Below are 116254 nucleotides of genomic sequence, written 5' to 3' on the forward strand. Positions count from 1 at the left end.
TGCGGAGGGTAGACGGAGCTCAGCTTGGGGTGGATGAGACGAGAAGAGGGGGAGAAAACGGATGGGAGGATAAATTAAAACATGGAACAGAGGACAAGTGGTCACGCAGACAGGGATGAAACTCTTCTGACTGACAAAGCAGAAATATTGTGCTGACAAGCACACAGACTGAGGAACTATCTGGTAAAGCAGCGGCTGAGAACAGCTGCACGGGCTGAGTGTCTTCCTTGGTCAAAGCAAAGTTGTGCTGATGTTGAAGAAACTTCAGGGTGTCAACACCACGGTCTGCCTGCAGATCTGTCATGGTGGCTGACATGATACACACAGTTTGATGTGTGTTTCTTCGTGTTACTGAAGGGAGGAACAAAAGTTTTTCCTGCCTGTTTATTGCCTAAACAGCATGCATATACGGGTAGGTCATTCTGTGCCAACTTTCCAAACCTTCCCTGTTCATGCCAAGTAAATAGAAGAGGTCATTTGACAGCAGTTAGTCCACAGGACTTTATAAAATCCTCAAGCTGTATCCTATAAATGACTTGAAATTCTTTCTAAGCCTCACTGATTACTTATTTATTGCTGCACTGGCTTGATAATTTTCTTCCTCTGAAAACAGTGACCAGAAAGTGTCTCGTGTTTTACAGTAATTAATCAAAAGAACTTGAATTATTTTATGGCTAAATCAAATTTTAATCCGTTTAGTCAAATTATAGCTCAATAATCTCTAAATAGTAAATTCCTTATCCAGTCAAAGACAAACAATCAGTGGAGGCTTAAAAAGAGCTGCAAAATAAACTATTTAAATTTACTCTGATGTCAGCAAGAGTTTTTGGATTTGTCAAAAAATAAATTTTACATGAGGATTTTTTTCATTAGTATCAGTATGATTGGTTGGATTTACATGTAATAAGCTATATATGATATATGTGTGTCTTTGGGATTAACAGCATCTATTTATTTGCAATCTTTGATAGTAAATAATACTTTTAGCTCATAGTATCTGCGTTAAATCTGATTTCTTTCTTTAATATAAACTGTTAGCATTGTTAAACACAAAATAACTTCATTGATATTCATATTAAGATGAAGCAGGTCCACCAGTGGTAAAGTGGACATGTTAAGATATTCCACCACGCAGATCTCCCTGAGCAAAGCTAACTTTAACTGGCAAGTTATGTGAATTACATAACAAAGTTGCACTCTGCAGAGGAGATGGGCATGAGGAGCGGTTTAAGAGGCTTATGAGAATACAACAATATATTCAATTACAAACTGTGCTGGTTCAGTGTTTCTAGCCTTCAGATGGGTCTGATTTGTCACAAACACACACAGGTTGACTCAGCATTCAAGACAAGGACTCAAACATTCTGAAACACGCATCGATGCAGACATCTGGAAAAGAGTTGTGTGTTCAGTAAGACGTTCGGATTTAAAATGAACCTTTGCAGGCGGTGAAACAGGTGAAGAGTAGGAACGAAAGGGAAATATTTGAGAGATGAAAGAATCAGCTGATCTGTCGGGGATTAGCTGCGGTGGGTTTTGCGGGATTAAAGCTGATGAAGTGTCCTGTGAGAGGGAATTATTGGGAATAATGGGATAACTGTTCCCTCACATGACGAGCCACTCCTTTAGTCTTCCTTGTTTTCCTTCCAGCCAGACTACTATTTTGTTGCAATGTGCATAACTGTGTGGATGTTTGTGTTTTTGCCGTTATGAGTGAGTGAACACCTCCTAAGGCAAAGGCAGACACCCACATCAGATCCTCCTGAAACATAGCCCTTTCTTTGCACTTTTCATTACATGATCATTGACAGTATGAGTCAGCTAATCTTTCCCAGCAATAAGATCCCCAGGAACTTTTCCCAATAACTAAACCAGCAGGAGCTGTAGGTGTCAAGTATGTGTGCGCGTTGACATTTGCATCTATGTTTCTAAGTTAACTGCCGGCAGGCAGAGCAAATTCCTGGCAGACGTCACACCAAAAGGAGACACAGATGCAATGAACAGCATGTTCTAGTGCAGGGTTGCTCAGTTTGGTCCTATGGGGGTCGCAGTCCTGCAGGTTTTCATTGTATACCTGCTCCGAAACACCTGCCACAAACTAATGAGTCATTCTGTAGAGCTTTATAGACTGAGATCTATTTCATTTGACTCAGGTGTGTTGGAACTGTGGCCCTCGTAGCAATGAATTAAGTAGCGCTACTATAGTGTGTGCAGTAGTCTGCTGCTGCAGAGTCCTGCAATCTCTGTGCGACACTGCCAGGACATCAATCAGATCCCAAAAGGAAAGATCAGCCTTTCAAAGGTGACCTCTATGCCTCCTAATGTAAGCATCCAATCAGTAAAAGAACAAATCTCACAGGTTTAAAGTCACACAACTCTCACTCTCGGCTTTCTTATTACCTACGTTTCCGTCTCTTTTGTTATTTTTCTTCCTCAGTACGCCTAGTTACTTAAGAACACCTTAATGGAAAAAAAATCAATTCTTCAAGAGAAATTGGAGTGGGAGGGTAAGCTGAAAAGTGAACAAAGGCAGTGTGGTTCTTGCAAGTGAAATTGAAGGGACTGTGTAGATATGCTTCTTTAAGAATAGCACCCTTAATGCAGGGGAACAGAGACAAAGAAAACATGACCGAGGTGGTTTTAAAAAAAAAAAAAATCCCTTTTCAACAAGGTTGCTGGCAATAAAACCGAAACAAATAAACCAAAAGACAAATATGAATCACTTGCTTGGGTTGTTGGACCACTCCAAGTAGAAACCTGTGCTGAGAGTCGGCGTTGTGACTGTGTGTGAAGGGAGTTAATTACATCAACGCAACACACTGCTCACCCACACACACTCCTCAAAGGTTTCCAGTGACATGCTCCCCTTAAATCAAAATGGTTAAAAGCAAATTAATACTCGATATAGAAGGTTAATGTTTCAACACTTGTCTCCATAGTAACGAGGAGAGAAAGTATTTGTAGGTTTTGAGGAGGCAGGTATGACTTCTGTCAGGAGAGGCTGACAATAATACTACGGCATCTTCTTCACAAGAAGATACATGTGAGACTACCATACTAGTGGGACAGTAGGGTGATAGTCATGCTGTGGATCAGTCGTCGCGGTAACAATGATGTGTGAGTGCCACACTGAGATGAAGACTGGGTGTTGGGGATCTGGTGGCGACAGCTTTCCGTGATCACTTAGGGCCGAAGGTGGATCCACGTCAACAACCTCGAGCGTTCTGGAGACAGCTTTACCTCATATTCTCTTCCGGGACACCTCCACGTCTTGGCACTCAACGGCCGACAGCGCTATGAGCATCTGGGCGGCGTAGTAGGTGGCCATGATGATGGCTCGGGAATGCGGCACAGGGAAGCAGAACTTGTTGACAGCAATGGTGAGGTCAGAGACCATGAAGAGCACAGCGCCCAGGCAGGCGGACAGCTTGGTCCAGGTCCACAGGTCGTTGGCAAGCTGCAAGCCTGCGATGGCCCTCCATCCCATGAAGCCAATCAGACCGATGTAAACAGCCACCAGGTAGGTGAAGGGGCCGGACAGGTAGGGGTAGAGCAGGAGGTAGCTCAGGGTGGACGCAGCAGTGATCACCAGGCCAGCACGAACATTTATGGGCTTCATCCCAAAGGCAGATGAGTACAGGATGTGAGTGATGGCAAACATCAGAAGGCCTGTTGGACATAATAAGTGGGATTTAAATGTTAATGCCATGCCAGTAAGCAGGGTTGTATCAGTCTAGATGCATAGAAACAGCTAAATTTATCTGCAAAGCTAAAGAAAAATAAAATTAAAAGGCATAAAGTTAAAGAGGAATCACTTATTTAATGTCTTTTATGCTTTCATAACTAAATAATAAACAAAAAATAAATAAATATTTGGATATCAGTCATGGTCACAACTGAGCAATACCTCTTTGTCAAATATGAAAGCTTGTAATCTTCCAGTTAAAAGCTTCTGGATTGTTATCTGAAAAGTCTACCCAGATTTTAGAGGACGTTGTAGTTGGGGGGGGGGGGGGGGGGGGGGGGGGGGGGGGGGTTGAACTGAAGACATGGCCACTGACTGTGCTTTCTGAAGCATGTCATGTCATGTTAGCTAACAGAATTTACTGGTGTTTAGTTGAATCCCGTCTTCTCTCCACCATTGCAGTGTCGTCAATGGCTGCAATAAGCCTAAATAATTGAGTTTAACACAGGATTGTGTGTAAGTAAGCCGTTTATCTCCAAGCATACTGTCAGGCAGCATGTATGTGTTTGCGTGTCATAATCTCTACAGCAGGTTGTGTCCCTCCTGTCATGCTACTTTATCTGTCCAACTTTACTTTCATACTTTAAAGGTGGAGTATGTAAGATTTTCAATGTTTTCTAAATAAATTAACTAATAAAATAACTACAATCATAATTAGATAGTTTTTTTTAAACATGTAAGTTCCAGCCTGTCCATATTTGATGCGTTATTAAATTACAAGTTTAATTAATGACAAATGACAAAAAGCACTTTTTTTTACTGGTAGGCAAACATTTAAGAAGGATCTTTGTCATTAATTAAACTTGTAATTTAATAACACATCAAATATGAACAGACTGGAACCTACATGTTTAAAAAATACTATCTTATTATGATTGTAGTTATTTTTTTAGTTAATTTATTTTGAAAATATCCAAAATATTACATACTCCACCTTTAAACGAATCAGTTAACAGAACTTGCCTCCACAAATGCATAAACTTCTCCGGTATTCAGATACGAAGCCACAAACGTCTGACACAGAATTTTACGGTGAAGATGGAAGAAAGTTTCCATGGGGGTGATATGTGTGCAGGTGTGGCTGAAGAGTGCTGAACCAAACGCTCCACAGAACTCTTCAGTCAGACAGAGTTTAGAATTGATTTTGAAAGGGTTTCATTGATCCACAAGACCTCAGACTGACCTGCGGTATTTCGGTTAGCACCATTTTTTTTCATCCTGTAACAAGCTAAACATTCAGCTACCTGAAGCCACTTCGCAGTTTTGTGGACAACATTTTTTTTTTTTCATGTTAATCTTTGACTTTGTGTCTTTAAGAGGAGCTGTTTGCTCCTTTAACTCCAGACAGGAATGTAAATGTCGACCAGGAAAGTTCAAACATACGCATGTTAGTGCATTTATAGTAAATCAAAGTATGAATTAATGTTTTCATCAAAACACCCAATGAAGTATAAAGCAGCTGATTTAATTTACTAAAAATGAAATCATAACTATGTTTATAACAGTTTTCCTCTGATATTTATAGATTTTGGTCAGTATTTCTGTTGGTTCTGTGATCCCAAACATGTGCATAACAAGCTGAAATATTATTCCAGAGTTCCTCTGAACACTCATCAGTGTTGCATGTCCTATCTGGAATACAGTCTGCAGGCCATAAGTGATGTGTTTAACAGGCTTTCTTCTCCTTGTTCTCCATTTTATTTTCCCTTTCGTCATTTCTTCGAACATATCAGGTTAAAATGAAACCTCATGATTCACCTTCCCTGCTCTTTCTTTAGACTCAGCTCTGCCTGGAGATAAGAATTCTAAATGACCAAAAGCAATGACGATGACAACTATATTCATAAAGCCACGATATGAGTCATTTAGAGTTGTTTAAAGGACAAAAATGACACATCCTGCTCTTAAAGTCACAAAGAGGATGAGAGTGAAGTTTTTCCTCACCATGGACAAAGTAGCCCTGCTCCTGCCAGATGAGAAAAGCATCACCCAGAGCTGAGAAGATGAGACCAGCCAAGATCTTACGTGCACTGGCATGAGCACCGAGAAAGCTGAAGCCATGAGCCAGTAAAAAGACCCACAGGCAGAAGATGGGCAGGCATTTGATAAGGGCGCTGAACCAGGACGGGCTCGAGGTGGGCAGCCACAGGACGAAGTATACACAGGTCGCCTTGAAGAACGGCACCAGTTTAGGACCTTCACTCTTAACCTGGAAGTAGATTTCACATGTAAATTAGCGGTTGAGTCATCACCAGCTGTGCTTGCATTATGTCCGTTTTTCTGTATCCTCAGAAGTCTGATGACATTGTCCTTCTGTTTTAAGTCAGATCTATGAAAGTCCACTGCCAGGTAAAAGTCTGGAGACACTTTCTCATTAACTCTAACGGGAAAATGTACCCAAATGTTTGAGCGGTACTGTGGATGAATCGGTGTGTTAAAACTGTCAGTGTGACAGTTGCGTGTGAGAGCGACAGCATCTTTACAGAATGAACGTCAGGAACAAATGGTTGAGTAACTGAATAACTGAAACAACCTTCAGGCTTGATTTGGGGAGTTATTAATGCATCACCACCAGACAAGCACAAAAAAACATTTTGCTGTGACTCCTTCTAACCTTTTCTTTTTTGGCACGCTTTTCCTAAATTTCTTGTTTCACTTCCTCAGTGTGAAGCTGATTCAGGCTAAAGTTTAAATTTCCTACAGTGATCCAAACATATCTCTTTCTGTCCAAACAGGCAGAAAGGCCAAGAGGGGTCAGAAAAACACACAAGGAGTCACCACCCAGCAAAAGCACTGGGAGTCATTCTCAAGCCAGCGAGTCTTTGGAAAGGAGAGTCCATTTTCACAAGAGTAGAGATCACTGGAGGAGAGGTGAGGAGGAACAAAGAGGAGGGGGAGGGGGTAAAAATGAGATGGAAGACATGAAAACACTGGTCAGCACGTGTTGATTTGATCTCCCAGATCTCCAGTGAGAATTCTGAATTCCTCTCCACACACACATGCACACACACGCTGCGTTAAGTAAAATGAGGCATGGGAAATCATCCCGATCACAACAGGGTAAATGATTGCAGTGCAGGAAAAGAAGCACGAGAGGTTTCAGGCATGAAAGACAATGAGCAAGATGGACATATCAACATTCGGATGACAGCTGGATTTAAGAGCGGAAGAGCAGGGGAGGCCAGACGGTGAGAGACAGAATGAGGGGTTACTCTAGGTCACCCAGTTCACCCTCCCAGAGGAGAAAAGTCAAGTTCTCGATTGCACAACTACTCAGCGGGGGAAAAAAAAGGTACCAAATTACAGTACATGATGAAATACAGTATTTAAGCGACCTCATTCCTGCCCTTGCTTACCAGCAAGAAAACAACAATAATCTGACACACAGGTTACCACTCAGGTTTAGGTTCAGACTAAATAAAGGAAGAAAAGGAATTATTGCTGTAGTTGGCTTTTATGAAGCCATAATGATGCTGATCAGTTCGTTCACATGTTACCTGAGGAGTCCAACTAATGCATGTCTCAGCGTTTGTCTGGTAAAGTCACCATGTAATCAGCTTTGCAAGATTCTACAGCAGAAATAAAAGGAGAAAACACATCTGGCTGCAGTTTCTCTATAAGACTGAGCTGTGACTGTAAAGCACAAAAAGCTCCAAATGACTTTGGATTGGCTGCACCATCACTCAGACTGTCACCTACTGGTTTGACAGATGTTCAAAGTAAAAACTTAGACATTTAATTTTCATTTTTATTCAACTAAACCTAAAACATATAATTCCAGGTAATTTAGAGATCATTTTCAACAATTTGGACAACATATAATATGTATTTGTTGTTCTAGTCGACTTATAAAAGCCTAAAGTATGTAGCAAGATAACTTAGTAATTCCAAGTATTTTATGACTTTATTTGATAAACTAATCTCAAACACTTTCTGACGTTTCTGCTAACAATACTATCAAACTCTTGAAGAGTAGTATGATATGAATTTTATGCTGAGGAAGGTGAATTATAGGAACTAGTGTCATCTTATTCTCTCCATCGCTGACTTTGTCACACAGTGCACGGCGAGGGCCTATCTGTCATCATGAGGCCACATCGATACCAATGAGAATAGACAACACTGGCTGCACTTTCAGACTTTCCATAATCACAAATATGTTTATCAAGTCTCTAACGGCTCCTCAAGCAAAGGACATGAGAACAAGGCATATTTACACTGCACTCAGAGGATTCAAGCATGGCTCCAAGTAGCTTTACTGCACAGATAAGGTCTGTCTATCATTTGATAGTGGTCATTGAAAATGTTTGGACTGATAGATAAGGAGAGTTTTACCTTTTTTTTTTTTTTTTTTAAAAAGGCCACTTGTTGGTGGTTTGAAGAGTGAATACAGAAGCGAGGAAGTAACATTGGGGGGGGGGGGGGGGGGGGGGGGGGGTAACAGCTTCCCATAACCTTTAAGCTTACTCAAGTTATGTCTCTTGGCTCAGACATAAGGCTTTTAAAATGAAGTGTTCTTATAAATGGCTTAGACTTTCATCCAAGTTATAAGGTCCCTGCCAATGTAGCTGGAAAAAGCAGGTACATGCAGTGGATGGATGGATTCATTCTGCTCAGAGACTGGATTTGGTTACACAGCATGGTAAAGTCTCATTTGTGTTCCACTCCATTCCCATTTACTGAGGCGTCACTTTGTCTGCAGGGACACAGTGGGGACAAGGACATTAGTGATGGCTGTTAGTCTTATGTGACAGTCGGTTTCCACCTGTGCACAAAACAACAAAAGACATGCGGCTTCACCGGAGAGGGACGAAATAAGAAATTTGTTATCATTTACCTTTTTTTACAGATCAAATTATGAATCAAAGTTGTTTGCACAAGTGCTCTATTGTGTACAGGTGACTGGCTGTAAACACCTGCCTCTGTTTCCTGTTAAACAATAATACAGTTAATTATTGACCGTATTACAAACAGGCAATTTGATATTTTGCTGGCATGAACAACAAAAAGGTACAATTTTTAACAGAAAAGCCATGCAGTTTACAAGCAGATGAAAAATAATATGACTCAATAGAGGTTTTTCATTTGTTTGTGTATCTTTATAAGCAGTCAAGCTGTCAGCAACTTCATTAAAACGACTCAGCCCGGAGCAACAGTCCAGGAAGAAACAGGCAGCTGTTAGCTGCAAACATAAACCAGCTGCACTGAATAAAATCCATTCAGGACGACACCTCTTCAACCACTCTGGCTCATGTAGAACTCACCGTGTCTGAAACATGATATACGGAAATATTTAAAGACCTTTAGATTCCTGTGTGCTCAGCTTTGTAGAGGGAAACTGTAACACAAGTATGGTCTTGGCAGGATCAGCTGATATTTTAGTCATATGACAATGTTATTTCTATGTAGCATCACAAAACCTTTTTCTCCCATCCATCTTAAAACTGCTTTAATGACCTGAGGTCATTTGCAGACAGACAATGCAATGTAGCACAGTAAAACATCATTTTTCCATTTCACAAAAGCCAAGAGCAACATGAAACAAAGTGGAAAATATTTAATAAATGTATTGAGGGACAATAGAGTGGATTTATAATAATGAACAAAACCAAAAAAAGGCTAAGTCAGCCAGTGGAAGGATATTTTTAGACTCAATGCAAGATTCTACATTATCTGCGAAGAACTTTTTGCTCTCTGCAGATATGAGCACAACAGTTGCTTCGCCAGATGGCAGCCATCATCAAATCCTAGTTTAGATTTAGAAATATAAGCACAGCCCTACATTTAGAAGCTTACGTACAGTATATACCATAAATGAGTTCCAACAGCTTTCAGTTCAGTCATTATCATGCTTCATCTTACATTCTACCTCTAGAAAGAGATCTGTAGTAAAAGCAGTGGTGTAGTCCAGGGTACACAGAGTATACCTACTTCTTTTTCAGTCAGAATTGAGTAAACACACTTCTAAACGCACTGTGATATATATATATATACATATACATATACACATATATACATACATATATATATATATATATATATATATATATATATATATATATATATATATATATATATATATATATATATATATATATATATATATATATATATATATGTATATGTATGTATGTATCCAGATATACTGATGGATTTATGTAGAGTAGTCCTACATATCACTGTTCCTGAAACTGCAGTTTCTGGGCTACTTTTAGTCAGGTTTTTTTTTGTTTTGTTTTGTTTAGTTTTTATTCAAGGGCAAAAAAGTCATATATGAGTATACCCACTTCTTGAGGGATCACTACACCACTGAGTAAAAGCAAATGTGCAACCTGCTGATATCTATTCTGAATCATCACGGTAAATGGGATATTCTCAGGTTGACCACAAAGCACAAGTTATTGCATAGTTGCTTTTTTATATCTTGAAGTGACACTTAAGGGAAATAACGTGCTTTTATAGCAGCCTCTTCATCTCTTTCCACTGCAGCCCCAGCATCCTGGTTTAATATTAGCCAGGCAAAGCCAAGACCTGCACAGCATCTTTATCACCAAGCCAACTGGTCTGTATGGCAAGCATTCCTCCACACAGGCTGCTCTCAGAGACACCAGAGTTTATTACAGGCTAAGTTACACCACACGTTCTTCAAGGCCCCTGCAAATGGGATAACATTTCATACAGGCTATTTTAAAGAAAGGAGATGCTAGGGTCCTTTCAATTATTCATGCAAGCGGTTTTTGTCAAAAACAGAAAATCCCTTCTTGGATTGATTATGGAGCTGATGCACAAGCCAAGCAACAGTCTATATAAAGCTCAGCTATAGCAAGGAGATGAAAGCCAGAGTCGAGCACAGCTGGGCGCATGCGTTACCGGAGGGTTCGGGAAAGGGGAAAAAAGACAAAAAAGGTCGTCACATGATAGGCTTTCTCGTTGTTTAGGTTGCATTCAGAAATCTGTAGAAGGGTCTGTCTGGACGCGAAGAACCGAGGAAGAAGAGCTGAAGTATCGCTGCTACGAGGACAAGGAAATTTGTTCTCGGAGTTTAAAGAGGAAAAGTTCCTTGTTCTGTGTCTACAGCCTGCACGCCTGCAAACTATTAGATCTATACTATAGTAGATGTTGAGGGCAGCTGGTTCAGCATTTTTATTGTTTTTATTTAGCAGCATATGCTGAGACCCCAATGGCAAAGTAAGACAAGCATGTCAACGAACATCAAGGATGAATCATTGCAGGCAGTCGTTTTAGGCGTGTATTTCCAGAAACGTATGAAAGATCTTATCCTCGGAAGTGTCGTTAACATGAAACTAGCTTAACAAGCGCTGTTGTTTTTAAATATTCCAGCTTGTTTCAAACACCGGTTTGAAGCGGATACTCACCACTGTTACCGGAGACACCATTTCTCAATTGGTGCTGACCGTGTCGGTGTGAAAGAAGATTAAATCTATATTCGTGTGAATCCTCTTGTTTGTGTTTTACTGACAGAGGGATGCCGATTGTTTTTGTCCTCGATCCGGTAGGCGGGCCAATGCTAGGTGGGCGGTGACAGCTAACGTAGCGTAGGCATGCCTTCAGGTTTACCCAATAGGAGGGGAGCATCTGCAAAAGAGGGCGGAACAAATGGGAAGATGCTCCCCCTGGTAGGAGGAGTCAGTGAGCTGTTTATATATCGAAGCAGATGGCTTTTATTTACAATTTTTTTAAATGAAGCTTTTAAGCATGAGGGGTCGAGCTCATTGTGTGTTGTGCAAGGCAATCCAATGAGGATGAGTTATATCGGATCAGGAATTAGATTTTTAAATACAAAGCCGAACATCTACCAAAATGTTGCTTCGATTAAAATCGATTGCACGTGAGCTGTTTGTGGATTTCCCATCCCAGTGCCATTGCACTCTGTCCGTGGCTTTCTTTTCTTTCGTCCCCTCCCATCCAATAACCCTTGAGCGGTAGTGTAAGCTTACGTTTAGTATCTTTCTGTATAGCCTGTATATTTCTGTAAATATAATAATAATAATAATAACAATAATAATAATAATATAATGCAAATCACGAGTATACAGTGCAAATGTGAATTTACTACAGGCTAATGTAATCTTATACTTGAGCAAACATTAAAAAAAAAAAAAAAAAAAAAAAAAAAAAAAACGCAGCCCTATACAGAAAATAAAACAAATAAATGAAAAAGATCTTACTTAAAAGTGCAGCAGCTATCGAATTAATGGGGTCTTTCCCTTTTGCCTTACATATTGTTCAATGTTTGTAGATGACTAGATTACTATTACTAGTACTGATACAGAATTGGATAAATAGTATGCTGATGCCATTGGACTGGTTATAAAACCGTTATATAAATGGTACAGATTAATGTGGGGGGGAAACAATAACTTAGTGATTCTTCGTAGAATAAAATGTTTTCTCATTTTTATGTGTTGATTCTATGGTTTAGGACTTCTGACATCATATATGTAGAAAAACCATCATATCTATAGCTCAAAAGTCACAAGATTTAATGTAACACATTTTTATCTATAAGAAATAAAAAGCACACACAAATAATTAGATTAAACTTTGTGCCAATGTATAAGTTAAGTACAGGTAAATTATTTGGAAGCATTAAGTAGAATAAAATGTAAATACTCGCATAAAGCTGACACAACCGAGATATGTATCATAAAACAACGTTAATATGTCCACGTAAGTTTTTAGTTTAGTGGTGTGGGCCAACAATAATTATGTGCTAAAACATGCTGGATATTTACTAGAAGGATAACTGTGTTCTATTGCAAATTTCATATACTACAGAAAATGCATCATAGGCGTAATTGTTTTGAACTATCTTACATTTGGAAATGGCTTTGAGTGGTGACAGATTACATTTCTAGAGTATTCTACATAACCAAAAACCAGCGACATCGTGTGGCGTGAAATTGACCAATTTTATTGCGTGCTTGCGTCAGGAAATCAGGTGGCAATGTGTCACGTGTAAAACCAGGAAAATCTTTAATATTGGAATGGGTTCAATTTTCAATACAAGCTGGACATGTTGTTTTAGAAAATGGGAAATTCATTTCTTCATATGTTAGTTCAAAAATAGCAATTGTCTTATTGTAACCTTTACGCAGTCTTCTGTCTTTCAAAATACACCCTACTTCCCCCCCCCCCCCCCAAGAACGAGTATTAGCAAACCGGAAGTACGTAGAGGGGAAACATTTCACTTCGGTACATTCCTCTTTGGACCTTTAATTTTTCGTTCTTTTAAAGTGCTTGTCTTTCTCAGCACCCGGCGTTAATAATGGCTGATTTTTGCGGTATTTTCATGACGTAGCATTAAATCGTGCGTATTTTGATGGCTGTAGCCTTGATTTCACGTGTTATTAATGGAAAAGGCAAGTTAGCCTTGCCTCAGTAAGCTGACGTTAACAGTTGTGAACGTAAAGCTAGCTAACTGCTAGCACATGCTACCTTAAAGTAACGAAGAAAAGTAGCATTAGATGTTAAGAGTACAGTTTTTCTCTCCGTGGACTTTATTCGATAAAAAGCTATTTTAAGTTGTCAGGCTAAGTGGATTTTGATCAACCCTTAAAAGCGAAGCGATCATTTAATTTCAGTCGCCCTGTCTTAGTTTGGCTTGGTTTGCTTCAAATAGACAGCTTTCATCAACTGCTGCCACAATGATGGATTTTGACAATATCTTGGACATTGCCTCTCAAAACCAGGGTCACAGCAATGTACAGGTAAGACAGAGACTGCAACCTACACTCATTTTATTCTTGCTTATCTGGGGATTTGGGGCCACGTTGCCCCTCCAGAAGACCATCTGTCTGTCAGGTGCCTGATAATGTGGCTAAACTTGTATCCTCGTCGTGACCCAGCATGCTTGGATGTGAAGACATGATCAAATGTGTCTGATTTAATAGGCCCTCTGATTAATAATCTTGTGGTCACCATATCTCATAGATCTCAATGCCAAATGACTGTGGACTTTCTTCCATATTGAGCAACTAAACTTTAATGTATTTGTTCTTTTTTGAGCAGAGGAGGTACAGTTTACAAGCCGGACCACCCAAAAAGGACCCAAAGTCTAAAGGTGTAAATCCTAATGCGGTCCAGGCACTCCTGAAGAAGCAATACATGGACAGCAAAAAGAAAGGTATTGATGAAGTTTTGTAAAGGTTTATGTAACCAAAAAACACACATTTGTCATAATTTAAGTTGTTTAATATGTTTTTTTTTCTTCTTTTTTTTAGAAATACAAATGAAGAAAAAGAAGGAGGCACTTTTAGCTAAGAGGGTTGAGTTAAAGTCGGACCGTAAAGCACGAGCCATGGCTTCCAGAACGAAGGACAATTTCAAGGGCTACAATGGCATCCCAGTGGTCGATGTTCCTAAAAAGAGGGGCCAAAAGTCAGATATGCAGCAAAGTAGTTTAAAAGATGCTGAAAGATTTAGCTATAATTCGTATGACCCACTAGATGATGAAGATAATTATGAGTATGAGCAGACAGATTCGGAGCCAGAGCAGGAGCCAGAGCCTTCTAGACCAGGTAGAACCACAGGTGCTGGTGGAAGTGATAGTGGTAGCAGATTACCTTCTAAAAAACCCAGTGGGCCACCTAAATCTGCTCCGTCACCTCTGAACTTTGCAGACTTATTAAAGTTAGCAGAGAAGAAGCAGTTTGAGCCAGTTGAGCTAAAGCCCAAGGTGGTGAAAAATGAAGAACGGCTGCGCACAGCTGACGAGATCCGAGAACTGGAGATGGAGCGTAAGGCTAAGAAAATGGACAAAAATAGAGATTTCAAGACGGCTAAAGAAAGAGACAGCAAGCCTCAGTCTAGCTCAAGTTTGATTAGAAAAAGTGCCCCGGAGAAGGAACAGAAGCAGTGCAGACCACAAAAAAACTCTATAGAAAAGGCCAGTGGGTCAGGCAAAAAGTTGCTCTCAACGCTAACTAGTGATAGAAGCTTCTCTGCTTCCAAGTCCTCTGCTAGTGAGAGAGAAAGGGATAAAATAAGGGCAATGCACAGTAATAGAGAAAGTTCCAATATGAGCTTGTCAAACGCATCGTGTGCCGTCAATAATAAAATCCCCTCAAAAGCCACATCATCTCAGGTTTCAGCCAAACAAGTGGGGCCCAGGCCCTCGTCTAGCCACAAATCCAGTGCCTCAAGTGACCTTAGCTTCAGAAAAGAAAGTTCATCATCACTTCAAAAAGGAACTTTGGGTTATCCAGGGAACAGACCTTCTAGTAGCCAAAAGTCTCAACATGGAAGCTCTCAACAGACCAGGCCCAGTCAGGGTAGCTCCTTAAAGCAAGGACCTGCAATTGGAGGTATGAAGTCTAGTAAAGGAGAACCACCAAGGCCGGGATTTAATTCTACAGTAAAATCAAGTGGGAATTCAGCTATGAGACCTCTGTCAGGTGGTCCTCCTAAAGCAGGGAACCAGCCTCAGGGAAGGCCTCAAGGCATGCCCCAGAAAAGACCTGGTAATATGCCACAGGCCAGACCGAGTGGGAGTAGCCCACAGGGTTACCCTGGAGGTGGTGGATCCCGACCTCCAGGAGCTGGACCAGGTAGACCTGGTAGTGGAGGAATGGTGCCTGGACGACCAGCTGGCAGCTTGGGCTCAGGACCTGGCAGACCCAAATGCACCGTGGTATCCGAGACTATCTCATCCAAGAATGTTGGCGGGCCTAGACCGGGAGTCCCCCTTCGGCCAGGCATGCAACAGAGACCCGGGATGGGGCCCAGACCAGGAATGCCCCCCAGACCTATGATGAACAGACCACCAGGTAGGAACCAGAGACAGGATGATGATATTGCCATGATCTGGATTAGTCAATAATGCACTATTAATACAGTTGCTGAGCATTTTAACACAAATAACGTGTCAACAGTAGTAAAGGTAATACCACTGAACAAGTACAGAATGAAAACATGTTTTTCTTATTTTCTATCTGTATTTTCTGTTCTTTTTCCTAAGAAGAGCAGCATTAAAGCATATTTCTGGCTTACTTTTTTCTCAGTTATGATGTCTGGTATTAATTGTTTGCCATCAAAATTAAAATGGCAACTTTTTATTGGAGGCTGAATATTGACTTGTTCCTTTCAGTATTCTCTTAGCACAACTCTGTATGATGTGCTTTGGATTTGAACATCTAATGAAATCAGAAGGTGCAGAAATACTTGCAACATGTGTGCAGAGATGTCATGTTGGCGTGTTTTTCGACAAATAAGACTAAGAACTACACTACAACTATGACTAAGAATTACAAAAAAAAAAGCTGTAACGCTGATATATTTGCAAGATATTTTGCAAACTACGTGAAGCAACAATCAGTTTTTTTAAGAGCGAGCACTTGTTTGTCACACTGAACCAAATGTGTCAGCAAAGCTCGGACAGCCTTTGTCATTATTGCTGGGTCACAGAGCAGCAGTCTTTTTCTCTTAACAAAGATGGATAAAACATTTCAATGTCATCAACCTTGTGGTCTGAAATTAACTTTTGCCTCCTGGAATTCAGAACAGAGATCTGCAGTTGCATCGTTATTCCTCTGGCAAGACTTTGTGATGTGTTGATATCAAAAAGTTTTTATTAAAATGGCAAAATCTTTTGTTTTCTAGGAACAATGTTACCGCCCATCACATCTGCGTACAAGAGGAAATATGAGGATGAGGAGGATGAGTACGACTCGGAAATGGATGATTTTATCGACAACGGAGGTGATGAGCAAGAGGAAATTTCCAGACACATTAAGGAAATCTTTGGTTATGACCGAAACAAGTAAGTGTTGTTCTCAATCTAATCTGCTTTAAGGAGCCAGTCATTTCTCAGATTTGTAAATCAAACTGTATCAAATAATGCTTTTTATTAATTTACTCAGATACAAAGATGAGAGCGACTATGCACTTAAGTTTATGGAGAGCAGCTGGAAAGATATGCAAAAGGAGGAGTCCAGGAGGTAATGAGATGAAAATAAATCCCTTAATTTATTTACTTGTTGTTTCCAGAGCTGTATTTTATATTTATCTTTGAATCTGTATTCTTGTCTTCTGCTCTGTTAGCTTGAGATTGGCTGTACAGGAGGATCTGGAGGAGGAGAGACGAGAACAAGAGGAACTGAAAAGGAAAGACGACAAGAGACGAAAGCATTAACTGAAGCTTCATTCCTGTTGCAAATAAAGTGGTTTGCTTTAGATGAAAGACAGGACTTTGAGTCTGCCATCTTAACACATAAACCTCAGTCACACTGCATACTGGCGAAGGTGTTTCCACCACAACCAATGTTGGGATTTTTATTTTACCCTGTGTTTGGACAGCGAGTGGTAATAGTAGTAAAAGGCTAAATGAAAAGGACTAAACACACACACATATCTCTTTCAGGCTTTAGAAAATAGAACATTTACATGTTTTTCCCTGTTATTTATTTTCCACGTTGAGTGCTGGGTTTACAGCAGTCCCAGTAAAGAGCAGAGCTGTGTAAATATGGGTGTGTGATAGTGTGATTTTTTTATTTATAGTTTGTCTTTGCCTAACACAATGTCTGGTGTTGATAATTGCTATTTTTGAACAAAAAATGCATATTTTTCAAGCAAATAGATTGTATAGTCAGATAAATATGCAGAAAAGGCTACCACGTAATATGTTGTGTTTACTCTTATAATATATAACAAAAAATCATGACATAAATAATTTTATTTAATTTGTTGTCTTTTATTATTACACTCTTGTCATACTGGAACTTTTTACTGTGAAAGCATGAAATGTTTGGAATGAATTATGAAATGAAAAATACTTTATAATTCCCAAAGGAAAATTCAATATTGTTGTATATAATTAATTTGAGGAGGTCTTGTTCTGGAGGCTGATGGCTGCGGGCAGGAATGATCTTCTGCATCTTTCAGTCTTACATCAGACCTGAAGAAGCCTCTCACCGAACACACTTTGTTGTTTCATCACTGTGTTGTGGAGAGGGTGTGAATAATCCTCCATCATCTTCATCAGCTTGTGCAGCATTCTTCTTTAGACAAGCGGCTCCAGAGTTACTCCAAGCACAGAACCAGCTTTCTTGAACAGTTGATTCTTTTCAAGTCTCTGGTTCTGATGCTACTACCCCAGCAGATGGCTGCAAAGCTGACTGCACTCTCCACAACAAACTTATAGAAGATATGCAACATCTTTGTGCAGATGTTAAATGATCTCAGCTTCCTTAAGAAGTACAGTCTGCTCTGACCTTTCTTGTAGATGTAGTCAGTGTTGCATTCCCAGTCCAGTTTGTTGTCCAGCTGAACTCCAAGATACTTGTATTCCCCCACCACCTCCACCTCCTCTCCCAGGATGGAAACAGTGCTTTGTTTATTCTTGTTCCTCCTGAAGTCAACAATCATCTCTTTTGTTTTGCTGGTATTTAATATGAGATGATTGTCACCGCACTATTTAACAAACTGACTGACCAGTTCTCTGTACTTTGCTTCTTGTCCATCACCGATACACCCCACAACTGCAGAGTCATCAGAGTATTTCTGCAGATGACAGGACTCGAGAGTTGTACTGGAAGTCTTAGGTGTACAGAGTGCAGAGGAATGACAAGAGTACAGTTCCTCGTGGTGCACCAGTGCTGCTGACCTCCATCTCAGATACACAACCTTTCAGTTTCACAAACTGTGGTCTGTTTGTGAGGTAGTCATAGATCCAGGTGGTTGTGGAGGTATCCACCTGGAATTTATGGAGCTTCTCACATAACAAAGCAGGCTGAATGGTATTAAAAGCACTTGAGAAATCAAAGAACATGACCCTCAGAGTGCTGCCTGAATGGTCCAGATGAGAGCGTGTCTGCTTGTATATATGTATATATGTTCTTCGAATAAGGTGAGAGAAACTTCAAACGTAAGGAACATCCCTTTTTTCCCCTTCCGGGCTGCCATAAAATGGTTGACCAATGAGAGGTCTGATTGGGGGTGTGACGCCAGCGTCGCTGAGTTGCCTTTGGCTACACCCGGAAGATTGTTTAGAGCTGAAGCTGAAGTGGAAAACAAGGAAAATTCAAATCCAGGCGGAAAAACGCCTTGATTTTATTTCCATAGTTGTAGCTGGATAAATGGACCTGGGCTCAGAGAAAATACAGCGGATCCTGTCTAAGGTGAGCCATTAAAAACACACAACCTGCTTAAAGCAGTTTGCCCAAAGTTAATTTATTTAGAAATACCGGCTAGCATTAATGCTAATTTATTCGCTGCTGTCAGCCTGAACTAACTGGCATAACCAGCTCTGTCACCCTAAATGACAAGAACAAAGCTAGATTACTCATAAATATGAAAGATGTAGTTATAATCACTTCTAATAATGGTTATAAATCAATAACAAGGCCACTTTACGGGGCTGTTTTTCACTTTAAAATGTATTGTAATTAATTAGTCATCCTCTTATTGCTCCGAAATTGAGCTGAAATAATTTCATGCAAGGCTAAAACAGTAGAGAAAGATAGTCATGTAAAGTATCAACGTTTGGTCTTGTTTACAGGCCTGACATTTAGCAATATACCACATTTAGTTTAACTTATTAAAATAAGGCAAGGCAAGTTTATTTGTATAGCACCTTTCATGTACAAGACAATTCAAAGTGCTTTGCATGAAACATTAAAAGCATTACAGAAAAAAGCATAAAAGATAATACAAATAAAATCACAATAAAATAATAAATTCTATTAAAATAATTAAAATCAGATTTAATTAAAGTAAATCATTTCCTTTTTATGTTCGCAGTCACATAGACACAAGTTTTTGAAGTGTCATTGTAATATATAAAATACTTAAAGACTAAAATGGTCATGACATTCACTGTTCTGTTGCATCCTTGAGTTTACCTGTACCGTCTGCCTTCATTGGACACGTTTAGGGAATACCTGTGAGAGGAATGTGTCAGTCACATGTCATGGCAAGGATCCAAGGAAGATTCTGCTGCATTTAACATGTCAAGTAGAATCTATAAGGCAGCTTTTGACATGCCAAGAGAATCTATAAATAGGTAACTAAACATCTTTCGTAAGTAATATTACAGGTGGGAGAAACTTGCAGATAAAACATCAGTAAAATGTTCCACCAAAGGTTGTAGAGCTGAAGTCGTTTCACATAGAAAGGCATGGCAAGCAGGTATTGGAATGACTTTCTAGACTGCAAAAAATGATGTGCCAGTTGTTTCCAGCACTGTGACTGAAACAAACCAGGCAGTCCTTATCTCATTTATGCCATCTAAACAAGCATGATGGTAGTATCATTCTGTGGGATATTTTTGTTTTGCGACAAAGACTCAGGTGAAAAACTTTTCCCAGAATGCTCAGGAGCTCAGGTTTGGGCATTGACTTTAAAACATAACTTATTATAATGTTCTATCACAGTGAAAGCATAGCAGTAGCTTCGGTAGGAAATCTCTTTCAGCCCTGTTTCCAACCTGAGTAAGCTGGAACAATTCTGAATAAAAGAATAAACCACACCTGCACAAGGTCATTCTGAGAAGAGACGAATCTGTCCTTGATGTTAATGATGCGTTACTCAGATGTCTGTTTTTGCTTTAACATTATTAAGGATTATGTATATACTTAAGGAAATAGAAAAGAAACCTCTTGCCAACACTATACACAGGAAATGTTTTCGTCAATCTCACTTCTTTCCTTCGCATATCAGTACAAATTTCGCGATGTGGCTGTCGAGGAGCTGCAGAAAATCCATAGAATTTACCCTGAGATGAAACCATCCCCTGACACTTACAGTGAGTTTCTGTTTCATATTTACTTCATGTCATCTTTTACATTTTTCTTATAAATCCTGATGGAAACGTTGTGAATTTCAGCTTACAGTGACAGTACCCAAAAAGATCTTCTAAAATTAACCGGTGTCATTCCGGTAAAGTATGAAGGTAAGGCTCGATGTAATCTCCTCTAAAAACTGTTGAATAAATTCATGAAAAATGTAATCGTGAATATTAGAGTCCATGTGATGAGCAGCATCTCTGTCCAAAGGTCGGTCCTACAACTTCCCCATTCAGCTGTGGCTTTTGGACTCCTTCCCCTTCACGCCTCCCATCTGCCTCCTGAAACCCACCGCAAACATGGTGATCAGAGAAGGGAAACATGTTGATGCCAAAGGAAGGATTTACCTACCAGGACTGCACAACTGGGATTATGTGTGTTTTCATACCTTCTGTGCAGATTTACAATTTAAAAAAAAAAAAACGAAAAAGGAGCAGTGGTGTTTTCCGGTTTTACTTCTTCCTCTCTCTGTAACAGCCTAAATCATCAGTAGTGGGTCTTCTGAAAGAGATGACTGCCAAGTTTGAGGAAGATCCTCCGCTGTCTTCAAAGAATTCAGTGGACACCAAAGACCCCCATGAGCTCCTGGACTTTGTCTCTAATCTCCAGATCAATGAAGGTCCTCCACCTGTTATGTGTTTCAATTTTTAATCATCTATAATAAGAGAAGTTCTTGACATTTTTGGATCAAATTCTGTCCATTTTAGTTGGAGTCAGGCATCCCGATAAGACAACCTTCAAAGTGTCAGTTATTGGGGGTGGAGATTTAGGAATGGCATGCGTGATGAGCATCCTCTCGAAGGTAAAATATCTTTTACATGAAAATTTAAGTTTATTTAATCTCCATTTGACATTTCATAGAGAATTTACTCACATATCTTTATGACTTTTGTTTTCTATGAAGTGTGAAGTGGATAAACTTGTGTTCATTGACGTTGCCGAGAGCTCCACCAAAGGTGGTAGTACAGATCTGGAGATTTTCAGCCTGCCCAAAGTTGAAGTATCAAGAGGTATGTCACATTCTGCTCTGTCATGTAGTAAGCCATGCATGTTGGCTGAGAACATTGATGCTGCTGGACGGAGGATAATGGTGTTTTCTCTGTATGACTCACTGGTATGATGGATTTTTTTAGGGAGGTGATTGATGTATTCATTGGGGATTATTTGAGCTAGCTGTGTTTCTAACTAGAATCAGTTTTATGTTTGAGTTTCTGGTTATTTGTCTACATATTTAAGGTGTGTCCAAGAGTTAACTTGTCATACTTTGTCTCCTTTTAGATTTATCAGCCTCCGCTGGCTCCAGGGTTGTCGTGGTAACAGCGAACGCATGGAGCGGTGAGCAGTCATATGTAAACGTGGTGCAGACTAATGTCGATTTGTACAGAAAAATAATCCCAAGTCTGGCGCACCTCAGCCCTGCCGCTGTTATGCTGATTGCATCACAACCAGGTTAGTAAACGTAGCAGTCTGTAAAGGACTATTCTGCTCTTTTTTTAATATTAATTTAAAAAAAAAAAAAAAACAAAAATCTATTTGTTTGCTGTGTTTTAATCCAGTGGACATCATGACACATGTTGCCTGGAGGCAGAGTGGCTTGCCCCCAACAAGAGTGGTTGGAGCGGGGTGCAACCTGGACTCAGAGCGACTTAGTCATGTTTTGGATATTAACCTTAACACACACAAACCTGCATGGGTCATCGGAGAGCTTTCAGACAACAAAGGTGAGCCCAAAAGAAACAGGCGAATACTCGCATGAAGCCTCTGTGTAGCAGTTATTGTGATGGTGGATGCCTGACTTTTACATTTACACTGGCTGCTCTTATGCTTAATCCCCTTCATTCACCTGGCCAGTCTTTGTTTGGTGCATGATCATTACCTGTTATGTTGCAGCACCTGCTGATCTAACTTATTTTCATCCTCAAGTCCTGAGAAAACCAGTAGGAAATCATGCTTATGATAAAGTTTGCCATGGTATTCTCTTACAGTTGCCGTGATGAGCAACATTGGGCTAAACTCCAATCTAAACCCAGAGATCGCCCCGGGAGGGGGTTCAACTAAACCATTATTAGACAGGTGTGGTAACAAAGAAGCATTAAATAAGCAAGAAATGAACAAACACCCATCCTTAGCTTGTGTAATATTTTAACAATATTTTTTTCTGCAGAGCATTTGAGCTCATGAAGAATCGAGGTCAGCGATCATGGTCTGTGGGCCTCTCCATTGCTGACATCACCAACAGTGTCTTGACAAACAAGAACAAGACCCACTCTGTCTCCACACTGGCCCAGGTAGCTCTACCACCTCTGCACTTTCACCAACCACGTCGTCAAATTTAATCTCATTTCCACACAGGAGCACAGATATTAATTTACAGTTTTGTAACCATTTTTAATTTATTTTCCCTTCAGGGCTGGGGTGGTATAGGTGCGGAGGTGTTCCTCAGTCTCCCGTGCATTATGGCAGCAAATGGTTCCACGCGCCTTGCTGGAGTGTCTCTTGGACAGGAAGAGGACTCCAAACTCCAGGAAAGCGTTATCTCACTGTCGAACCTAATGAGCCAGCTAAAGATATGAAGGATGTGAGCAGTGTTGCTGCTTAGGAGTCAACACGCCATCAGACATGACATGAATGTATTGCCAACTTATAGCTTTTGAAAGACATGAAACCTTTCACATCTACAAGAGTGACATCTGCAGACTCAAACTTTTTCCTTTTTCAATAACAAATAGAGTTGAAGAGTGTTTTAACCAAAGATATATCTTTATGAAACCTTTTGTAATTGTGCTGGATATGATCTAGATGAAGTATGAATCATGTACATTATAAGCAATACAGGGTGCTGGTGTTGAGTCAGATTGCCTTAATAGAAACAGATGGTGTAACTGACAGCTAAATGCTTCAAAATGAATCCTTTGCTCTTTTGTTTACTTTGTGCAAAGTGACTTTTTACAGCTTCACATGAAGCTACTTATGTTTGACTACATGAATTTGTGGGTGTGCAATAAATAGCAGTGCAGTGGAAGTCCAGTGTTGCTTTCTTTTCTCCACACAGACAAACAATTTAGGTTAATCTCTTTATAAAAGTCAAGTAGTTGCATAAATGCAGACAAAGCTTTGGTCTAAGCCTCCCCCCTTCTCCCCGATGATAACCAGAACCAGAAGGAGTAGTGATGTACAATTATGAGAGCTTCTGGTCCAACACAACTAAACATACTCCAGCATGCCAAACATACTTGTGTAGATGCCAAGACTGTACTTCTTTGAGAGTCCATGCAAGTTTTTTTCTTCTTTAGCGATAGCTTGCAATGCATTTAAGTAGTAAAAAAACGTATCCCAATATCTGTTTGAAATGACAAATGTCAGTGCAAAAAAAAAACCCCAAAAAAACAATTGAACACAATGTATAGTATAACAGAAACAAAACGTAAACATGTTTCTATACAGAAGGTGTTTGTACAGTATATTATGGCTCAACTTCCACTTTTCAAGAACAGGTTTTCTTTTTTCAGCAGTTAATGTAAACTGACAGCAAAGTCTCTGAAATGGCTCTAAAATATGGCAGTACACAAGATTTTCCTCCCTGCTCTGAAATGGCTTTGAATTGTGACTTTAAGCATTGCAGAAACATTTTCAGTCAGAGATTTCTTCCCTAAAAAGGATCAACTCGATTTACATTTCACTGTCAATATATAACATCTCTGAACACTAGATGGCGCTATCAGTCCGTGCTGATTTTTTGCATTAGCTCCCAAACCTTAACACATGCAGGTATATATACACAGTACATTACTGTTGTCACATCAGCTTCCTAAGAACACAGCCATACACCCACAGAGTCCCTGCCGCCACCTGCCGAGGTGTCATCTGCATGGCGTGTCAGATAATTGCTACGTGTTTACACCAGCAATGCATCGCACCGTTATTTGCTGCTGCTTACAGTTTGTATGAGCACTGCATTAGTTCATCCTGGTTAAGTCCTAATCATTTAAGCATCAACCTGAACACACAAAGTTGTAGAAATGGTTCCTTCTTACAGACTGACATACTGTGGAGATGTGCGCCTGCTCACCGTTAACCCTATATTCAGAATGAAAGTGTATGCTTTGGCTGCATAGTCAAACTTTAGCTGTCAGCGGCAAAGCCCTTGTGTTAGAGTTGCTACAGTCAGTGCATCATAATAAAGTTAAGACACTGTTCGCACAACAGGAAGCTAGCTAGAGATGAAGCAATGGTGACACGTGAAGCTGTTATGAGATCACCATTTTTTGTGCACATTTGGCCACACATAGCAAGTGGGTGTGCCCAATATAATCAAACAATATCTTTACATATGTATATAAAAAGGTTCTTTTTATACAAAAACAAAAAAACCACAAAGAAACTGAGCTACTGGCCTTTCATCTTTTCAATGGCTTTAAAAACCGATCAAGCAGAAACAGAATGATCCATAGTAAAAAAGTGGAATGACATATCAAAAAGTTATGGATTTGGGCAGCTGCTGTCCACCAGAAGGCATCCTACAAAAGTCTGGGCTGGACTGAACCAAGGGCACTCCGACTGGGGACTGTCCGGACAACCTGGTGTGACATGGGGGAGTCCTGGTGTACAACAAAGGTGCTGGGAATGCAGAATGGTCTCTGGGGCCTCGGGAGAAAGGCTTCGAGTAAACAGGTGACACGGCGCTCCGTTTGTCTGAACAGATGGCAGTGGTACTCTGAAATGGAGAGAGTCTGTCAGCAAAGCTGGGCGGAGGAGGGGGAATGATGGAATCCTCCACCCAGCTGTCCTCTCCGTCATATTCTGGCTCTTGAGGCAAACTGGGGAGAGCACATACTGCAGGGGGGATAGGAGAAGGGGACGGAGGGATGAAGACAGGCGGTGGGGGGACAGGGTACAGAGCAGGGTCATAGTCTCTGTCCAAAGTATAGTGCGGGTCGCTGTCCATGCTGGGAATTTCCTCAGGAGTGGAGGCCAGAAGTCTCTCCACAAGCCGATCGTCGTCATCGGCTTCGGAAAGGTTATCATACTGGGAAGTGTTGGAAGGTCGTCTGTCTCCTGCAGACACGGGGACGTAGAGAGAAACCGGGAACTTTGTTGGCTTTGAGGGAGGAAGTCTAGGAGAGGAAGATGAGGAAGCTGTGAAGGCACGGTGAGAAGAGGGCTTTGAAGAAGGAGCTTGTTTCTGTGCGAGGTCAAAGGACGTTGGTGGTTTTGGGTGTAGTTGGGGGGATCGTTTCATTTGACTGACTGATGGTGAGGCTGACCGAGGGGAAGGAGAATGGCGTGGGGTCAGTGAGCCGGGCCCAGTCCTCGGGCAGGGTGGTTCTCTTCCCACTGAGCTTTGATTACTCTGCTCAGAGTAGAAAAAAGGTGGAGGTGGGAGCTCTGGAAGGTCCGTGAGTTCCTCCTCAGTCTGCATGATAAGAGCATTGAAAGGAGGCGGCTCATATGGTGGAGGCCAATCCACAGCTTCCTCTGGATCTTCTGTTTGTTTTTCCTCTTTCCTCTCATCTTGGCAAACTTCTGGAAGTGTCTCTTCTACTTTTCTAGCGAATCCCATCTTGGCCAGCGGTTTGTCTGCTTTTGGGGGTATCAGAGGTGGTTTACAAGGTATTTCACGTGTGTGAATGATGACGGGGTCTGGTGAAGGTAAAGGAGGTGTGTTTGCGCCCGAGAAGCTTCTTGAATCCTGAGGGTCTGCAGGAGCAGGTGCCTGAAGCAGGGTGCTGCCTTCTACTTGCTGGGTCTCCGTACTGGGCACAGTGTTGGCCTGCAGATTTATTTTGAGCTCTGCAGGAGGGTCACGCTGCAGAGGAAGTAGGAGAACTGGTCTCTCCTGACCCAGAGGCTTCTTGGGCAGCTCGTCTGACTTGGCTGAAGAGAGAAAATGAAAAATGGGATTGATGAGAGAAGCAAAAATGATAAAGAGGGGTGTTTCAAATACATGAGATCTCATGAAAGGTACATTTAATTAGAACCCAATTAAACAAATTTAATATAATGATTCATGTGTTTATGGAGGGAAAGAATTAAATATTCCATATGCAGGTCTTAAAAACAGCATCTAGAAATAGTTTGTTTTATCTCAAAATCAGAGTTATTGTTTTAAAACAGTAGGATGACAGGCAGGTATTAGTGGGAACTCTAATTTATTTATATAGTTCAGATCAAATTCTAGCACAGGAACTTTATCCAGCCTGGGCTACATGGTTGCTATTTTACTCTTCCTGGAGTTTTCTTTTACACATCTGGATTAGGACAGCTTGTCAGATGATGAATTCTGAATTATATCAACAAATTATATAAAAGAAAATGACAGGTTATCTGACTGAACTGTATCTGAGGTGGAAAGAGATGGTTGATGCAGCGCAACAACAGACCTATGAATCACTGAACAGCAGAGTAAATATATTAAAAGTCAAGCCAAGTCAAAGCCTTGACCCTAATCTAACAGAAATGTTCTTTAAGGACCCGAGGCAAGCGGCTTATGCAAGGCCACTGAGCATCATCCCAAAACTGAAGATGTTCTTAGCAGCGAAGTTTGTAAAAATTCCTTCAAACTGAGCACAACTGATAAAAAATTACCAGGAATGTTTAGTTTGAGGCAAGTGCCCACAGAAGAGTCACAATGGAAACCCATGAAATACTTTAGTCACTGTTAGATATGCTGTATTAAATCATTTTCCAAAAGTAATAAATCAGATAACATTTAGTTGCATCAGACTTTCTAGATATTTTTAATGGAATAAAAAAAAAACAAAAAAAAAAAAAAACATGGCTGCACCTGGAGGAGGCTGATCCAGCTTTTTACTGCGCAGCTCTGACATCGCAACCTGTAACTGTTCAACCACCATATCATCAGGAAGGAAGAAAGAAGCAGCCAGCTGCTCCTGAAGAAACTCCCTCAGGTCCTCCAACTGCAGCTTCAGCAGCCGCTCTGTTGTTCACACAAATTACAAACACAAAATAAGAGTTAAACTATTAGGGTTAAAAATAAAGTTTTTAAGACAGAATTTATCATTTTCAAAGGCAGAAATTTAACAAGAATTTTCTAAAATTAAGCTTCCGAGGAACGAACTGTCCTGTCAGTTTCAAGAAACCAGCCAATATGCTGAGACACCGCTTGTCTGTGCATCCAATGAGAAGACAGCCTTCGACTCTTCTCCACAGCAACGGGCCACTTGTGTTATGTAAGCCATCCAGTTCGGATGCATCCAACCGTGAGGAAGCGTGCAAAGTAATCCACACCATAACACTTACGGTGGCTGAATCTGGGCATTAAAGCAACTTGGCTCATGTGGCACAGCACGGCATGTAAAGAAAACCTGACGAGTCTTTCACTCACTTTTATGTAACTTGAGGGTTGTGTAAGCCATAGCAGTTAGTATCTTGTCTCCTTCCAATATGTAGATGTCCCATAAGCGCAAGGTGAGGGTGAATGGGGTCTGTTATGCAACACAAAGCAGACAAAAACATCAGCGTGACTGAAAATAATAAAAGTTCTCAAGATGTGGTTTGAGGATGGTACAAGTTTCCACACAAGGATGATGTGGAGTTTAAAACTTCCTGTGTTTAATATTCAAAAAGCTGAAAGGCACGAATACTCACTCTGTCAATGAAGCACTGGAGAAACCATTTGGTGGTATAAATCCCTGTAGTCATCTGCTCCTTGTCCTGAGTCAACAAGAAACCATCCATCAGGAAGCTGCTCCTCATAATTTGCTTCATCAGAAATCTCATATTGCTAACTTTCTTGGATTAGCCGCAACATTTTCAACTTCAACATCAATCATTCCCACAACTATGACTGGTAGATCGAATGCAGTGTGACCTTTTAAGACCTTGCAGCTCTGATGATGGAAAGCATCACTCAAACAAATGCAACTCACCAGGTGTTTCTTTAGCTTGGGCAGCATTTTAGAGAGGATGAGCTCATGGTGAGCCTGGAAACGCTGCAGCTTCGGGAATCCTGGGATGAACAACCCTGGAAAAGAGAGGAAAAAAAAAAAGAAGAAAAAATATATACCACTACACCAGACATGATGTTACATTATGTGCCAATGGTGTATGAATCATTCATCATTTCTGAAGAGCAAAGTAAAAAAAAAAAAAAAAAAAAGCAAAAAAGACATGAATCATCTTGGCTTGTTCTTGTCTACATCTCTTCCCCTGTCTCACCGTGCATGGAATGCTTGCTGTTTGTAAGGAGCTGGGATAAAGCCCAGAAGGCATCTTCCTCGTTCAGGTACATGAGTAAGATTGCAGCGATCTGACTCATCCCCTGGCAGTAGCTCACCTCCTGGGGGAAACACAGGACAAGATACAGCTTTAAGTTAAACAGAATGAACAATGACAGGAAGTATTCATAATTTAATAGAACACACACACACACAGGCCAGGAGATGAGGAGGAGAGCACCTGAATGTCTGATGTGGTCTGCAGGCAGACTGTAGGTGCATGTGGTTCTACTGCAGCAGCTGTATTATAAACACTTCCACCAAAGATTATATCAATATTTACAATAGCTGGACTCACTTTCTCAGTAATGTCATGTCTTCAGCTTGAACTACTGCTAAGTTGACAATAGAATGATTCACTGATTTGTACCAAACTAGTCTTTGGGAAGCACAGAAGCACAGACAGACACATCTGATATCTGACCATATTAAGGCGGCTTTATCGCTCAGCTTGAAATGAACACACATGTATCCTTTCAAGGAAATACATTAAATATAATTTGAGTTGCAGTGAGTTTAAAGTGCACATTTTTCACATTCCTCCCTGCAATCACATACATGAAAAAGACAAACACCCCTCCGTCTCTATCGCTGCATTCCCCCTTCTCTCTCTCTCTCAGCTCTCCTACTGACCCCGTTTTTTTCTGAGCACTGTGTGAGAAGAGGGGAAAAGGAAAAGGGAACAACACATGACCTTTTCCTCTGGCTCAAACACCTCTGCCACAGAGGAACTGACCACAGGACCAATTAGAAAAACAGTTGTGAGGAGCAATGGACTGTCCTCAGTCATGTTACTACCAGCTGTTATCAGATGGCAGCAGCTCGGGCTCAGAAAATATAAACAGATAAGAAACATGTAGTGACTGTAGATTACCAAATGTATCAACACAGATATAATGACTGGGAAACAAAGACATATACACATGTCACAATATTTCTTTCTGCTCTTCTTTCTCATCAAATCAGCGACTCAGTCACACAAATGTTTCAAACCAGCAGACTGCAAAAGGTCCTTTCCAGGTTGTAAAGATCAGTGGTTCTCCTTCCTCCAGTCAGGAATGGTCCTAGGCAGACCAATGGAAGCTACATTTCTGAATATCTAAGCCATCGTTTACAGCATTAAGCACATTAACTGCCCTGAAGGGGGTTTGTCTATGCTACAACCCAGCATGATACCCAATTTCACCCTCGCCCAGAGAGACTTCATAGACATCTGATTACAAAGTTGGTTTTCCTGAATTGCTTAATCTAATCGAGGTGCTAAATAAGACACTTTTCTTTTTTGTGATTAGAATATTAACTTTCACATAGCTTCTGCTGTTCTTAAGACAGCAAATAAAAAAGAAGCTGGATGCTGATGGCAATGACAGTACAATGAAATGATTATGTGAGCTGTACTAAAGGCTGTGGTAGCTGAAAAAAGAGATGCATACTGCGTCGTTTCAGCTAGGATATTTATCCTCATTGCTTTATTAATTTATTTTTTTTTATTTCAGACAGGTCAACATTATTTATATTCTTCTACATACATGTAGCCTCTACAATACTCATGTATTCTGTTGACAGGTCTAAAAAGGGGTAGGAAGAAGTAGAAATTATTTGCTCCAACCCCTACACACATGATTAATGATTAAACCTAACACTCATCCTGTTTTCCAAACCCAGTATTTTACACAGAGCATATATCTACACATATATACATATATACATATATATACATATACCTACACATACATACACATACATACCCATATGCATACCTATACCCATACCTACAAACATTCATATTATACACACATATATACTCATACATATACCTACACATACACGCACACACACACACACACACACACATACATAATGATACCTAGCTGTATATAGCTGTACTCTTATACATACATTATACATACATTTACATTTCTACAAATATACACCTCTACACGTTCTCACACCCATGCATATACAGACATACACCCATGTATACCCCCACATAACCACCTACACATACCGTACATGGACACAGTCCTGTTTCTCCCATTTGTACCTCCTTTCAACTCATTTCAAACTCTCATCCACATATTTGCTGCAAAGCAACTGTCTCAATTTTTTAAAAATAGACTCATGCTTGAACATTGTTTCAGCTTGTGGCTGAGCTTATTCTAAATCCTCACACCACTGACCGAAATGCACATCATCTTCAGCGTTGCTCTTACACTCCTAGTTTTGAAGTTAAGGTTTTCCTTGTAATTATAGCCCCCATCTCTATCAGTAAAATATTTCTATATATTATTTAGTAGTTGTTTGTTTCTGACTTTATACATTAATTGTGCTGTTCGAAATTCTACCAGATCTGGGAGTTTTAAGAGACAGGAGTTCATGAATAGCTCATTGGTATGGTACTGAAAACCCACTATATGCACCATCTTAATGGCTCTTTTCTGGAGTGTGCACAGTGGTCGGAGGGAAGATTTGTTTGTGTTTCCCCAGATTTCCACACAGTAGTTAAAGTATGGCAATATAAGAGAACAGTACAAGGTATGTAATGCGTTTGTATTCAATAGATAATTGGCTTTACAAAGAACCAAAATACTTCTATTTAACTTGGCTTGAACATGTCGGATGTGCAGCTTCCAGCTGATCTTGTAATTGATTATCACACCCAGAAACTTAATTTCCTCCACTCTGTCTACATTTACACCATCTATCCCAATTTTAACGTCACTGTTCCATTTACGATTTCCAAACAACATAAATTTAGTTTTTTCCAAATTTAAAGACAGTTTATTTACAGCAAACCAGTTTTTTTTTTTAGCTTATCTAATTCTGAGGTGATATCTTCCATGAGCTGCTGTAAGTTCTGAACAGAAAATATTTGTATCATCTGCAAACAAAACAAATGGTAGCTTTTTAGATACTTTACACATATCACACCGCTTTATGAACAAGAACAGTCCAAAAGAGAACTTGATGTAACAATGCAGGTTTACTGGTGGCCTGAATGTTTCACAGCGATGATGAACACTCAGCCTGAGCCACAATCATAAATAAAAGATCTCCCCCAAGGCTCCGAACCATAGTGAGAACAGATGGGTCTGTAACGCTTTGCTTGGTCTTTGCTGTACAGGAACTCACACAACTCATTGATCTGAAGCTGATGAATTATGGACATATTGCTGTTTTTTCCCTGCAGAGCCAGTGTTCACCAAAATTCTCCACATTACCTTTTGCTGCCTTCAGAATGCATGCATGCATATATACATACTAGGGATGCACTGATCCACTTTTTGGGAGTTCTGATATCTGAAATTTGAATATCTCCCGATACCAAATCTGTTTATGTGAACATTATTGTGACTATGGTTATTATTGCTGTTATAACTGTGTAAGATTCCATTAGTTTGTAATAAATGACCCATCCTTTCTGAAGTTACCTCACCATACAAATATAATAACATTACAGATCTAAGAATCTCAACAAGCTTTTTTTGATTTGGCACATTTTACCTAAATACAACTATAAATGTGTGGTTTTGAAACAAAGACCTGGCTTTAGTGTAACAAAAAATGTCACATTTTAACATTCAAGGCATTTATTTCTTTTAAAACACATCCGAAGTATGCCATCAAACACATCTGCGCTAGCTTGACCAGTGTGGTATCAGTTGTGGTGTCAGTACACTTTTAATAATACCAAGTACGAGCACACATGCTTGGTATTGAGCCGTTATCGGCTACACACACACAAAAAAAACTTACCGTATTGTAGACGGAATAAGCTGCGAGCACATGAAAGAGTGCCTGCTGCCTGGACAGGGAACAGAAAAAGCTCCAGTAAAAACAAGGATGTGATTCTTGAGATACAGTCAAGCAAGTGGTGACAAAAACAACTTTTTAGGAATTTCACTTTCAGCAAGAAGACATTTAAAGTAAAACTTCTTTATCATAGTATTTATAAGTATACAAATATGGAACATAAACTAATATAGCAGATTCATGAGAGAAATTCTTCCAAAGCATGCATCTATGGTCCAGTTTCTATCAATGCGGGGTCGAGCGCTTTGCAGCTGATTACATCTGGAGACTCAACAGTTTCAGACACTGAGCACAAGGCAGACATTGTGTGTGTGCATGAATGGATGTAAGTGAGTGCATCGGGGGTATTAACAAATATTATGTAGATATAGAAAGGATGTCTACCCTCTGGCCTTAATAGTGGCTACATCTCCAAACGGACAGTGGCAGAGGCAGGAAAGACGCTTTAAATAGCCTTCAGTGGCTCGGTGTGAGTAAGACAGCTGTTGACTCACAGGGAAGTGGTGGGCAGCAGGATGGAGCAGGGTTTTGGTCTGTTTAAGCTCTGTGGCTTTGAATTGAACGGGAAATGAGTGACAAAGAGCAAGAAGACAGCGCTCAGCTACACACTCAGAAAAAAGCCAAGTGGCTGTCCTGAATACAAACACTAAAACACACATGTTTGTGTTTTTATCTTTATTGTTTTATTCACTAGTATTATGTGTTGGGGATTCTTTTTGCTGCAGTGTTTTGTGCATGTGCACTTGAGCTAGTGCACAATTTTGTATGAATACCGTTTCCTGTGCGGCTTTGTGCACTGACAGGAAGGTTAATAAAATGCTGAGAGGAGGAAACCACTGCTTTGGGTTTGTGAGAGTGTGCGACACATGTGTAGGGGTGTGTGTGTGTGTTGTGCTGCTTCAAGGTTCAGGGCAGAGGTCACACCCTGCAGGAGCCTCGGTGAGGGTAAATATGAGCTTGCGAGGTGATACAGAAAGCAAGGAGCAAAGGCAAGAAGATATAAGGTCACCTCACAACAAACAAAAAGCAAAAGAAAGGAGGGAAGTTCATCATCACAACTGAAGCTATTTAACCTGCTCAAGGTCAAAGAGTATTCTGGCGATCCACACAAACATCCGCCGTGTGCGGTGGTTTAGATAAGCATTTAAGTACTTTTGGTAGCAGTGACGCATGAAAAATAGACAAAACCAGTATTTACTTGTAAGTAAAACAAACAAACAAAAAAAAAAAAAACGTAACAGAAACTAGCAACTCACTTGACCCCAAAGCGGTCCATGAACATGATGTGGTTCCTGAAGGTTCTGTTCACATCCAAATCTATCTGCTTGATCTCTGTGGAGAAGTTACGAGCCTGTTGCTTCATTTTCTGCCCAATGAAAAAAAATGATAATCGTGTTTTTACAGCAAAGCAGCAGTCTGAATTAAACATGATTACGATAATTACACTTTTTATGTTTATAGCAAATGCAAGCTTTAAGACTCCTACCTCATATTTTCCCTGATTATCTTGTTTCATTTTCTCTATGTCCAAAAGCAAAGCCCAAGCCTGGCCTCGCAGCTGGAGAGGGATACCTTTATATACTCGCTTCACCAACTGTGACAAAGAGGAGGAAGAAATGTTACATAAGTTTTCACAGCAACCATGACAGAGGTAGAAGGTTAGAAGTTATCACTTTAATCTTGCAAACACTACACTGACAAGAACCCTGTTTGCTCTCATGCGCTTGTTTTAAGTGTGTTAACCACAGCGACGGGAAGGAATGACAGAAGGAGCTCGGCTTAAAAGGGAATGGAAAATAGATTATAAACAGAAACGGAAATAATAGATCACATAGGGTAAGCAGGAGCTAAATTGAGACAGTACTTTGGAATCTGATGGGAGCTGGTATTGACCTTTTCGCTATTCCTGTATTTATCCCATTTCTTCACCATCTTAAGCCATTTTTCCACACGCTCTATCTCCTGTTGCTTTTGCTGTGGAGAAAAATAAAAAAGCCTGCATGAGAGCAGAAATTTATTACATGGAAGGTCAAATCTGAGCATGCTAGAGGGGTAAAAATCTCCTTACCTTCTCTTCCAGTGCAGTGGGCATTGGAAGCTCTTCCTCACTGAAGGATAAACGCACATATCAGCGCACAAGCATGGGAAGAAAATACAATTTTTTTCTTTTTAATGTAAAGTTTTTATTTGGCCCCTTAAGAAAATATAAACTAATAACATTTTCCTATATTTATTGTTTGTTACCACGTGATGTCAAAATTACTGTAGTGAGTTAAGTTTTTACCATAAAGTAATGCAAAAGGACTCAATTACAGTTTGTGAAATATGATACATATGGAAATAATGTTAATGTTTGTAATACTTAAATGTTATTAAAAGATGTTAGAGTTTGAAAATAAAATGTACAGAAGCAACTATAGACATTAGGGGTGGAAAAATCTAATCGAAAAATCGAATATTGGAATTTTTTGCTTCACAATTTTATATGGATTTTTTTTTTTTTTTTGTTAAAAAAAAAAAAAAAAAAAAAATTCAAATAAATAAAAAATAATCCATTATAATTTTTTTGTCATTTTGATTGTTTTTATTGCTCTTTTTATTTGTCTTCTTGAGCATTATAGCAGCAGAATGACCACTGGTTTGTTTTTTCCTGATTGAAATCAAGAAAAATTCTTCTTTTTAATCTACAAAAATCAGCAATATCGAAAAAATTGTGAGAATCGCAGTTTAAATCAAATCGGCACCCAAAAAAAAAATCGGAATCAAATCGGGACAAAAGCATTTCTTCACAGCTCTAGTAAACATAATACAAGAATGTCAGAACTTTAAATGAGCCTACTGTAGGAAGCCGAAGCGGTCCGTGACTTTATAGAGGCTGTAGTCCGCATCCTCCCACGGGTCAATGTTGACTCCCTCTTGTCTGCCCTGAAACACACCCAAACATAAAACAGGATATTAGTATTTAGGCACATTTGTTTTCTTCTCTATGGTCTGCTTCAGCACATTTATGTTAGCAGGTCGAGAATTACATGCATACAAACAAATCCAGCAGGAAGTTGTGTAAAAATATCTTTGAAATTTGGTGAAATATTAACAAATGCCATGATATTCCATGAATATGCTTCCTACAACCTGAACTACTTGTTTTACCATTAGCGAGTGAGCCTGCCATCTATTTCCATACATAGGAAAGCAGTTGTTTGACGATACTTCTTTCATTAATGACAAAAGTGTCAAACCATCATGTCCAAAACCTGTTCCTAAAAGGATGGCATAGTCGCTGCATTCCTGTACACACGCTTACCTTGTCATATTTGGAGATTATTTCAGTCCGTTCTTGTGCTATAAGCGTATCAATGTCCTTCTTCATGTCAAAATCTAAATGGAAGCAGATAAAAATACTATCAATCACATTTGGAGCAGAAAAGGCCACAGTTAAGTTACACTTGTTTGATTCTCATATGAATCATTTTAACAGGAAGTACATGCAGTCTAAATTAACAGGTATAGTTTCAGTCACGACAGAAAAACACATGAAACTACAGCAGGATTCCATTATCTCAACCACAAAATAACTAAAAGAACCACGACTGAACTTTTCTCAGTGCCTCTTTACAACGGCTACTTCGGCATTCATCTTGCATCCAGTCTCTTCTCTGAAAGTTCTCCAGTCAGTAAAAGTCTTATCTTTCTCCTTTTCTTTTCCTCCTTCCCTGCAGCAAAGCCCTCTTGTGTTTTATTCTTTTTGTGTGTTTTTTTTTTTTTAGCTGAATCACAGACACCATTAACTTCTTTCAAAAATTCTGGGCCAAACTTGTCATGCTGAAAACCACGAAACACCCTCATTTAAACAGGGAGTCTCAAACATGTTTGCACCTGCCGCCCACTTCCGCAGTCATTCTTAGTAAGTCACCAGCAAACCGTGGTCTAGCCCCATGTGGACCATTCCAGAGTGCACATGCAAATTACTACTCACAAGCTGGGATCTTAAGCTTGCTACAAACTCCACGAGAAGGGAGAAATTTTCTCTTGTTCTCAAGGCCCCAAGAGGATAATGACGTCTTTTTGTGGTTGGAGGCAGTTCGACACATCGGGCTGGCCGAACTTTTTTTTGTGGGGCTCCGAGAAATATCGTGTGATTGGTCGGAAATTTTCGATGGACGTTGTTAACACGAAAAAGCATGTAGCGGACAGCTGCTGCTTCTGCAGTTTTGCTGATGCAGGTTAAACAGATTTTTTTTTGTAAACAGCTGATTGAGGTGGTGAGAAAGTCCGAACATTTTAACAACATGTAGCACGTGTTAAACACACGGATCCAGCCACGCACACAACCAGCGCTGCTGCTGAGGACGTTTCTCGTTAAAAAAAACAAAAAAAACAAAAACTGGGCTCATTAAACAAAAAAGCCTGCAGTAATCCCTCAAGAATGGACCAGAACAACAAGAACCCTTTTTTTTTGCTTGTTCTTGCGGCCTCGAGAGCAAGAACAAAGTTCTCCCTTCTTGTTGAGAATATAACAAACTTTAGTAGATCTGGCACTAAGGTGCTTCCCCTATTTTAGGGCCAAGAGAATAATAGAAACTTGTATAAAATTAGTATTCACCTATGAAAACAAGGGAATACATACACAAAAAAGCATTATATTTCACCAGAAATATTGTATTGTATTATAGATTCTCAGTAACTCTTCTTCTCTTTCTCATTTAATATAAAATCATAAAAAAACACATCTTGTTAAAAGGCAGGATATACACCTTAATGTGTGGTCTAGATCATATCCTCAGAAATACACTACTTATAAAATATACTTTGCACGTTAAAGGCTGTAAGAAACCAGTGTGCGAACGTACAAGCCACAGGGCCATCAGCAACTTCCTGCTACAGTACCCAGTAACACATTCTCAGCATGAAAAGATAACCTGTAAAGTTGGTTTGGTTAGAAGCAGCACTCTCGTGATTCCAGGGCATTACCAGGAATTGTACACCACGGCTTAAAAAGGATGCTGACATAGTTTCATTTGGTTTGCGTTCAAGTACAGAAAACTTGTTTGGTCTCGTCATTCTGTGCCAGATTACATCTGATTGTCATTGGCTGGATAACGCGTTTTCCGTCCAAACAGTCAAATAAAGTCAACAAGTGCAGCTCAGGCCAGCCTGCAAGCGGATCAGAGTGGCGAAGACTGAATCTCTAAATGTGCCACTGTGAATGAAATTTTCCTTCTTTGATTTACAGATTTATGAGTGTAGAATAATAATCCTCTTGTAAATTTTTAGACTTAGAACAGTATTAAATTATTACACTGATGAAACAGATTTGAGGCAAACAACTTGAGAGCCTGCACAAAAAGAAAGCCTTCCCCCAAAAGGGAAGCCTGATGCAAAGAGATTCAGAGTTTTGTTCTTTAATGTTGCATGTACCTGCATTTAGGTGCATCATGTTAATTTAATGCCCGAGTCTACAACCACTCACACTTACTCATGCTACCTGGGAAAAGATGCAGTCAGCCACTTTAAAGGAAGCAAAATTCAAGAGCTCCTAAATGCCTCCTTCAATTTTTTACGGTACAGCAAGTTTGGCTCAGAGAGACAAAAAACATCTATGTCAGATCAGAATTTCAGAGATCTTTAGATATGGAGGTATCTATGCTGAGCCAGCACACTTGTTTAAGAGGAGAGAAAGATTAAATAACTTCAGCAAGTCTTGCTTTTTTCAGTGAACTACTGTAAACTACAGAAGATCAAAGTGAAGACCTTTCCGCTTCTATCTGATGTTTATTTTAAGCTACAAGTTAGACAATACGGCCTTTATGCTACAAACCTAAATGCTGTCATGGGATGGAGGCAGAAGCTAAGAAATTCACTGTGAGTTTAAAGGTTTTTTTTTTCCAAAGAAAAAATGAGATAATTTCTAATTATATCAGTTTAGAAACAAGGTTTATTTAAGTGAACATCTACAGATATTACCAAGTTTGTTTGTTTAACTTGGCAAACCCACCCAACAAAGAAAATGTGCACCAAGGAAGCGAAACAGTCGGCATGAGCGCTCTGCTGAGGTGTAAGGCTGGATGCATGTCAACCGTGCCATATAGTAACAGGTGGGAGAGCAACTGCCATGTCACACAAAGACCCTTTAACTCGTCCCTAAACAACTTCATGCTTCCTGCTGACTAGGAGAAAGTTTGTCTGCAGCAACCTGCCCCATATCATATAATATCGCTGCTAAAACACTGACAGAGACGTCTAGGGGAATATTATGCTGAGATTGGTTGTTTTACAGTCAATATGCTTGTAAAACATTACTTCTCACACATTTACTCATAATTTTTACTTATTCAACATGTATATGAAGCTGAAAACAGGAACAAAAAATGTTATTTGCATTCTACTTTCCTTCAGCCCGTCAGTCACAGCATCCGATCTTCACCATCCAAACATCTGAACATCCCCTCAAAAACAGACTGAAAGCAGGTCCGCTCGACTGTTGCGTGCTTTTCTTTTCACAATTTCCCCTTTTTTTGTCCATCTCAGGTCAGTTTGCTGCTTTTCATGTAATCGTAAAATTTTTCTGAAGTGTTGAGTAAGCGGTCTGTGAGGTAATGCATTAACCCAGCTCTAACCCCGTTTATAAGAAGATGCCTGCCAAGAACTGAAGACCCCGTTTTAAAGTGCAGAGAGCAAAGGTGTGAAGAGGCATTAATGCAGAGTTGAGGTCAGCATCTTTTTCTGTGTCACCCTATTCAGGACTGGAAGCCTCTAAAGCAACTTTTTACATCAGAGATGAACCTAAAAATGGAGGAGTACAGTGAGACATGGGTTAGTATTGTCACTTAACAGGAAGGTTAGTGTGCTGAACCTGAAATAGGGATTGTTTTTTCTTTCTTTTTTGTGTTTTCTCCATCACCAAAGAAAGGCATTTTCAGATATCTGTTGATTCCAAAATGGATGCAGGTTTGAAAAAGCTTTATTTGTCTCGAGCCATTGTCACAGAGGAACATCATCGAGAAGTTAGGGCTGGGCGATAAATCGGATCTGGGTTTTCAACGATCATTAAAAATAAAAGGGTGTGATTATTTTTCTCTTTGTGGTTTCCTCTCCTGCTGTCTTCAGCTGCTAATCGAGCGTCTCTGGCGTTGCAGCGCTGTGCTGTAAACTCCTCCCACAGCCGCTTTGCTTTCATTCAGACACTGTTGCCAACCTGGCGACTTTCTTGCCAAATCTGGAGACTTTTTTTGTTAAAAGCGGCAAATCTAGCAGCTTTTACTGGAGTTATTAGAGACTTTTCTGGTGTTTTGGCAACTGACTTGAAGGCACATATTGTTCTGCAGTTACTGTAAGGAAGGAGCAGCGGGAGCCTCTCCCGTCCTAAAGCACTCCCAGGCGGCCAGTCTCAGTCGGCTCCGGCTGCAGGTCCATGTAGAATAACTGCAGTAGGTTGTGGAAGTTCACCTAAACATAGTTTATACCATTGTCAGTACGGCTGTGACGATATGCTTTTGTCCCGATTCGATTCAATTCCGATTTTTTGGGTGCCGATTCGATTTAAATTGCGATTCTCAAAGTTCTTCAATATTGATGATTTTTGTAATTAAAAACAAAATTGTTTTTTATAAAACTTCTTTTTGCTAGTAATTTTTCTTGATTTCAGTTAGGAATAAACAACACAGTAGCCAGATCATCATTCTGCTGCTATAATTCCCAAGAAGACAAGTTAAAAGATCAATAAAACCAACGAAAATGACAAAAATTTTATAGTGGATTAATTTTATTTATTTGGTATAAAAAAAAAAAAAAAAAATTTGTTTAAAATCGATTTTAAAATTGTGAAGAAAAAAAATACAGATTTCCGATTTTTCGATTCGATTTTCCAACCCCTAATTGTCAGTGACAACTGGCTGCATTATTTTTGTATACATAGTTCAGCGAGTTAAACACAGTAATATCCCTCCTTTACGGGGCGTTACCATAGTAACACGTGAATCAGCTGGTTCAGATCAGCTGTCTTAACAGGTGAATGAGAGAAATGCGCTGCAGCCTGACAGCGGTTGTTTGGCATAAAACGTACATCGAGGTCAACGTAAAATAGTTCCTATATAAGATGTAAAAGTGGATTAAACAACTCAGAACCGTGCATTAGACGGTTATAATGAGCGACACGGAGTCTAGAACACCACGACGCGCAGCGTTGTTTAGAAATACTAGATAATTGTGTTAAATAATCAAGATCTCAATTTCAGTCAAAATAATCATGATTATAATTTTTGTCATAGTTGGTTCGGACTTTTTCTCTGGTTTCTGTTCACAAATGGACTTCATGCAAGACATTTTCTGTTGGAGATGCACTCACAAATACAAATACAAGGGACGGGGTACGTAGGAGTGTCGGATCACAGCAAGCAGTGTCAATGTGTTGCCTTTATAGCACATCCATAAAAGCAGATGAGGCTCCTTTTGATGGTAATACTGCATTTATCTGAACAACAAAGCTGCAACTTCTTATTTTCTTGCCCCGACATCAGTTCTCAGGAGTGATGCAAATCATTTCGCCAAGTCACAACATGACCACAAATGACTAGCAAAGTGTTTTAAACATTAAACATATGTTAGCTCACTTCAAAGCTGGAACAAAAACTAGAATGGGTTTTATTCATGGTCCTCAGAGGGGTTTGCCAGCTGCATTAAAATACTATGAGGAAAGTGGAGTAATAGGTCTGTTTTGCTCTATCTTCAGGTCTCAGATGCATATTTCCTGTGTTAAGTCTCCAAAACGCTGATACAATTGTGTTGGGGTCAGGAAGAAAAGGAAGTCAATAGCTGCCACTCCTTGAACAACAGGTTTGGTAAGAACTACAAAAAGACTTTGACAACACACTGAGTCCTCCTCCAACCGAGGAAGCCTTCTTAACACACACTGTATAAAATGATAAGGTCTAGAATTCAGGAAGGATGTAAACCACACAAATTCCACCTGAATTTCTTTTTCTCTCCCTTTTTCTGATTGTGAGAGATAAACCAAAATATTAGAATGAAAAGGCGGAGGCTGAAGGCGACGGATGGCTTTCATGGTGGGTTTTAGAGGATGCCAACCAGGTGGAGTAGGTGAGAGTGAGAAAGCAGTCGAGAAGTGTAACTGAGTGGGACAAGTCTCACGGACATGTCATACCCTGAGGAGAGTGTAGTTTACAGGTTAAACAATGGTAATAAAATAAGATTAAAATAAATAATGACTTTAAAATAAAACAAAACACACACCAGCTTAGATGGAGGGTTAATTGTGCCTTCATGTACAGTGAACAACGAGCTAAATTGTGATAATCCTGTTGCTGGGGGAGGACTTTGAGCCGGCGCTTTAGCTGACATCATTTCCTGTTATGACATATAGCTCTAAATCGAGCTTGTGTATATAAGCTCTCCCAGCAGTTCTGTAACCACAACAGCTTTCTGAGTCACAATCTTGTAATTAGAAGGTTGTAAGCAGAGGTGTGACAGTCAAAATTTCCTTACTGATTTATAATCAAAATATCCTATCTGTATGAGATGCATGCACGGTGCAATATTCAGTCTATGACTCACATCCTCTCAGATGTCACGGACAAAGCCTGAAATAAGACTTTCAATAAGCAAAATGTTCATACCAAACAATTACAAGGATTTTGATGAGGAACATACAAGCATTAGTGCAGCTTCTGACTGGTTTTAGACATCCAAACAGCCATTTATTCCTGTCTCAAAAGGAAACACATTTGATTAACCATGCAAAGCCAAACTGAACACAATACATCTGTCAGTGACAGGTTTCCATACACACAACGCACCTTCTTTCCGATTTTATTTCAGTTCTTCCTTTTTCATGATCATCTGTCTTTTGGCCCATAATCAATCTTAATCTGACTGGGATCCGATTTAAGGTTGAGGATTAAACAAGAGCAGAGGAAGAATGAAAGCCTGGGATTAGAAGAAGTCGGGCAACAGTAAACAAAACTGAAAACTACTGAACTGTTGAATACATGCAGTAAAATGTGAGTATTTACTGTGGGCATTCGTGTGCTGACAGCTTGATAAAGCAGAGAAAAAGAGGCATGACACTGAGATGCCAAATCTTCTAAAATTCTGAGCAAAGATCAAATTTTTATTTGAATATTTTTCATGCAAGTGACTCAAAAGTCAAACCCAAACTGCTGACTGCATGAGACAGAGATCACCAGATGTCTAGCTCTTCTTACCACTGGATGACAAGTCAATTCTGCATGGCCAGCTAAAGGATGCTGTGACTCAGATCAAGCGAGTTGGAATAAGTACTCGCTCAACGTTAGCTGCACAGTGCCTATGCTGTGTCTGTTGCCTGTATTTTACTTTCAGTATGAATCACCATCTGCCCAACAAAACCAAGCTTTATTATCCCCTATCATTAAACAACAAGTAACAACAAACAGATTTTTTTGACCATGCATGATTTAAACAGTCTTCGTCATTTCTGGTCTAATATTCTAACAAGTTATTGTTAAAGAAATTGCACCTAATGCCATGTCAAAGGTTTTTTGTTTTTTTTTAAATTAATAAACCTCACTGAACTTCTGGTTTGTGTGATGTAGTCATCTTTCTGCCTTCGGACACACACCCATGAACACACACCTCCAGTCTACAAGTTACCACAACCTGTAAACTATGGAAATTTTTGTCATACACTCCGTTTGAGCATGACATCATCCCACATCCAGAAATAAGCCCTCCAGCCAGAAATGCATCCAAAATATGAGCTTGAACTGCTCTACAGAATCTTCCACAATGAAGATAACATCAGGAAGCTTTTGCCAGCTGTGCTTATCACTTGCAGTTGCGTAATATCACAGCTTATATTGTTTACATACTCCCAGTAGATGCAGGTGTGGGGAAGTGTGTTGACATATCAGCTGCAGCAACAAACACCTCGTTTCATCCATTCCTCACAGCAAATGCTGCAGAGACGTACAGTCCCATCCTGTAATAGGCAGGAGTCATCACTTGCAGCGCAAAAACTTCCACTTTCAAACTGATTGCGGCGGGTAACACGCATGCGCTAGCTTCGGCTGCACTAGTCGAGAATTAAACCTTACAAGCAAATGTGGGAACTATGATGCGATAGTGGTCAGGCTGCAGGAAAAAAAAAAAGTCTTGCAAAAGAGTTAGAAATTACAGGCTAAATAAAACTGCTTCCGCATAAAATAACTGGAACATGTTTAAACTTCTTTTTCACGTCGGGTTACGTCTAAGGTGGTCTTACATTGTTTTAACACTGCAGATATGCCAGAAAACATGGGAAAACATGTTAAAGAACAGCTTACAATGCAATGTATGGTATTATCTCTGTCATTAAATCAGCTTAATGCTGTAAGGTCGTGGTGGTTGCGGAGAACAAGCGTGTCATTCCAATTCAGAAAAACGAGGCTAAGATGCAACCGCATGGCTTCAATTTCCACATGAAGAGGTCTGAAGTCCCAGATGGCTTCAGCGCTCCAGTTCTGTAATGGGAGTCAGACACACAGTGTGTGTGCATGTATGTGTCCTTGTGTTCAGAGCGAGCAGAAAATGAAAGCAAGGAAAGCAGCAAGAGAGATGTGGGGATCACAAGGAGGTGATTTTTCTATTTTCAGCAAGGAGTAAAGAAAGGTAAGTAATGACACAGCGGCTTCTGTTCAAGGCTTACACATTCCAGCCTCAGACTGAAGAAAGACCACCATCCACAGATTTTTTCTTTCTGTCTAATTTCCTCCTAAAATATAAACATTGTGACTGTTTAAAATGGCACAACATGAAACAGGAACCCCTTCAAGACCTGCAATCAGTAAGTCACTTCACGATAAGTCTAATCCAGCTCTAAAAAGACGCTCCGTTCTTTAAAGAATGTCACTAAATATGAAACTTCTGACACAGAAGTATTTCCCCCACAGTTTTAAAAGCCATCTGGACCAAACCCACTGGAAATACGAACACAGAAAAAGACTAATTACAAATGTTTAAATACCCCAAATTACCCCAAATAAATAGAGATATGAGCTCAGCAGACTGCAGCTCAATTCCAAAACATGAGCTCTCTGTTTGCCTGGGAAACTCTTCATACGATGCAAGTACCACTGATGGTTTCTTTTAATTACTGTGCCATGAAAACATATGGGTCATGAGTTAGTTATTTGCTAGCATGACAGCACCTATTAAAGAAAATAACTTCCATGTTTCTTTACAGCACTTAGAAGACAAAACAGATGAGAAAGAAGAGAAGCTGGTGAGAAATTTCAGCATCATGAAAGCAGAAGCATTTTATGCTGATTTAGTCAAAATAATAAACACAAAAATAAAGACTTGGATGGGACTCAGGAAGTTAATTTATCATCCAGACTGTAATTTATTGGCCATGCATAAGTTCATATAACCTCTTTATTGTCATTTCGGTGCATGTCAACAAGTGTGAAGCAAATTTTAGGGCAAAAACTAAACAGGAAGGTTTTATTTTGACCACAAAAATATGAAATGAGCACATAATAAGTGGCACAAAAGAACATATTGTGCCCCTGAGTCTATTCTGTTTGGTATCTTTAAATATTCTTGATGACCTAAGATGAAATACACATTGCGGATGTGTATACATTTAGCACAGATGCTTCGATACCATTAGCAGCCTCCAGACATAACAGTCAAAGCCTCCTGCACCCAGACATGTTTTGCAGGTGTGACAGTGTGTGGACAATGGTCAATTGTTTAACTTACCCCAGGGCTCTTCTTGGGACTTTCTCATTGTGACTGTTGATTCACAGCAAGGCAAAACAAAGTATTTATAAACCTAATTTTTTTTCCTAGTGAGTTGAAACAAACACAGATCATCTAATAGAGAAAATGACTGTTCAAAAAAATGGAGAAAAAATAGAAGTATAATATCATCTCCAGCAAGAGAGAGAAAATAAAACTGCTGAGAAGCTTTGATGGCAAACCACATTCTCCTTAACAGGAGATTTTTCTGTCTTTCCGTTTATTTTATGTCTGTATTGTTTATGTATAGAAAATAGCTGCACAGAGACTTTGTAGACCATCCAGAGTACAGCGACTGGGGAAAAGCACAAAACTCAGAATAGCTCGTCATCCCCAAGGGGCCTTTCCTGCCCGACTCTGCATTACCACTGTCCCGCTGCCTTCTCATTTCTCCAAGGCTTCGCGCACAGACTACCCAACAACACTCACCATCCCAAACTAACCCTTATCCCAGCTCAACAAAAGAAAATCTAAAAGAGGAGGGTCACATCAGGTTATATCTGACCAAACCTGAACACAGTCTTTGCTTAAAGTGTCTAAAAAATAAAATAAAATAAATAATAATAATCACAGAGTTTAAGACCCTTGCATATCAGAGAAGCTTTGCTTCCTAGAGTTGCACGACTTTTGGGAGGAGTGGTATGAGGAGGACGGGAATGTCAAGGGAACTGTATCCATAAACACAAAACCACAGAACCCTGCTGAGAAAGCCACATTCTCATAAATGGATCTTCTTCCTGGCAAATATGCAATAAGCAGCGAGGCTGGAATAAACTTCTCCTCCTGGTTTAGATTCATTCTGTTAAAACATTAAGTATCTGTCAAGTCTTGTTAAGTATTATATTAAACAATGTGCTGTTAAATGCCTCCCAGAAGGGAACTTAGAAACACCCTGCTGACATTTCTGGGGCTAATTTGTCATGAATTTAGTCAAAATCCCTCCATGAGCTCAAAACATCAGATCTGGATAAGCTTAAATCCTTAGTACATCATAACAAACCACTACACACATTACAGTGTAAATGTTTCACTAGCAAATAGATTAAATACTTCAAGAAGGTGACAGTATGAAGAGGCTTTCACCCAATGACGTAATTGGGTGACCAACCAAACCGGTCTGGAGTCAAAAGCAGAAATTGTGTCACTGATCTAAACTCCTCAGCTGATTTGGTTACCAAGCTGTTCATGTCCATATTATGTTTACAAGGACAAAACAGAAGATTATGGTACACGGAAGGGCAAAAGCATCACACTGAAGGAAAAGAGTAACATCATAGTTCAACTTCAGGGCAGCAAATTCACGAACTGACAGGACGCAATCTTAGGGAAATTCCAAGATCCTCAAATTTAGCTTTTATAAAAACATTTAGAGCACAAAATTGGACTTTTATCCCATGAAAACCATCATTCATTATTTAGTTTTCTTACTGAGTGACAATTTATGATTCCAGCAATAATGTGACATCAACATCACGAACTATAAAGAGCAGAAGTTACATTTGGATGATGGAAAGATCAACAAACAAAGTGGAAAAATCTCATGTTGTGATAAAAACTAAGGACACCCATTAGTCCACTACACTGTACAACTGGGAGCTTGGTTCTTTTCAGGGTTGCAACATCCAGCCTGTCTGAGTTTGCTTTCACATTGCACCTAGGGCACATTAACATCAGCCTTTTTGATTTGAATCTGAGCCTGTTTGCTCAGAAAATCTGCATCTGCAGATTTCAAGCAGACCAAATAGAGGAAGCCGACTAAAAAAAAAAAAAAAAAAAAAAAAAAGTCATTTTCTGCATTTGATGTAGCATTGCATTGTGGGTAAATACATAGCGATGGCGTTAAGAGTCCTCTGCCTTGTCTGGTGTTCATACTGCGTTCATTGTTGCAGCGTATTTCTGCAGGATACTGGCATAAGACAAAATGCAAAACAGCGATAGTTTAATCTCCATGTTTAACTTGCAACAGAGTTTTTCTTCTTCACGTGGGTCTGATCCTTTCTTTTGCTAAATACTAGTGCAGCGTCACCTTTGGTGGGAATGGGGATATATTAATGTAAAGGTTTGGCGCGCTTGGTCAAAGTGCAGCGTGAACATGATCTCGTACTGAATGGATACACCCTATAACTGAGCAGAGTCCCCTTTCGGACCAAGTCTAGCGGACTATCCTAATGTGAATGCACGCTTATCCTAACAAACCAAACCTTTTGAATAACATATTCCCATGCTCACCTGCGGGGGAGCTGCATCAGGAATTACTGAAGGAGAAGAAAAGAAACAGCAAACAAGAAAAATCACTCATCTAGAACAGGGGTGTCAAACTCCAGTCCTCAAGGGGCAGAATCCGGCAGTTTTTGTTGTTTCCCTGCACCAACACGCCTGATAAGAATCAAATGGATCCAACAGCTACTTGTCAACCTATTTATGAATTTCGGACAGGTGTGTTGGAGTACGGAGACAACAAAAACCTGCAGGATACCGATCCTCGAGGACTGGAGTTTGATCTAGACATTACTACAGAGTAACATCCGTTTCCACCGCATCAGTTATCTTCAACTTCCCGCGTTTGGTTCACGTGAAACGAACTGAGGCTTATGTTCTTACAAGAGTTGTTTTCTTTGTCATGCATCCATTTAGTGGTGCAGTCAAACCTGCCAAAAATGAACTCAACTTTCAAGCAAACCGACAAAGATTTTATTCAGAAGGTCTGGCACGAGAAAAAGAATAGCAAAACGTTGTGTTTGGTCTTTCCAACACTCCAAACTGGATAAAACAATCAAAAGTCCTTAATTACCTACATGTTTCAGTGAAATTCTCAAAGAGGAAATAGTTTGAATTCTCCCCATTCTTACCCAGATGTACACAAATGAAATATTCTTACCAGTAACAGGCATATCCCACTCTGCAATGTCCAGTGTGTTATGTACGAATAAGTTGGCATGTTTATCTTTTTAATCAAGACAAATTATTATATCATGGTAAATCTGACAATGTATTCCTGATTGTCTCTTCAAAATTACACTGCACATGAGATTAGATCCTGACAACTGAAAATCTATTTTATACAGATGAATTTATCATTTCCACTAACGAGGTTATGTTTTTCCCTGCTTTTACGATTGTTAGCAACTTTATTGTCTTATTTCTTTTTTTATGAGAACGGTTTCTTGGTCTAACGTAGATTTTGTGAGTAACCTGGAAAGAATTGTGGTAACAGAGGTTTCACTAAGTATGATTCACAATAAGCTGCTTGGACACGAGCTGCGCGTCCGAAGCGGTTTTCCTCCATTCAAGTTCAGAAAATGGAAAACAGAGGTGTGAACGTGACTTTTTTTGTCTCTATGCATCAAAGGACAAATCACCTGTCCAGGGTGTGCCCCTGCCTCCTGCCCAACATGAGGAGACACTCCGAGATCTTTCCAAGAGATCGTAAAAGAGCAGTGAAATTACAAAGAGATCTTATGAGTCTCACAGCACGGCTGAAGCTTTCTGGCCTCTTTTTGTTAAATAGTTGACGAAAGGCTCGACTAACTGGTGTGTTTTGGGACACTGGCACGTCTGTAGTCCTTTGACGTTCGTCATAAAGCCGCCTTTCAGGCAGACAAAACAGCTATTGTCATCCCTCTGGTGAAATAATATTATCACAACAGAATACAATGAATGCTGCTGATTGAAGCCTTATGAGAGAACCATAGATGGGTATCAAACAACACATGGCTTCAATGAAAGTCAAAGAATTGACAAACTAACTTATCACTGGTGCTCTGCAAAGAAAATATCTATAATCATTCTGTCAACGCTTTTTAAACCCTGAATGCAGATATTCAGACTTAATCAATGACTATATTTTAAATAAAGTCCTAAATGTGGCAAACTTTGCCCCACAATTTGCAGGGATGAAAACAAGCTCATGTGTTCTTCCTCAGACATGGTTGTCATTCTGCTTCCATCAGTGGTCAGATCATTGCTGAAGAGCAAAGTTTGTTTGGCACCAGGTTCTTTAACTCAAACAGGACAACTTTTATCCTAAAAGACCATCTTTTCTGCAGATTTGAAACAAAATATAAATAAAGAATGATGCTCTAATTACAGTGATGCAATAAGATTCAAAGATGAAGACACAAACTACTGGACCACATATGCCCTCGTGGTAAACAGCCACCAAGAAGGGTTTACAGTAATAATCTGAGTCACAGGAGATTATGAAGCATCAGAGGACAACTCTCTCATCTGGACTTTTTTTTTTATCTTTAACTTACAAAAAAACTTTTGGTTTCTTTTGACAAAATTTTGATATGAAAGACATTCAGACATCATCAGGCAGAAATGATGACATGATGTGGAATTCTCATTAGCAACATTCACCACACAAAAGCACAGAAACAGTGCTTCCATTAGGCAGCTTTTAACTGATTTACATAAAAATATAACAATTCATGTTTTAGATTTTATAAGATATGTAGTTAATTCACAATTTAATTAAAAAACTGCATTTAATCAATGAAGCAGATTTCCTTCCCCCCTCCCCCCCCAATCTGTTCAAGTTTATGTAACTTTCTGTTGAGCAATGCCAGGTAGCATGCTGAGAAATTTTATTTATCTATTTTCTGGCAGAAAAGGCCTTGTGATCAGTTGATAAAACCTTAATTTTAAAAAAAGGAAAACAATCTATTTTTGAGCTTACTTCTCTTTTCTTTTTGTATCTTGAATAGCTACTGAAGTTAGTTCTTCTTTGTTCTGCATGCATTTTTAATCAATAATTTAATTTGAATTAAAATAATAATTCACCCAACAACTAGGATCAAGTCATGCAGTGTGAAAAGCTACGACTCCCGGCCCAGACTGTCACATTTCCGGTGTGGAAGTTGCTTGTTACCTTCAGAATATCCTCACACATGATGTCACATTCACAAAAACCTGCTGGATGTGGAATGGAGATCATTGACATGGCTCGTGTGTTCCAAAAGTCACATGCAGGTTTGTGCAGAAACACACACCATGTCTTCTTTAACTTGAACCTTTATGATGCTGCACACCATCAGCAGTGGTGCACATTTAAAATGTTGAGTCTAAGGACAGTAAACAGACATCAGACAGAGAAGGAGAGCTGAATCCATCTGGAGATCCTTCAATCAGACTGTCTGCAAACCTCCCCCCACTCCACATAGGAACCAGTGAGACGCCCAGTTAACCTTCCGGAGGGGGGACCACGCATGACATGACACACACACACACACACACACACGCACACCAGTGCCAGTTAGTGCCCTACTTCTGGATGCTGGGGTATCTGTTTGTGTAGCAGGCAGTGCGATCCTGCTACAATCCTCTAGTGATGCAAAGGAACCATGTTTGTCTTGGTAATAAACCACCATGAACACATCTCAGTCACAGTTCCTGATTTTCATTCTTGATGCTTAATGAAACGCGGAACTTAAACCTGCCACGACTCACACAAATAAAGAACTGAATGCAGGTTTTTCTTCCTTAGAAATTACCCACGACACGCAGCCAGAGATGATAACAAGACAAATAAGGACAAGAAGAGTCGCGGCATCATAAAAACGCTTCGCCACAGTTCACGTCACGTCACCGCTGGAAAGCCCGTGGAGCACGATGAGAAATTCCCCACGAGAAGCTCTCACTCACTGTCTTCACCTCAAAGCTTCATTACAACATCTGTTCTGAGGAGGAAGCTGAATGTTTCCCCGAGAAACCTGAGCATGACTGGTTTTTACATCAGTAAAATATACATCACTTTATCTGGAGCCACGCACGTGCTGGACGCAGTTTTTTCCAAACTGCTTCATTTTCGGGGTTCAGAAAAGATTTGGGATGTTGTAAAAACACAAAAGGAGATCATAAATAAAGAAGTTGTGTGTGTTTAACCTCTTAAAAACGTGTTTCCAGCAGTAAAAAAAGTGAAAGCACAGTAACGCGCTTACCTTTCGGAGTTGCCTCTCTTCTTCTGCGCTGAACCTACAAGTAGAAACTAAATCTACTATTTTCATTCTCCTCCTCGCTGTAACGCCGTGCAGTCGCTGTGATGAAGAAGGGGCGTCCCAGGCTAATAATCACTGCGGTCCCCCCACCTCCAGTACGGCTCACACACGCCGCAAAGCGCGAGCTGGACGCAGCTGTCTGTCTGCCAGGACGCACACTGGTGACAGCAGGACGCGCGCGACGCGAGCAGCCACGAGAGGCGTGCCTCTGTGGAGAGAAACTTCCAGCGTGGGTTTAGGGTTTACTTTGCAGACTGTAAGCAGAAATAATAAACCAAAGATCAATTTAAAGACTAAAAGTTGAGATTATCTTCTAATTATGTTTGTTTTTGGTTTGTGTGGTTCAGAGCAGTCATCAGTCCAAACAACGTGATTCTGCTGGAAATTTAACATTAGCTCAAAATTATGGAAATATTTTTACTTAGTTTGAAACCTTTATATTTTATGCTGTTTTCAAGGTACCAGTCAAACTATTTTTCTATTTAAATGAGAACTTAACATGAAAAAGAATTGTGCTTTTCCCAAAAGAAAGTAGTATTGCGCCCTCTGCTGGACAAGCATTAGATTGGCGCAGGGGTGCCCAAGTCCGGTTCTGGAGATCTACCATCCTGTTGTTTTTAGGTGCAACCCTTCTCCAACACACCTGAATCAAATAAGTGGCTCGTGAGCAGGCCTCTGTAGAGCTGAAGGACATGCAGAAGAGGAATTCAGCTGTGCTGGACAGGGGTTGCATCTAAAGGTTGCAGGATGGGAGATCTCAAGGACTGGACTTGGACACCCCTGGATTAGCATTTTATTTCCCCTTGTGTTTTTTTTTTTGCCACTGAATTGCAGGAAACTTATTCACTTTTTGTAACAAATAAATTTTTTAAATGAAAAAAAAAAGATACATTTTTGTTATATTTTACCATTAAACTGAGTATAGATGTTCCCTGTTTTTAAAAGGCTATAAAAAATGCAGTTATTGTATGAAAGATTTTTTAGTTTATTTTTTGTTTTTATTTTGCAGTACATTTTAAAGTACACCTCTCCCAAATGTTAGTCTTTCCCTTTGAAAATGTTGCTTGGTCAAATACATGGGTATAATGATTTATAGTCTAATGACGTCACTTAATGGTCTTGCACAAAATTTATTTTATTTATTTAAAATCTTCTTGAAAAATATCAGGTTGAGCTATTGGTGAAAAACATAAAATCTACTCCATCAGAAGAATCTGAACCAACTGATAAAAAAAAAAAAAGACAGTAAAAAACAAAAAGCAGTGAAGCAAGTCCATTCTGAAACATAAAAATAGTAACTTGATATTTAATTTAAAGTAGTATAATATGAATTAGGTTTCCTTATGCTAACATGTTGGGATGATAATAAATATTTTGAAAAAATTATATGAAAACAGTTTGACACTTGACGAAAATAATTATTATGCTTTAGTCTTTTAGATGATGATTTTATTGTCTCCTGTGTATTTTTTAGACATGTGGTCCCTATGAACTATTTTAAGTTAGCTTTTTGTTGTTGTCTGTTTTATTAATTTTGATCCATCTGTAATAAGATGAATCCAAGTTGGATTGAAATGCTGTGACATCCATATCTGTCCCAGAGTAAATGAGCCGTTTATTTCTCATATTTTTCTTGCAAGTATCTTTTTAATAGAAAATAAATTTGTTTTCTGGCTTAAGTGACCTGCTAAATATACCCCTGAATGACCATCAACCAAACATACAAATGTTTTGAGTGTGCAACATTGTGTTAGAAAAATATGAAGAAGTATTTAAAATTTTCACTGATTAGGTAAATGATAATAATAATAATCATACATTTAACAATTTTAACATACTTTTTTGTGTTTTACTGTGCAAAAAAGGAAGTCGTGTTGCAAATCTGGACGTAATGAAGCTAAAACGGTGGTATATTTACAAGGTTTCTAAGGGTATACTGAGTATGACCTCTGACTTTTACAGTCATTGTTGAGTATTCCTACTTTTTAAACTCTTCTTATTATATACATCACATTTCCTTGATGGTTTCAAGACATTTTTATTCCAAAAATGTGAAGACAAGTCCTGCCATCAGTGCGTCTTGTTGTCAAAACCTTAGAAAGTACTCTCACCAGCCACTTAATTAGGAATATCTCCTTTTCCACCACTTCCAAAAGCTACTCCTTTGGATAAAGACCTGGTGACTGTGGAGGCCTATCATAACCAGTTGGAGATGATATGAGCTTTGTGAGATAATCCAATATCCTGCTGGACGTAGCCTTCAGAGAATGGGTACAGTATGGACAAAATATCTCGTGTAAGCTGTGGTATTTAAACCAAATCAAATAAAACTTTATTTATAAAGCACTTTATAAAAACATAAAATGCAACTGAAAGTGCTTTACATAAAAACGTGAACACGCCCCCCATCCCCCTTCTTTTCCATCATTTTTTATCAAGTCTACATGACTTTAAATGTATCATTGTAACATATACATAAACATAGACACATAAACATACCCGCACAAATGCAACACATCCATACACACACACACACACACACACACACACATATTTTCCAGGGTACATAAAACAGTGTCTCAGAGCACTGCTCTAACCCCCACCACTCACATCAGTAAACCTAACACACTGGAGAATTGATAGAAAACTGAAATAGTATAAAAATAAAATAAAACAAAATACCCTGAAAGTATAGCAGGTAAAATACATTAAAATAACAAACAGAAAAAGACTATAAAGCTAAATGTGGAAGCTGAAATGAAGACTGATCAGACCAGACATATTTATAGTCTTTATGTTGTCCGGTTTTAAGTAAGCCCATGTGAGCTGTGACTTCACTTCCCTGTTCTAATCTAACAAACATGGGACGCACCACGCTGAGGTCTTCTGCTGCTGGAGCCCATCTGCTTCCAGGTTGGACGTGTTCTGTGTCTAGGGATGGTATTCTGCATATCTTGGTTGTAATTAGTGTTTTTTGCGTTACTTCTACCTTTATATCATCTCCAATCTGTCTGCCCATTCTCCTCAGACCCTTTCATATCAAGAAGGAATTTACATCCAGACAAAAGCGCTCACCAGATATTTATTCTTATTTAGATCATTCTCTGTAAACCCTAAAGAAGAGTTAACTTGTACATGGAAATCCCAGTCGATCAGAATTATCTAAAATAGTTAAACCAGTCCACTTGTCACATTCAAATCCTCTTTCTTCCCCATTTTGATGCTTACTGTCATTACCAGTAAGTTGTCTTGATCATGTCTGCATGTTTACATGCTTAAAGCTGCTGCTGTGTTCCTATTTAACAGGTGTCTGTTAATATTGTGTTAAAGATTACTTGTTGCATGCTTTCCTTTGTGATTATATGAATTTTACCAGCTTTTATCACTTAATAGTATTACATATTAGTATTTATTACAGCCTGAGTACACACAGTTCTTGTCGGTCCTTTATGCCACCGTCGTGTTTTTCCACAACTACCTGCCCATTGCGGTCATGCAACTCTTTCCATTTCACAGGAGTCCACACGGGGGCGCTGTTACAACCACAGCTCGTTGTGTAGGCCATTAAAAACGACGTAGTTGAAGGGGAAGTCCTTGAAAACATAGACATAATATATACAGAGACGCCTCATTGAGCGCTGGAGAGTAAACCAGCGTCGCCGCCATATTGGGTGGGTCTCGAGTTTGGCTGCAGTCAACGAGTTTCCCCACAAAACTCTTTTTTTGTGGAACAATGCGTATATATAACACACAAACAGAACACTTTTCTACATAATTGGTTGATAAATAGTGTTAACATAGTGAATAATCTACTAAATGCAAATGATAAATTTTACTCCAGTGAGGTGTTTATGGAAAAATATTATATTAATGCTTCACAAAGAGAGTTTCACATAGTAGCCAAATGACTTCCGTCACGGAGTTTATGTTTTTACCGGCTTTATCTGTTTGTTTGTTTGTGTTCAAGATAACTTAAAAAGTTATGGATGGATTTTCATGAAATTTTCAGGACTTGTTGGAAATGTGAAAAGGAAGAACGTATTACTTTTGGTGATGATCCAGATCACTGTTTGGATCCAGGAACTTTTTAAAGGCCTTGGCGGAGGTTTACGCTCTTCTGGTGTTTTTCTGGGTAAATTTTGAATTGCACCGTTTTGATACAATGCTTCATTTTCAGACTTTGTACAACTGTATCTCTATATTGATAAATTAATACATGTAAATAAAAGAAAGAGTTAACTGTAGTCAAAAGAAAGCCAGCAACTATTTCTGTATTTTGGTCAGCATACAGTTGCAATAACTGGCAAAATGCTGAAAACAATTGTGTGAAATTACATTTCACAAGGTTAAAAAATAATTTATTTGACTATATAAAAATTGAGAAATCCAAATGCATCAATAAACAATCAAACAAGTTACTGTCAATTTCATTTATACATTTATTTATATAGTAACCACCTTATGTCTTAGTTAAATAGCATTAAAAAAATATTTTAGCATAAAAGCATCTTGTCTTTAATGTTTTACAGTGATCTGTATCATAACAATATCTCTGTCCTTTGTAACAAAAAAAAACTGTGAGAAAAATCAGGTAAAAACTTGTTAAGTTATTGTCGTGGTTGGGCCTACATCTCACAAATAAATGCATTGGAGGCGCATGGGAGACCCATCCAAGATGGCGGCGCGAGGAGACGTCAGCTCGTATAGTCAGCGTGATACGACGCGGCGTCTATGTAGAAATTATGTCTATGCTTGAAAACAAATCAGCGCTCTCATTCATGCAGTGTTAAGCTGGCGACACCAGCAGACGGACGTCCGTGTCTTTTCTCCGTCAAAGCAGGGATCTCCGTCCTATCAGACTGAGAGAAAACGTCGGTGAGCAATTCTTCTTCTTTTCACTTCGTGTCTGTTTGTCCAAGAAGCGGAAAGTCGTAACGTAGCTGCAGGGGAAACAACGTCAAACGGAACCATGTCTAAAATATGTTGCCTCCGCCGAGCACTTGATGTGAGCGTGACTTTGTTGTATTTCCTTGTCATTAAAGCGTGTGTAAAATATCGTGTCACACCTTCACGTTTGACAAAACCAGAATATCTGGGCTTTTTTGGCCTGTTGCAGCCAGAAGTTCAGCTAATTCTGTCCAAATTAACACCTTGTTTTAACGTCTGCTCATAATTATGCTTATATAGGCCTTCACTGAATGCATGAATTCGTTAAAATTCCTGTAATGTGACTTAGTTTTTTGTATTGTGATCTTTATTTTTAAAGCAATCCAGGCACAAACATGACTAATTACAGTGTTACTGCTCAAAACAAGAATGTAGGCAAAGGTCCGAATAAAGGTCATTTATGAACGACGAGTGGGGACTCCCTTATAATAAGCAACTTTGTCATTAAGTTATAATAGCAAACAGTGTTTTCATGTCTGAGAGTGTTTTGTTATATATATATATATATATATATATATATATATATATATATATATATATATATATATATATATATATAAAATTGTAATTGTTTTGAAAAGAAACACTTCCAGAAGGTGTGTGTGTTACAATGTCACCTGCCTGTTAAGGTCAGTATCAGCTGCCTGATATTGTCCTCATTTTACAAGAACGGCCAGATTTAAAATAAGATTTAATATCTTGCTTGAGGTCACAAAATCTGTTTTTATTGAATAATAAAAAAAAATATTACACACTAGTGACCCCATTTCACACAGACCACGTGGGCAGGGCAGTTGCAATAATACATACCATGTAGCCTATATGTGTCCTCTTTTTTTTTTTTTTAGTCAGATAATTGTATCATTGACAGCAAGAAATCAGGTTTTAAATAATGCATGATGAAGCTTTGACGGATGTAGCATCATTTTGCAGCAGGGCTTCATTCCTGCTAGTGGTTGACCAACACCAGACAAGGTTTTGTTGGTGCGATTGCACATTTAGAGATGAAATATCTGCTCTTAGAGGATATGTAGATGTAAACCCAGATTGCTGGATGCTTTATGGAGGTCGTGCTTGGCTTACTGGCAGTTTGCAGGTACAGTGTGGAGAGGGTTTTTTTTTTGCCGGTATCCAAGCGGCGCAAAGCTGCGACCTTTCCCCCAGTTTCTGCTGCGCAGGCTGGATCATGTGATGCTGGGGGAAGGGACTGCCTGCTCAAACACTGCTCAGTGTGTGGATGCTGCTTCTTCCACAGGACTGCAGACGTACCAACGACGTGTCCTGCTTTAAAATTCTATTTAAAAAGGCATCCAGTCCTGGTTTGAAACTAAAAAGCATTTATAAAGAGATTGCATCAATTGCTTGATTGCAACTTAGGATATCTTTTTTTTTATTTTTACCCTAAAATACATGTACTATTCTGCTCCTTTTTAAAGGGGTTTAAATATCTGCAATGGCAGAAATGATTTTTGATATGATTTTAATACGTTTTTGGAGAGTATATTACATTATTATTGTCTAGAAAATGTTATTGTAATGTGTAAGTTTTGTCAAAGCAACATTTGCATCTAATTGCCTATGTCAACAAGGAATATCACAATCATAATGTTGTCATCTTGATTATGAGTGCATAATCCTCTTCATTTAACTATTTAAAAAATATGAAGCTAAAAATACAGTACTTTTTTTTTTAACCATCTTTTAATAGAGCAGGTGGACTGATGGCTGGAATTCACATTCTTCATATCACATCTCACTTTTTGCATTTTATGTTTAGAGCATAAATTGAATTCATACTCTGTATGACATTTGTTTTAATTCATTATCTAATCTACTTTATTTATAAAGCACATTTTAAAAACAGAACGTCACCAAAGTGCTTTAAAGAGTTGAATATCACAAAATTAAAATAAAATAAAATAATAATGTTGTTAAACTAATAACAGGTAAACAACTAAAAATAAATAAATACCCAATAAAATAATTAAAAAGAAAAATAAGACACAGAGGACCACACAACTTACAGTGTTAAAAGCCAAAAAATAAAATATTATAATTGTTGCAGTACCTTATGGAATATGAATTAACGCCACAGTTATATAACAAATAATGTAATAATTTAATTGTCACAGGCATATGCCTCAAAATGATTTCATAGCTACTCATTTGTTGTACTGCAGTCAGTTACAGTAAAATTATAGACTAATTCTGTCATTGCTACATCCACCGTGATGCAATAATCTGCATTTTTTACAGAAAGTGATCCAATTATTTTTCTTTTTAGTTTTAGCTGCATGACCCAGCTTTCCTCCAAGGTTTATGGTTCAGTTTGACAAGGCAGTTTTTACATAATCTTGCTTAAAATAGATAAACAGCTCTAACCTCATACCTCCACCTTGGCTTTCGGCCATGGACCACTTACCAGTGATCTATTTGACAAGCTCCACTCCGCTTTGACCTTTTGAAGCAGTTTTAGGTTGTTCTTTTATCTCACCATTTTTTTTTCCATCTTTTTAACAAAACTTTAAGCACATAAAGCCTCACCTGAGTTTTAGAATCTGTCCTAATTGGGATCTTTGAGATCGGCTTTGTGTTTTACCTGTTCTCCAGGAACATAAAGGATGTGAGATGACGCCTGCTGAAAGAATGTGTGGAATCACACAGTATTTTCTCTAAACGAGGATATTTAGTTTTTTCCCTTCTTTATTATTATCATTATTATTTTTTTTGCTATAAAAGTGAGGATGATACTTAATGAAATCAGATTATTAAGCTCTTAGGGAAGCTGTAAATATGTGGATACTTTCATGCATATGCTACATATCGCTCTCATTTCAACGTGTAAAGCTACAGTGTGTGTGTGTCTGACCACACACACACTCCCTCTCTGACCACGTCAAGCCAAAGGGCTTCATTTCAACTTTTGTTACAAATGTTCAAACACATTCATGGTCAGAAGATGTGGAGCTTCTTATCTAACTCTGTTAGATGCGCTTTGAGGGTAAAACCAGCAAGAATTGACTCTTTTCACTGGTTGTTTCCTTGCAGAAAACTTAAGGTGGTTTGATTTTTGTTATGTGACATAATCTTTGTACTTTCTACTTGACTAACCCCTTCCTTCCCTTTTAGTGGTTGGACATTATAAGCCACCATGGCAGAAGCTCACCAGGCGGTGGCCTTTCAGTTCACAGTCACTCCTGATGGCATCGACCTACATTTGTGCCACGAGGCCCTGCGCCAGGTCTACCTCTCTGGCCTCCACTCCTGGAAGAAAAGATTCATTCGCTTTAAGGTAAGAGTCGTGACACCTTCAGGTGGGCAATGTCCAGGTTGCTTATCTGTATAGTAGGAGAAACTTAGCTGGACTTTAACCAATGTCTTCTTAATCTTTGTTGCCTGCTGTCTGTGTTTGTAGTTGCGAGTGTTTCCTGTTAGCGACCAACCAACAAACATCATAAAATCCACAACAAATGCTGCGTTTTATCTGATTGTAACTCCACTGTAAATCTGTTTACCATGTTCCATGAACTTGCTCACACGAGAAGGTCACCTTCTGTCACAGCCAGCCGTTACTGTAACCTTCCCGTCAGTTCTTTGTGTCCTAGCCTTTGGCCCACTTGTGTCTGTTTACACAGTCACACTGAGCCATTCAAGCCCAAATAGCTGCGAGCATTTTTTTTTAATGCTGTCATTTGTTGTTTTGCATCAGAAATTATTGATGCTCACATCATGTGTTTTCATAATGCATGTTGCTTGTTTTCTCTCTTTTGTGATCCTGCATTTGGAACGGGTTTTCCCAGAATGGGGTGATGACTGGTGTGTACCCAGGCAGCCCGGCTGGGTTCATGGTCGTGGTCGTGTCCTATATGTCGTACAATAAATATCGACAGCTAGATCCATCTCTGGGTTTGATCGCCAAGCTCGGCCAACACATACCCATCAGGTAAGTTGCCAAGTGCTGTCTTTGCATTATATAGTCTTATTTTCTTACTATGTTAAGCTGTCTCAGTTGTGGATGTGCAAGATTACTCCAAATGCCCTTGAATCAATGCAAAATTCCAGGTTTTATAGGGAGTTAGTTAATTATTGTTAGGTTGGAAAAAATTACTGATTAATAAGAAATATTGGCTTCAAGGTTTAGGACTTAATTCTATAGTCATTTAGCAGACGCTTTTATCCATAGCGACTTGCATACATGATCATACCACAATAGGCACATCGGGGGGGCAACTTAGGGTTCAGTGTCTTGCCAAAGGACACTTCGGCTCAGTCAGGGGAAGCCTGGAATCAAACTTCCCAGTTACAAGCCGACTGCTCTTCCTCCTGAGCTATAGCCACCCTGTCGAGCTGCTACTGTTTGTTGAGTTTGGACTGGACAAGGTCTGATGGCTGCTATGTGACTGATGCTTCACAGTTTCCTGTGTGTTGTTGTCCACACTTCCTTAGAATAAACATTGTCTTTGCTTTAAATGGCTAATTTATTGTTGAAAAAATGTTGTTTCAACTCAATTTAAATGGCCATTTATTGTATATTCAATAAGATTAAATTAAATTTAAAAAAAAAAAAAAAAAAAAGCTTTGATTTGCTGCTTTTATAGTTTCTCCGTTTCTCTGTCCACAGCCGGTATATGTCCACCGACAGTCAGAGGATAGTCGGAGGAGTTCTGGTGGGCACAGGCCTGTGGGTCACCATTATAATGATCATGAGGAATGTGCTGAAGTGCCTGCTGTCGTGGCACGGCTGGATGCAGTCGCGTCATGGTTCTGTGTCCTGGTCTACCCACCTGTGGATGGTGAGACAGTGAATGTGCAGCACATTAACAGCCATATTAGTTTACCTTGATGGAAACCTGTTGGTGAACATTGTAAATGGAAGTTTCAAATGACTCTTTAGTGACTGGATCCAGTCAAAGATGCAGAGTCATTCCGTCTTGTTACATGTTTGCCATGAAACAAAAGTATAACTTCAGATTCACTTTGTCCTTTCCTGTATCTGTTCTGCATGTCTAGTTACTAGTGAAGATATGCTCTGGCAGAAAACCGATGCTCTACAGTTTCCAGAACTCTCTGCCTCGGCTACCTGTTCCCACCATCAAGGACACCTGCAGAAGGGTAATTTTCACTTGTGTTATTGTTCATATTGGGCCTGGCTTTGAAACGGAGGTGATGTTTTGTGTTTTAAAGACAATTAATGAAGAAATGACAGTGATTTTCCCAGTAAAGCTGGATTTATAATCACATGGCGTCTGCATAAGGTTGGATACGACTAGGGGTGGGAAAATAAAAAATCTGGAGTTTTTTGCTTCACAATTTTAAAATCGATTTTGTTTAAAAAAATCTTTTTTTTTCCCCAAATAAAAATTTTGTAATGGATTATTTTTTAATTTTTTTTTATTTTTTTATTGATCTTTTAACTTGTCTTCTTGGGCATTAAAGCAGCAAAATGATGATCCGGCTACTGTGTTGTTTTTCCAAATTGAAATCAAGGAAAATGATGAGCAAAAGAAAAAGTTTTATACATTTTTATTGTTTATAATCTACAAAAATTAGCAGTATTGAAGAATTGTGAAAATTGCAATTTAAACTGAATCAGCACCCAGACAATCGTAATCGAATCGGGACAAAGACGTATCGTCACAGCCGTAGTTACGACGTCCCAGCGAATGCTCCATGCACGTCCGCAGAGGTTGGATGTGCACCCCTGCTTGCATCACGGTTATGTGGAAGTACTCCGTTTTGATTGGTAGGTTTGTTGTGACGTGTTTCTGCAGCTTCTTGTGGAGATCACAGAAGAGAAACTGCAGCACAAGCCGTAACCCTGTACGTTTCACCAGCGTCGGCTCCACCGTACGCAGACGCCATGAGAGTATAAATCCAGCAGCTTGGTTGCTTATAACGATGTGATGCCACTCCCTTCCACAAAGCCATATGTGTGTCCAGTAGCGGCGCTGGTGCTGATTTGTGTTAATACAAACATTCAGTTCAGGAAGCTTTTTTCATGCTGCTCGACCTGCTACACAAGCTTCTGTCTGGCCTTTTATTATCTCTCAAAGACAAAGTTGACCTCTTTGCTTCGCTCTGTCTGACTGCATTTCTGTGTGCACAGTACCTCGAGTCGGTGCGCCCGCTGATGGAGGACGAGCAGTTTGAGAGGATGAAGGGCTTGGCTAAAGACTTTGAGAAGAATCTGGGACCCAGGCTGCAGTGGTACCTGAAACTCAAGTCCTGGTGGGCATCCAACTATGTAAGTTAAAGGAAATTTCCTCCTGTGTTTATAGTTTTGGACACTATGACTTTGTTTTATAATGTCACTCTGTTCCTTTTACCCAACTTCTCTGTGTGACACAGGTTAGTGACTGGTGGGAAGAGTATATTTACCTGAGAGGCCGTGGACCCATCATGGTCAACAGCAACTATTATGCCATGGTTCGTCATCTCTGCCTTGTGTCTGTCTGTCTGTGAAAGTTTATCATCCGGATCACGCAACTACTGCAGTTCCCACAACACTAAAAAAAACTTTTTCCAGAATTATTTAAGTCATAGCAACAAATTTACTGTCATGTAAGTAAGAAATGAAGCCCAATAAGGTGTCCATTATTAGAAATGAATGGATGACGCATCAGACGGTTCTTTCTGTGAAGGAAAGAAAATTACACTGTAAGAATTTTGACATATCACATGGTAATACATGCTAAATATCCCTTTTTTTTTTAAAGTTTTTTGTTGTTTTTACATTTGATTTTCTAAGCATTTTTTCATGAATTGAGACTTAAGGGTTAAAAGCAGCTCTTACTGCAAAATTATAGCTACTTTTTGTTTTTTATTAGGATTATAAATCATTTTGGAAAACATTTAAAATTGATTAATTCAGTTTATTAATTATAGCTTAATTAAACCTTACACAGTAATAACAGAAATAACCATGATAAGCACAATAATGTTCATATAAACAGTTTTATTGGAAAATTAGCGGTATCAGTCGATATCTGAGGTTGAGATACCTGGATCAGATCAGAACCCCCAAAAGCAGATCAGATCGCATCTCTATTCAAAACGTATCAAGTTCACAAGAAAATGTTTTCAGATAAGGTTCTTAAATCATTGCATTACTATTAAGGATAAAAAAAAAAAAAATGATTGTACTACCAACCTTTTTTCTTTTACATAAAATAAGTTGGCCATTGGTCAGTAATGAAATTATTCTTTAAAAATTCAATTTAATTCCCTCCTATGATCCAAAGATGCTAAACTGAAAGTCGATCCAAGTTGCAGGCAACTTATTTGCATTGTGACTTAATGGACCGTGTGTGTGTTTTGTTTGGTAAAACTATGCAGAATATTTAATGTTTACTTGTCAGAGTTCATCCTTTTAAACCTCTTTAGTTTATTTCTCTGAATCAACTTTCAGGTCAACCCAGCTGACATTGAAAACACAGCCATATGGCATAAAACTAACCAAAAACACAGGACTTTGTGGCGATATGGTGTAAAACTAACCAAAAATACAGGACTTTGTGGCGATATGGTGTGAAACTAACCAAAAATACAGGACTTTGTGGCGATATGGTGTAAAACTAACCAAAAATACAGGACTTTGTGGCGATATGGTGTAAAACTAACCAAAAACACAGGACTTTGTGGCGATATGGTGTAAAACTAACCAAAAATACAGGACTTTGTGGCGATATGGTGTGAAACTAACCAAAAATACAGGACTTTGTGGCGATATGGTGTAAAACTAACCAAAAATACAGGACTTTGTGGCGATATGGTGTGAAACTAACCAAAAATACAGGACTTTGTGGCGATATGGTGTAAAACTAACCAAAAATACAGGACTTTGTGGCGATATGGTGTAAAACTAACCAAAAACACAGGACTTTGTGGCGATATGGTGTAAAACTAACCAAAAATACAGGACTTTGTGGCGATATGGTGTGAAACTAACCAAAAATACAGGACTTTGTGGCGATATGGTGTAAAACTAACCAAAAATACAGGACTTTGTGGCGATATGGTGTAAAACTAACCAAAAACACAGGACTTTGTGGCGATATGGTGTAAAACTAACCAAAAATACAGGACTTTGTGGCGATATGGTGTGAAACTAACCAAAAATACAGGACTTTGTGGCGATATGGTGTAAAACTAACCAAAAATACAGGACTTTGTGGCGATATGGTGTAAAACTAACCAAAAACACAGGACTTTGTGGCGATATGGTGTAAAACTAACCAAAAATACAGGACTTTGTGGCGATATGGTGTAAAACTAACCAAAAACACACGACTTTGTGGCGATATGGTGTAAAACTAACCAAAAACACACGACTTTGTGGCGATATGGTGTAAAACTAACCAAAAACACACGACTTTGTGGCGATATGGTGTGAAACTAACCAAAAATACAGGACTTTGTGGCGATATGGTGTAAAACTAACCAAAAATACAGGACTTTGTGGCGATATGGTGTGAAACTAACCAAAAATACAGGACTTTGTGGCGATATGGTGTAAAACTAACCAAAAATACAGGACTTTGTGGCGATATGGTGTGAAACTAACCAAAAATACAGGACTTTGTGACAGGTGTGGCTCAGGAGGTAGAGGAACAGTCACAGTACCTTAATCAGAATCACTGCATTTTATTGAGAAAATGAAATGTGCAGGTTTAAAAAAGCCTTTTACAGACATAATTCAGTGTGTGTGAACATGGTTTGAAGTGATGAGCGCCGTGTGGTCAAACAGAACTAGAAAAATGCTCTTTTTCATGTGTTTCTTTCTTTTTTTTTTTTTTTTTTTTTTTTTTTAGCAACTGGAAACGAAAGATTGGCTCTCATTTATTGCAGTTTTATCTGCTAATAAACAATTATCTTTAAATGATTTGCACTTGTGTTTCTCTGGACAAAGAACCTGTTGAAAGAACTATAAATTCTGGTTGATTTATTACCATCACTGTTTTCCGTGCAGGATTTTCTGTACGTCTTCCCCACCCACATCCAAGCCGCCCGCGCCGGTAATTCCATCCATGCCATCATGCTTTACAGGAGGAAACTGGACAGAGCTCAGATCAAACCAGTGAGTATACGGCTACTTGGTCTGAACTTGTTTTCATCTCATCAGGCTGTAACAGGAATTACATAAGCATGTATTTGACAGCAGTTGTCAGTAAATGTTTAACTTTCTCATTGAGATTTCACTCAGTAACACATCTTATCTCAAGGTGCTTGTCTGTTAGTTTTACAAAGACGACGCTTAACTTCTGTAACCTTTGTGTTCTTTTGAAATCAGTTGGTTATGCACAATGTTATGAATGCTTATAAATACTTAGTTTTATGTCAGCTCACTTTGCCTTATGTCTTTGGAATGAGCCGTGCACTGTGCCTTTTGCTTGTGTTCACAAAAGTATTATTGTGATAACCAGCAATGCAATATCAGCAGCGTTTCTTTTGAATGCTTAAGCCGATAACGCTTAATGAATGCTGCTTAACAGACACTTTCCTGCACCCCTCTGTGCCCTTACCAACCTGCATGATGCTGAATTGCAAACCCAGAATTTGCGCAGCACTAGAATATGTTGTGCAAATGCACTCCTACGTCTTCCAAAGACCAGCTGTGTGTATTTATACACACAGGAATGCATGAGCTCGCTGTGTTACACACTTACATTCAGTTGTCTCTGTTTCACTGTTTTGTCCTTTCGCTGCGTCGGACGCTGCGTTAGATTTACTTGCTGGCGAACAAGGTTCCTCTGTGTTCTGCTCAGTGGGAGCGAATGTTTAACACCTCCCGCATCCCTGGTGTGGAGTCAGGTAAGAGGAGGGCACATCTCCACTGTGCCCTTTGACCCCCTTTATCATGTGACAGTAGTTGTTGTCACACCCTTTGGAAACCCTGACTTCTATGCTCATTCTCAGCAGCACAGCAAAACATTTAATTGGCATTTGTGTAAAACTTAAATATACTCAAAATATTTGCTGTTCATCAGCGCTTTGTTGCTGGTATTGGGTTTGGCAGTCACTGGTTTCTGAACCTTTCTCGTACCTCTTTCCCTGGCTTCCCTCTAAGGTCCCTCCTCGCCCTCGCTTGTCAAACCAATCCACATCAATCGCATTCCGCTTTTATCCATCCTCGACTCCGTGTAGGTGTGTGTCTGCTGCTGCTCTCTGGGGATTTTAGTGAATTACTTTGTCATCTCTGTGTTTGACTCTCCCCTTTTGCTTTTCAGCTCATGCTCCTACACACTATTCCCATGTGCTCTGCCCAATACGAGCGTATGTTCAACACGAGCCGTGTCCCAGGTGTAGAAACAGGTAGAGTGTTTTAGCAGTGCCGTCTCCTCCACATTACTCCTACTGTACTTCTCCTTGGGACATGTGTCCGTCTGTTTGGGTTAGCAATGATCAGACATCCATGAATTAGTAGTGCATGTGTGCTGATTAACGCACATTGAAATATTAATTTGCATGAGACTGAAATCTAGTATTTGGAGGGGCGAAAGAGGGACAGTGTAAAGATAAGATGTAAAATTGAATAGCAAGGACCTGAATATATGTGCGTACTTGCATATTTTTCTATATTAAAGAAATTCATGGATATTTTTAATATAGTTCAGCCTGATAGATTATTTGTGACCCTTTGTAGAGCTGCAGGAATCATTGTTGATTTCTGAGTGAGCCAAACAACAACCTTGCTTAAACCAGATAAAGGTTGTTGTTTAGTTAAGCTTGAAATTACATATTTAACACACAGTCGGTATGTTGAGGAGCATTGTTGCATGCAATAACATTTGCACTATAACCAAGACTAGAACCTGCAAAAGCCCAGAGCTCAAAGATTCGTTCATTTTTATCTCAATGTTTCGGAAAAGGTAAAGATTAATTCGTTTGCACCTTAACTGGACATTTTCTTTATTTCTCCTTTTTTTGAGGACGTCCAGGAAATTATAGAAGACTAAACAATATACTCACAGTTTTTCTAGTTTTAATCAAGTACTGATAACAGAATAAGAGTTTGGAGTTATCCAAAGGCTGTTATGCAGAAATACTGGAGTTGTTGTGTTAACTAAATGTAAATCCGGTTCCATTTAATCCCAAAGAATCCCAAAAACGCAAGTATTATGAGAGCATATTACATTGTTTTTTCTGTTTGGGTTTCCCCCCCTCTAATTTCTTTTTTGTGTTTTCTGGGATGTGGTCAATGCTTGTTCGAACACTGGGTATCACCAAATTGCTTTTCCAGCTTTGCAGGAAAGATTAACTTGCAAACGGGGCTTTTGCATTGGTTCCTCTTGGTTAAGCACAGTGCCGCTCAAACAAACATTGTCTCAGTCATTGTGTTCCCATCCACTCCCTGTTCCCAAATGACTTTCCCTTTTCATCTCACTTCCTGCCCGTCCTTTAGTTTAGGAACTGAGAAACCCCTGCTAGCATGCAGCACATCACTTCAAATACTTAAAATGCGTTTATAGAAACTCTCAAATCATTTTTCTTAAACAGAAATGTGGATTTCACATTATTTTTCTAGAAGTAGCTGCTAACACATCTAGTGTCCTCAGAAATGAAATAATGTGACATCCATACTCCGTTTTTAATACTTATTTGTTCTTCAAAGCATAAATTTTAATCTTATACGCCAAATTAACTTCCCACTCAGCAGCCATTCACGGAATAACTGGTGTGCGAAAGCTACTTAAGTTTTAAAGCCACAGAATTCATTTATCCTTTTAACCAGTCCCAACTTTCTCCCAATTGTCTTTGCCTCCTTCTCGCTCTCTCTACCATTCACCGCTCTCCCTCAGATACCCTGCAGCACATGAACGAAAGCAAACACATTGTTGTGTACCATAAGGGCCGTTTCTTCAAGGTGTGGATGTTTTATGATGGGCGGCTGCTGTTGCCACGGGAGATAGAGCAGCAGATGGAGAGGATCTTGGCAGACAAGTCGGAGCCCCAGCCAGGCGAAGAGAAACTAGCAGCGCTTACTGCAGGGGACAGGTGGGTAGTGAGCTGGAGGCCGTTTAGAAGAGGTCACATGGTTTATGTTGTGGAGTGCAGGGCAGGAAGTAACTGCTGGTAAGTTATTGTCTAAAGTTTGTGTACAACGCTGTTCAACAACAAAAACATGGACATATGCACTGCTCCGTACGTGGATTTCTTATGACCATAAGGTCACATGTTTCAGAATCAGATTTTCTACTTTTTTCCTGCTGTAGAACCCCCTGGGCGAAGGCGCGCGACGCATACTTCAGCCGTGGCAAGAACAAGCAAGCTCTGGATGCCATAGAGAAGGCAGCCTTCTGCGTAACCCTTGACGACACCGAGCAGCGTTACAACCCAGACAACAAGGTCAAGTCTCTGGACAGTTACGCCAAGTCCCTGCTCCATGGAAAATGCTACGACAGGTGGGAGATTCTTTTGTCTGTCTGTCTCTCTGTCTGACAGTCAGTCCGTCAGTCACTGCATTTCATTTGTAAGCACACCTTTGCTAAATATTTGTGTTTCTTTCAGATGGTTTGATAAGACCTTCAATCTGATCATTTTCAAGAATGGCACAATGGGACTGAATGCAGAGCACTCCTGGGCTGATGCACCCATCATTGGCCACTTGTGGGAGGTAAAAACCTCTTCGTCATTATGTCAAGAAGAGTGTTTTATGTTCAGATAAATAATCGCTGCAATGAAAACAATGACTGAATTAAAGTAGCTCAACAATCTGAACACATCTTCCTAAAATGTTTACATGTTAAAACCTGACTGTGTTGCAGCATGTACTTTCCATGGACCCTGTAAAGCTGGGATACACAGAGGAAGGTCACTGCCATGGGGCTCCCCATCCTAACCTGCCTGGCCCCCAGAGGCTGCAGTGGGACATTCCCACGGAGGTAAAACTGTAGGAAACTCAAATGTTGCACCATGATTTTAGACTGACGCCCCTTCTCTGCAGACATGAACCGCGTGCACCAGTGTTGGTGCACCGAATAACTGCTGTTGTTTTAGTAATGTGTGCAATCAATCATTGTAAATGTATCAAAAATTCTTCAAAATGTATGTTAATGTAATCCTGTAGTGCCAGGAGGTCATCGAGAGCTCGCTGACAGTAGCCCAGACTCTGGCAGATGACGTCGACTGTCACATTATCCCGTTTCATGACTTTGGAAAGGGGCTGATTAAGAAGTGCCGCATCAGTCCTGATGCCTTCATTCAGATTGCCCTCCAGCTGGCCCATTACAGAGTAGGTGCATTTCCATATGAATACCTTTTCACCTACTTTTAGTTTTACTTTCTATTGTTTTTTGTGTTTGGCCACAGCTTTCTGCAGAGCAGAAGCTGATATTAACAAGTTGCACTCCTTGTTTTCCATCACCAGAGGGCAGCAACAACCACAGTTACAGCTAAAGGAGGAGATGTTTTCCAGCACCTTTTTTTTTTTTTTTACTACATTGCTTAAAATCCACCTACATACCTGATTGCAACCAATTACTTAAATTCTCTAACACAAAAATTAAAATATTTGGTCCCCTGTGGAGCGAACAGGACTGAAAAAACAGCATCCAAACATTTTGACCAGCCTGTTCTAAATGATTGGATCCAAATGGGGATCCAGCCCATTTCATCTCTATTATTAGTTTATTGGTCTGTTGAATTTTTTTAAGGCATTTTTTATTGATAATGCAATTTATAGGATTTTGCACACGCACAATGTCAAGTCTGTACTTTTGTGCGCTTGACACGCCACTCAAGCGTGGTTAAAGTTTGTATCGGTGTAAATGGACTTGTACTTATATAGCGCTTTTCTAGTCATATAGACCACTCAAAGCGCTTTACACTACTTGTTACATTCACCTATTCACACACATACTCATACAACACACTCATACCCCAATAGGCACATCGGAGGGCAGCTTGGGGTTCAGTGTCCAGGACACTTCTACATTTAGTCAGGGGAAGCCTGGAATAAACCTCCCAACTTTCCAGTTGAAGGATGACTGCTCTTCCTCCTGAGCTACAGCCGCCCCTGCATGTGGCCAGAATTTATTGACAGCTTGTTAAATATCTAGAGTGCTTTTAAATTAAATCAAATTTTCATTCCTAACAGGACAAAGGGAAGTTCTGCCTGACATATGAAGCTTCCATGACACGCTTGTTCCGTGAAGGTCGAACAGAAACCGTGCGCTCCTGCACTGTGGAGACTTGTGACTTTGTGCGCTCCATGATCAGCGATGAGACTGTGAGTCATGACACACCTCTGATTGTTGACTGAATGTTGTTCCACTGTGCAAACCATGATCTTCCATTTTTCTCCCTGTAACTTCAGAGAGAAGAGCGCCTCAGGTTGCTAAAAGTAGCAGCGGAGAATCACCAGAACCTGTATCGCTTGGCAATGACAGGACAGGGCATCGATCGCCACCTTTTCTGTCTTTATGTGGTTTCTAAATATCTGGGAGAGGACTCTGCATTCCTTAAGGAGGTACGAGCCATTATGGAAAGCTTTTTTTGGAATAAATATTCCTTAAACATTCATCATTTTCTCTTGTGAATCCCTGCAAACTATGCAGTTGTCTCTGTCAAATGAAAAGGCATTGACTCACTACTTCATTGTGTTATGACGGTTACCTCCATGAAGTTCATTTGTTCCTTTTTTTTCTATTTAGGTTTTGTCTGAGCCGTGGAGGCTGTCCACCAGCCAGACCCCTCTGCAGCAGGTTGAGCTGTTTGATCTCGTCAAACATCCAGAATACGTGTCCTCCGGAGGTGGATTTGGTCCAGTAAGTTTGCATAAACAAATCTGGAGATCACTGCCATAGAGAAAGGGTCCTCAAGATCCTGCAACTTTTAAAGTACTTTTTGTAGGTATATATAAAAGGCACATATGTGTACCTTTTAATTTTTGCAGTGCAATGTAATCTGTGTATACTTTCTTATTGTGTAAAAGCCCAACTAGGGACGGGCATTTAAAATTAGCCTTGGCTAAAATGTTGTAGTATGTGTCATCATTCATGGAGCATACTTGTCCCTATCAAATAAAAATTAAAAACAAGTTTGCCTACAAAACCTACAAAAGTCCTAAAACTGGTATCTTAGTGTCTGTAAAACTTTTTTAAAATATTCCTCAAATCATATCAGAAACTGTGACACATAAAGAAGGATGCTCTGCTGTGATTGGCGGTTTGATTTATGCACCATAGCTGGCACTTATCGAGCATTTGGTATTAATATTTAATATCTTAACATCTTGCACCAACTGTGTGTGTTTAGGGTATTCAAATAGATTTCATTTGATGTATTTATTTCTAACATGTTGATGATGTAGAGGAGATACAGTCTCTGGTGGAAGAAGATAAATCTGGCATTTTCTTTTGAATCCCTGCAGATTTTTTTTTCAAACACAAATGAGCCGTGTAATCCCCAATGACAGGGAGGGAACCCCCCCAAAAAACGTGACATGGCCACTTTAAAGGCATATTTTAGACAACATGGTGGTTTCACTGTCCCTCCAAACTCTGGAAAAAACAGAGTTGGCTGCAGCATAAGCAGGATTTCACAGGCTGGTGAAATGAAAAATCTCCCTCAAAGGCAAAATGTCAAACTCCATTATTTCCTGCCTCATCTGCATTTGCATCTGTTAGTTTTGTCCACAACATATTTATAAAAGTCTTGAAAGCAGTCTGCTGTGACAATTAGATCTTTCCTTCCTTAGCTAAGTGAGTTTCTGGTTGAGCTGTTTGATCTCATTAAACATCCAGAATACGTGTCCTCCGGAGGTGGATTTGGTCCAGAAAGTTTGCATAAACAAAACTGGAGATCCCTGCCATAGAGAACAGGTCCTCAAGATCCTGCAAATTTTAAGTGCTTTCCTTCTGAAACACACCGGACTCAGATGAACATGTTGGCCTTTGCAGAGCTGATTGACGTGCTGAGAAGCTACTTGATTCATGTGTTTGGGGAAGGGATCCAAACCTGCAGAGGGGACTTTATTTTGAAATCTACTGGATGTTTTACACTGCTGCCATGTCCAGATTCCTGTCAAGCTCTATCTGAACCGCTGCGTCACATAAATGAACCTCCTCATCTTGTTCTTTGCAAACTTGTTTTTAATTTTTTTTGATAGGGACAAGTATGCTCCATGAATGATGACACATACTAGAACATTTTAGCCAAGGCTAATTTTCAATGCCTGTCCCTAGTTGGGCTTTTACACAGTAGGAAAGTATACACAGATTACATTGCACTCAAAAAATGCAAAAATTAAAAGTTCCACACATGTGCCTTTTATTTATATATATATATATATATTTATATATATATATATATATATATATATATATATATATATATATATATATATATATATATATATATATATAAATACCAATACATACACCAAAATGTAATATTAAGTAAAACACATTCAAGGCCGTCCATAAAATTCAGTCTGAAATAATGAGCCATTGGTTTAATTCAGATGTTTTACCTTTAAAACATGCCGCGCAGCAGTATTTGAGGCAGTGTTAAATGCTCTGGGGTTGGATTTGGGATCCATATCAGGGTCTGGGTCAAAGAAATGTGCAGCGTGGCTTCATGCTGTTTTCTATGCATATCTTTTAATTGCAATTTTGCATGTCAGAAATTTACACTGTGAGATTGATTGCTTCTTCATCTTCTAGGTGGCTGATGATGGCTATGGTGTCTCCTACATCATCCTTGGTGAAGACCTTATTAACTTCCACATTTCCAGCAAACACTCGAGTCCAGAAACTGTAAGTATCATTTCTATTTATGCAGGTTTTCTTTCATGTGCTATATCTTATGCTTTCTAAAAATGTCTTCTTTTATCACAGGACTCTCATCGTTTTGGGGGCTACATCAGACAGGCCATGCTGGACATGCTGGATCTCTTCCAGCTCAACAAGAAAGCCATCAAGTAATGGTCATCCTGAATGGTTCAATGAAGACAAAAAAAAACATTTTTAGCAAAACATGTATTCTTCCTGAAAGTTGTACAGAATCAATTCTTGGATTTGGGGTTATTCTAATTTAATTGATGTTTAAAAAAAAAAAAAAAATGGTGGCTATTATTGAAAGGTATCTGGACATGATATAGTTGATGTTTGTGAACCAATTATGTGTACTGTATGTTTCTGGTGCAGGTGGTACACAGATCAAAGCAGTTATTTAAAGAATTGTATTAATCGGTGCCTTAGTGACCCGTCGATGTAAAAAGGGAGGGAAAAAAGTTTTTTAGTCTGGGATCAAATCGACTAACACAGTGGGTGAGATTTTAGCTAAAAGGTTTGCTCAGTAGCATCATCCAATATGTAATCACATTTGAAGTTGTGGGATGATGCGTTACCCTTTCCTTGCTACGCTTGTTTTCCGTTTGACCTCCCCAGCTGCAGCCGCCAGGTCACATGTAACCGACTAAAGCAGCAAAACCGATGTTAAACATGAAGAAATTTCCTGTTGTGTAATGTCCACTGACTTTTTCTGGTTAAGTGAAAAAGAGGCTGAATTGTACAACCATCGATTTGCAATAACAACAATTTTATGTTTAGATATGAGACATGTATCCATGTGACTCTGGATACAACACACAGGACAGGAAGCCTGTGCCACTGTCTCGTCTCCATTGCCTTTCCGGTGCAAGTGTATCTTTCGGTCTTTTTGCTGATAGGATTTTATGATGTAGAGATAACAGCAGCTTCGTCACTTTCACGTTCAGGTTTTCTTAACGTTGCCGGTTATGAAATGCTGGCTGCAGTACTGACAAAATATAGCATATTCTGGCATGCTACAGTAAAGGTAAAATGCATCGTGACCCCTGTAAGCTCATAGGAAGTGCAGCATGCAGTTTGCGGTGGACGTGAGGGCTGGTAGGACAGGATGAAATGGATACAGTGTGGTTAACTGTATCTTTTCTTTTCATTATGAGGAAGCGTTAACTTATGTTGTGCACTCCGTAATTGGCCTGCAAATTCAGAGTTATCCATATCATACGACCTTGACCACATTTTTTTCAAACCAAGGTGACCTGTAAGCGTTTCTGAGCATCTGTCAGGTCGTCCGGTGCTGCATGGTGTTGCAGCTGTTGCCTCATCCAGATGAGGTGGAGAATCGCTTAGTGGTTAATTGGTTTCTCTAGAAATTCTTGTTTTTAGTGGTTACTTTTGGAAAAGGCAGTTTTGGTTGGGTTTGTCATGTACAGGGATCTTTTTTTTTTTTTTTTTTTTTTTTTTTTTTAAATATATGTTGTCAGTCCATATTAAATTTTTCTGGGTGTAAACCTCTATTCACATGCATCATAGATACCAGCTGAATGTGGCAGTTGATAAGCACTAAGTTAAAGCTGTTTTAGTTGAAGTTAAAACGAACACAATGCTTTTTTTTTTTCTTTGGACAGGACATTTTTATTATCACTATTTGCCAGTTTTTGCTTTAGTTGTTTAACTCTTTATCTCAGTAGAATTCATGTTTACACTGTTGCATGGTTTTTGATGCTGAAGCTGTATATGTTTGCCTTTAATTTAAAGAAGTGTGAAAGAATAAAATAAAGACAAGCGGCTGATATACCAAACAAAGTTTTAACAATAAAGTGAATGTCAAACAGCTGTATCACTTTTGTTTCCTCTCAAGTGTGTTAACACACAAACCGTTGAAGAATAGCATAATTTCTCCACAACTCTTGTGATTGTATATAACATTATTGAATATTGGATATTTGGATTGGGCATAAATTAGTAATTATTAAAATGATCCAAAGACAGAAGTTTCTGGTATTTTTTTTAATAGATTTAATAATAAACAATCTGAGGTTTTGGCAAATGTTTAAAAATTGTAAGTATTGAGTTTTAAAAGGTTTGACTCTGAAGTGCATTTGCTATTATTAACAGTGAATATATGCTGTGGCACAGCACATTTTATGCTCCCAAGTGAGAATATTCTCATTCTCTGCTAAGTGGTGATTTCTAAATTCTTCTGCAGGTATTTGTTTACAGACTTGTATCTTAACTAAACAGTAATCACATATTGCTGATGCTTTCTGTGACAAAATAAAACTGCAACCTTTGTAGTTGCATAGGGGGAAGAAAAAAGTTAATTCTTACTTTTTTTTTTATGTTTGATGAATATATTTGTATTCTCTGTGGTTCAAAACATATTTTTTCTTCTCCGTTTATTGCTACAGTACTCCTTTTCACCCTCTGCCTCTTCTGATTGGTTAAAAATAGTGACATGGGACAATGCTGCTAATGCTCACATGCGTCCGTATCAACTTTAACATTCAAGTGCATTTTATCTTCCGACCAACAGAGGGTGAAACTTCCATCCTTCCTTTGGCTTTACCTGCTTGAGTAGTAAGAGCTTGTGCCAGATGCTATTAGGTGAGAAGCAGCAGGGTACACCCTGGGCAGCTGGAGCAAAAGCCTTTAAAATGCCTTAAATTGACACTTAATTTATCACTTCAGGAAGCATTTTCTTTGTAATTCTAAAGTTTTGATCTCTAGTTTAGCATCTTATTCAGTATGACACTTGTTTTTGTGTATAAAGTTTACTTTAGATGTGAGCAATGCAATGATTGACATGTTTGTGTTTTCTCAGTCAGATCCAACCCACTAAAGGAAAACCTACAAAAGTCCTAAAACTGGTATCTTAGTGTCTAAAACTTTTTTAAAATATTCCTCAAATCATATCAGAAACTGTGACACATAAAGAAGGATGCTCTGCTGTGATTGGCGGTTTGATTTATGCACCATAGCTGGCACTTATCGAGCATTTGGTATTAATATTTAATATCTTAATATCTTGCACCAACTGTGTGTGTTTAGGGTATTCAAATAGATTTCATTTGATGTATTTATTTCTAACATGATGATGTAGAGGAGATACAGTCTCTGGTGGAAGAAGATAAATCTGGCATTTTCTTTTGAATCCCTGCAGATTTTTTTTTCAAACACAAATGAGCCGTGTAATCCCCAATGACAGGGAGGGAACCCCCCCAAAAAACGTGACATGGCCATTTTAAAGGCATATTTTAGACAACATGGTGGTTTCACTGTCCCTCCAAACTCTGGAAAAAACAGAGTTGGCTGCAGCATAAGCAGGATTTCACAGGCTGGTGAAATGAAAAATCTCCCTCAAATGCAAAATGTCAAACTCCATTATTTCCTGCCTCATCTGCATTTGCATCTGTTAGTTTTGTCCACAACACATTTATAAAAGTCTTGAAAGCAGTCTGCTGTGACAATTAGATCTTTCCTTCCTTAGCTAAGTGAGTTTGTAATCACAGAGAAGGTGGCTGATGGCATCAGCCTGCTGTTTAAACAGGTGGACGGGCTCAAGTGGACAGCGCCGAGGAGCCAGTTCCGTCTCTGGGGTATTAATAAGTCTCCCCAGCCAGGCTCTTAAAGGGTGTATATTCAGTGATTAACTTATACTGAACGGAGAATTTTAAAAGGCATTAAGAGGTGATGGATTTCTAAAGAGAGCAGACAGGAAGTGATTGCATGTGACTGGTCTTCTTCTTGCTCCTGTTCAACAGCTTATCTCCCTCTCTCTATTTCTTTCTCATACACACCTCTACAATGGTACCTCCTCTCCCCCCGATGTCACCCCACCCTGAGCTTCCGACATGAGACTAATGTTTCAAGACTGTGTTCCTGTCGTCTACTTGTTCCTCACCTATGCTGGGAATCAGCAGTTTGGCTTCATGAGGAATTTCAAAGCCATTTCTTTGTGTTCTTATGTTCTCATATTTTCAGTGCATTGAGGAAGATCTTCCTAAAATTAACTGAAAGGTTTAAGAAATCATTTCCTCTATGCAAAATGCAAGATATTTGGAAAACAATGACAGATCCATGAGACTTGACAGCTGGCTTGAGGACAACAAGCTTTTAGATCAGATCGTACTCCTAATTGGCAAGCTGGAAAACTCATTTGTTCATGAGCAGACATTGAAACCTAAAACCTTGACTTGCACTTTCTAAAAGTAGACTTTGGAGAGATGCACGGCCTTCGCTTGTCACCAGTTTAATTCATGTGCCTCTTGCTCTGCACCACACTCAAAGAAAAGAAGGGAACCAAATGCAGCCTAACCTGATTTATATGCTGTTCATGCATGCTGCAGCAGAGGTGATTTAAATGTGCTAATAACCACCAACAGACTGTTTGCTACAAGCCCTGCAACTGTTTGTAGATTATTTGTTTCATTCTTGATTTGGGTTTTGGCAGGGCAATTTGTTTTTCTGGCTTCACTGGACCACTTGCCTAAGCCCCAATTTAATTGGGTCAAATGTTTCGTGTTGATAATAAGAACAAGGGGAAATAATGGGGCTGCTGGTCCTGGTGCTAAATGCTAGTCTAAGGATGGATGTCTTTAACTGCAAGATTTCGAATGAACCAGACTATTTTGTTGTGAATTAACAAAGTGGGAACTTTAAGAATATCAAACATTTATACTGCACATCAACATGAATATTTGCAAGGAATTGTGAAGGTTACTGCATATTTAGCTGAAAATAAGAGCTCACTAAGTGAAGGTCATTTAAGGTTTTGCCCACAAAACAGCTCTGTAATCTCTGCTGTCCTGTGAAGAGGAATTTTCTCGAGTCTCTCACACTCTAACTTCATCACCTCACAAACCATGGTGCAACACTAGGATGTCCTGCAAATTTTATCTGGCTGAGAACTGAAACCCGATTTTTTAAAAGTGTCATATGAATCTCAGTGATCAAGGACAGGGTGTAAACGGAGAGGGTGAGCTTGCTGGCTGGTGTACAGGGACCCTGCATGTTTGTGGCCAGCTGCACCTGTCTGAATGCACTAAAGAAGCAGGGACTGGGGCCTCAAGGTGGAAGTGAGCCAAATATCAGGAAGAAAAAGTAAGGAAAAGGAGCAGAGTGAAAGCCAGGCTGAATACACATCTCCCACTGCAAATTCACTGAAGCTATAAATACGTTAATCATCTGCATGCATACAGATATATGGACATAAACTTTCTGGCATGACTGAAAGAAAGTGGTTAATGTGCAAATTGCAAAAGTTTTACAAACATTTTACTAGCAGACATGTTGCAAGTGAAAACAAGCATGAATGGTCTTGAATTAAACAAATGTGACAAGGGGAAAACAGGTGACTAAACATACTGATATCTTCATTTTACTCCTTCAATATGACCCTTGAAGGAATTATTGTTTTTAAAGACTATCCAACTGGTGGTGCCAAGGAACTGTCGAGGCATATGTATATATATACACACACACATATATATATATATATATATATATATATATATATATATATATATATATATATATATATATATATATATATATATATATATATATATATATATATATATATATACACACATAATATGTATATATATATATATATATATATATATATATATACACATACATATATATATATATATATATATATATATATGTATATATATACTATAGAGAAAAACAACATAATCACAGAAAAAAAAAACTTAAACTATGATTTGACCTGATGTTTTAAAAATGCATAAATATGTAAGTTATATTTAAATGAACAGACGCAGACATAAATATTCACTGTGCAAAGTTATTATCTATAACAGCATATCACCACTTTGTTTTTCAATAACCTTTTGATTATTAATATTTTAAATTGATTGACTTAATTTACATTTAGGTCATTGACGTGTCGACCTTGTAACGCAATCAGCATAAACTTAATGACTTGAGAAAGTGAAGTAAGAAAATGTAAACTTTATTGCAACTTTGTCATTCTACGTTCTCTGATTTACAGAAAAGAAAGAGAGAAAAAACACTTGTAATGGCACAGTCATCATAATATTTTCATTGCTGATACTGCAATACTCCAGACACATGACGTTGTCCAGATTTAAGAGTGGCATAACAATAAAGCATATGAGTTGCTGTAGATATGAGGGAAAGAATAACACATCAAAGCTTTTCCTGCAAAATGTATGTGAACGTAACACAGCATTCCACAAAGGCATTATCATGGGAACTAGAAAAGCTCCTCAGATGAAGGGCTGTGGGAAATCACAGTTTGTACGTCGTACATTCTGTCCTGTGAGAGATTAAGACGTTGGTGTGTTCACAACATGCTGCATTGCACTAAGACATTTGGTGATCTGTTCATTAGACCTGAGTGTTTGTGCTGATACAGTAAACATATTAGATCAGTTCATTTATGTTGTTTGCACTCAATAAGATATATAAGAGTCTGCATCATCACTGCTGGCCAGTTAAGATTGTCTTGTGAAGAACAAACCAAAAAAAAAAAATACTGACAGATAACACTGGGACGAACTAACCACATAGTGATGCCTCATGGTGTAAAGATTGCATTTCTTTTTAACATAGTCGCAGAATATGTTGCATTGGAGCATTAAGTCAGGGTTAAAGAATATTTAGTTAAAAACAGCAAATCTGAAGAAGGCAATGGATGTGAAAGTGGAAAGTCAAACAAATAGGTTAACACAAGAAGCAATGTAGACATGGGGATAAAAACACTAAAGCAAAAGGTGAGTGACCACAGAACCTATTGTTGCTTCACAACACACAGAAGGCAGATTTGGTTGGCAAAGAAAAATATTACATGTATACAGCACCAGTTCTACTTTAATCAGGTAATTTTCTTCCTTTTTTCACAGGATAAGTGCCAGTATCCGGTTCTTACATGGAATTAATCTTTTAGGTTCCATACTAACCAATTTTTTGTAGGAAAACTTGCAACTTTGTCACAAGAAATAACTAACATGCTGAAAGAAAAGTGTAAACGTACCACCATCAGAGCAATTTTAGTGATTATGATGTTTGATCAACCAACTCATAAACTTTCCTGGCAACTTTTTTCTCTGAAAGCTTCTAGATATTAGCTTCTGCTGAAATTCATTTAAAATTTCTTAGCTCAGGGGGCTTTAATCTTTACACTCCAAAGAGTTTTTGCCCTCAACAGAGCTAAATAAAACTAAGAGCCGCAAATATTACAGGACCTTTTAATAAATATGAATATCCACTAAAGAAAATTTGCCTTAAGAACCACAACTTCATTTCTATTTGTAGATTTGGAAGGAAAAACATTAAGCTTGGATGTAAAAAAAATATGACTGGAAGGTTATTTACAGTTTCATACTGTTATGGCGATTGCAACTATTCCATGAAAAAAGAAAAACTGCTTCAACCTGCATTTGTTATAATATTTATGTATAAAAACATTAGTTATTTGTCATTTTAGCCATGTTAGTAAGAACCACTGTGGAACATCCAAAGAGCCACATGCATCTCCAGAGCTAAAATGACTAAACAACTAACATCTAAGTAATTTATCTTGTAATTGGTTAAATCAAAATGAATTCTCAGTCACAAAAAAAGCTCAAAACAAATTTAGAAAACAAAACACTGCAAGAAGGAAAAGTGCTTTGTGACTGGCCCAGCAGAGGTGACAACACAATCAACAAGTCCCACCAGCACGTTTACTGTTGGTATGAAGCAGCAGCTGTAGCGTGCGCTGGATGCAGCAAATATCACATAATCATATTTAGTAATTAGCACAACTATGGATTTGGAAAGTACAATATAACCCTTTGATGCTAAGCTAACAACATGGTTAATTGTAAATGGTAAGCTAGCCACATGTTAGCTTAGTGACATAGCTAACTTTTCACGCTAAGCTAACCCCATAGTTAGCTTTGCATCAAAAATAAAATGGCAAATTATTTTTTTTGTTTTTGAATGGATTCAGTTACCATTTCACTCTTTGAATAGATGAAATTAATAGTTTTCTAATGACAAAATAATTGGCTGTTGAACCAGGTTAGCTTTTGGGCTAGGCTCACAATGCCTCCAGTCTGACACTTATGTATGCTGCATGTGGTAATTTCATATTTACAGTCACAAAATAAGTAAATGAATAAGTATATCTCCCCAAATGCCAAGCTATTTCTTTGAAAACGCCTTTCCATGAATTAAATATCATCTGGGCTTTCTTTAGAACTTAATTTCACTCATAAGAATGAGGCTTCAACACATCATTCAGCGATTCAAATGAAAATGAAAGGAAGGAAAAACAAGGACACCCATTTAGAAGCCTCTGCAAAAAGTTTGTCAGAAGGTCAAATCTGATCCAAACTCATATACAACAGTGACTTGGCCTCCAGCATTCAGTACTCAGGGACATTTAGATAGCACGTCTAACAGAGTGACATGTTAATTATTTTAACTTAACTATTGCAGTAACATGTGCTAAAGAGTTATACATTTGTAACTTGAGGTACATTCATAAAACATCAGCCCCACAGTCTGATAGGTTCAAGTAAAAGCCTTTCAATGAGTGAGCAAGACATGCAGGGTTGCATCAAACCCTTTTGCAGCTTTCTGTGACCTAACGTCCTCCTGCTGAGCATTTTCCTCAAAAAAACAACTTTCATACATCTTTTCTGGTTTTTCATTTCTTCATTTGGTCTTCTTGAGCGATTCAGATTCTTTTAAGTCAACAAGGGGGCTTGCTTTGTTCCTCCTGATGAAGACAGCCAACAGCGACTAAAGGTTTAAAGACTGTAGAAAGGCAGGATGTAAACGCACAGATTTGTCCAGAACTATATACACACTACAAAAAAAAACAAAAAAAACAAAGAAAAACAAAAATGATGAATAGATTACATTTTTAAAAAAAGTCCAGAAACAAATCAGCCAAGAGGTAAAACTGATTAACATTTTTACAAAAGAGGAAGAAAAAAAACGGCACAGACAAAACAAAATACAAACAAATTTGAACTGTAAAGTGCAAATATATAAAAAAAAAAAAATACTCATTCTACATATTATCTCAAGTCAGAATATGAGACAGGGTCAATGGTCTTTAGTGGAAAAGTGCAAGTTGGGAACAGCACAAGTAATTTAAAAAAAGATCATAATAATTTGATTAAAAACAGATTAAGTCAGGTGATTGAGTGGATCAGTTGCACAACTCAGCTTCTCCGTAAGAAAACAGCCACCTCCTCCAGTGGAACAGGGTAGTCCTGCAGAAACGTCCCCCCATCAAACACCTGCCCGTTCCGGCTGTCCTGCCACTGGAAGTCTCCATCAGGTAAATAAATATCTCTCTGCACTGCCCCCTTTTCCACTACTGGTGCCACTAAGACCTGAAAATACAAAAAAAAAAAAAATGATGGTACATGTATCTAAAAACTTCACCATCAGTGCTTCTGATGCTGAGAGAAGGTATCTAAACCATCCAGATCAGAACTAAATGAATTTCACCTCGTCTCCGATGAGGAATTGGTCATCAATGGTGAACGTCATGGGATCATTGGGACTGAGCCACCACATGGGCCGGTAGATGGGGTTTCCTGTCATCTGCCACTCCTCTGCACACTCCTCAATCAGCGGCACAACGTCCCTCTGGTGCTTCATAATGTAGGTCCGAGTTAGGTTAAGCACCTGATCACAAGACGAGACAGATCATAAAGTTAATGAGGATTATAGAATAAAAAAAATGGGGCAAAATGACCTACTTGAGATGGATAAATAGGGATTACTGTCTGCTTTTTTGTCAAGCTGTACTTTGGTCTTATTGATATTCAGCCAAATTTATTTTCAAGAAATGTAGAGCAACTGAGAAAACTGAACCAAAGGAAACAAAAGTCATTTTTAAACCAGATGATCCCACAAGGATTTCAGGAAAAAAACAATAGTGACCACGAGGTCTGCTGTGGACATTTGTGCCATGTCTTCAGCCAGACATGTTTACTGAGCAGGTCCATCACTGTCCAAGATTTTTCTCCTGTCTCCCTCTAATCTCATAACTCCAGCATTCCTAGAAGGGTCACATCCTCCTCAGTGTCCCATGATTAAAACAAAACTTGACCGCAGCTATATAAAAAATGAATTTTCATGAGCTGGGATTGAGAGAATTCAGAATAAACTTGAATCAGAGCCCAGGTTTGAGCTGATCGTTCTCTAATTGAGAAGCCAGGCATGTGTGTGGCTTTGGGGTTTTTACTGCTATTCAAGTCCAGTGCAGTCAATAGTGTGACCTGTCAATGACTTAGCAAAGTGTCACACAGAACATAAAATACAGTAGAACTCTTATAAAAGAGTTGATCACGTGTACTGCAGCTGCTTATTCTCCTCGAAACATCGTCTACCTCTTACTTCATTTGACTTTATTAGCTGAATTCTATGATATGCACCAACATGGAAAATTAGCTGCTGTCAAAAGTCTGGCTGTCCTAAAAAAAAACAAAAAAAAAAACATTTTAATCTTTGTCATGCAACACAAGTCACTTTCAGAATGTTTTCCCGCCCCCTTCTTCTGCTACTGGAAAAATACAGCTGATCACTCCCACTCTGTCACACTTGTCAATTACTCATGGAAATTTTAATTGCCACAATAAAGTATTTTTCCAAGACTTGTCCTCAAATTCATTATCATTCCAGCTGCAGTGGCCCTTGAGAGTGAAAGTGAGCCATAAATCTTGAATAAGGGTTGTAATACAAAACAGATGGCCCCTTAACCACAGGTGAATGAAATGAGGAAAGGCGGGCTAGGCGAGGAAGAGGGGTGGAAAGCCTCCATCCTCCCAACAAACTTGTTTTAAGAAATCTAAGCGCTGGGATCTTCTTGTCAAAAATATCAGTATCTATCACCAGAGAGTGTACTTCTTGTTTTCCTTCTGCATGCGGTGAATAGCTCATCTCCAGTTTCCAGCTGAGAAGGCGGTGTTCGGTCCTTCCTCTCATGCCAGGTCTGAGTTTTGATACATCAAGTCTCAGCAGTCCTAAAACTCCTCAGCAAAAGCATCTGTGGGAACTTTCCAGTTCTGGCCCCTCCAAACGGAAGGGAGGCAGCTGGGTCAATAAATGACATCTCTCGTGTCTTTTTTCATCAGCGAAGGTGTGCGAAGGATCATCTCTCTCCTTCTTTTGGAACATCTAACTGGCAGTATTCCCACCTCCCTTCACTTAAACTCTCTGGAATAAATCCTCTCAAGTGAAAATCTTCAGCAAAAGAACGTAAACCTGCGATGTTGTCATTTTTCTCATTTCTGTGGATGGCACAGCTGTCGCTGTCATCCGTCATATGTACCTGGTCGTCTCCATAGACCCAGGGTGGCGTGTGGAAGCTCATAACTGGGAGAAAAGCTGCAATTTCCAGCCAACGGATGAACAACTCCTCATCCGTGACCAGGTATCCTGACAGGGAGCCTCCTGTAACGACAAGGATTAATGGATAGAAGCACGGACAGTCTCATATTTTATTTTGAACTTTTAATAATTAGATATGGGAATACTTGACTATATGAATAAATTAATCAATAAATGTATTAAAGTGATGTAAAACATTCACATTAGTCTGCTCTGTGTGTGCTATGGACAGTTCTCTGTTTTCTCTACTTCAAAGTGAATAGTTTTCTCTCAGACATCAGCTGTACGTCTGGCTACGAACCACCATCAGAGGAATTTCAACAATTACTGGAACAAATTTGCTTTTTTGTTTTTTTGTGCCTCAGACCAGCAGCAGATCAATTTTATATCTTTATGTGTTGGGCAAAATATCATCCTGTTATCAGGGTTGAAAAAAGCTCCACATCGGTTGTTGTATTACCTACTGCATCGGGAATGAGGAAGTTGTATCCCAGCAGAGTGTGGTGCAGCAGGGAGGGAATGATGGCCCTCAGCCCCAACGAGCTCCAGTCAGACTGCAAGGGGGTCATCTTCACAAACAATGGCTTGTGGCTTGACCTGAACCACAAATCGAGCGTTGCGTGATGCATACGTGATCACAAAGCACGCAGAAAATAATAGGTGTTCATGATTCTTACCGTGTCCCTGCTGTCATGATGGTGGTGATATCTCCCATCCTTGTGGCCACATCAGCTAGAAGTTCAATGTACTTGTCTCCACCCAGAGCCTCTGGTGGACGCAGGGCCTGCTCCTCAAACAGATTCCCCTCGCTCCCCTCCAGCATGATGTACTCCATTCCTAAATGTGCCTGCAAGGATTCAACCCTGTCCAGGAACCAGCTCACCGCTCCTGGGTTTGTGAGGTTCAGCTTCACACAGAACTTTCCTTGCCACTGACTCATCACGGGGATCTAGACGGGAGGACAACGGCGAGAGGAACTCAAATGTAAAGTTCTTTTACACTGCAGAGGCCCTTACTTCTGCTGATCAAGTGATTATAAACTTCTGGGGCTACATTTTATTCACGATGTTCTGCTTTTTAGCAAGCCAGAGTCCGGAGAGCAGACTGAAAAGTCTCATTTGGAAAGTCTCATTTGCTGCATAGAGTTTCAGTGCAATCTTTGCAATGACTATATTTACCTTTAATTAGTAATACTACAGTGCATCCAACAGCAGCAAAAACCCCAACAGACACTCTGCAGGAGGAAAACTTCCCATGTGGAGTAATGTGAACTGGGCTAAGTAATTAACAGTGCGATGGTTTTCCCCCGTGAGGTCTCACCAGCTGTCCCTGTGGGCCTGAGGGGAGACTGAGCCAGTAGGCCTCGGTGCCATCAGTAAGAGAGGTGTGGAACTGTGTGGTGCCCACACCCAGGAAAGGGGACATGGTGATGGAAATGTTAAGAAGCTTGACAAGTGGGAGGTCCCTGGTCAGTCTCTTGGACATCCCCCTTTTCCTGGTGTTGAGGTAGTCATGGTCCTGCACATGGGAAAACACAATCATATGCATTTATACAAGGATGATCTTCATATCTTTCAGAAAAACAAGTGCTGGGAAAACCGCTTGACATGTATTGAAATTTTGAGGAATTTACATGTTGAAGTCAAACACATGTTCCAGATTAAATAATAATCTCACAGACTGACATCAGGATATTTGTTTTAACAAACAAAACAAAAGCAAATGCTGGATTCTGCTCTATTCTAATTAAATTCCATTTAAATTTAATACTTTATTTATAGTCTGTCAATTACGTTAACTAATAACTCCCAACTGCTCACAACCAGCTAGTAATTTTCAATTAATCTGATAAAACTACAGGGAAATACAGGATAATTATTTTTATGTAAAACCTTATATTTTACGGACAGTTTGCACAAGTTTGACTTGACTTGTGCTTCGCAACCCTAACCGAGGTGAGCAAGCTGCCAACAAGGTCTCATAAAACACAAGATTCAATGAAGTTCCTCCCATTTTGCCCCTCCTTTCTCAGCAACTGAACTGGAAATGGGAACATACTGTTACTCCTGTGTTTGTACAGTGTAGTCATATTTTCTAAAGTCTTTTGACGGGCTGATTATGTGAAAGTCCCCAGCCTTCTGTTGCAGCCTCCTGGTCAGATCACAGCGCCGAGCTGGTGTCAGGATCACCTGCTTGAGTTAGTCTTGGCTGAGATCCCTTCAAATCTCAACACAGCCAATTCTTCACCATCCTACAGTTACCACACTCAGAGCAACCTGAGATCTGTTACAGGACGCTCGGCTTATTTTCTCTCTGGTGTATTTGTTTTGTAATGGAACATCACCAGGTATTGACGAGGATCCACTTGACTGAACAGCGGTCAGTTTCCACCTAGTTTGTGGTAACAAAGGACTTGACTAACGGGAAACATGAACATGAAGGGCGTAAAATTACACTGCAACAGACATTATTACAGCAAAAAAAATGAGCAGAGCATTTCTTCTTGACACATTGCAAGAATTTAAATGAGCATGCAGGTATATTGGGTATCCAGAAACCCTACCCCCCCCAACCCTATCCACCTAGGAAAGCTGTCACATCTCCATCCATGGCCAGTTTTATGCCCTCGCCAGTCTACCCACCACGTATTCTAAGCAGAGTATTGGGAGGCTGGACATCATCCTCACCAGTCCTCTGTCTTGACTCATTAAACCCATATGGATGTCATGGAAAACATGGTTTTATTTCAGGAATATTGTTTCAAAGTCAGCAGATATCTGGGCTAAAATTTCCTTTGTATTTTACTAGTTGACAGTTTGACTTACATGCACTGTGGTGTTGAATATGGGTGCACACATATATTGTCCCAGTCAGCACATATTGAGCACATTGGCTGAGCTTGGCCTGTTGGCAAATAGTATATAACTAATGCTGATGGCAAATATTTATCCTAATGACTTCTCCCAAAAACTGATTACATTTATCAGAGAAGAGTTTAATATAAAAAGAAAGAATTATTTCTTTTCACACAAATCAGGGTGGATATGATAGTTTTTCTTTTCTAATTCATATCATGTAAACAGTGTGATAACAACAGGATTACTTTATAATCTAAAATCCATTCTTTATGTGATAAAGGCAAAACAAATGAATAAAATCAAGGTTTGTATCTGCTCTTAGCTAGCGTCGAGAGCAGGCTGAATTCTGCAGTTGTGAAGCTGCTCTATGATGACACAACGCCCACCGACTGGTTGAACGCTGCGTGGATATGTATTTTAAATAACTTTCTTTTCACTTTCTGGGTGGTGAGATTTGATGGTTTTCTGAATAAGTTAATAAAAAGAAATCCCTTCTTTTGGAAGTTGTTGTTCTGACTGGTATTTTGAGATATAAGACACCGCTGTAAATCATGTCCAACTTAACGGCCGTTATTTTTGCACTTCAGTTGCGGTTCTTGTCAGCCATGAAGTCCACCACAGGTGTACTACCAGGCACCTTCAGCCTGCATGCAGACAACTATTTAAAAAACTTTAACCCTCTGATGCATGAAGTATTAAAAAAAAACAAAAAAAAAACTTTTACTCATTTACAATGTTTTATTACTAAAGACGTACAGGGGTGCTTTTCTTTGTCTTTAATATTATTTTACTTTTATTTATTTTATTTATTCTATATAAACATTTTTAAAATAATATATTATCATTGTCATATAATAGAAATATTCAATAAAAATATAATAGTATTATTTTCTTGTCCTTTTTTATTACTGCAGTAAACGAAGTAATTATGCGTTTGTATGTTTGATATTTTATACTATTCTTGTTTATGCTCTAGTGAGTGGCAGTGTGTTGGGTCACTCTCCTAATGTCCATTGAAGTGGCAAAATTGCAAATATGCCATCCTCACTGATGAATATACTAGAAATCAGCCTTTAAATAGGTGTCCTCTGTAGTGGACACGATGCAGCAAAGGATTAAATCTAAATCTAAATCAGGACGAACATCTATTTAGGTACCCTAACCCCCCGTCTTTTGCTCTCCATGCGACATTTTTAGGTATAGCAGCTTAAATTAGTCAATAAGCCTATTAAATACGTCTCATATTTGGGCCCTTTGTTTGACTGGAGCTAGAAATCTTTGTGGACTTTAAAGCCCAGGAGAAGGAACAGTACAGTTCAGCAGACAGTGAACAGCATGTACCATATCAGAGAGGAGGGTGGTGGAATGTTCATTGAGGCTGATGACTCCCTCCCCCAGCTGATGTCTCCGCAGACGATTAGAGAAGGTTTTCAGCTCCCTCTCTACCTTCGGCCCTGAATCCACATAAGTGAGCAGCTTCCAGAACGGCAGCCTGTAATGCAAAGACATCATTCATGTCCTGCTGCTGTGAGAGATATGAAAACATGAAGTGAAGGAAGAGAAGGTACAAAACTGGTTTAATATTCATCTAAACTGAGCTCACCACAGAGTTTTCATACTCGGCAGCTCCCTGCCGTGTTCGGAGAGTTGTTGCATCGCTTCTTGGTGAGCAGCTTTCACATTGTGGGCCACACACACGGTGTACTGCAGAGGGACACGCTCCATACTAGGCAGTGACTGCAGGCAGAACTGCTGCTGGCTGTCCACCCCGATCTGCAGAGGGATGTCTGGAGATACAAGCACTGTGACACCTGCATGGAAAGAAGCACCCAGGACAGAGCACAGAGCAATAAATATAGCTTGATGGAGCGAGCCAGAGGTAATAAAATCATAGTGCAAGTAACAAACAGAGGCAAGAAGATGGTCATTTTTTAGTTCTTACAGCCTTAAAGTGGTGAAGTTAGACACCCCATCATAGGTTCTACTAATATGACGTGCGTGAGTGTTACTGAGACTAAGATGAGTGTGATAGATGGAGTGTTGTGGGAGGTAGCACATAGACTGTCAGCTGATATTGCCTCACTTAGATCTTAGAAAAACACTCCCAAGAATGAGAAATAGGGCCACATGTTTGGATGAGTTGAACCTGGGACTGCTGGCAAATGGTCACACTGCACGGGGTTTATAAGAAAAACATTGGAAAGCCCGAAAAACCTCAGTGGTAAACATTCACCTGGTTTTACTTGTTAATTTTCCGGTGGAATAAAATACGAGCACCAACTACGTCCCGTATCGCTTCTTCCCTTTCAGCTCAGAAAACAAAGGACACCTCCACCTGTAAAATCCTCCCATTCTTGTTTTCTCACATGCATATACAGCTTCTGAGAGGAGAAATGTTTATGCATAGCAGAAAATTGTGTCAGCAGATGTAGTTGCCCTGCAAGGAATGCCTCTTCCCTCTCAGGTTACCCTCAACCACTTCTTCCCCCAACCTGACTCCCACCTTCTCCCTCCACGCTTTAACTGTCCTCTCTTCCTCTCGGCTTGGCCCGGCTATGTGTCAGTCCCATCTAAGGTCAGCGATCCTCGGTCCAGTATTGATCTGAACCATCAGACTCTGACACAAAGCTCTCAGTGAAGTGCCCGGATCTCCGAAAAGATTAGACAATCTGAGAAGCTTGGCTTGCTTTGACCACCCTCTCTTGTTTAAAGGCGCTTACTGGGACCAGGAGCAGGCAGGAAACTCATGTACCAGTTTATAATCAGATTAATAGTTTCAGAGATCAGAATTTAAGTACCACATAAAGCCAGTGAAGAGCCTTCAAGTGCATGGAAATTCTCACGTGTTTGCAATGGATAATGTCAAAGAGATCCTGGTAACACCTCAGCTGCTTCTCACAAGGTATTAGGTCACCACCCCACGGCTTCTTACGGATTCATATGCAGCAGATAAACATAGATTTTTGAAAGGAAGTATTGTTACATATATTATATATATTATGTAATTTCAATTCCTGCTTCACATCAGCATTTAAAAAAAAGGCACAAAGTATCACTGGATGGATTTAATAAAGAAAATGCATTATGAAACTGTATATATTTAAGCTGTTTAGTGGAGGTGAAAGTGGGTCAGGGGAGAAAATGTTACAGCTTTATGGAAGGATGGAAGTGAAATAGAAGCAACGAGGGTACACCAGACACCGAGCAGCCTCTTAGAAAGATGTGCAGATACAGCAAGCGGCGTACAGTTTGTTTTACCAAAAGTGCACACGGGATGGAAAGTGGAGTTTAAGTTTGCAAGCGTGACTTCTGAAGTCACATTTAGTCTTTATGGAAAATGATGCAGCAGAGCTTCGGAGAAACGTGACAACATGGTCTGAAACTGCTGCTCCAATCCTTCCATATAAACATGAAGCTTTGTAGCTTAGATGGCTACATCTTTTTTTGTTTGTTTGTTTGTATAAACAATTCAACTCATTTGTAGCTGGATGAAGTTTTGCTGTTTAAGCACATGCAAGTCTGTACCATGTAAAACACAAACACTGCATTTGTGGATGTGCATGAGAGCTGGGACTGCGTCATTTAAAGAAAGCAACGCAGGTTTGAGGCCTCGAGTTACAGCCAAGGTGGGATGCCGGGAGGGAAACGAATGGGGCAACCCTATTTTTAGAGCAATTTCTTAAAAAATTCCAAGCTTCCCATAAAACATTTTCCACGAGCTCCCAAAAGTGAAATTATATGCCTGCCTGAAAATATTTTCTCACCTTCAAAGCAGCAGCAAATATATTAAAATGAATGAAGTTTAATGGGCAGATTTGAAGGATTTGACACACACATTCCTCAATTTTATAGTTGTTAAGTGAATGCACCAATCAAATAAGGCACAAGTGGACATCCGTGCATTTTCTCACACACCTTCTTTTTTTATGGAAAAGACGTCCAAGAAAAACAGGGCAGGACTTATAGGACCATAAAGATTCGGCACTTCCTTTCACTCAGTCTGAGGTGAGCGTTTGGAGGTGAGTGTTTTGGAGGTGGCGGCAAGGGTCAGCAAGGTTTTAATGTGGCGTCTAGGCCCTCAGAGAGCTGCTGGCCTGAATGGAAAATGCTGTAGCCTGACTTCCTGCTGCTGCTGACCAGATGGGCTGCACTGCTTTACCTGTCATATTTACACTGTTATTTATGACACTCGTGCACGCTTACAGACCTGGCTGGGGTCATAAAATATGCATTCAAACACTTGCTTTGTGAGTGTGTGTGCGTGAGTGTTTGGGCATGTATTTCCTTAACAATGGAAAATTAGTTTCTGTGCCCAACCTCAAGAAATTGATGGCCACAAAAGTGGGATCTCGCCATGGTTGTAAATTTCCAATCCCTCTTACTGAAAAAATAATGAAGCGCTTTCTCTGCTTTACTCCTCTCGTCACTCTGTTTTATTGTTTCATTAGTGACACAGTGCGTTTTTGTCAAAACCATCAAGAAATTTGATGAGAAAATCCCAAATTCTAACACGTACTTACTATAATGACTATAATAATCTAAAATGCTCCCAATCTTTAGCAGAAGTGACCTGAACAGCGTTAAATCACGTGTATGTTTAGATTGAGACTGAGCTCATCCACACTGTAACAAGGCAAAACGACAGAAGCTGCAGCATCAGTGTTACAATAAAAAGATCCTTCCTGTTGCTGCCGTTGATGGCTGATTTTTACACGCAAGCTTTTGAGGTGAGAGAGCAAATGAAGAACTTAACATCTTCCTTGTCTGCAAGTGTTAAGGTTTCAGGCAGCCACCCGACCTTTGAGTGATCTCCTGAGCAAAACAACACACATGATTGATTTTTTTTTGTTCCTATAACAATGACGCTTCTATTTCTGTATGCATCTGATGAACACACAGAAAATTATGAGGACATAGTTGGCCACAAGCAGCTCTAAAAATGACTTAAAAGAATCCCACACCAATTTGTGATTTATTTTTGTTGCTTTAGAGATATTCTCGGGGCACAATTTGACAACTGGCTTTATTTCATCCTATTGACATGATCATAAAATCAGATAATTGTAAATCAAACTGTTTTAATAATTAGATTTGACCTGCTTATATGAACTAAAGAAATGCAGGATTTTTTTTTTTTTTATTTCAAAGTATCTGTATCTGTTTTGCTAAACGCAGTGTCTTTGTGGTAGCTATGTAGGAGCTAACAAGCCTGCAAAAAACCTTTTTCCCCATGTTCTGGCTTCCCCGTTAATTTTTAAACACGTGTACAGAAATAAGAAGGTATTGGTGCTGGGAAGAAATCCGACTGTGTTAATCTGATTTCTCATAATCAGATAATTGTCTTAATCTGATGAAAAATGCTCTTAATTTCCACTTGAATAATCTGCTAATTTAAGAAATTAATGAAAAGATTTTTGCTGTGCATGTAAGCAGGCTCATTGTTAAGGCATCGGTTGAACCTAAACACAACCTTTCCCCAAACATAACCAAGTAAGTTTGCTGCTCGTTGGTCTAATAACAAGAAGAAAACCAGTGGTGTTTTGTAACTGAAAAAATAAAAATGAAAGAAAAAAAGTTTGTCTAAATTTGGTAAAAACAAAATTAAAAAAAGACAACCTGCCACCACACTTCTAGTTTTAGAGCTTTTTGTGTATTAAATAAAGAGAAAAATAATAAGAAAGAAATAAAATGACATAAAAAAAAAGAAAAAAGAATCTATACATTTTTATCTCCTCTCCTTTTCTTTTCCTCTGATATGTTGCTAAGGCCTGAAAGACACTCCCGGTGCACTAAGTAGAGTTTCTATAAAAGCTTTTCACTCAAATGAGTGAAAAACACTAAAATTTTCCCCTTTTTTCTGGTTTTCTGTGCGACTGCCTTCCGTGAAACACTGCAATCCATTTTCTCTCTTCTTACTTTTCATTCTTTTACGCTTTGCTCTTTGTTTGGCATTAAAAAGCTGCTGACTCAGATAAAACCAATCTGAGGGGAGAAACAAAATCTACAGTAGTTGACAACAACAACAGAGTCATGCTTGTCTGCGTCCTGCTGATGTAGCCGACAAATGAGCAGCAGCGCTTCATCCCACATGGAAAGACTGAGTCAAAGAGGGAAACAAAGAGAAAGGAACAGATAATGATGAAGAGGAGGTAAAAACAGGCTACATTTACTGTGCGTACGCAACACACACACTGATGTGTGTTAAAGATCAGTTTGTTTGTTTGGACAATGAAAGGTAAACACATTGCTTTACAAACAAATGCCAAATAATTTAGTTAAATAAATAACTGCAACAAAATGGAATATTTATAGTTCGTGCAGTAGAAAAAACATTTGAATGAATCTCCAACATCAATATACGCAAAAAGAAAAAAAAAAAAAAAAAGAGGGTGCAGCTCAAAAAACAACAAATCCCTGAAACAACCATCAAACAGGACAAAATCATTTTTTATTTGTGTCAGATAAATCTGATTCATGCAAACACTGAAGATACACATGAGATAGTTTGCTTAAAATTTTGCCACAACCACCAGTCCTAATTTTCAGCAGATTAAAGCAGAATTAAGCTCCAAACAGAGCCTGGAATGTGTTTTTGTGAGATTCACCATTACAGGGATTTATTTTATGATAATTGAAGATAAAAAAAGGAAATGTCAGAATATGTTATGTAATTTAATAAAAAGCATTTAGAAGCATTTTTTAAAAATTAAATGTTGATGCATTAATGATTCAAACCGTATCTAATATCTTGATTTATGTGTATTTCAGTGATGGATTTTCCATCCTTTTCAGGATTTTTCCTCCAGCACTGTGTCAAGCTGAGAAGCAAATGATTAGTGTTATGATGTATATCTGCGGTGTTCGATGAATCTGTGCAAGAGACCATGCTGAAGTCTCCCAACGTTGTTGAAAACCATCATGACGTCTTCCTGTCAAGAGTCTCAACTAATCTCAACCACTTTTTTTTTAAAGCTCAGTTGTTTTTAGATCAGACAGGAGGGACTGGGACAAGTTTCCTCAGTTGGAAACATTCTCAAATGTCACCTTGCTGCATATTTATTCTGTATGCGGTCACCTCCTGTCTAACTCTTCTTCTCTTTGTTATTTTTTGTCTCTTCTTGACTGTTTACCATAACCTGTGCTGTATGTTGCCTTTAAGTCTTTAAGTGTTTTTAATTTTAACCTGTCTGTCTCAGTCTTTTAACATCCCCAGAGGTACTCTCAGGTTAGCAAAGCCAGTCACACCCCGACGCTTTCCACCACATTTATAATGCGCTCCTCTGGCTAACTAGAGCCGGTGAAGACAGGTCACATGCAAACACCGTATGTGTGCAACAGTTAAGTGATTCAAACAGCTGTCCTAATGTTATATTAAACGGCACCATGTTTGTTCCCCTGAATCGGGAAGAGAGGCAGCATCGTAGCTCGGCTGAAGACTGAGAGAGGATTTTTTTTATAAGTGTAATAATGATAATTAACATGCACCTAGATTAAAGTGACTTTTTCATTACAGGAGTTTAATTTTTTGACATTCTGTTTTAGGAAAATAAACCATAGAACAAGTTTTCTTGCCCTGACTGTAAGCAGAGAAGTAGAGATTAGAGGGAAATCCTAAGGATTTAAAAAAACAAGACAAAATAAACAATAAAAACACACACAACACACAAATAATACATGAAGTAAGTACACAATTCAATGAGAATACACTTAAAAAATTATGTAAGTAATCCTGGATTTATTCTCATTCATAAAATATTCTAAATTCTTCTGATTTTATTCCTGCATCAAATAAGAAATTGATTGGATTTGAAAATATTTGTCTTTTACTTTATTTTTTTTCTTTGATTTACCGCATAAAGAATTTAATAAATAACTGAATGAATTGCTTTGTGTTCCACACAGAAAATAACAGTCATGACTGTACCTGTGATGGCTAGACTGGTGCTTTTGTCAGAGCTGCAGGATGGAATAAAAATAACTTTATTTTTTGTTTCTTAAGGAAAAAGTGGAATATTTTTTGATGGGGATTTTTATAGAAGTATATACCAGAAAAGCAGAACTTACTCAAACTTAAAATTTTACTTTTATCACTGGATTTTCTTAATACTGTTGCGTCTGTGTTTGTTGATAATTATAATGTTTTTATGTGTATTTTAAGGGATTGGACTCCATTAAAAAATTATGTAATTAATCACAGGCCTTGTAATGAATTAATATATATTGATCACATTTTAATCACACAACAATATTTGGCCCAAAAAGCAATAAGATTTATATTTTTTTATTTGTTTTGAGACCTACACAACCTGATTTGGCTGTCATCACTCGACTGAATGGACATTATCGATGGTTATCAGCCCGTTTGTTTGGGCCAGTAGGGAACTAGTCTGCCTCAAAGCAGGTCGATGTTATCTATTTTTATCGCTATCAGCGCCACTGATACAGGAAGACCCCTGATCTAGTCCGACAGGAATCCACAGAGTTATTTTTATTATTCCTCTTCCTATTGGCTGCTCTCTTTGTCAATTCCAAAGTTGTGATTTATAAAATTTTGTGGAAAGACAATCTTACATATACCCACATATTTAGTTTTCCTCTCACTGAGTTATCAACAGCTTGGCTGCATAATATCCTTGAAACATGAAGTAAGCATTTGTTTTTACAACTGCAAAACCAGAACGCCCAGCCTGCACCCACTTTATTTATTACTAATTTAATTACATATAGAAATGAGCATCTTTACTTAAATAAAAGCCCAATTTTTTTTTGTTTTTTTATTTCAATGACAAAGACCTGCAGATATTTAGTTTCAGAAAGCAAATCCTGAATATGGAATTGAGCTTCTTTACTTTTTTCTTCTTTGGAAAGTATATTTCACAATAAGCCACATTTATAATATAATTCACAAATTTTCTAAAGGGTCGAGGAAATCCTTCTGGCATTTTCTGAGCCATGAAGAAGCTTATGAAACATAAGAAATAAATAACTTCCATTCGGCCGGATGTTTGGATTGGTCAGATTTTTTACAGATTTACAGTAAACTAAGGGTTCTAACTATATTTCTTATTGTTCACGATTACAAAATGTATAGATTATCAGGACGAGGAACCACTTCACTCAGAGTAAAAAAAAATGTCTGAGCAAAATTACCTCCCCCAGCTTTGATATCCAGCAGGACATACCTTGGAAATTACATTTTTGCAATAACAGAAAAAAAAACTTTTTCTTCAAACAAAGACAACTGGGACTGGATGATCATAAGCAGGAGGCACGTGCAGGCCAAGACTTCAGTTGGTAAACACTGCAGCAGCAACAACATGCATAGGCCACCATTTGAATAATCACCCAGATATAACATAAAAAGAAAATGGCAAAATTTTGATGAAGTGAAATTGGAATTGAAAAAACTATTTACAGAAAATATATATTTATATGTGGATTAATGATTAAATGATGCATAACCGGGGTTTAAAGCAGAACATTTAAAGTCAAGTTTGATTAAAGAGACAAAGCAGGATGAGAGATGGGGTGTATATAAACACCCAAATGTAAACAATGAGGAGCTGTGCATTACATGGTGTTAATGCACAATGTGGAGTATACAAAACCACAACGTGCAGCAGCGTGATGGAGGACTGGATTCCTGTTGGACTGGACAGGGAGTCTTCCCGTATTACTGCCAAAATTATTATGACCTACTCTACCTGCTAGAAGGCAGAGAAGCACCAACCCATAAAAATGGGCTCATAACCACTGATAATATCTATTCGATGACATGATAGCAACCGAAATGGGTGCATGCACATGGCATGTTTACTAATCATCTAACTGGTGACATGTCAGTACAGAAAATCTTGTTTACTGCACAGAAAAATAGTAATTATGCTACTTGGAAATCAGGTAAAAGTACATTCTGGCTTCTTGTAATGTGTAGAACAGAGCATCGATGATGATAAATCCATCTGATTGATCTTCTCTGATATTAAGTAATGCTGGTTCAAGACAAAAACAACTTGTGAAAAAATGAATGGAGCATATAGAATTAGTTTAATTGATTCTCTCTGAAACTAAATGTTCATATTATGCTATTAATCTTAGAGCCAAATAAAGATATGCTAGAACTTATAAACATCATAATAAATATACTTTAAATACCCAAACATGGATAGTTGCCATTGCTGAGCATCAGTCATCATGTTTAGGGCTGCGTGCTGCATGTATCTGTGATTGGCTACTTAGCAACATTGCAACAGTTGTTGTCACTGGGATCTCATCTCTATGCGTATGCTTTTTTTCTTATGCTGTGTGCAAAACTCGACAAAGAAGTAAAGGATTACAGTGTCCTGATAACTCCCCTCTCCTTCTCTCACCAGGTTGAAAAGGGATTTAAGTCATGTGACTATAATATTCTTACAGGTTTGCAACTGTTATGTAACATACCACTAGAGCTGCAACCAACGATTATCTTAATAGTCGACTAATCTGTAAATAATTTTTTTGATTAGTTGATTAGTCACAATTATTTCTTTCATGCCCACCATCTGTGCTTCCATTTGACGCAGCTCTTTTTACAGGCTTCAGAATGTTTTACCCCACTCTCTTCATTTGCATCATATGAATGTCCCCCTGATTCCCAGTCAGGCACAACATAATGTCCTTTAGTGAGTCAAAAGAACGACTTCTGAACCAGTTTGATATTAAATTTAAGATTAAAAACTTACTACTAATTTATTTTGAAATATTCAAACTTAGCTATAGTGTCATATCCAAGCTGTACAGAATTTACCTAAAAAGGAAAACAAAATAAATATTTTAACATCTTAATTGTCATAAAATTGCATTGAAATGGTTATTTACATCTTGAAAAAGCCTGTTTTGTAGGTAAACAAGGGTCAGAATCCTTTAAAAAATTCCTGAATCCAAACAGTGATCCGGATCACCAACAAAATTAAATCCCTTCTTCCTTTTCACATTTCCAACAACTCCAGAAAATTTCATAAAAATCTATCCATAACTTTTTATCTTGAACATAAACAAACAGATAAAAAGTTAAAAACATGACCTCTCTGGCAGAGGTAACAGCAGCACATCGCTACTCGCTAATGCTAACTTTGCCATCTGAAATGCTGGAAACCATGACTCCGCGGTGCTTTCCTTCCAGATGCTCATGTATGACTGTCGTGCTGCCGTGGTACGCCGACTCCGCATGGCAGACGACACATTTCACCTGTTTGACACTTTGTTTAGCGTGAAATTTCCCCAAACTTTGGAAATAGGTTGTGCCGCCATCAATTTGTTCTTTGTTGTTTAAACAAAGACGCTGCACAAAATGACAATACTGCCTCCAGCAATTCCTGTGGTGCTTTGTGTCATTTGCTTGGAGTTCTTAATGTCTTAAAGCCGTGGTTGGTAAATGGCGTTGAGTTGCCTGGTGCCGCGTTTTATTAGCAAAGCCGTTATGGGTGTTTATAACGCAACGTGTCGACAATGAAATTTTGCATCGATGAATTTTCATTGTCGACGTTGTCGTCAAATCGTTGGAGCTATTCATACCACAATGTGAATATGTCTAAGTGCATTTGTTTCTCAGTGTGTGAATGAGCGAGCCTGCTTACAGTTGCAGAGGTTGAACTACAAGTGTAACTAAAATCCCCCAGAATAAGGATGTAATCTGAACGACATCATGAACCTGCAAGTATTATTCACCCATGCCATGGACATTAATCCACCCACATGCAATCTCATACATTGACTTTTAAGCAGCCGGCTCCATGATGCATTTAGCACTTCCCTTTCATTCCTCTGCTTCTTTTCCTGCTTGTATAAATATATGAAAAGTATTGACATCATTCCCATATTTCTCCTTATTCTGCAAGTCTTCTTGAATAAAAGCTACATGTTCTGTCTTTCCTGTCCGCTCCACCCCAACCAGTTGATGCAGACGGCTGCCCTTCCTGAGGCGGGTTCTGCTGGAGGTTTTGCCTTCCTGTTAAAAGGGACTTTTCTTTTCCACTGTCGCCTCGTGCAGCTCAGGATGGGAGATTGGATCAAAGTCAAGATTTGATGCAATCTGTTGGTTTCTGTTAGCGCAGCTATTTATTATGAATTGGCTCAAATTAATGTGTCAGTAAAGTGTATTGATACAACACTGTTGTGAAGTGGTACCATCCACATAAAACTGAATAAAATTGAATAGTAAGTTAGATGTTTTTTTTCTTTATTTGCACTGATGTTGCAGGATTTCCTGACGACAGGACTGTTTTTTCTCAGCCTTTATTAGCTTGTTTTTATGTTGCTTGTCTTTTTCTGCCTCAGAATCATGTCTGTTTTTATTGCGGAGCACATGAGGGTCAACTTTTTTTGCAAAAAGATAAGTCTTGCATGTATTAGCAAAAACAAAATTATTTGGAAAAAACCCCCAAAAAACATTGGATGCATCTTCTCTGGTTTCCTAACTGATATCCACTTTAAATGTTTTCTGTTTTTATTTACATTTTACACAAGATCCTAAATGAATATCAATAATCTCATTATGGCAAAGTCTTGAGAGAACAAAGATCGGTTGGCTTGAGTAACGGCTCAGACGCTTAACACCAGATTAAGACAACCGGAGAGTCCAAAGTACCGGAACTTAATGCTGTACTCCACCACGCAAACACATGTACACATTCCTCATCCATTACTTAAACCGTTCACATCCGCCCGTGGTTCCTGCCTTCCCACTTTGCCCCCAGGATAAAATCTAACACCCCAAAAATAACCCTGTGAGTTATACCAGTCAGCAAGGCGCTCATCCAACCTGCCCTTTTAATAGAGACAAAAGGCAATTACGCCAGTATCCCTAAGAGTTAATTTAAGACGCTAAAGGTGGTTTGCTTCCCCTTTGTTGTCTGATCTCTAAATTAATAAACTGGGATGCCACAGACAGTGTTGTGTTACACTCTATTTGTAGGCCAGCCAATTCATCCAATCAGTTATGGAGGTTCTACTTCTGGAGCCATTTTTCCCCCAAGTTCAAACACAAACACTTACATGAGAGGTTGAGGGGGTAAGAAAACACAGCAGTGTCCCCAGGACTTCCCTCAAGCCCTGGGATTCATGGTGGACATTGTATGCCAACTGATATGGGGTCGGATTTCCACAACCTTTATGCAGAAACAGCTGATTCTGTGTTATGTTACAGATATATAAAAAAAAAAAAAAATCTCTGTTTGTGTTTGGATAAGAGTTGTCACCCAGCTCGAGCCACAGCTGATAAAAATGATCAGTCCCATCAGTGCCATCCTACCTGATGAGCCCAGGAAGTAGCGCTCCAGGGCAGAGCCGAACCCAGACGGGGTGTCCCTCAGATCGCTGACAACGAAGGGCTGCATCGTAGCGTTTTGATCATTTATTGGCCAGGTCTGACCCCGGACACTGGCACCACCATACCAGGACACGTTAGCCATGGAGAAACAGTCCTGAAAGAAAAAATACACACATGCACACACAGTGAAGATAAGATAAAAATACTGAGGAAAAAAAAAAGAAAAAGAAGAGCAAAAGTTTAAATTCAGGATAACAGAGTAAATAATGTAACAATAACTTAACATATAAGAGATTTACAGGGTTCACTGGAAAGACGAGGCATGAAAAAATACTGTTTAATAAAAGATAAACGACTGATTTGTAAACTATAGGGCAATAAATCAAACACAGAGTTTCTCTATTCTGCTTTAAGGAAAACAGACATTCAAGTTTTTTAGAGCATCTAAATAAACTTCACTTCAGTTTGATGATTTAAGGGCAAACAGAAGTTTCTACTAAATATATGACATGTGTAACAGTTAATCCAAACTACAGATGAATGCAATGTGTCACATCGGGGTAACTTTAACGTAAATGTAAAATGAAGCGCAAAGAGCTGTTATGCTGATACATGAGACTGTCTAAGAAAGTATGACACCCAGGAGGGATTGAATGACAAAGAGAAAGCTCTTGAAATGCGCAAACTGGAAGCTAATACATGTCAGCAAATGTGAACTCTTCTGCCAACTGGTCACCTGAGAGGCTGTGGGCAGGATTTTGGAAATAGGACAATAAAGGCGACTTGGACATGGAAAGATTTGCTGGAAACAGTTGCACCACATGACGGGGAGTTATGGTGAGGAATGTTCCAGTGGAGACAGATTAACCTCCCCAAAGATCTCAAAAGTTGAGGGCCTTTGATCATTATTAAGAAGGGTGGAAGGGGGTGTACAGTACAGTGAGTACTGTAAAAAGTGCTTGGAGAAGATAAAATATGGCTGCACTGACTGAGGCTGCTGACAGTAAGAAGTAAGACAAACCATGCATCTGTAAATGTCTCCAATTAAAGTTTGTTTCACTCCGTTACAAACAGCTTAAATGTCAAATCAGCAAATCCAATTCAATAACATCTCAATATAGACTGCAGCAAATTTCACAAGAACACAAAACTTATTCACACAAATTCAAACAATTCAGGGAAAAATCGGCATTTTAAGCTACTTGGGATAATTATTATAATCTTGTACAAGTTTCAGGACTGATGAAGGAACAAGTGGTGACTGAAGTCATGTATCCTAAGCGTATATATCGTTGTATGACAAAATTTATGCAAGATTTAGATCAGGTAAATCATGTGGTGTTGCCATATTTCACAAGTTAGGGGCCCTTTGGTCACCTGTATTGCAGACAATATTAGCAACATTTACACCTCAAGGTTTAACAACCCAACAAGCAGAAGCTTGAAGCCTGAAACAGGAGTTGCTCATTTTAAAACTTGCGCACAGTGGCATTTTCCTGCGCACACTTACCTTCAGCTCCACATGACAGTGCACCGGCGCCCACGTCATGCTGTAGCACTCCGTCTCCGTATCCTCATTCACCTCCAGCGAGATCTTCACCTCGGCCACCGAGTCCCAGGTGTAGCAGAACTCGGTTTTATTAAGCCAGCACAGGTTCCTCACGAAAGGAACATCAGCATCGGGGTTCCCCACGTTCCCGACGTCTATCTCCACGTAGGTCTTCTCCTCCGTAAGAGTTTGTATGACCAGTGAGTGGGTCCTTCTCTCCCAGATGAGTCCGCTAAAAGTCCCCTTGAGGATCCAGTTTTTGTTAGGCTGATCCACCACTTGCCAGTATATGATCCCAATTGTCATTACAAAGAAGACAGCTACTCCCAGACAGGCTATAGCCCCTTTCCAGGTCTCGTTAATTTCCTTCAGTCCTGTGTCCCATGTTACCTCTGGGATGGGACTCGGGTTCCTGTTTCGAGCGTGGGGCATGTTGTTGTTGTTGTTTGTATTTCTTTTTAAATCAGCAAAAGATTCACGTACCAAAAAATGCCGCAGAAACTTGTGTCTGAAAAAACCCTCTCTTGTTTCATCATGCCAGGCTGCTCTTTATCTGCACCGCCGTTTACTCTCCGCTTCTTTTCGTGCGCAATTGTGCCAACAACACAAACCTGTCATGTGAGGAGAGCTGTGAGAAAAATTAAACCACAGAGCCAGGGTGACAGCGTATGAATGAATATTTGACTTACCGCATGCTGCTGCTGCGTGAAAAGAGCTGGATTTGGAAATTGCATTGGCTGCTGTGCGCTCATGAGAAACCCCAAGCCGGGTTTGGCAGCAGTGCCTGCGAATAGCTCCCTAAGACGCTGTCTTGCTCGCCCGGCACTTTCTGACGTAACACCGGCTTGTTTTCTTAGGGGAACGGTTGGGAAAGGGGATCAAAAGGGTCTGACAAAGTCTTGGAGTTGCCCACTGAGGTGACGAGGCCACGGACAACATGGAAAGGAAGGAACCCCTTCATGCGTGCTCGCAAATGATACTGCGGTCAAGTCAGCCGCCTCTCGTTTTCACGTAGTCAAGCGAGCCGCTCCTAAATTAAACCCCCTCCAGTGCTCGGCTTTGCGGTAAAGGCGCAGAGACCGCTGCGCACAAACTATTTCCGCTTTAAAAAATAAAACGATGAATTCTGAGACGTAATAATCACAAAAGATTTCAGCAGCTAAACGACATGAACCTTAAACTATCGAACTGTAATGCTGATATTTACGCTAAATAAATGATTGAAACACGAGGTGAGGTGAAAATGTCTATCTGTTTGTCTCTCCCTAAATGTAAGTAGTATGCACTCACACGCGCACACACTATATATATATATATATATATATATATATATATATATATATATATATATATATATATATATATATATATATATATATATATATATATTTATATAAAATATGTATATACTATATATAGATGGATAACATACCACACACATAGGTGACGGAGAAATTTCTCTGGATTCTGGTGAGGAAAGACATCAGGTGTTGCCACAGTAAATGGCAAACAGTTTTACTGTATAGTTGTTGAGATAATGCAGCCTAAATATGCTTAGATGTCACCATACAGTAAGGGTCAAAAAGCCATTTTTGGATGCTTATAACTGGAAAACCTTTATAGGTGACGCAGAAATTTTGCTGGATTCTGATTAAGGAGGACATCAGGTGTTGCCACAGTGGAGGACAACCAGTTTTACAGTACAGTTTTTGAGAAAATACTACCTAAATATGCTTAGATGTGAATATACATTAAGGGTCAAAAAGCCATTTTGGAAGCTTATAACTGGAAAACCTTTATAGGTGACGCAGAAATGTCTCTGGATTCTGCTTAAGGAAGACGTCAGGTGTTGCCACAGTGGAGGACAACCAGTTTTACTGTACAGTTTTTGAGATAATGCAGCCTAAATATGCTTAATGTCACTGTACAGTAAGGGTCAAAAGGCCATTTTTGGGTGCTTATAACTGGAAAACCTTTATATGTGACGCAAAGATTTCTCTGGATTCTGCTTAAGGAGGAAATCAGGTGTTGCCACAGTAAAGGACAAACAGTTGTACTGTACAGTTTTTGAGATAATGCAGCCTATATGCTTAATGTCACTGTACAGTAAGGGTCAAAAGGCCATTTTTGGGTGCTTATAACTGGAAAACCTTTATATTTGACGCAAAGATTTCTCTGGATTCTGCTTAAGGAAGACGTCAGGTGTTGCCACAGTAAAGGGCAAATAGTTTTACTGTACAGTGTTTGAGAAAATGCTGTCTAAATATGCTTAGATGTGAATATACAGTGAGGGTCAAAAAGCCATTTTTGGATGCTTATAACTGGAAAACCTTTATATGTGACGCAAAGATTTCTCTGGATTCTGCTTAAGGAAGACGTCAGGTGTTGCCACAGTAAAGGAAAAACAGTTGTACTGTACAGTTTTTGAGATAATGCAGCCTAAATATGCTTATATGCTGTACAGTAAGGGTCAAAAGGCCATTTTTGGGAGCTTATAACTGGAAAACCTTTATATTTGACGCAAAGATTTCTCTGGATTCTGCTTAAGGAAGACGTCAGGTGTTGCCACAGTAAAGGACAAATAGTTTTACTGTACAGTGTTTGAGAAAATGCTGTCTAAATATGCTTAGATGTGAATATACAGTGAGGGTCAAAAAGCCATTTTTGGATGCTTATAACTGGAAAACCTTTATAGGTGACGCAAAGATTTCTCTACATTCTGCTTAAAGAGGATATCAGGTGTTGCCACAGTAAAGGACAAACAGTTGTACTGTACAGTTTTTGAGATAATGCAGCCTATATGCTTAATGTCACTGTACAGTAAGGGTCAAAAGGCCATTTTTGGATGCTTATAACTGGAAAACCTTTATATGTGACGCAAAGATTTCTCTGGATTCTGCTTAAGGAAGACGTCAGGTGTTGCCACAGTAAAGGACAAACAGTTGTACTGTACAGTTTTTGAAATAATGCAGCCTAAATATGCTTAGATGTGAATATACTGTAAGGGTCAAAAAGCCATTTTTGGATGATTATGACTAGAAAACCTTCATAGGTGACGAAGAAATTTCTTTGGATTCCGGTTAAGGAAGACTTCAGGTGTTGCCACAGTGAAGAACAAACAGTTTTACTGTACAGTTTTTGAAAATATACAAACATAAATATGCTTTTATGCCAACTAGTTGCACAAAGCACAGTTCCACTCCTCCTCTTGAAGATGTGCAAATTGGCTCTCCTCAATCTGAAGGCATTGAGTGTGGAACCATCTTCCACAGCCATCACACTGTATCTGTGAGTGGACATATTAACAAACGGGCATGTCACATCACATTTTCACTTTTTCAAATCAAATAACTTTGCTTAACATAACTGAAACAAAAAATTATGGATGTGAAAACTACATTTAAAGTTGACAGAAAGTCAGAGTATAAACAATTGTGTAGAATTTTTATGGATTGTTTAATTAGATAATTTATTTTGAATATGAAAAGAAGACAAAATAACACATGAGGAAAATATTTCTAAAAACCTACTATACACATATACACAAAGTCGTCATCTTTTTTATTCATATATATATATATATATATATATATATATATATATATATATATATATATATATATATATATATATATATATATATATATATGTATATGGCGGAGTGAAGGCGGAGGAGTCTAATAAACCCTAAAAAGTGAAATATTACAGAGTAATATTAGTACAAATGGGATATATATATGTATGTATATATATATATATATATATATATATATATATATATATATATATATATATATATATATATATATATATATATATATATACGTACATATATATGGGCATTATGTCATAGACAGCAAACACTGGCAAGAGGTCACTTATATCATGAATTAAAAGTCTGCTCACTGTACTATAATCAATGTCATTAGTATGTATTATTAATGAGAATTAAAGTGAGATGTTATTATGTTAGGTCTAGTGTACCTCAAAAATTGGGATGTACTGTATCGTGTATTGATAAATTCTCTGTAGTGTTGTGCTTATTGGAATTTAATATATCTATACAGTATTGAAATTCCACACACAAAAATAATTCATAACTAATTTTTGAAAAAAATTCTTTCCATCCATCCATCTTTGTGGTGAATAGGTTATCCACTTTTGAATTTATATTTCTCAATTTAAAAGAAAATACAGCCTTTTGTCATCCTTTGTTATTAGCACTGCTTACCCAGTTCGTAATGTGAGGCCCTGGAAGGGGGGGTTTTGCTGTTGCACACAAGGCACAGTGGTTTTCCATGTCAAACACTTAAAAAGACAAAGAAACCACAGACAATCATTGGAAAATGCCACAATATCATGTTAGTTTTTTAGTAAATAATTACACACACCTGATGCTTCAAGAATCTCTTTGGCCAAGGTCCAGTGCTCTTTGGCCATTTCTCGTTTGGTTGTCATGAATGCAATGGTCGGTTTGTCAGGCAATGCATGCATGACAGCCTTTGCCATCTAAAAAAAAAAAATTAAATTAAAAAAGAGGATGTAGAATTAAAATTACATTACATATTTTATGTGCATGAAGTGAAGATGTAAATGTGAAGATTCTGAATGAAAATGCCAATTTTATATCTTAAAAACCAAAATTTTGTTAGAATAGTAAAATCTGATAGTGTAAAACTTGAGTAAATCATTACGGTTGGTATACATTTAAAGATTTTATGATCAATCTGTTGTTCTGAAGGTGGACCTAAATCAAGGGGAATTTATGAAAGACCACCATTTTAGTGGACAATATATGGTCAAGATCTATAAGAAAAAGCAACTTATCAGTCTGGTTAAAGTAATTAAATGCTGTTAAAACATTAGTCTGTTATTTCACTGCAACAGTTGCCCTAACCTGTAAGCAGTTACCTTCTCGTTGTAAAATCAGTGGGTGGACCACCAAACCTTCCATGTGTGTCAGTGTCCTTGGAAAAGAACATTGAATCCCCTCAATGCCCCTGATGTGTTTACTTGTCAGTGTTAAAAAAAGATTTGTGGTATGTATACAGTGCAAATATAAGAATGAGAAAGCATTGTGAATCACTAAAATGATCCTTGAAAAGGTTATAATTCATTTTATCAGTGTAACCAATTTCTTTGAAGACCTTTTTCACAAAGATGTCTGCATATTTCATGTAACACTAATAAAGCAGTAGAAGCTTGAGGATCCAAATTTTCTGAAATCTGTAGCAGGTCTGAAATTTTGTGTTGTACTCGTAGTAGTTAATAATTTCATATTACTGTAAGAAAACCATAAGATGCCATTTAATTAAATTGTTATCAATGACAAAATATAAATCCTCAATTTATTTAACTTTTATACTTTGAGTCGCATGTACAGTGCTGTCATATCTTGCAAAGTTTTTCTCAAATGATATGAACAATTTTATTTTTTCAAAAGTTAGATAAATATCAACATCACTGTACCAGGATGACGATTACTCCACAGCTGCTACCATCCTTTTGAACAGGGTGCTGAAGAGTACCTCCTCGAAGTTTTACATCCACCCAGTCTGTCTTATTATGGCAGATCCTACGCATCTTGAAATACTCACTTAAAGACAAGCAATACAACAATTTTGACTTAAAGTTAATTGTTTAGCTAATTGTCTAAAAATAGTTTTTCCAGTTTTTTCTCTAACTTTTGTATATCACCATTAATGAAATTTTCCTGGGTCATAATGATGATCACCTCTGATCTTTCCCCAAAATGTAGGAAATAAAAAATGTGCTTTTGATGTTGCTAGTTTGGGACTCACCTCTTTATCAAGCTCCACATGGTCAGGTATGGGTGATGTGGATCGGCCTTCCTGTATTGGTTTGTGTTTTTTTTTTGGAAGACAATAATGCAAAATTTAATAAATCGTATTGTGAAAAACTTAAAAACATTTTGTCTGTTAAAAAGCATATTCATTACTTGAAAATAATAGATTTTACCTACTCACAATTAAAATGAACACATCTTTGATTAAATGTCATATATGAAGTCTGTCATGCTTTTACCCTAATACAGTCGCAATAACATAGATCTCATACAAGTTAGTAATAATAATAATCTACAACAATAATCAATCTACAAGTAATAAAATTTTAGGTAACATAATATGTGTTGAATGGTATCCTTACATTTTTGCTCTTTTCTGGCTGTTTATCCAATATGAACTGTTTGAAAGCTCTTTGAATTTCCTTCACTGTTTGTTCATCGTTGTTGACCAGATGAATTTCGAAAGGAGGCTGTGATGGTTTCTTCTTTCCTAAGTACTCTTGTACTGTGCTGACAACAATGTCTGCACATATTGCCAATGGGAAGTTGAATATGCCAGAGCTGATGGCAGGAATGGCGACAGAACAAATGTCATGCTCTTCTGCCCTTTTGAGTGCATTTAGCACTGCCTTCCTCAAAAGCGGTTTGGCCTTTGACACCATGTGCTGGGTGGGGTTTACTTTCAGGCATGGACCCACAGCATGAATTATTCTTTTCCTGCTGTGGTGACAACGGCCTCTCCTGTTTTAAGTTCCCCTTGGTTTGCAAAGATGTGGTCACTCTCCTCTTGTATTTTAAGGCCCCCGGCTTTCAGCAGTGCACAAGCAAGTCCACCACTGTGTGAAAGAGTCTTATTTGCTGCATTAACCACTGCCTCAGCCTTGAAAGTTGTCAAATCCGCCTTCCATACTGAAATGGATGCTTCCTTTGATAAACTCTTGGACATCAGAAATCTTGGAGTCTCATTGTCTTCTTTCGTGTCCTGTCAGAAATCAATAGGATACTTAAAGATTTCTTTGAGGCAGTTACAAAACATTTACATTTTCATAGAGAATACCTTTAGACAAGGTAGAATTCTAAATTAGCTAAGCACACATGCATTTGGACAGTGGGAAGAAGCCTGACTACCGAAAAGTCTTTCTAGTGCTGAAAGAACATGGAAACTCCATTCACAAAGCTGCAGCTGAGATACAATCCAGGAACCTTGTTACTGGAAAGTGACAGTGCTAAGTACTGTGCCAAATACCAACTACTTTATTTAAACTGAATTTAAAAAATAGTAGAACAATATACTCATTACATGACAGACTCCACATTTTTATATATCAAGAAAACCGAGAATCCACATAAAGGCATTTAAAATGTATTCAAAGTAACTTTCCATGAATATCTACTGTCATGTATGAATGTACTTACTGACTGTAGGAAGGAAGGAAGGGAGGAAGGAGATTTTTATTTTCGTGTCAGTGACATGGGATTACCCAGACACAGTAGCAAAATGCAGAAAAACAAATTCCAGCCTTCCATAACTTCACAACTGTAAACAAATACCTTATGACATAGCTTAAAAGCTGTTCTAAAATTTGCTAACATACACTTTCAGATATTTTGAAGCCAAATCAATACCTGTTGGCAACAGGTAGTCTGCATTTACAACATATACCATAAACTATCTATTTTTGATTTTACCTGTGCATATTAACAGCCTCAGAGAAAAAAAAAATCATAAATCCATTTTTTCAGTGTGATGTGTACTTTGGCATTTAAAAGAGCACAAAGCATAAATCCTAGACTGTATAATCTTCTACTCTACTGATTGTTTTGCTGTAAAGTATTTAATCAACCACCACAAATAAAATACTATATCAAACAGAAAGCATACCTTCTTCTCAAGTGCCTTCAATGTCTGCGCCATCAGAGGTGTTACGTAAACTCCCTTTTTCCTGAAACCTCTCTTCTTCCATTTTTCTGTTTGCACACGATAGGACTACCACAAAAAAAAAGAAAGATACAAAGAGAAAAATTACCAACAACGTGAGTAGTTCAAATGCTGACATTCTTAATATACTGTGTAATTTAGATGAATTGCAGTACTGACTGACTACAGGTATTTTGGCGGTGCTAACATTAATGAAATGAAATTAAATGAAAAATACTTTATTAATCCCCAAAGGGAAATTCAATAAAATATTAAAGTAAATAACAAATTAATTTACAATGCAAGACAATGAAGAATGTATATTACAAAATTTCCAGACCTTCTTCCTTGTTCTTTCAACATCTGCATATTCCAAGAGCAGTGCATCATGCATCTTCTTGTAAACTGTGACAAAGTCATCCAATCTGGTTAGGCGCCTTCTCTGTAACCTTATCTTTTTAAGGTCCCATTGACTTTTCTCCATAATGCCCTGTGTGCGGTTGTCTTGAGTATAGTTCTGAAAGTCATTTGCAAGTTTTATTTCAAGTAGTGCGGCACAATATATTGAGCATCAAAATCGCAATGTATATGTTCTCATCTAATCTCAAGGGTACCTGACACCCACACTGCACACAGCGATCCACTAATCAACATCATTCTTAATAAGTTAGGCTAAAACAAACCTTTTGTGGTAAAATTCATTCACATTTGTACATAATAAAACAAAACATGTCCTCATCTCATAACACAATTTTAAAAGCAAGCAGTAAAAGATAATAACAATAACTCAAAGACAGAAAAAATACTAGCAACATTCACAAATATATAAAATCACTGCAGGTAAATTGTCAATACAAGTCATCTGCCGAAAATTCCTGTATTTTTTTCTAATTGCTATATATATCAGCTATATATGTCAGCTTTTTTCCAATGTTGTGCAGCCCTACCTAAAGATAAATACATCATGATGTTATGCCAAATTACATTACCTGTTTTTTCAACTGACTGATGTCATCATGGACCTTACTTAGTTGATCATAAGCTGGTCCTTTTCCGTGACGCCCAAGATTCCCCAAAGAGGAATACATTCTTTGATTAATGTATGGTATTATCTATTGGAAAAATTAATATCACATTATATGTTAACAAAGATTGATTGACATGACCACCAAAACCTACCAAGCAAGAGGCCAGACCACAATGTTGCATGTGGAAGGAAGTATTTTGCCAATGATGGCATGTATTTTGGTGCATAAAAAGTGTTCGGCTCCCCAGTTTTGTCAATGGGTGCACTGTTGATGATACATTCAAAGTGCTCTCGTATAGGTGCGTTGTCAACATCATTCTGCAATAAAATCAGTGATTACAAAAATAACTGGTTGAGAAGTCCTTTCAAAAACATCTTAATGTCATTATGGTGGACATGTGTTACATAAGTCCGAGCAGTTACATATAAAACCTGTACTGGTAAAGTATAAGATTTGGAGAAATGTGCTGATTAATTTGAAAGGGCCAATGAATCATTATCTTAAATTCCTAAATACCATATAGTCCTCCGCAACTATATCTTTATCCTCTGCTTCAAAGGTTCCTCTCTTTCGCAGCAGTCCTTGAAGATTTTGGTAGTGCTTTTCAACATTTTCTCCACTGCAAGGACTGGAGAACAGGACTGTGGCACTTTGAATAGTTTCATCCATCTCTTCAAGAGTTGATGAACACGCAATGAGGCCAAACACATGCATACCAAGCTTGTAGTGTTTTGCAATGCTGAAAATACAAGAATCAATTAATTCTAGATCATTTTACTCATCTGTTACCATGGCACAAACATTATTGTGCTATAAAACTTCAGAAATACATACTGTTTCTTGCACAGGTCTTTTGCGTTTTTCATGATGTGACTTAAGCAACGATGAATTATGGGAAGGTGAAATGAGTCTGTGGGATGTTTTCCTGTTATTAGGCTGTAATATTTCTGGAGTAAGTCTTCAAGGCTTGTTTTGCAAAAAGTTATGGCTATTGAGTGAAGCAGAACAAGGGAGCCATCACAAATAATCATGACTGGCCGTTTGTTAGCACGATTACCGTACATTTTCACCAGGTCTGTCTGAAATGCTAGAAGGAAGTAAGTGACTGAGGCTGTAGTGTGGTCACAGGTCAGGTATGTGGCCACTGGCAAAGGTGATGCACCTTTTGTAGGGTTTCTTATGACCACCTCGTATACATAATATGGTGGACTTTCTGCACTGTCTCTACGAACAATGCTTCCTGTTGCATCTAGGTACACAATATCTTCCTTGCATCTTGTATAAAATAATGAGAGTGTTTTCCTAGACCAGAGCATTACACCCTTTGGGTGCATTAAAACTCTCTGTATTACATCAGCATCTGTGCCTTCTTGCTTTTCTATCATTAACTGTAGGCTGAGAAGCTCATTGCTATGTAGTCTGTCCTTTTTGCGCTGGGTCCACGCAATATTTTTAAGGACCTCTTTGGTTGGCGCATCATCCCTGCATCCAGATTCAATGACCTTCTCTGGTATTTTTAAAATCGATTCCAAATACAGACTCCGAGGCAGTTTATTTTGGAGAACTTCTCCTATTTCCTCCTGAGAGTCTGCTCGGACTGGCCTCCTTTTGACTTCATCCAGATGATTACAGGCTTTATCTCCAGTGAAAATGACATCTGCTTTCAGAGTGCTTTCATCTTTGACTTCCACGCACACTGACACAGGGCAGTCTTCAAAACGACAGTAGCCTTGACATGTAAAAAATGGTGACTTGTCCTTCTTTGAATGTTTTGTTTTTACTGAGTGTCTTTTGAGGGCCAAAACTGCAGTATGGGTGAACAGACTTGATACCCTTAGCTATTATATTAGTCCACTGCAGACCTTTGAAAAGCCTTCCTTCTTGGGATTCCCTCAGACTTTGCCACTCTCTTGGATGGATGAAAAAAAAACATGGTGGCTGGGGCAATGAACAGGTGAACAGTTCAGCCACTTCACAACTGCTGTCTGTGAGGGGTGAGGGTATGTCCTTTTCCTTGTACCATTCTTCATTGATAAGTGGATCATCTTCTATGTCCTGGTGGATGACGCATAATAGCTGATAGTCAATTATTTCAGATACAAGTGCCACAACGTGTTTGAATTATGAGGACTAAAATCTTGACAGTGAAAAACCATAATTTTTCTTGTCAGAAAATTTAAAAAAAACAACAAAAACAAACCATGTAGTAAATCATGACAAGAAATGTTTGACTTTAAATGGAAACTAAAGTAAAAAAAATACCCCCAATATAATTATTATAGACAATTTGAATGTATGAGTAATGTCACTGTATATCAAAGTATTGGAAATTAATCTATTAGTCTAAATATAGACTAATAGATATATATATATATATATATCTATTCAGAAGCTCACATTGAAACTGTAAGTTTGTGTGTAATTACACACAAATATATTATAAAAAAAAGATGTATGATGCAAATATAATGCCATATATATATATATATATATATATATATATATATATATATATATATATATGGCATTATATTTGCATCATACATCTTTTTTTTATAATATATTTGTGTGTGTAATTACATATCTTAATGCTTTTACACTCTGACTTACAGTTTCAATGTGAGCTTCTGAATCAGAATCTTTCCTGTCTGGCACAGTCAATGAAGGTGTTTGGGGACTGTGGTGTAAGTCTGTTGAAGACTTTGTATCTGAAGGGTCCTGCAATGATAATAGTACCATACATATACATATATATATATATATATATATATATATATATATATATATATATATATATATATATATATATGTACAATATATAATGCAACATATATACATACATATATATATATGTATATATATTGCATTATATATTCCATCATACATCTTTTTTATCATATATTTGTGTGTAATTACATATCTTGATGCTTTGACTGTCTGACTTACAGTTTCAATGTGAGCTTCTGAATCAGAATCTTTCCTCTCTGGCACAGTCAATGAAGTTGTTTGGGGACTGTGGTGTAAGTCTGTTGAAGACTTTGTATCTGAAGGGTCCTGCAATGATAATAGTAACTAGTAACATCTATTTATCTATTTCTCTATTTATCTATCTCTCTCCAGACGGACAGATGGATGGATTGATCATATGGGTGGTTGACAAATAACATCATTCTGACTGGCCATGTCACAGAATGACAACAATCTATATTTTTTAAGAATACATATTCAAGTGCTGTTCCTTCCACAACATAAAATACATTTATACAAATAGTGTAGTGGGCTTATTAAGATTACTACTTAACATTTTGATACAAAAAGGAAAAATGTCATATGGTGTGACTGTCTGGCATATGTGTGCCCTCAGGGAAAATAATTTCAAAATAATTGATAAATATTTGATAGCTCTACAGTGCACATAAATCAATGATGTGTTATCAATAACTGTATTAAATATTAATAGCTATGAATTATGTCAGAAAAAGTTATGACTAAATACATTTTGTCTGCAAAATGGACGTCATTATGATGAGATACTATAGTTCATATATCTAATGGGCAATAATTTGGATAGCTTAATAATGAAGTGGACCACATCCGACCAGGAAGTCACCGAACATCTCTGAAGTATAATACAATTTCAGATTACCAAAAAATGGAAAGATGTACAGCAGGTTTCATGAAGGGTCTCAAAAAGTTTTAAAGTGCCTGAAATTCAGAATTTAGGTCTATAAGGTGTTGAAAACAGTCAGATTTTCATCCAAGGTCTTATATATGATTGAGACAACTTTTTTACTTATCTTCATGCCTGAGAAGTGTTGGCCTCATAAGATACATTGAATAAAGCACTAATCTGAAGGGGATTATGTCCATCTTTCTGAGAGGCTCAGATAGCTACAAGGGTTAGTACATAGTGATTAAACCCCAAAACCTGTGATGAATCTAGGCAAGACATGCCCCAGTGTGCAGCTTCTTCATTAACTGTTTTGTCTCAGAGTAACCTGCAGCCTGAATGACAGATAAGAATAGTGGATGCTTGTCATCACCCAGCTTTGCTCGCTATTCCTGCCATCTTAGTCAGTGGTCTAAAATTTAGTTCATGACCCTTAAAAGGTCTGAAATTTAATTGGATGAAACCTGGAAGAATGCTGTGTCAGGGATACTCTTGAATATATATTTCATTCATTATGGAATAAATAGCTTCCAACACATGGTAGCCCATTACCTTAACACCTGTTGTGTCATCAACAGGTAAATCCATTCCAAAGTTGTCACTCTTTTCTGGTGCACTCTGCACACAAAAGACAGTTAATCAATGTTAGATTTATATCTTCATCAATTCAATGGTGTTAAGCAATATTGGAAAAAAATTGATTTATCTTAAAATATTTTGATATATTACCCGGTATGCCTTGCAAATCTTTTTGCGGTTCACACAGGTATTTGGCACATTTAGGTCTTTGGAGACATGTGCCAAAAATCCTACACCTTTGTGGACACTGTACTTTGTAATACTTGTACCAGGTTCAATGAACTTGTCAACACTTCGCACAACATCTTCCGTTCTTTTAGAATTTCTCCGTGCCTTTATAAAAAAATGTCACAAAATTTTTTTTTTAAGAATGACAATAATGACAAGTTATTCACACATTTTACAATATATATATATATATATATATATATATATATATATATATATATATATATATATATATATATATATATAGTGGTGGTGAGAAACTAGCATGAGGGCAATGCATCACATTTAGCCTCAAAGACAATTTCATTTGCTGCAAGTGATATAGTTTTATCTTCGGTTACATACTAAACAAAATGTAGTATTTGGTAAACAGAAAAATTACTTTCTTACTTCAAAATCTGTTTTTGTTTTCCATAATAAGTCTCGAAAATTAGCACGTGAGATAACGTGGAGGCGGAAAAATAATGAAACGATACATGACCCCCATCTCTTTTCTAACTGGCAAAGATGGTGGCGTTTCAACTCTCACCCATGTTCTAACCGTCCCCATCTCACTACACTTATTGGTCAATAAGCAGACGCAAAAGAAACTTGCCTTTCCAAATGTGGAGAAAGTGCAGTATCTGTAAAATAAAAAAAAAAAAACATGAATAAAAATGAAAAAAGATGACGTATGACAATTAATTTAAGACTAATTTCTTGGAAAAGATGAATAGACACATTTCTAGGAAGTCCTGGTTATAATAGTGCTTAAGCATTCTATTAAAAACACAACAATCAGGCTTCATTGTACTTGTAGTGCGGTTTAAATACGTTTCTAATGAGATATTTT

At 38.6% G+C, this 116254-nt stretch overlaps 6 protein-coding genes across 8 annotated transcripts; 3 read left to right on the forward strand and 3 right to left on the reverse strand.

Annotated features, from left to right (window-relative positions):
* Positions 1-3241: 3241 nt before the first annotated feature.
* On the reverse strand, positions 3242-11245 carry tmem86a (transmembrane protein 86A; the record flags this gene model as incomplete). Its single annotated transcript, XM_079259391.1, has 3 exons — positions 11122-11245; positions 5690-5954; positions 3242-3669 (listed from the first exon to the last, which is right to left on the reverse strand). The coding sequence occupies exons 1-3, from the start codon at positions 11140-11142 to the stop codon at positions 3242-3244; spliced, it is 714 nt and encodes a 237-aa protein (XP_079115517.1). The 5' UTR covers positions 11143-11245.
* Positions 11246-12978: 1733 nt separating this feature from the next.
* On the forward strand, positions 12979-17372 carry spty2d1 (SPT2 chromatin protein domain containing 1). Its single transcript, XM_079250604.1, has 6 exons — positions 12979-13476; positions 13778-13892; positions 13990-15534; positions 16367-16526; positions 16627-16704; positions 16808-17372. Exons 1-6 carry the CDS (start codon positions 13414-13416, stop codon positions 16896-16898), a joined length of 2052 nt encoding a protein of 683 aa, XP_079106730.1. The 5' UTR covers positions 12979-13413; the 3' UTR covers positions 16899-17372.
* A 1388-nt stretch (positions 17373-18760) lies between these two features.
* Positions 18761-23415, forward strand: uevld (UEV and lactate/malate dehyrogenase domains). Its single transcript, XM_079259862.1, has 12 exons — positions 18761-18882; positions 20423-20507; positions 20589-20654; positions 20758-20921; positions 21025-21166; positions 21255-21349; positions 21452-21557; positions 21826-21996; positions 22104-22268; positions 22533-22620; positions 22712-22835; positions 22956-23415. The coding sequence occupies exons 1-12, from the start codon at positions 18841-18843 to the stop codon at positions 23118-23120; spliced, it is 1413 nt and encodes a 470-aa protein (XP_079115988.1). The 5' UTR covers positions 18761-18840; the 3' UTR covers positions 23121-23415.
* A 1591-nt stretch (positions 23416-25006) lies between these two features.
* Positions 25007-51380, reverse strand: LOC306767011 (uncharacterized protein). Its single transcript, XM_079254900.1, has 14 exons — positions 51317-51380; positions 35902-35975; positions 35437-35522; positions 34666-34705; positions 34491-34571; positions 34084-34191; positions 33854-33963; positions 32541-32589; positions 28726-28846; positions 28437-28531; positions 28156-28221; positions 27893-27992; positions 27332-27484; positions 25007-26421 (listed from the first exon to the last, which is right to left on the reverse strand). The coding sequence occupies exons 2-14, from the start codon at positions 35965-35967 to the stop codon at positions 25019-25021; spliced, it is 2478 nt and encodes an 825-aa protein (XP_079111026.1). The 5' UTR covers positions 35968-35975; positions 51317-51380; the 3' UTR covers positions 25007-25018.
* A 4783-nt stretch (positions 51381-56163) lies between these two features.
* Positions 56164-74932, forward strand: cpt1ab (carnitine palmitoyltransferase 1Ab (liver)). The gene is made up of 19 exons (XM_079251708.1): positions 56164-56248; positions 59450-59612; positions 60121-60263; positions 60942-61113; positions 61331-61432; positions 62427-62564; positions 62669-62746; positions 65289-65396; positions 66547-66631; positions 68119-68314; positions 68533-68721; positions 68828-68933; positions 69085-69201; positions 69387-69551; positions 70416-70547; positions 70635-70787; positions 70972-71085; positions 72985-73077; positions 73159-74932. The coding sequence occupies exons 2-19, from the start codon at positions 59472-59474 to the stop codon at positions 73243-73245; spliced, it is 2319 nt and encodes a 772-aa protein (XP_079107834.1). The 5' UTR covers positions 56164-56248; positions 59450-59471; the 3' UTR covers positions 73246-74932.
* A 4150-nt stretch (positions 74933-79082) lies between these two features.
* On the reverse strand, positions 79083-103143 carry LOC306767969 (SITS-binding protein). 3 transcript variants are annotated; one of them, XM_079256154.1, is made up of 11 exons: positions 102883-103143; positions 102155-102804; positions 100627-100798; positions 88942-89125; positions 88680-88830; positions 85801-85998; positions 85158-85429; positions 84941-85077; positions 84422-84543; positions 82594-82773; positions 79083-82475 (listed from the first exon to the last, which is right to left on the reverse strand). In XM_079256154.1, the coding sequence occupies exons 2-11, from the start codon at positions 102623-102625 to the stop codon at positions 82302-82304; spliced, it is 2061 nt and encodes a 686-aa protein (XP_079112280.1). In that variant the 5' UTR covers positions 102626-102804; positions 102883-103143; the 3' UTR covers positions 79083-82301. The 3 variants fall into 3 exon arrangements, with proteins under 3 accessions (XP_079112280.1, XP_079112279.1, XP_079112281.1); XM_079256153.1 differs by having other exon boundaries at positions 88942-89149; XM_079256155.1 differs by lacking the exon at positions 79083-82475 and having other exon boundaries at positions 82636-82773; positions 84945-85077; positions 88942-89149.
* Between the last annotated feature and the right edge of the window lie 13111 nt (positions 103144-116254).

This window comes from Telmatherina bonti (assembly GCF_933228915.1).
Source record: "Telmatherina bonti genome assembly, chromosome: 2".
NCBI lineage: Eukaryota > Metazoa > Chordata > Actinopteri > Atheriniformes > Telmatherinidae > Telmatherina > Telmatherina bonti.

Coding starts and splice junctions, on each gene's coding strand:
- spty2d1 (XM_079250604.1), top strand. CDS start 13,414: ATGATGGATTTTGACAATATCTTGGACATTGCCTCTCAAAACCAGGGT. Junction 13,893..13,989: donor CATGGACAGCAAAAAGAAAG/GTATTGATGAAG, acceptor TCTTTTTTTTAG/AAATACAAATGAAGAAAAAG. Junction 15,535..16,366: donor TATGATGAACAGACCACCAG/GTAGGAACCAGA, acceptor TTTGTTTTCTAG/GAACAATGTTACCGCCCATC.
- LOC306767969 (XM_079256153.1), bottom strand. CDS start 102,625: ATGCCCCACGCTCGAAACAGGAACCCGAGTCCCATCCCAGAGGTAACA. Junction 85,078..85,157: donor ATCATGACAGCAGGGACACG/GTAAGAATCATG, acceptor TTTGTGGTTCAG/GTCAAGCCACAAGCCATTGT. Junction 82,774..84,421: donor GGGTCTATGGAGACGACCAG/GTACATATGACG, acceptor TCTTGTGATCAG/GTGCTTAACCTAACTCGGAC.
- LOC306767011 (XM_079254900.1), bottom strand. CDS start 35,967: ATGAAGAAGGACATTGATACGCTTATAGCACAAGAACGGACTGAAATA. Junction 34,572..34,665: donor CCACTGCACTGGAAGAGAAG/GTAAGGAGATTT, acceptor TTTTCTCCACAG/CAAAAGCAACAGGAGATAGA. Junction 28,222..28,436: donor CCAAGCTAAAGAAACACCTG/GTGAGTTGCATT, acceptor TTGTTGACTCAG/GACAAGGAGCAGATGACTAC.
- uevld (XM_079259862.1), top strand. CDS start 18,841: ATGGACCTGGGCTCAGAGAAAATACAGCGGATCCTGTCTAAG. Junction 21,997..22,103: donor GCTGATTGCATCACAACCAG/GTTAGTAAACGT, acceptor GTTTTAATCCAG/TGGACATCATGACACATGTT. Junction 22,836..22,955: donor CTGTCTCCACACTGGCCCAG/GTAGCTCTACCA, acceptor TTTTCCCTTCAG/GGCTGGGGTGGTATAGGTGC.
- cpt1ab (XM_079251708.1), top strand. CDS start 59,472: ATGGCAGAAGCTCACCAGGCGGTGGCCTTTCAGTTCACAGTCACTCCT. Junction 68,722..68,827: donor CATGGAAAATGCTACGACAG/GTGGGAGATTCT, acceptor TGTTTCTTTCAG/ATGGTTTGATAAGACCTTCA. Junction 70,788..70,971: donor ACTCTGCATTCCTTAAGGAG/GTACGAGCCATT, acceptor TTTTCTATTTAG/GTTTTGTCTGAGCCGTGGAG.